The sequence below is a fragment of the Leopardus geoffroyi genome, chromosome D1 (assembly GCF_018350155.1).
Source record: "Leopardus geoffroyi isolate Oge1 chromosome D1, O.geoffroyi_Oge1_pat1.0, whole genome shotgun sequence".
NCBI classification, from domain to species: Eukaryota; Metazoa; Chordata; class Mammalia; order Carnivora; family Felidae; genus Leopardus; species Leopardus geoffroyi.
This window is the reverse complement of record NC_059329.1, coordinates 40,239,320-40,373,050: the sequence shown is the minus strand read 5'-3', so window position 1 is coordinate 40,373,050 and position 133,731 is coordinate 40,239,320. Positions and strand designations below refer to the sequence as shown.

Genomic DNA, 133,731 nt, shown 5'->3' with positions numbered 1-133,731 from the left:
GCAGGGCAGCGTTCTTCTCTTTTCAGCTTGCCGTAGGACTTCCTCGAGTCCGTGACTTTCACCTCTGTTCTCCATTCAGCCACTTCCTCTCAGGCCATGACTCCATTTTCTTCTGAAACTGGCCCTCTCTAGTATCTCAAACTGCACCCCCTTCCTAATTAAACACGACTTCTGACTTTCCCCTACTCTGGTTCTCTTCCTCCCTCAAAACACGCGTAAGTCCCCCAGGGAACTGGCCCACGTTCCCCCCATCCCCCCCTTCTCCTTCTCCTTCCCCTCCTCTCCTGCCTGTGAGGTATATGGAGTGTGCATGAATTGCAGATGTGTGACTTGTTGATTGAGAGACTCATTTGCCGATTTAAAAAAAGTATTTAACAAATACAAATACAGGGGCGCCTGGGTGGCTTAGTTGGTTAAGCGTCCGACTTCAGCTCAGATCATGATCTTGTGGTTTGTGGGTTCGAGCCCCGCGTCAGGTTCTGTGCTGACAACTCAGAGCCTGGAGCCTGCTTCAGAATCTTTGTCTCCCTCTTTCTCTGCCCCTGCCGCACTCTTTCTCTCTCTCTCTCTCAAAAACAGACGAACATTGGGGCGCCTGGGTGGCGCAGTCGGTTAAGCGTCGACTTCAGCCAGGTCACGATCTCGCGGTCCGTGAGTTCGAGCCCCGCGTCGGGCTCTGGGCTGATGGCTCAGAGCCTGGAGCCTGTTTCCGATTCTGTGTCTCCCTCTCTCTCTGCCCCTCCCCCGTTCATGCTCTGTCTCTCTCTGTCCCAAAAATAAATAAAAAAGGTTGAAAAAAAAAAAAACAGACGAACATTAAAAAAATAAAAATAATAGACCAGAAGAGAGAAAATGTTTACAAATTATGTTTGTTTTTAGGATGGTTCTACTATAAGTAAATAAAACCAAACTTAAGATGGCTTTAAAAAAAGAAATGAAAATAAAAACTAAGCAAAAAATAGTAAATGCACCATTCAGCTCTCTGTTAACATGGTCAAACCAGTTTTATATGCGGACAGTTTCCAACCGTGGCTTCCAGCTGTTGGGTTGTCTTCCCTGTGGAGTGGAATACAGACGCCTGGAGGGCTCGATTCGCAACGCAAACGGGCACTGGCGAGTTCCTCAGCTGAGCCGGAATTTCATTTTGTGCAAAGACAAAGATGAAAAAGAAACTCGCGCTAGAAACTGCACTACAGGTCAGTCTGCCTTCAGCCTTCGGAGTATTGGGAGAGACTGCAGGTCAGGAGGAATGTCAGCATATGTATTCTCGGTGTGTCCTTGGAGAAAAAAAGACTGTATGAGCAAATTACATGAATTTCCTCGTTGGTACCCCAAGTCTGTCGTTCAGTCATCTTTAGAAGAAAGGAAATTTTGCTGTATTTTCAAATGCGGAAACTGTTCTTGCCTCTGGATCCCCAGAGGCTATTATTAAAATGATAAATTCCCAGCCTAGTCAAGTGAAATGACACACTGGGTCACGATAAGGAACGTCTTTTCTGAATAATGCATAACACAAACTTGTTTACTTCTGACTCTGGTGGCAAGACTGGGTTTTTGTTTTTTTTTTTCTTCCTGGGTTTAAGTGCTGTCTGTTCTCTGGGGAAGACTTTGTCCTACACTCCTGAAGATATTTTAATTCAATACTTTCCTGGATCCCGTGGTTCCCTTGAGGAATCAGCCTTTGTACCAAGAACTCCCCAGGACCCTCAACAGTCAAGGTGACATGGAGACCCAAGTTTGGCCCCCTTGGTCTTGCCCCAGACCTAGCCTCATGCTGGCCTCTGCCCCTTTCTGAAGTGCCGCAGAAGGGTGGTGATGATGCTTAGTCAGCGTGCAAGTGTGGTCAGTGTGAAATGCAGTGTAGGGGCGCCTGGGTGGCTCAGTCAGTTGAGCGTCAGACTTCGGCTCAGGTCATGATCTCGTGGTCCGTGAGTTCAAGCCCCACATCCGGCTCTGTGCTGACAGCTCGGGGCCTGGAGCCTGCTTCAGATTCTGTGTCTCCCTCTCTCTCTGACCCTCCCCTGTTCATGCTCTGTCTCTCTCTATCTCAAAAGAAACATTAAAAAAATTAAAAAAAAAAAAAAAAAAAAAAAAAAAAGAAATGCAGTGTAGATGGAAGGCACGCTGGTACTCCTCCAGGGCAAGCGCACTGCCCAGGGGATGATTAGAATCTAGTAGCTGCTTTGTATGGAACAAGGACACTGGCGTTCTTAGCTCCTTTTCTGCTTTAGATACAGTGCTCCACCCCCACTTCTGCAGCCACTGGGCCCAACTGAACCCCCACAAGGGCAACCATGGTAAGCCACTACGGTGTGACAGACGCTGGGGGGATACATGGTTCCTTCGTTCAAGGAGCTTAGGGTGTAGCTGAGGAACGAAGATACACGTATGTGAAAAGTTTATGGCGGGCGGAATACGATTGAGTAAAGCCTTTGCCTGGTGTATTAGCGAGAGCTGCCTTCACAAAGTACCACAGACTGGGTGATTTAAACAAGAGAAATTGACACTGTCACAACTCATTTTATGACCTCATTGTAACTGAAGCATGTCTTTAAAGACACTGCCTCCAAATAGAGTCACATTCTGAGAAACTGGAGGTGAGACCTCAACATAAGAATTCTCGAGGGTACACGATTCATCCTACAACACTTGGTTTCCAAATGTTATATAATCTCTAAAGAAATTGTCTAATTGCAGCTCTTCCTTGGGTGTCTAACAGGCATCTAAACCTAACTTATCTAAAACCCAGCCCCTACTCCTCTGCCCTGCTTCCCCATTTCTGCTCACCCGTGAGTCTATCTTTGTGATAAATGGTACCACTCACCCCCATTTACTGTCCTCTCGGTGGACCTGATTACATCTGAAGTTGGGCTTTCATTTTCTTATGTGCTTTTTGCCCAAATCCCTGAACTAGAATGCCTGATGCATAGTAGGCACTAGACACATGTTTGCTTGAATGAATTGTCAAAATAGTTAAATAGTTAGTATGTGCACAGAGAGGGAGATTTCCGTGGGCTGGGAAAGGGATGGTAGGGTCCGTGCAGGGGGGTGCTGGAGCTGGCTTCAACCAGCTCACAAGCACCAATTGTCAAATTTTCAGTTGTTAAATATAGATGTTATTAAAAATTAAGTTAAGGGGCGCCTGGGTGGCTCAGTCGCTTGGGCATCCGACTTTGGCTCAGGTCATGATATCAGCTCGTGAGTTCGAGCCCCATGTCGGGCTCTGTGCTGACAGCTCGGAGCCTGGAGCCTGCTTTGGATTCTGTGTCTCCCTCTCTCTCTGCCCCTAACCCACTCGCATTCTGTCTCCATCTCTCTCAAAAATAAATGACCATTAAAAAAAATTAAGTTAAATAAAGTTACAGCTAAACTATACTGAAAATAAAGGTGATAAATACTTGACTCAGCGTTTCTTAGTTACTTCATTCTCTTTTACTATTATCTATGCTCTGGAGGTTGCTTAACTTCATTGTATCTGATGATAGAAATAATTTAGATTATCTCTAATAATAATATGTACAACTGCTCGTCTCTTCCACCTATTCATCCAGTGACTCACTGGTAGATTGAAATTGGCCATAGTGGGAATATTTACTCTATGGAAATCAGTAAATGCCACAAATCAGTTTGCCTGCTTGCTTGTGTGTGTGTGTGTGTGTGTGTGTGTGCGTGTGTGTGTGTTCCTAGAAAGCTGTGAAATATTTACCAGCACACTATAGCTTCCTTGTAACAGGTGTCCGTAAAGCATGGTGAAGATCCATATGTAGAGGGATGGGAGGACGATTCTAGGCAGTAGCCCGGGAATAAACAAAGGTCCAAAAGAAGCAATAGTATACACGTTTGGAGTGTGTGTGTGTGTGCGTGTGTGTTGGTAGGAATTGAGGGAAGATGGGGAATGGAACCACCCTAGCAGGGCCCACAGTACTAGGCTCAGAGATTTGGATTTGAGTTCTATAAGCAATGGAACACCACCAAGAAATTTTTGGTAGGCATGTGATGTGATAAAGCGGATAGTAAATGCTGAGGGAACAGCCAAAGAACAGAATGAAAGGGGGTACTTTTAGTACAGGAAACACTCTTCAGGGGCACCTGGGTGGCTCGGTCATTAAGCGTCTGACTTTGGCTCAGGTCATGATCTCACAGTTTGTGGATTCGACCCCCAAGTCGGGCTCTGTGCTGACAGCTCAGAGCCTGGAGCCTGCTTCGGATTCTGTGTCTCCCTCTCTCTCTGACCCTCCCCCACTCGTGCTCTGTCTCTCTCTCCATCTCTCTTTGTCTCTCTCAAAAATAAATAAACATTAACTTTTTTAAAAAAAGAAAACACTCTTCATAGTTCTTTCTATGCTTTACCAAGTCTGTAAAGAATCTACACAATCATTCCAAATGTGTGAGTGAAGGTGCTCCCCAGGGAGGAAAATTATTCTTTCAGCTAAAACTTCTCCAGATCTTTGTGAACTGAATGAAATCAAACTAAGGCTGCCTTTAGGCTGTAGATTGAGAACACCTTCTCTGTGAAGAGACAAAACTCATGGAAAAACTAGAATCAAAATGTGGGGCAAAAATCATGAGTTTCATAACATTTCAATGTGATTAACTGTTCACAAGACAAAAGTCACCATGACTTTTGCTGCCAATAAATCTGTGAATCCAACCCCTCCACTGACCTGAAAAGGTGAGCTATGGTTTTCAGTATATTTACTGAGGGGGTGTATGTGTGTGTTTTTTTCCACAGTGGAAGCTCATTAGCAGCAGCTGAAAATAATTAGAGGGCTAATTAAAACAGAGTAATGAGGCGACTAAGCATGAATGATATGGTCCTCATTGTTATCCATTCAATGATGCTCTTTGTGTCTCATTTGTGATTGGGGAACAGCATGTGCTCTGCTCAATACAAAAGGGTCCTGCCATTTTTGTTACAAAAACATCACAATCATGCACCCAGAAAGAAACTGCTGGAAGAAGGTAAACCTGCTGCCTCTCCCTTTCCATAAAGTGAATGTTACATCTGACAATGGGAGGGGTACCTGGGCCCTAATGGCCAATATTCTCATTTTGATATGAAGACGGGCCCATATGGAAAGATAACAAACAAGTTAAAAGCTAACGGAAGAACACAAAGACCTTAAAAATGACACAAGTGTATTTGTGAAAGGAAAAAGAAGGCATAAAAGCTTTAATAAGCAACGTGAACACCTTTGGAAGGACATGTTCAATCTCAAAATAATGAGAAACTGAGAAACTTTTTTTCATTACTTTTCAGTTGAGCCCATTCGGTAATATTGAAATGGCCTGGTAAAAAGGGATGATATTGCAAACATTGTTTTTCTGAAAATGATGAGTGTAGTAGAGAAAATTACACCATGAGTTCGAATTTCAAAACCAGTGTTCACATATACATTTCTATAAAAACCTGCCAGAAAATTTGATGGTGATGATGAAGGGGATGTCCCTATTGAGATGTCCAAGGAAATGTATAGAATATGACCTACCTGTTGTAAGACTCGTTCAAAACCAGTCAACACATGGCCGAAAGGGAACTCTGATGGAAATCCCAACTAATAACCTCACTTGAGTTGAGCCGGATATACCCAGTAATTAATCTACCACAAGTGTTTTGAGTCTTATATTGTCTTGACAAGCAGAGAAATCCCTGATGAATGGTCAGTTTAATCTATCTAACCTAGTTCAGAAGACCTGATAGATTAGGAAGACTGTAATCTGCTCTCCACTATCTCTCTCTCAGCCACAGGCAGACCCTGTGCCTAATCGCACTTCCTGCCTCTTGTTCAGCCCCAGTTGTTTTGCCCATGGCTCTCAGTAAAAGCTTTGTCACATCTCAGGCTGGCCATGAGACAACTCTTTGGTTGCTTCCCATTCCTTGACAATTGTCAGCCAGTAGGCACACAAGGCTCTCTCTTCCTGGGCGCTTCTCTCACATTGCCTTCTGACGTCTTCCCTTCTGTTTCTTTTACCCAGCCAGAGCAAAACTACGGCAAGCTGCAGTTTTTAGAAGAACTTTGTTCTTTCATGCTTTCGCATACCTAATACTCTGTTCAGAAAGGCTTCTCCCTTGGGGCACCTGGGTGTCTCAGTCGGTTAGGCGTCCAACTCTTGACTTCAGCTCAGGTCATGATCTCATGGTCCGTGAGGTCCATGAGTTCGAGCCCTGCATCAGGCTCTGCACTGATAGTGCGGAGACTGCTTGGGTTTCTCTCTCTCTCTCTCTCTCTCTCTCTCTGCCCCTCCCTCACTTGCTCTCTCTCTCTCAAAGTAAATTTAAGAGAAAAGAAAAGAAAAGAAAAGAAAAGAAAAAAGAAAGGCTTCTCCCTTACTTTTTCTCATGCAAACTCCTATTCATACTACAACACTCAGCTCAAGTAACATCTCTTCAAGCTTTGCCTTATTTTACCCTGTCTCTAGTTTGAATTCTCAAATACCTAACTCTCCTTGTGTTTTCTGTCTCTGGCCCTAGATTGTTGGAGACTTGAGATCTTTCAAAATTCAACAAATATTTATTGAGTGCCTACTATCAGCCAGGAATTACTCTAGGTGCTGAGGATACAGCCATGAATAAAGTAAAACCCTGTCCTCACAGAGTCTCCATTTTAGCTGGGAAAGGCAGGTGAGAGCAAACAACTACGCAGTGTCTCCTAACATTAGTCAACAAAGATCTAGGAATTTTAGATTCAGAAAAGAAGCAAGATAAAATCTTTAAGAGTTACACCCTAAATTAACATCAGGATACCTTTTCCAATGACGCTATTTTCATTGTGAGGAAACCAAAGGCAGAGAGACATGTGGGGCTTTGTTGGAAGGAAGTCACATAGTTTATTGGTGTCAAAGCTGGATCCTCACTCCCTTTCCCTGACTCCTGGTTGAGTGTTGTCTCAGTTCTTCTAAAACATGACAACTCTCAGGCAACTCATTTAAGGTACAACCTTTACTGTGATCGAAACTTTTTTTTGCCTTTCAGCTTTATTGAGGTATAATTGACATATAACATTGTGCCTGTTTAAGGCATACAACAGTGTGATTTGATATTTACGTGTTGCGAAGTGATGACCCCTGTGGCATTAGCTAATACTTTTACCAATGTCACATTATTACCATTTCTTTTTGGGGGTGAGAAGATTTAATATCTACTCTTTTAGGAACTTTCAAGTGTATGATACAGGATTATAAATGACTACGACCATGTTCTACATTAGATCACTAGAACTTATTAATCACATACCTGGAAGTTTGTGTTCTTTGATCAAAATCTCCCTATTCTCCCCCTCCCCAGCGTTTGGTCACCACCTCCCCATCACCTTTGGTAATCTCTGTTTCTATGAGTTTGGCTTTTTATTGGATTCCACATTTAAGTGATATCATGGTATTTGTGTTTCTCTGTCTGACTTGTTTCAGTTAGCATAAAGCCCTTAAGTTTTGTCCATTTTTATTTGCATTTTGTTGCAAATGGCAGGATTACCTTCTTTCTCGTGGCTGAATAATACTCCATTGTATATATATACTGCATCTCCTTTATTCATTTGTTCATTGTTGGGCACTGAGGTTGTTTCCATATCTTGGCTATTGTGAATGATGCTGCACTGAACAAGGGGGTGGATATAAAATCAAGTCAAAGTGGATTAAATACTTGAACATAAGACCTGAAACAATAAAATTGCTAAAAGAAAACATAGGGAATAATCTTCTTGACATTGGTCTCGGTGATGATTTTTTGGATGTGACATCAAAAGCAAAGGCAACAAAAGCAAAAATAAACAAACAAGGCTGAGTCTTTTTAATACTAACTGTGTAAGCTTATTTGCATGAGTTCAAGCAGACCAAAGCCCAGCTGATTTGCCAAGCTACGGTTTAGCTAGAATGACTGGCTTTCTGTTAAGGCCACTGCTCTAGAAGGTCACCTAGTTTCTAGAGGAGAAACTAATCTAGAGGGTAGCACTCTGAAAAGGTAGCTGCGTTTGCGGCGTCCACCCTCACCATCTGAGCTTTTTCTGACTTCAGAAAAATGCTGACTGACGTGACAGATAAGTCAGGGATATATCTTGTAGGGATATCTTTTCCCTCATAATAATGACAGGTGGTTGTGAGAGATTTCTTGTAGAAATGTAAACTGAATGGAGACTCATACTTGGCATTTCCTTTCTGACTCAGTGATTTACAGCATCTCTGTGAGGGTTTGGATGTGCAACTTAGTAATAACGGTAGAGAAGGAGACAAGCTCTCAGGGCGCCTGGCTGGCTTAGTTGGTGGAGGATGTGACTCTTGGATCGCAGGCTAGTGAGTTCCAGCCCCACACTGAGTGTAGAGATTACTTAAAAAAAATAAAATCTTTGGGGTGCCTGGGTGGCTCAGCTGGTTGAGCAACTGACTCTTGATTTTGGCTCAGGTCAGGATCTCACGGTTGTGAGATCAAGCCCTGTGTCTGGCTCTGTGCTAAGTGTGGGGCCTGCTCAAGAGTCTCTCCCTCTCTCTCTCTCTCTGCCCCTTACCCAAGGGGCTGCCCTCTCTCTCTCTGCCCCTTACCCAAGGGGCTGCCCTCTCTCTCTCTGCCCCTTACCCAAAGGAATGCCCTCCTTTCTCTACTCATTGAGCCAAATGTATTCATCCTTCCAGGACTCCTTCTTCACAGTGTGCCCAGACTAGTCTTCGCTAAGCCTTCCTCTCTCTGAATCCTTCATAGTTCTTAGAGCATAATTTTTGTTTTTATTCAAAACGAGGCGTCTTCACCTCAGCGCTGTTCACTGTTTTGACCAGGTAATTCTTTGCTGTCCTGTGCCTTGTAGGATGTTTAGCGGCATCCTTGGCCTCTGTCCACTAGATGCCGGAGCACTGTTCCCAAGTCGTGACAAAAATCTTTCCAGGCATTTCTGAATGTCCCATGGGGAACAGATTCATACTGGATGGAGAAGCATTGATTTAAACTCTCAGGGGCACCTGGCTGGCTCAGTCAGTAGAGTGTGCAATGCTTGATCTCAGAGTTGTGAGTTCAAGCCCCATGTTGGGTGTAGAGATTACTTAAAATAAAATCTTTAAAAAATAAATAAAATGAAACAAACTCTCTTTCCTTTATTGGTAACAACAGCAACAATAGTACAATGGGAGTTTATGTACTAGGTCCTTTGCCAAGCACTTTACATAGACTGTCACTCTTGATCCTTAGTTAAGGAATATCAGATACAGAATAGTAGCCCCATTTTATGCATGAGAACACTGAGGCTAACTTGCCCAAGGTCACAGAGCTAAAAAGTGATGGGGCGGGGATGCCAAGCAGTCGTTCTGACTTTAGGGCCGTTACTTGTAACCACTGTTCTACACAGCCTGGCCTCCCTTCCTGCCAGCGTCCCCCAGCCACACGTCTTCTGGCCCCTGGAAGTGGCAGTTTATTCCAGAAGCAGCAGCTTTCCCAACACTCACAGAGCCAACTTCTTGCACCACCTCAGATTCCAGCACCAGTCAGTCAGTGCCCATTCCTCAGACGTGTGGGTCTCGGATCCTTGGGGCCCCTCTGCTAAGCTCAGAAACGCCAGGATCAGCTGAGTGGTGCCCCCTCGTCAGAGATCTGAATTACTGTTCAAGCTTCTAAATTTTAATAATCCCAACCTCTTCCCTTCGTTTCCCCAGCTCCAGGCAGTAGCTGCTTCCCGCATTTGCTACCTCTGTGATACCTTATCGTTCTCTTTCTGACTTTTAGTTACCTAGTTAACAATTCCTGATGCCTCGCTAACAGCCCTTTATATAAAACCCTATTATAAAAAAATAACTGGTGTGGTTGCTACATCTGGACTGGACCCTGATCAATACAGATCTCCCTAGTACTTATCAAAGTTCATTGCTAAATATGCCCAGAAGAAAAAGCAGAACAGAGCATATTTATTCTACATAACTCAGATGATTATCATATATATTCAGAGCTTTGAATGCACCTCCTGGATTTGTAACATTTATCAAGAATGTTAACATATCTGATTGTTTTGTGTGTATGATGAAATCACGGAGGGAAGCAAAATAGAGACTCCGGTACAAGCAATGATGGAAGTGATTTATCATCTAATTTTATCCTGCTTTTCATGTGGGCCCTCTGAATATGCAGACAACAGGCGAACACAATATACTGAAGAGGGCAACTGAATCTGTATGAAATGAACTTTAAAGAAAGGTACGTTTCATATAGCAATAAGATACTGGTAAGAAATTAAATGGAATAGAAGCATGGGAGTTCCTTGGGGGAGCTTTGGATCAGCACACTAGGGAATTTCTTTAAGAAAAGAGATCAATGGGGAAGAGTCTAGGATGATAAATCCCACCAGTCCATTTTGATTAACAAACGCTTAACAAATGTGATAGGATGTGAACGTTAATGAGTTTTAGTCATGGAAAGAGCACACTTCATGCTTATATCCCCAGCGTGGCAGTTTTAATATCTTTTCCAGGTACTGTGCTGTGCCCCCGGAAGGTCCGAGGGCTTCAGTCACACAGTTTTTGTAAAAATCCCCAAATTGATTCAAAAGGCAAAACATGCCCAAAACATCCTAAATTATCTTGAGTCATTTTTATGTTAGCTGCTCCCAAGGGTTTCCATAAGCTCCCTGTAGGACTAAGAATCATGTGTCAGAGAACCCGAGGCTTACACAGAAAGCCAGCTTCCTGAGGGGTGACCCCAGCCCCTCTGACTTGAGTCTCAGGATCCCCGCAGCTCTGGCAGAGATTATATACCCATCGGGGGCATTTGCTGCTCCAACAACTACTCAGACTCCCACAGGGACCCTGTTTCTCTGAGAAAGAACCACTTCTCAGTGGATGAGCCAAGGTTTCCCCCTACGTCTTCTCAATATTTCCATAATATTTATTCTTCTCCTTTAGAGTGTGACATTCACTAAGTTTCGCTGTTCACAATTTGACAATTCTCAGGGATATATCTGGGGTTCTATACTAAGGACAAAAGTCTGTCCTTTCCTGGCCAGTAAACCTGTGTTTACTTGAATTTTCTGCACAGATTCTAACAAGATTTATTAAATAAACAGATAAAAATCATGATCTAAAAGAAAGGGCCTGGGGATCTTACACTAATACTATTACCAGTTAGCTCTGGAGACTATCTAATCTGCCTCAGTCATCTCAGTTGTAACGTGGGAGAAACAATATTTTTAAAGTCCTGAGTTCCTCTTTGGAGAAATGGCTGATTCTAGACCTGGAGCAGGAAATTAGATAGGCCTGTAACACTTCATAGTACCAGAAAATAAGAAAGAAGTCAAACACACACACACACACACACACAAACAAACTACATTGTTGGGATATGTCAAAGGGGCATAGGAACCAACTGAAAGTATTCCCAATGCATTTGAGGAGCAAAATAAGTAGGAAGGTATTACAAACCCAAAGTATACATAAATAGCCAGGAGTCCATAATGATATAAATCAATAATTGCACAAATAAATAAAGGAGAAGATATGAATCTGCCTTGCATGCGAATTTCAAATAACTTATGTAGATAACTCTAGCCTCAGGATGGAGGGCCTGACTCCTTCCTTCTTAAGTGTGGGTTGCATGGAGTACCATCAGGAAAGGGAGAAAACAAAAGAGTAACTTTGTAGTTGAAAACTTGACAAACTCTACCTCAGTCAATGTCAAGGTCAGTATCAGCAGTGATAAATCATGTTGATAGTACATACCCTTGATATTATGTGATGAAAATGGCAATTTACCTCCGTCATCTGCCTTCTAGGAGTGAATTACCCCAGGCTAGTCATGAGGAAAATGCCAGACAAATTCTGACAGAAGAGCATCCTAAAATGGACTCGAGTAGCAGTACTCCCCCAAACTGTCAAGGTCATCAAAAACAAGGAAAGTCTGGGAAACTCTCACAACCAAGAGGAAACTGAGATATGACAAATAAATGTAGTGTGGTGTCCTGGGTGGGATTTAGCACAGAAAAGACATAAGTAAACCTAAGGAAATGTGAATAAATGATGCAGTTTAGTTAGTAACAAAGTATCAATATTATTTCATTAATTGTAACATACTATAAGATGTTAAGGGAAATTGGGTAAGGAAGTACATAGGAACTCTGTGTGCTATCTTCTCAATTTTTCCATAAACCTAAAACTGTGCTTTAAAAAATCCTATTGAAGATAGTATAAAAATTTCAGAAATCCCCTAGGCACACACACTCACACACACATCCTGCCTTCCTGAAATTCACTGAAGGTGTGGAATAAGGAAATTGACATGTCTTACTTTTTTGTATTAAGTTAAAGAGGTCAAAACTGCGTGGCAAACATTGTTAATCTGCACCCAATATCCTTTCCTCCTCCCTTATTTACCAACAAACACTCAGTTTTGTTTCGGAAGGAACGTCAAGACGCTCAGTTAGAAATATTTATTTCTCTAGGCTCCCTTGCCTCTAGGAGTGGCCATGTGGCCACATTCTGGCTAATGAGATATAAGTGAATGTGAGGCTCTCAGAAAGCTTGTTACAAAGTTCATGCATCTTTCGCCTTTTATCCTTAACCCTTTGTCCTCTCTGCTTCTTCCTGCCTGGAACACAGACACATACCTAGAGATGAAGTATCTGTCTTTGAGAGATGAGGAAACAAGCCACACACTAAGGATGGTAGGACCAAAAGCTGGAAAGAGCCTGGACTCCTGTTGTCACGAAGCTGCCCCACCCATGATGCTCTCCCCAACTCCAGATCCCTTTTCATGTGAAAACAAGCAAACAAAACTTTTTTTTTTTTTTTTTTTTTAATGGAGAGGGGACAGGACTATTTGGATAAGTTGTGTCCCTGTTGCATGCAACCAGATATCTGTCAAAATGAGGGTGTGGTTCTGATCATATTAAATGAATTGGTCAGTTCACTTCAGCCCAACAAACAAACAAACAAACAAAAACCCATCAACTAAATGTACAAAACAAATTTTTTGTGTGAGCACTGCCCTGAGAAGTTATACACACTTTTTTTTATTTCAGTCTTTGGCCATATTGTGTGGGGTTGGTTGTGAGCCAGCACTGAGGGATTGTATTTGACCTTCCAGGATTGATGAGGGGGTGAGAAGGTCCAGCCCAGAGCACCATACAATCATCAGTGGCTTCTTCCATTCTTCCATTCTAACAGCTTTACAATGGGTCTTTTTTCTTTTCTTTTTTTTTTTAAGAGAGAGAGAGAGAAAGAGAGAGTAAGAGTGCGACCAGAGAAGGGGCAGAGGAAGAGGGAAAAGAGGGAGAGAGAGAATCCCAAGCAGCTCCATGCCAAATGCGGAACCCAACACAGGGCTTGATCCCATAACCCTGAGACCATGGCCTGAGCCAAAATCAAGAGTCGGGCACTCAACTGAATGGGCTACCCAGGGGCCCATGAGCTACTTTCAAATCCTTTGAAGAAACAAGTGGAGTATAACTACCTTTTTTCTACATAGTTTGGTTAAAATTACATAATAATTCAAGGTGGCTGCATATATCTTGAAGGATTATTTCAAAATAATAGGAACTGTTCTTATTATTCTGTGAAACTTCCTTCTTATGCCATCTGTTCTTTCATGGTTGTCATTCAGGAGATAGCATCGCAAACTTCTCCAGAAGTGATGAAGTGAGCTCGTTGGGAGTTTCCCTGCAGAGCTGCACTCCGAGATTTTTATGTGATTTTTCTGGAGAACAAGCAGCTACTAACATCAATAAATGGCATTTATTTTCCCAACTCAGGAATGAATCAAATACATTGCTGTTGTTCATGATCAAACTGTGAAATACTGTTTCAAATATTTCTTGGTCTTCTTGTATGGTTGTTTTTTTTATTATTATTATTCATGGTTTTATATTTGAAACAAGATTATGGTAATCCAAGCTTTGAAATTCTCTAAGGGCCTTGACACAGCCAAATAAATGCCTTAAACAAACAAGCTTTAAAGCTCATAGTTAGAAAGGTAGAGAAGTGGAATCACACATTTCCCCGAGAAACTAAAAGGTAGTGGCTGCGAATACAGAATCATCTTTGTGTTCCTTCTTGTAAGAAGTTATTAGTTTGGATTCCAGACAAGTGTAATGATTATAAGGTTTATTGTTTCTTCATTGCCAGCCATTGTGCTAAGAACTTTGCAAAGCTGGTTCAAACTTCATTCAAAATACTTAGTTCATACAGATTCTATGCTCTACCGGCCTTAGTGGGTGGTGCCAAGCAGCTGAGTCAAAGCTGGAGGTCAGAACGCATTTGCTGATCTCAAGTAGGAATGAACCCGTTACACCATTTCCGGTCACACGGACTCTCGGCCCTCATGCCCTCCTTCCGCTCAATGCAAAGCTTGAACTGGCTTTATTAAAAAATCTGCCCTTATCTGTGTTTGACTGGATGTCAAGAATTGTAGAACCTTTTTTTAATTTTTTTTTTTTTTTAACATTTATTTATTTTTGAGACAGAGAAAGACAGAGCATGAACAGGGGAGGGTCAGAGAGAGGGAGACACAGAATCTGAAACAGGCTCCAGGCTCTGAGCTGTCAGCACAGAGCCCGACGCGGGGCTCGAACTCACGGACCGTGAGATCATGACCTGAGCTGAAATCGGCCGCTTAACCGACTGAGCCACCCAGGCGCCCCTTGTAGAACCTTTTTTAATAGTTGTAAGAAGTCATTAATACGTTGTGTATATTATCAATTAGTTTAGATGTAACAGAACTTCAACCGAATTTATTGGACTTTTTTTTTTTCTCTGCCTTTGTCTCTCTTTCCCTTTCTCTCGATTTCTCCCCTTCATTTCTTGCCCAAAGCTGAACTCATTGTTCTTTGACACCATAAGAAACTCAAAATAATTCTGGTATTTTATTTTATGTTATTTTTAAATTTTTATTTCACAGAAAGAGAGAGAGGGTGGCACCTGGGTGGCTCAGTGGGTTGAGCGCCTGACTTTGGCTCGGGTCATGATCTCGCCGTCTGTGGGTTCCAGCCCCACATTGGGCTCTGTGTTGACAGCTCAGGGCCTGGAGCCTGCTTGGGATTCTGTGTCTTCCTCTCTCTACTCTTCCCCTTCTCATGCTCTGTCTCTCTCTCTCTCTCAAAAATGAACATTAAAAAATTAAAAGAAAAAAAAAACGGAAAACCAGAAAGAGAGAGAGAGACAGTGGGGGAGAGGGGCAGAGAGAGTCTCAAGCAGGCTCCACACCTAGCGTGGAGCCTGCTGCAGGGCCCAATCCCATGACCCTGGGATCATGACCCGAACCACAATCAAGAGTCAGTTGCTTACCAGATGTCTAACCGACACAGCCAACCAGGTGCCCCAATTCTGGTATTTTAGCTAAGCCACCATTTTGTTATCTCTGGCCTATACTGGTTCAACATAGATATGCTCTGGTAATCTTTAAAAATCTAAACCAAAGGGCACCTGGGTGGCTCAATTTGTTGAGCGTCCAGCTCTTGATTTAGGCCCAGGTCATGATCTTGTGGTTCCTGGGATCACACCCTGCATTAGTCTCTGAACTGCTTGGGATTCTCTCTTTCCTTCTCTCTCTGCCCCTCCCTTCCTTGTGCACTCTCTCTCTCTCTCTATCTCTTTCTCAAAATAAATAAATAAACTTTAAAAAAATCTAAAGCAACACATAGTTTTGTTTATTCTTTTTTTTCTTTTTTCTTTTTTTTTAAAGGTTTGTGTATTCTTAAACAGAGTTAAATTACCCAATTGAACAAGCAAAGGCCTAGAGAAGAATTTTGAGAAATTCACATAGTAGATGACAGATGTGTAATTCAAACCCAGATCAGCCTGACTAGAAAACCTATGTTTCTGGCCAAAAAAGCAAAACCTACATTTTACAGAATTTATCATTTGTAAATGTATCATTTATCCTTTTACATTTATCATTTTACCAATGGGATGATAACAATAAATAACAACACCGAAAGCTAATACCTATTACACTAATGATTTAAATATGTTAATTAATTTAATTCTCACACCAACCCCATGTGGTAGGTGCTATGATTTTCTCCATTACACAGACAAAGTGGCTAATGCACAAAGATGAGATTAAATACCTTTCCTAAGGTCACAGAGCAAGGGGTAAACTGTGGATAGTGGATAGTAGGGCCCAGACTGTAACCACAGTGTAATATATCTTGCAACAATTCATTTATATCAGCAATAACCAACTGGGAAATGTTATAACAGTAACACAACTATCATTTAGATGAATTAATCCAAGAAAGAATTATAAGATAACTATGGAGAAAACTCCTGGAAGTTAATTCTGTTTTTAAAAAATCTCAAAAATGACTAAGATGAGAAATAGTTTACATTCACAGGTGCTACCCCACAGGGCTGTGGTGAGGATCGAATGAGCTCCTACTTGTAAAGCCCCCAGACATAGGAAGTGCCCAATAGTATTAGCATAGATTTTTGGAATCAAACTCACCACTTGGTGGTAGTGTGACCTTGGGGAACAAATGATTCTCTCTGAGCTTCGATCTCCTCATCCACGAGGGATCAGTAACCAATGTCTTATTGCTGCAATGAGAATTTGATGAGCTAACAGGTCAAACCAGACTTGCCCAGAGCCTGGTCCATGGGAGGGACTCCACTGAGGTTGTTTGCCTTCCTTCTCTGGAAAAATACAGTCTCATTTTTCTTCTGAATCTGCTTATCCAGTATTCCCTGGGTTTTGAGATTTTAGGAACCAACAGTTTCTTCTTTGTTTGTGTATTAGTTTCCCAGGGCTTTCATAACCAAGTGCCACAGAGTGGGTGACTTAAACCACAGACATCCATCATCTCACAGGCAACAGCTCTGGAATCTGGGCATCCGCAGGTTGGTTTCTTAGGAGGGCTTGGAGGGAAATCTGGTCCAAACCACTCTTCTAGCCTCGGGCATTCCCTGCTTGCACATGTCCTTTATGTAAAGACAGTCATATGGAACTTGTACCCACCCTAATAATCTCATTTAAATTTGATTACCTCCCTAAAGGCCTTATTTCCAAATAAGGTCACATTCTGAGATCCTGGAGGTTAAGACTTAAGCATCTTTTGTGGGGGGACACAGCTCAACCCATGAAAGTTTGATAAGCTTTTTTTATGTTTATTTTTGAGAGAAAGAGAGACAGAGTGGGGGGGGGGTAGGGGCAGAGAGAGGGAGATACAGAACTGGAACCAGGCTTCAGGCTCTGAGCTGTCAGCACAGAGCCTGACACCGGGCTGGGACTCGTGAACTGAGAGATCATGACCTGAGCCGAAGTTGGACACTTAACTGACTGAGCCACCCAGGCGCCCCTGTGGGTTTTTGGTTTTGATTGTTTTAATATGAGAAACTGATGTAAAGTGGACAGGTTTTTTGTTTTGATTTTTTGCCAAGCGATTTTAAATATAACATAACTGGTGTCTATTAATTTCATCATTGTATTTAAAACCTATTTAATGCCTAAACATATTATCTCTCCAAGCAGCATCCATTTGGGCAATATCCTTTACAAAAGGCATCTGAGATGGAAAAGGGGACACAATGCTGTATGGGTTCTGGGCCATTTTCTTCACTAAAATCAGACAGGTCCTGTGTTTATTTATTTCACATACAGGGTGGGAGTTCTGAGAAAGATTGAAAGATTTTATTAGACAATCTGGATGTTTGCTACTAAAACAACAACCTCTTGACCGCCACTGCTCTAGGATACTTGTAGGAAACCCACTAAATTCTTCTTGAGTAATTTGTCCTGTGTTTCTCCTCACATTATGCCATTCATGTCTATGCCATTATAGTAAGTGCTATAAATTGAATGTTAGTGTCTCCCTCAAATTCATAAGTAAAAGCCCTAACCCTTCGTGTGATGGTCTCTGGAGATGAGGACTTTGGGAGGCAATTAGGTCATGTCGGTGAACAGAATTAGTGCCCTGATAAGAAGAGACACAAGAGAGGTGATCTCTCTCTCCACCTTGTGAGGACACAGCAAGAAGACACCTGTTTTGCAAACCAGGAAAAGAGCTCTGACCAGGCACCAAGTCTCCTGGTACCTTCATCTTGGGCTTTTCAGTCTTCAGAAGCATGACGAAGCCACCCAATCTCCAATATCTTAGTAAAACAGCCTGAACTAAGGGCAGTAATCCCAAACAAGAGTTTGCCTTTAGTGTCCTTGCTAATGCATTAGTAACGTCAGCATATCCTGCTTAGCGCATTTCTTCCATCTTTGCCAATGTTTTATCCCAACGAAGTAATTTCAAGTTCTTCAGTTAATCTCTTGGGCAAGCCGTAGGAGGGCTGACTTACCAGCCAGCTCCAAATCAGGAAACAGTGATTTAGTAGTAGTCAGATTTTCTATACCAAAGAAAACAGTCATCACTTTTGTACCTCTGTCTGTCTCTGTTTCTCTCTTTCTTTCTCAGTATTTTATACCGATAGTTAACACACAGTGTTATATTAGTTTCAGGTGGACAATATAGTGATTCAACACTTGCATACATCACCCAGTGCTCATCACGACAAGTGCTCTCCTTAATGCCCATCACCTGTTTCACCCATCCCTCTACCCACCTCCCCCCCGGTGGCCATCAGTTTGTCCTTTGTCATTAAGAGTCTGTTTCTTGCTTGTTCTCACCCTCTTTTTTTCCCCTTTATTCCTTTGTTTTGTTTCTTAAATTCCACATATGACTGAAACCATATATTTCTTTTTCTCTTATTTTGCTTAGCATTATACTCTTAAGCCCCATCCGTGTTGTTCCAAATGGCAAGATTTCATTCTTTTCTTATGGCTGAGTAATATTCCATTATATATATACATTACAACTTCCTTTTTCCATTTATCAACATGGACACTTGGGCTGCTTCTATGTCTTTGTTATTGTAAATAATGCTGCAATAAATGTAGGGGTTCATGTATCCTTTCGAATTAGTGTTTTCGTATTTTTTTGGCAAATAGCCAGTAGTGTGATTGTTGGATCATAGTGTAGTTCTATATTTAATTTTCTGAGGAACTTCCACCCTGTCCTCCACAGTGGCTGCCTACCAACAGTGCAAGAGGGTTCCCGTTCCTCCACATTCTCGCCAACACCTTTTGTTTCTTGTGTTTTTGGATTTAGCCATTCTCACAAGTGTGAGATGATATCTCACTGTAGTTTTAATTTGCATTCCCCTGATTATGAGTGATGTTGAGCATCCTTTTATGTGCCTGATGATCCTCTGTACATCTTCTTTGGAGAAATGCCTGTTCATGTCTTCTGCCCATATTTTAACAGGATTATTTGTTGGTCTTTCTTTTTTTTCTTTTCTTTCTTTCTTTCTTTTTTTTCTTTTTTTGGTGTTGAGCTGTGTAAGTTCTTCACATATTTTGGATACTAACTCTTTATCAGATAGGTCATTTGCAAATACCTTCTCCCATTCAGTAGGTTGTCTTTTAGTTCTGTTGGTTGTTTCCTTTGCTGTGCAGAAGCTTTTTATTTTGATGTGTTCCCAGTACTTTATTTTTGCTTTTATTTCCCTTGCCTCAGGAGACATGTATCTAGAAAAATGCTGCTATGGAAAATGTCAAAAAAAATTACTGCCTGTGCTCTCTTCTAGGATTTGTATGATTTCAGGACTCACATTTAGGTCTTTAATCTATTTTGAGTTTATTTTTGTATATGGTGTAAGACAGTGGCCCAGTTTTATTCTTTTGCATGTAGCTGCCCAGTGCTCCCAACACTATTTGTTGAAGAGGTTTTTTTTTTCCCCCATTGCATAATCATGCCTCTTTTTTCAAAGATAAATTGACCATATAATCAATGGTTTGTTTCTGGGCTCTTTATCCCGTTCTATTCATCTATGTGTCTATTTTTGTGCCAGGACCATATTGTTTGGATTATTATAGCTTTCTGGTATAACTTTAAATCTGGAATTGTGGTATCTCTAATTTTTTTTTTTTTTGAGAGACTGAGACAGAGCATGAGTGTGGGAGGGGTAGAGAGAGAGGGAGACACAGCATCTGAAGCAGGATCCAGGCTCCGAGTTGTCAGTACAGAGCCTGATGCAGGGCTCAAACCCACAAACTGTGAGATCATGACCTGAGCAGAAGTCAGATGTTTAAGTGACTGAACACCCAGGCACCCCTGTTTTTCTTTTTCGAGGTTGTTTTGGCTATTTAGGGTCCTTTGTGGTTCTGTACAAATTTTAGGATTACTTATTCCAGTTCTGTGACAAATTCTGTTTGTAATTTGATAGAGATTGCATTAAATCTGTAGATTGTTTTGGGTAATATAGATATTTTAACAATATTTGTTCTTCTAATCCATAAGCATGGAATATCTCTCTGTTTGTGTTGTCTTCAATTTCCTTCTTCAATGTTTTATAGTTTTCAGAGTACAGTACTTTTTTATACAGTATTTATTATTATACAGTATTTTATTATTTTTGGTGCAAGTATAAATGGTATTGGTTTCTTAATTTCTTTTTCTGTTGCTTCATTATTAGTGTATAGAAATGCAACAGATTTTGAATCCTGCAAACTTATTGAATTCATTTATCAGTTCTAGTAGTTTTTTGGTGAAATCTTTAGAGTTTTCTATGCATAATATCATGTCGTCTGCAAATAGTGAAAGCTTTATTTTTTGCTTTTGTTTCTTTACCAATTTGGGTGGCTTTTATTTCTTTTTCTTACTCTATTGCTATGTCTAGGACTTTCAGTACTGTGTTGAATAAAAGTGGTATGAGTGGACATCTGTGTCTTGTTTCTGCTCTTAGGGGGAGAGTTCTCAGTTTTTTCACCTTTAAGTATGATGTTACCTGTGAGATTTTCGTATATGACCTTTATAATGTTGAGATATGTACCCTCTAAACCAATTTTGTTGAGGGTTTTTCATCATGAATGGATGTTGTACTTTGTCAAATGCTTTTGTCTGCATCTATTGAAATGATCGTATGGTTTTTATCCTTTCTCTTATTGATGTGATATATCACATTGATTGATTTGTTAATATTGAACCACCCTTGCATCCTGGGAATAAATCCCACTTGGTCATAGTGAATGAATTTTTTTAAAAATGTGTTGTTGAATTCAGTTTACTAATATTTTGTTGAGATTTGCATCTATATCCATCAGAGATATTGGCCTGTTGTTCTCTATTTTTTAGTCTCTTTATCAGGTTTTGGTATCAGGGTAATGCAGTCCTCATAGAATGAATTTGGAAGTTTCCTTCCTCTTCTATATTTTGAAATAGTTTGATTCTTCTTTAAATGTTTGGTAGAATCCACCTGTGAAGCCATTTAGTCCTGGATTTTTGTTTGCTGGGAGTTTTTTGATTACTGATTCAATTTCATTGCTGGTAATTTGTTCAAATTTTCTATTTCTTCCTGGTTCAACTTTGGGAGGTTATATGTTTCTAGAAATTTATCCATTTCTTCTAGGTTGTCCAATTTGTTGGTGTATAATTTTTCGTAACATTCTCTTATCCTTTTTATTTCCGTGATGTCAGTTGTTATTTCTCTTCTTTCATTTCTGATGTTGTTTTTTGGAGTCCTCTCTCTCTCTCTCTCTCTCTCTCTCTCTCTCTCCCCATGTGTGTGTGTGTTTATGAGTCTGGCTAGAGGCTTATCAAAGAACCTGCTCCTTGTTGCATTAGTCTGTTCTATTGGATTTTTTTTAAGCTTCTATATCATTTATTTCTGCTCTAATCTCTATTATGTCCTGCTTTCTGCTTGGTTTGTGTTTTGTTTTCTCTTCTTTTTCTAGCTCCTTTAGGTATAAGGTTAAGCTGTTTATTTGAAATTTTTCTTGCTTCTGGAAGTTGGATGGTATTGCTATAAACTTCCCTCTTAGAACTGCTTTTGCTGCTGCATCCCAAACATTTTGGATAATTGTGCTCTCATTTTCATTTGTCTCCATATTTTTTTTTCCACTTTGATTTCTTGGTTGACTCATTCATTGTTTAGTAGCATGTTATTTAACCTCCATGTATTTGTGCTCTTTCCAGATTCTTTTCTTGTGGTTGATTTCCAATTTCATACCATTGTGGTCAGAAAAGATGCATGGTGTGACTTTGATCTTTTTCAATTTGTTGAGACTGGTTTTATGACCTAGTATATGATCCATTCTGGAGAATATTCCATATGCACTTGAAAAGAATGTGTATTCTGCTGCCTTAGGATGGAATGCTCCAAATATATCTGTTATGTCCATCTGGTCCAGTGTGTCATTCAAAGCCACTGTTTCCTTATTGATTTTCTGTTTGCATGCTCTATCCCTTGATGTAAGTGGAGTGTTAAAATCCCCTACTATTGTTATATTATTATTGATTGCATTCTTTGTGTTGTTATTAACTGCTTTAAGTATTTGGGTGCCTTCATGTTGGGTGCATAAATATTTACAATTTTTATATCTTCTTGTTGTATTGTCCCTTGAATGATTGTATAGTATTCTTCTTTGTCCCTAATTAAAGACTTTTTTTTAAAGTCTGTCTGATATTGCTACACTGGCTTTCCTTTCACATCCATTTGTGTGGCATCCATCCCCTCACTTTCAATCTGCACATATCTTTAGGTCTGAAATGAGTTTCTCATAGGTAGCATATAGATGGATCTTCTTTTTTAATCCATTCCATCACCCTTTGTCTTTTGATAGAAACATTTAGTCCGTTTACCTTCAAAGTAACTATTGATAGGTATGCATTTATTACCATGTTATTACTTGTTTTAGCAGTTATTCTCTGTTCTTTTCTTCTCTTGCTCTCTTCTCTCAGGGTTAGTTGGATTTTTTTTTTTTTTTTTTTTTTTGGTGATATGTTTGGATTCGTTTCTCATTATTCTTTGCATATCTATTACTGGTTTTTGCTTTGTGGTAACAGTTCAGTTTGTATATAACATCTTCTGTATATAGCAGTGTGTATGAAGTTGATAGTCACTTAAATTTGAACATATTCTTTACATTTTAGGTATGTGGCGTTGTACTTTACACCTTTTGTTTTGAGTCCCTTGACTGATTTTTACAGATATGCTTATTTTTACTGCTTTTGTGCTTCCTACTTTCCTTACTCTTGCTTATGGTCTTTCCTTTCCACTCAAAGAATCTTATTTAACATTTTTTGTAGGGCAGATGGATAGGTCATGAATTCTTTTATCTTTTGTTTGCCTGAGAAACTATTTAGCTCTCCTTCTATTCTGAATGATAGCCTTGTTGTATAGAATATTCTTTTTTTTTTAATTTTTTAATGTTTATTTATTTTTGAGACAGAGAGAGACACAGCATGATCAGGGAAGGGGCAGAGAGAGAGAGGGAAACACAGAATCTGAAACAGGCTCCAGGCTCTGAGCTGTCAGCACAGAGCCGACGCGGGGCTCGAACTCACGAACCGTGAGATCATGACCTGAGCCGAAGCCGGACGCCCAACCGACTGAGCCACCCAGGCGCCCCAGGATATTCTTGATTGAAAAAATTATTTCCTGTCAGCATTTTGAATATATCATGCCATTCCCTTCTGGCCTACAAAATATCTGCTGAAAAATCCACTAATAAGCTTATGACTTTTCCCTTGTATGTGACTGCTTTCTTTTCTCTTGCTGCTTTTAAAATTCTCTATCACTACTGTTTTGCCATCTTAATTACTATATGTCTTGGTGTGGACCTCCTCAGTGGATTTCGCTGGGGGATCTCTGTGCCTCCTGGATCTGATTTTCTGTTTTCTTATGCAGATTTGGGAAGTTTTCTGCTATTATTTCTTCAAATAAGTTTTTTCCTCCCTTTTCTTTCTCTTTTTCTGGGATCCCTATAATGCAAATGTTATTATGTTTGATAGTGTCGTTGACTTCTCGGAGTATATTCTCATTTTATTTATTTATTTATTTATTTATTTATTTATTTATTTTAAAGTTTATTTATTGATTTTGAGAAAAAGGGAGAGAGAGTGGGGAGGGACAGAGAGAGAGGGAGACTGAGTATCCCAAGCAGGCTCTGTGCTATGAGTGTGGAGCTAGACATGGGCCTGGATCTCAAGAACCATGAGATCATGACCTGAGCAGAAACCAAGAGATGCTTAACTGACTGAGCCACCCAGGTGTCCCTTTTTTGGTATTTATTTATTTACTTATTTTAAAAGTTTATTTATTTATTTTGAGAGAGAGTGAGAGAGCTGGGGAGGGGCAGAGAGAAAGGGAGAGAGTTGAGGTATATTCTCATTTTGCATAATTTTTTTTTTTCTCTCACCTCAGTTGGATTACTTTCCATTACTCTGTCCTCCAGGTCACTGATTTGTTTTTCTGCTTCATCCAGTCTCCTGTTTATTCCATCTAGTGTATTTTTAACTTCAATTATTGTGATCTTTGTCGCTGATTGGTTCTTTTTTATATCATTGTTAAGGGTCTCAATGATGTTCTCCACACTTAAGTCCAGTGAGTTTCTTTATGATCATTACTTTATTATTTAAAAAAAATTTTTTTAAATGTTTATTTTGTTTTGTGAGAGAGACAAAGCGAGAAGAAGGTAGGGGCAGAGAGAGAGGGAGACACAGAATCCGAAGCAGGCCCCAGGCTCCGAGCTGTCAGCACAGAGCCCAACGCAGGCCTCGAACTCACAAACCAGAGATCGTGACCTGAGCCAAAGTCAGACACTCAACCAACTAACTGAGCCACCCAGGCGCCCCTATGATCATTACTTTAAATTCTCTATCAGGTATATTACTTATATCCTTTTTGTTTAGGTCTCTTGCTATGATTTTGTCTTGTTCTCTCATTTGGGACATATTCCTCTGTCTCCTTATTTTGTCTGTCTGTGTCTGATTCTGTGTGTTAAGAAAGACAGCTACATCTCCTGTGCTTGAAAGTGATGGCCTTATGAAGAAGAACTCCCATAGTGTCCTTTGTTCACCAGAATCTTGTGCTTCAGCGGTGTCTCCTATATTTGATGCATGTGCCCTGCTATTATGACTGAGCTACTTTTTCATTCAGTCCAGTCATTTGCAATGGCTCTCTTTGCCTGTTGTTGGCCATGTTGGGTCCCGGTGGGCCAGTCTGGGGCCACCTTGAGCTTGCGTTGAGTCAGAGCAGGCGTTTGCCAGACACAGTGGTACCAGGCTACAGGGTGCTTTCCCTGCATCATCCCCTGAGAAGCTTTCATTGTTGGGCAGGGCCCGTGGTCCGGCCAGTTGTCTGCCTCTAGTCTAGTGCTGGGTCCTCCATCTGACTGGTGTGTGCGGTTATCTTTCCCTCCCCTCAAAGCAGGAGTTACTTTCGAGTGGTGCTGGCCACTGGAGGTGCTGCTTGCACACTGCCAGGCCTGTGGCATCGCCCTCTACGGGCTCTGGCCAAGGGCGTATCGGACAGGGCGGATTCACTGAAGCACAGGATGGAGAACAGGGTAGGGGGCCGTGGTGCTAGAAAGCTTTGAGCACTGCTGTCCTCTGCAGGAGGGGCTCTGCCGCACTGGGACTGGGGCAGGTTACCCAGAGGTGTGGATTGCTGGAAGCACAGCAGGAGGGGTGTGGGGGTTGTGCTAGCAAGTAAGGTAGTGAGTCCTGCAGATGGGGGCCGTGGGAGGGAAATGGTGCCTGCCAGTTCCTTTGTTCCCAGAGGAGCTCCCCAGCGATTTCTGTCCCTCTAGACATGCTCTGAGATAGTAAATACTTCGTCCTAGGTGTGCCCCTTTCAAACAGCCGCTTCCATGCTGTATCTCTGTGAGCTGTTTGTTGTGCTGTTTCTTTAAGCATGGAGATAGTGTTTTCTCCAGCCCACCAGCTCTCCCAGAACTGAGCTGCTGTTTTTTTTTTTTTTTTTTTTTTTTTTTTAATTCCAGGTTTTAAGTCCCACTGGCTGTAAGAACTCGCGGCATTTGGCCCTTCTCATTTTCAAAGCCAAATATTATGGGGATTCGTCTTCCTTGTAGGCGTCCCCAGTGTGGGGGGTTATTTCTCTCCCCTCCCTGAGCCCACAGTGTCCCTCCCGCCTTCAGACAGTCCCACGAGTACCTTTAGCTGCCAACCACGTCTCTGTCCTCCATACCCTCTTCTCCACATTTAGTTGTGGAGTTTCTTTTCCCAGGCTTTAGGTCATTTTTCTGGGTTATTTACCCTGATGTGAGTGTTATCTAGTTGTATCCATGGAACCAGGTGAGTTTTGGGGTCCCCCATTCCACCATCTTTCCCAGAAATCATACGTTTCCCATTTCCCATACTTTGTATTGAACTTTGAAACTTTCCAGCAAAATGTATCCCCAAAGGGTCAGCTCATTTGACTCTCGTTTCATGTTGAAAGTTTCTTTTTTTTTAAATATGAAATTTACTGTCAAATTGGTTTCCATACAACACCCAGTGCTCATCCCAAAAGGTGCCCTCCTCAATGCCCATCACCCACTTTCCCCTCCCTCCCACCCCCCATCAACCCTCAGTTTATTCTCAGTCTTTAAGAGTCTCTTATTGTTTGGCCCCCTCCCTCTCTAACTTTTTTTTTTTCCTTCCCATCCCCCATGGTCTTCTGTGAAGTTTCGCAGGATCCACATAAGAGTGAAAACATATGGTAACTGTCTTTCTCTGTATGACTTATTTCACTTAGCATCACACTCTCCAGTTCCGTCCACGTTGCTACAAAAGGCCAGATTTCATTCTTTCTCATTGCCAAGTAGTATTCCATTGTGTATATAAACCAGATTGAAAGTTTCATAAACAAGCATTGTTTTAGATCATTTGCCTTCAAAAATAAATGATGACTCTTTTCTCCCCCACTTACTTTTCTTCTTTCTACTGGTAGCTATTATTCACTTATGCTCCATTTGAGTTTTCTTCACCTGGAGAAAATATCAACTACTTGATTCCAAGAGGCAGTGGGCTTAAGATATCTATTTAGTGTCCTTTGATGTTAATGATATTGCTAGCTACACAGTAAAAATGTTGTAATTTAGCAGTGCCTGGGGAGCTCAGTCGGTTAAGCATCCAACTTCAGCTCAGGTCATGATCTCGCGGTTCATGAGTTCAAGCCCCACATCAGGCTGTGTGCTAACAGCTCAGAGCCTGGAGCCTGGAACCTGCTTCAGATTGTGTCTCCCTCTCTCTCCACCCCTCTCCTATTCATGCTCGCTCTCTCTCTCTCAAAAATAATCATCAAGAAAAAAAGAAATGCTGTAATTTAATAGTCTGTAGCATTTAATTAAGAAATAAAGTGTAATGAAATGTGGTTTGTAATATTCATTAAACATGCTCTACAGAGTCTAGTTGGTCTTCTGATATATATTTTCATCTCATAATACATGTCTTTTTAATGAACTCCAGCCCCAGAAGATGTTTGTCAAACTTTGTTTTTTGTTTTTTGTTTTTTTTTCAAATCTAAATACCCAATGAAACAGCGTTTTATTAAATGGCTGTACCCTTGAATAAAATTCCAGCTTCTGGGACTCCGGGGTGACTCAGTTAAGCGTCTGACTTCAGCTCAGGTCATGATCTCACAGTTAGTGAGTTCAAGCCCTCCCTCCGGCTCTGTGCTGACAGCTCAGTGTGGAACCTGCTTCAGATTCTGTGTCCCTCTCTCTCTCTCTCTCTGCCCCTCCCCCTCTCGCACTCTGTCTCTCTCTCAAAAATAGATAAACATTAAAAAATTATAAAAGTGACTGAGATTTCATATGGTAGAGATGCTAGGCAGGCTTTTGTGATAAAGTGAAATTTGTATCTGGACTTAGTCTGAAATTTACATCTGAATCCCAGTTTCAATGCATATTAGTTTGATCTTGGGGAACTCATTTAGACTCTGTCAGTTATCTTTCATATAAAATGATTATAGCAGTGCTCATCTTACACAGGTGATGTAAACATTAAATTATACACAAAATGAACTAAAAGATTATTTGGACTATGTCAAAATTAAAGATGAAAAACATTTTTTTAAACAAACAATACTGTCAAGAAAGCAAAAAAACAACCCACAGAATGGGACAAATATTTGCAAATCACATATCTGATAAGCGACATGTGTCCAGGATATATAAAGAACCCTTACAACTCGAAAAATGAAAACACACATCTACAAAAATTTGTACGTGAGTGTCCACAGCAGCATTATTTGTAAGAGCCAGAAAGTGCAAACAAACTAAATGTTATTCAACTGATGAAAAGATACACTGGGCACCTGGGTGGCTCAGTCAGTTGGGCATCCAGATCTTGATCTCGACGGCTCGGGTCATGATCTCATGGGTCCTGCGATGGGCTCCCCCATCGGTGGGCTCCAAGCTAACAGTGTGGAGACTGCTTGGGGATTTTCTCTCCCTCTCTCTGCCCCTCCCCCACTCACGCTCTCTTTCTCTCTTAAAATAAATAAAGTGAATTAATAAAAAAAGATAGACAAAATGTGGTACATCCATAAAATAGAATATTATTCAGCTGTACAAAGGAATGAAGTGCTGATCCCTACTACAATGTGAGTGAAACTTGGAAACATTATGCTAAGTGAAAGAAGTCAGACACAAAAGACCACCTATTGTGAAGACTTCATTTATACGACATGTCAGAAAAAGGCAAATTCATGAAAAAAAGTTGATTTGTAATTGCCAAGTCTTGGTTGGGAAGGGGAATTTGAAAAGGAATGGCAGTGACCGCTTAAGAGGATAGGGTTTCTTTAGGTGGGGACCAAAATGTTCTAAAATTAGATTGTGATATTGGTTGTGCAGCCTTGTGAATATACTAAAGTCCCTGAATTTTATCCTTTAAGCAGAGGAACTTTATGGTATGTGAATTACATCTTAATAAGGCTATTTAAAAAGAATAAAATTAAATAGCATTTTTAAAGACTGTACAGACTGGAAAGCACATAACAGGCATGCCGTGTATCTCAGTTCCTTTCCCCTGGGCTACCATAAACCACGTTGGTTTTATTGATGTAGAATACTTTTCTCCTATTTCGTTAATTTCTGTTCTCCTCATTATTTCTTTTCTTCTATTTCTTTAGTTTGTTTACTTTTTAGAGAGATAAAGAGTGCCAGTGAGGGAGGAGCAGAGGGAGAGAGAGAGGGGGAGAGAGACAGAGGGAGGGAGAGGGAGACAGTACAAGTGAGGAAGGGACAGAGAGACAGAAAGAGAGAGAGAGAGAGAGATTGAGAATTTTAAGCAGGCTCCATGCTCAATGAGGAGCCAGACACAGAGCTCAATCCCATGACCCTGAGATCATGATCTGAGCTGAAATCAAGAGTCTGAGACTCAACTGACTGAGCCACCCAGGTGCCCCAATTTCTTTCGTTTTAATTTGCAGTTCTTTCCCCAACATTCTAAGTTGAAATCTGAGCTCATTAATTTTCAGCTTTTCTTCTTTTCAAATATATGCATTTAAGAAATACTTTTCGTCAAGCACTGCATTAGCTATTATCCCATTTATTAGTATGTACAATTTTTATAATGTGATTCGAAATATCCCTAATTTACCATTTGACATCTTCTTAAATGTTTGGGAATATATTTATTCCTATCAGAACATAAAAGAAATTTTCTATTATATTTTCTTACTGATTTTTAGCCTGATTGCATTGTGGTCAGAAAATACAGTATATATCTTGATTCTGAGACCATTTCTGACCTGTATGTGTGTATGGTGGTGGGGTTCCTTCTCCATCACCAAGCATTTCTCTGGATACAAGCTGGGTCTCGTACAATTCAGCTCAGTTCTGACGCTATGTACCTGGGGGTAGCATCAGGTGACACAGGTTAAGGGTTCCATCCTACAAGCCTAGGTTGTTACCTGCACTTCTGACCAATTCCCCAAACCTCCTCCTTGGGTTTGATTAATTTTCTAGAATGAGCGGTTCATAGAACTCAGAGAAACTTTTTACTTACTAGATTGCCAGTGTATGATAAAAGGGTGTAACCCAGGAACAGACAGATGAAGAAATGCATGGGGCGGAGTATGGGAAGTGGGTACAGAGCTTTCATGCCCTCTCCAGGCACACCACTCTCCCCAAATCTCCACGAATTCACCATCCCAGGAGCTCTGTGAACCCTGTCTTTCCGGGCCTTTATATAGGGTTTCTTACATTGGCATGTTGATTACGTCATACACCATTGGTGGTTGATCTCAATCTCCAGCCTCTCCCTGCTCCTGGAGGTCAGGGGTAAGACCGAAAACTCCAATCCTCTAATCCTGTGGTTCGATCCGGCAACCAGCCTCCATCCTCGTCACTTCGATAACATAACAGACATCTTTTATCACTCTCAACTCTTAGGAAATCCCCTAGGCTTCAGAAGCAGAGTTTCCAGGAACCCTGGAGGAAGAACATATATCACAATATTGCAGGATGACTTCCACTGTAAAGTTTGTTGCAACTTGCTGTATTACTCATTAGAAGATCTATCTGCAGCTGTGATGTGCAATGTTCCAGATATGTCCATGAAGTCATTTATCATGTTCAAATCTTTGATGATCTTAGCAATTAGTGTGTAATTATTCTGTTACTGAGAGAGGTATTCTAAATCTTCCATCATAATTGTGAATTTATCAATTTCTGCTTGTAGTTCTATCAGTGTTTGCTTTATATATTTTGAGGCCATGTTATTTCATCCATACAAATTTAGAATTGTTACATTCTACCTGTAAACCCAACCTTCTATCGCTATGAAATGTTTCTCTTTCATCTCTAGTAATGCTTGCAGTCTTAAAATCTATTTTGTCTGAAATTAGTATAGCCACATCTTTTTTCTATTTTTTGTTTGTTTGTTGTTGTCTTCAACTTTCTGCCTCCATGCATTAAGCTATGCCACTGGGAAGTAGCATGTGTTTGAATTGTTTCTTTAATGTCTGATTTTTTTTTTGTCTTTTTGTTAGTCTACTTATGTTCAGTGTACTTACTGATATATTCAAATTTATATCTATCCCATATATATTTGTGCACACATAGGCATGTATTTTTTATTTGTTCCACCTATTCAATGTTACTTCTTTTCACTTTTCTTTTTTAAAATTCATTATTTTTTATAGTTCTTCTGTTTTCCTATGTTCATTTAGAAGTAATATACTCTTTTACTAAGTCTCTCAGAAACTATACTATGAATCCTTGAATTATCAAGGATCAAGTTATCTTCTTGATAAGTTATCTTCTTGATCACATTATCTTCTTTCCCAATAAAGCAAGAAGCTTAAAATAATTTAACTTTATTTACCCTCTCCCAACTTGTGTGCTTTTGCTTATGTAGATGGTATTATATGTTTAAACTTTTTCTATCAATTCTCCTTTCTCCTTCCCCTCTCTCTTTCCTTCCCTCCCTTTTAGCCTTCGTCTCTATTCTAACACATGGTTATTTGTCACAATATATTACTATTATTATCACTTTAATTAAACAATGTTCATTTATATTTACTGATATATGTGCCTTTTTCCATTGCTCATTTTATTCCAGCATTTGCAAACTTCATGTAGGGATAACATTCTTTTTGCCTATGGAGTCTGCTGCTGCTGATTTCTTTCCATTTTGTATATCTGAAATGCCTTTAAGTCACTTTCATTCTTGAAGGAAATTTTTGTTAGGTATAAAATGCTGGCTGACAGCTTTTCTTTCTGCCAAATTGCCTGTTTTGACTTTCAGTGTTTTTTTTTTTGAGAAGTCAACTCACAGTCTTGGGCCCACTAATTTTCTGCTTTGGCAACTCCCCATTGCCTTCAGGAGATGACTTTATTTTCGCAACTCTTTTTAATTAAGAAAATTCTTTTTTCTTTTTAAATGTTTATTCAACTTAGAGAGAGAGAGAAAGAGAAAGAGAGAGAGAAGGGGAGGGGCAGACAGAGAGGGAGACAGACAATCCAAAGCAGGCTCCATGCTATCAGCGCAAAGCCCAACGTGGGGCTCAAACCCACAAACCGTGAGATTGTGACCCCAGCCAAAGTTGGACGCTCCACTGACTGAGCCACCCAAGTGCCCCAGATGACTCTTGAATTGTATCTTTGTTTCCTGCTTCTGGATGGGGCTCCTGGTCTACTGATATTATTGCATCCTGTCCTAAAGCAGAGGTCCTTTTTAAGTGGTCATGTCACTTTTTACAGTTCCAAGGTCTTGGCTGAAAGTTTCAAACTTGTCTTTATCTTTGTGAACGTAATAAGCATGGCTTATGGTAAAGGTTGCATCAAATAACTATGGTTGTCTGGAGTCACTGCCTGTCTGTCTCTGTTGTCTATTGTTTCTGCTGGTGTTTGTTCTCATTGTCTCACGTTCTCGAATGCCTGGTTAGCAAAGATTTTGTGCCAGGCATAGTATTTGAAAAAACCATTTTGAGTCATGTTTTACAGCCTAGAATTGTTATCTTCCTCCAGAGGAGATTTTTGTTTGCTTCTGACAGGTGCTAAGTGACCTTAGTAATCAGGATCGTCTTAATCCAGTTCCAAAGACTAAGGTATCTTTGTCGTCCAGTTATTTGGATTTGGTGTTCAATCCCTGCAAGGGTTGGTTTGCTTCTTTCTTATTCATATGCTTGTGGAATTTTCTTAACTGGATTCAGAAAGGGACATAAATCCTTTCCAGTGAGAGAAATAATAAAATATAAAACCTAAAAGCTATCAGTAGCAGTATCTCCTGCCATGTAGAAAAAGCCATTTCCACCAGAAAATGAGGTTGAGGTGAAGTCAGCAACATAGTCATCATAATAATGGCTAATACTTGTACGGGGTTTGCAGACGTGTCTGTTTAAAGCACTGCTGACATCAACTCATTTATTCTAACCCCAACCTCGAGAGGAAGATGGCAAGTCCTGTTCTTGTTTGAGACCCCGGTTCTACATGCTCCGAGTGCCCAGCCGGACTCCTGCCCTTCTTGGCAGAGTCAGAGAGATTGAAAGGCGAGTTTCCTCATCTCACAGCCTTATGTTTGCTCAGATGCTATAAGCTGCCTCAGGAGTGAAGCCCCCCCCCCCCCCCGCACCCCGTCCCTTGTCCCATCTCTGAGTCTTACGGCTGCCAGCTCTATCTTTTTTGTAAAAATGGCATTGCTTGCCAACCTCTTCATTTCTGTCTGTCGATCTAGCTGCTACTGACTGGCAGATGCTGCTGCAAAGCTTTCCCGAGAGCACACTCAGAGACCTTGTTGCGCTAGATTTGTTTGTTTGTTTGTGTTGAACAGTTCAGCCGTCCTGTCTTACACAGCGCCCCCAGAAAGGCACTTTATAATTCACATGTATTGCACATAAAACATTATACTAATCATAAATGAATTTATGAAGGAAAGAAATCCCTCACGATCCCAGTATCTTGACAGTTCTTGCACTTTCTCTGTCATTCTTATAAACACTTTTTAAAACATGGCTGCCGTCATTCCACAGGCGCATTAACCGTGCTTTACAATGAATTCGTATTTCTCAAGTTACTGATTAGGAGCCCCCCAGAAAAAAAGTGGTGGGTACGTAGCAAAGAGCCGTAAGAACTGTTCCTTCTCCAGGGCGGATCAAAGAGGGGAGGTGAAGCCTGCAAAGGCACCAAAACTCGCCCAGTCCCCATCATCTGTCAGGAGCCTAAACCGTCAGTCTGGCCCAAGCAGCACAAAGCTGTGGCACACTCATACCCATGTAGTTTTTCACTCCATTTCATATTTTATTTTGGAACAAAGCAGGATATAAATAATTATCTAATTGTTTTTAATTAATAAGAGAATGAGTCCCATTTAGAAGTTGACATTCAGAAGGTTACATGATTCGCGCTTGTTATGAATGGCAAACCCGGTGTCTGATGCCTGGACCGAAAGACAAAAAAGCATGCCGTTTAACCACTAGCACTTCCTCAGCCCCCAGAGTAGACTCCCTCAAAGTGTGCCCAGACAAGGCTGTCAGATTTAGCAAAGAAAAATATAGATCACCCAGTCAAATTTGAATTTATAGAAATAAGAACAAGTATATACAGATATAGAATGTAGAATAATATAACATAATTCTATATATTATATATAACATATATATTGTATATAATATAATAATAATTCTATATAGAATATAGAATAAGAAGTTTGTTTTTAGTATAAGTATGCCCCAAATATCGCATGACAACCTTATCCCCATAGCCCATATCGAAAAGATAGGCCAAAGTGACCACACATTTGTTCCAGGAGAAGCCACCCTGGCCGCACAGCTAGCTGCTCATTCTCTGGCTTTCTCTAACTAGGTAACTAACTAACGGCACAGGAAGTGTGGGCAGAGAGGGTCTTGAGCGTGGGAGCTGGGATCAGAGGCAGCACCAGGGTGCACCAAGCCGTATCCAAGCTGAATCTATGGGAGTGTAAAAAATGCTTTTGCAGAGAGGAGCAGGAGTGCAGAGAGAACTCAGGGTAAGAGGTCATGAGGTCACAGAGAGCAAGGCAGAGAGGGCAGCTGCCCAGCAACTTACCAGACCCCACAAGGCACAGTTGTGTATGTTACACTAGGGGCCAGAAGATTCCTCTTTATTTACACTAAGTTGAGAGAGTTCCTGTTGCTTGCAAGCCGAGTCCCGACTTGACCTCCTCCCTGCCTCATGGGAGTCCGTGCCTGGTGGCATGGCTCAGATTTCTGGGGGGGTCTGAAAGGTGGGAGCCTCCACGGGCTTCGTGATGGAGTGTGGTAGGCACTGTGTGCATGTGGGTGCCATGTGAGGAACACCATCTGCTTCCTTCCTGCTCACCCTTCTAGAAACTTAAAGTTCAGGGGACTCGGACCTGCAGACCAGATTCTTTAGACAGACAGAAGAGGACCAAGGAAACACAAAAGGTCAGGGAACTTTCTGGAATGTGCCGAGAAGTAGACCCCAGTAGTCATTTATCAATCCACCTCTATAGGTCCAATCACATGCATATACACTCACACATGCATGCACTTACACAAGCACACATGCACACACAATGCACACCTAAGTGTTACACACTCCCACATGCACACTGGCACACACGTACACACTTACACATGTACACAAACACAGGTGCACATGCCAGCGTATGTTCCAGCCATTCTTTCCCCTCCTTTCTTTTGTGTTTATTAACATCCCTCATCCTCCCCTGCCCACCACCACCGCCCCCCCCCCGCCCCCCTGCCCAGCCCCTGCTAGCTCCTCCTCATATATTAGAAAAGGACAATGAGGAAACCCAGGAGTGATGACAGGGTGAAGTCCTTCTCAGGACACAAAGTGGCCCAAAGCAGAGAGGTGGGTACCAGGTGGAGGAGGCGGGAACTTCTTAAAAAAATGCCTTCCCCAGGGCGCCTGGGTGGCTCAGTCGGTTAAGCCTCTGACTTCAGCTCGGGTCATGAGCTCACGGTTAGTGAGTTCGAGCCCCACGTGGGGGCCTGTGCTGACAGCACGGAGGCTGCTTGGACCCTTTGTCCCTCCCTCTCTCTCTGTTCTTCCCCCGCCCTCCTCAAAATTAAAGAAATATTAAAAATAATGCCTTCCCCAAGGTCAGCTCAGGACTTCTTTCCCCAGGTCAGGGTATCGCCACTTAGCATAAGCACTTCTCTGACCACTGAGATCTCCTAAGGAGCTTCTTTGGTACAAAGAGGCAGGATCTCAAGTTATTTTCCCTCTGTCCAAGGAATGCAAATCATCCAATACAGAGCATCGAAGCCCCAGGAGCACAACGCTCTGTTCTTCCTAACTCATCCAAGGTGCTTAAAGCCCCGGGGAAAACTCCCCCACCAGGGGAGAAGTTCATACTCAGCTAAGGCATGATTTCAGATCTGACTCCTAAAACTGAAGGTTTTTCTGTCTACCTGAAAATAAACGGGCCTTCACACTAGTGACTGCCCTCAGCTCTAGGAAGAAATGCCCACAAAACTCACAGCCAGCATCATTCTATTTATACTCAGGGCTTCACTCAGTCACTCCTAGATCTACGATCTCCCTTAACCTCACAGTTTCCATACAGCCGACTGAGTGGACGTGTATGGGGGTCCACACAACACCTATTGTAGACCCTCCCTCTTGCTTAGAGTACCCAGGTTTGCACTCCTGCCCTTGCAGACCCTACGCTTGCAGAGACTAGCCTCCAGGACATAGTGAGCCTGGATAACAAGGGCTGAGCAACACATGCTCTGTGAGACTCTCTGCATCATGTTCATTTGCACATGATCTAATCGAGCCCAGTCCGGATTCCTGCTGCGATGCTGGGGCAGAAGTCATGCCTTCCCTCGTTCGAGTCTTGAGCTAGAAGTCAAACAGCTTCCAGTCCTTTGTGATCCACTCATAAATGGAGCTAGTATTCCTCACAGCAGAGCAGAAAGAAGTGCGGAGAAAGTGCAATAACACTGTTGAGCTGCTGGATCAGTCACCCTGATGCCTGCTTCTCCTGGACTTTCAAGGCGCACAGACTAACAAATCCCCCTTCTTGTTTGTCCTGGTTTGGACTACGTTTTCTATTATGAGCAACTCAGGACACATGAATGTGAAATATGAAAGTGAAACAAGTAGCAAATATTCTAGTGCGTAATGAGACAGTAGCCATCCCAAAACATTCCAAAACTGCTTGTGTATATGCATGGTACACCCTAACATTGTGCAGTGTGCAACCTGCACAACTACACTGGAACGGCCCTGGTGTAGAGGCAGGTATCTATGTTAAAGCTGCATTTACACAGTGAGCCTGGATAACAAGGGCTGATGAAAACAAGTAAACAATGTTTACATTTGGACTGCTTATATTTGGGTGATTTGAGGGGTGGACTAATAGAGATTATACCCCCCCCCTTTCATTTGCTCATTTGTTCATTTAATAATTTAATACAATATTATTATTGAATGCCTAATATATGCAAGGCCCTGACAAGACAAGCAACAAGATAAGGCATTGCCCTCAAACTGTTTTGTTTTGTTTTTAAAGAGACAGAGAGCAAGCAGCGGAGAGGGGGGAGAAAGAGAAAGAGAGAGAATTTTTTTTTTTTTAATTTTTTTTTTCAACATTTATTTATTTTTGGGACAGAGAGAGACAGAGCATGAACGGGGGAGGGGCAGAGAGAGAGGGAGACACAGAATCGGAAACAGGCTCCAGGCTCTGAGCCATCAGCCCAGAGCCCGACGCGGGGCTCGAACTCACGGACAGCGAGATCGTGACCTGGCTGAAGTCGGACGCTTAACCGACTGCGCCACCCAGGCGCCCCAAGAGAGAGAATTTTAAGCAGGCTCCATGCTCCGTGTGGAGCCCAACACGAGGCTGGATCCCACAACCCTGGGTTCATGACCTGAGCCAAAATCAAGACTCAGACGCTTCACCAACTGAACCACCCAGGAACCCTTGCCTTGAAACATTTTAACAAGGGAAATTGATCATAAAGAAATTAATATAAACGTAAGGGCAAATGAGGATGTGTTGTAAATAAAACTAAATCAAGACAGGGGCGACTGGGTGGCTCAGTCAGTTAAGCGTCTGACTCTTGATTTCGGCTCAGATCGTGATCTCAAGATTTGTAAGTTGAGCCCCATGTCTGGCTTTGTGCTCACAGCATGGAACTTGCCTGGGATTCTCACTCTCCTTCTGTCTCTGCCCCTTCCTGGCTTACACACAGCACATGTGCGAGCGCTCTCTCTCTCTCTCTCTCTTCCCTTCCTCACCCCCCTCTTAAAATAAATAAATCTTTAAAAATTAAAGTGAAGCTAATAGGAGCTGCATATTCCTTGAGCAGAGGGCCGAAATAAAAAGAAATGGAGATGGGACAAAACTAAGAGAGAAGCCGGGCTGCTTGGGAAGCAGGGGAGGCTGACCGCTCCAGATCCTTCCAGCCCTGCCGCGCCTGTGCCCCGTGGCGGCAAGAGGTCTCGGTGAGGGTCTTCGAGGCAAGCTCGGAGAACCCGTGTACCACGGACTGGAAAAGAAGCCCGACTTCTCTGGGCTCCGGCTCCACCGGCAGTCTCAACGCCCTGCCCTCGGGCAGTCCTGGGGGCACAGTGAGCCTCCTCCCTGTGGGAGAGGGTTTCCACTCTGATTGCTTATTCCAGGGACACTGGAGTGGAAACAGAGGAGAAAATGAAGATTCGGGAACCAGGGGCGGAAAAGTCATCTTTTGCTTTTTCTTTTTAAAATTTTTTTTTTTAAGGTTTATTTATTTTTGAGACAGAGACAGAGCATGAACGGGGGAGGGTCAGAGAGAGAGGGAGACACAGAATCTGAAACAGGCTCCAGGCTCTGAGCAGTCAGCACAGACCTGTGACCTGTGACCTGAGCCGAAGTCGGACGCTTAACCGACTGAGCCACCCAGGCACCCCTCTTTTGCTTTTTCTAATAAATAATTCCCTTCGTAACGGTTTTTAAGTAGTGTAAGCGGAGAAAGGAAGAGTAACAGCCAAAACAAACCCTCCAAAGCAACACAACTAAACAACTTCAGGAGGGGAAGAGAGGGCCCGTCACCTTGAAGAACTGCTCGGCCAAGGTCAAAGCCACTCTTGGGCCTTCTGAGGGTGCTCTGACCCCTTCTTGGTCTGGAGGGACAGTTCTGATCATCTGGCTGGTGCAAAGGGAGCCAAATGAGGGTCCCCTCCCTGCTCCCACCCAGTAACTACTACAGAAGGAAGCAGCCCTCAGCACTGTGGCTCCTCCTGCTTCCCGTGGAGCAGCCAGGAGGACTTATCATAGGCCATGACCCTGGGAGCAGGATGATGCAAGATGATGCTGGGGCCCTAATTTAAAGCTGAAGACATGGGGCGCCTGGGTGTCTCAGTTGGTTGAGCATCTGACTTTGGCTCAGATCATGATCTCATGACTCTTGAGTTCGAGCCCCACGTTGGGCTCTGTGCTGACAGCTCGGAACCTGGAGCCTGCTTCGGATTCTGTGTCTCCCTCTCTCTCTGCCCCTCTCCCACTCTCTCTCTGTCTCTCTCTCTCAAAAATAAACACGCACAAAAAAGCTGAAGACAATCAGGGTTCTTGCGGGGATCATTAAAACAGGTTTTGTGTATGTGTGTGAGGACCGAAGTGTTGAAGCTCCTTCTCCCCCACTGTCTTTTCCTAAATCACACTAAATTAACAATCTGATCAACCCTAATGATAGCTACTCTTCCTCCCTACATTTAGTGATCACTGTCTTTGTGCCAGGCACCGTTAAGTCATTTCCTTACATTAATTCATTTTGTCATCATAACAACTTTGTGAGGTGGGTATCATTATCTTTATTTCACATATAATAATGCTAGCCTACATGTATCTGAATTTTCCCATCTGCCAGGCACTGTGCAAAGGACGCGTGTTATACATCTCACTCGCCATAACACAGAGGAGGAAACATACTCAGAGAAGTGAAGTACCTTGTCCCAGGTCTTACAAGCATCCGGATCGGGCCTGAGATGCCCAGCAGGTTCCCTGGAAAGGCTCACGTCCTGGGACTTCTCGGCCATCGCAGGCCAAAATGAAGGTGTCCAGGAGGCCTCCCCATGGGCATTTTCCCCATGGGCTTTGTGCAGATATAACTCACACACCATCGATTTCATCCACTGACAACATACGATTCCAAGGCTGTTAGTATATTCACAGAGTGATGAAACCATCCGTTCAATTTTAGAGCATTTGCATTTCCCCAAAATAAACCTCTCATACCTTAGTCATCGTCCCCCTCCCTCCCCCTGCCCAGGGTTCTCCATCCCCACAAATCAGGGCAACTGCTACTTTCTTTTCTGTGAGTTTGCCTGTCCTGGATACTTCATACCAAAGGAATCATACAATATGTGACTTTTTATAAATAGCAACAAATGGTAAGGAACAGTAACAAAAGTTTAGGCACCAAAGAACATGACGTCCTTAATGTTTGCAGAACTGACATGAATTTTTATTTTAAATCCCATTTTACCAAAGCTGGCTGAAAACTTTCATCAACCTAAAAAAAAATTGTTTTTTACATTTATTCATTTTTGAGAGACAGAGAGAGACAGAGCACAAGCCGGGGAGGGGCAGAGAGAGAGGGAGACAGAATCCGAAGCAGGCTCCAGGCTCTGAGCTGTCAGCACAGAGCCCGAAGCGGGGCTAGAACTCACAAACCGCGAGATCATGACCTGAGCCACCCAGACGCCCCACTTTCATCAACTTTAAAGTACACACCCTTCACGTGGAAATCTTGTTAAAATGAAGATTCCAATTCAGTAGATCTGGGGTGGAACCTGAGATTCCGCATTTCTAGTAAGTTCTCAGGCGATGCTGCCGTGACGGCTGGCCCACATATGGAGATGTGAGGACCCACAGGGGTTCTGGTCTAAGATGACTAGCCCTGAATCCATTTTCTCCACAGACACAGCAGTCTACACCTATTATAGAGCAATGACTCCAGAGAAGAACTGAGGGCTGACCAAACAGCTTCTGCACAACAAAAGACAGAGACCACATAGAGAAGGGAGAAAGACGTGCCAGGTGAGGAAGAGAACCAGCCCCTGACACGCTAACTGCAGTGGAAAAGGATAGTACTGAGGGTCTGGGAGTAGATTTGTCCATCTTCAAAAAAAGATGAGCTTTGAAAGGGCAACTAGAATACAAAGAACCGGCTCCCCCAAACAGTGGGGGGCCTGCTAGAACTCTCTATAGGGCAGGAGGGGCTGGCGAGCGCGAGGTTTCTGCTCCCTTTCCACCTTAAAACATGAATTGGAGCAGGGTTCCAGGGCCCCTCACCCCGGAACCAGCCCTGATACCCTGGGGCACAGAAAAAGCAGCTAGGATATAGAGGAACTAGCCCCAGAATCCTGCCAGCGGCTGGGGAGCAGCTAGAACTCTCTGTGGGGTGGAGGCACTGGCGAACTCCACGGTTTACATTCCCCCTCCACCTGGATAGCAGGACGGGAGCAGGGTTCCAGGCACCAGAGCCCCTGCTGCCTCAGTGGGCCCCAGGCCCCCGGCCTGCCCCAGCTCACCCCATCCCACCAAGGTGACTTCAGCACAGCGTACATCAGGACACCCCTGCTCAGTACTCACTACAGCTCCAGCGGTTGCACCAAGGTGACAAGCGCAAAGCACCTGGCACACACCAGGCCCACACCTCCTGGGCGCCAGCTGCCCCCACAGGGTGCCTGCCTTCTGCACAAAGCACCCTCAGGAACCCTGGTCGGTGGCTGCCACGGTTCCAGCCACCCCACAAGGGCACGCTTCCTGCTGAGCACCCCTGGCCCGCACCCACTTCAGCTTGAGCTGTCCAGCCAGGGTGCCCTCTGTGCAGAGGGGGGTCCCACACAGGCATGGGCTCCCCATTATCAACAATCGATGAACCTGCATTGCCACATCGCCATCACACAAAGTCCATGTTTACATTACTGTTCACGATCTGTGTTGTGCTTGTGCATTCTGTGGGTTTTGCAACTGTGTAAAGGACATGTACCCGTCATTATGATATCATGCAAGGTTAAAAATCCTCTGAGCCCTGCCTATTCTTCTCCCCCAACCCCCAGACCCTGGCAACCACTGATTTTTTACTGTCTCCATAGTTTGGCCTTTTCCAGAATGTCACATGGTTGAAATCCCACAGTATATAGCCTTTCAGACTGGTTTCTTTCACTTAGTGACATGCATTTAAAGTTTCTCCATGTCTTTTCATGGCTTGACAGCTCATTTCTTTTTGTTGTTATTGTTGTTGTTGTTAAGTTTATTTATTTTGAGAGAGAGAGAGAGTTGGGGAGGGGCAGAGAGAGAGGGAGAGAGAGAATCCCAAGAAAATCCCATTCCCAATGCAGGGCTCGAACTCATGAACCATGAGATCATGACCTGAGCCTAAGCCCAGAGCTGGACGTGTAACCAACTTACCCACCCAGGTGCCCATTTTAGTGCCAAACAATCCCCCATTGTCTGCATGTTCCACAGGTTATTTATCTAGTCCCCTACTGGCGGACATCTTGGTTGCAAGATTTGGCATTTTTCATGTCTATAACTGTACGTGCACATCCAGGAGAGAAAGAAACACAATGGCTGCTGCTGTGGGGAGCGCTGAGAAGCGGGGAGAGGGACCCTGGGGGAGTTCCCATGTGGTATCTCTGTGCTGTCGGTGGAGTCAGAGGCACGTCTGCCTGAGAGACACAAACAGACAATTCAGTTCGGTTCTGGTCACAGGAGAGGGGGCTCCTTTTCCAGCATATCTGATCCTTGCTCTTCCTGCTGGATGACATACCCGCCCATCCCCGCCTCCCGCAAGTGACAGAAACCATGGGAAGAAGGAGGGTCCGGAGAATCAGTTCGTCACGCAGGCTGCAAGAACCTGGTCTTTACTGGCCTCCTTGACCCTCCTAGTGAGAATGACGTGTTGATGAGTAATAGCGAAGCTTTCTTCATCACAGCTGGGCTCAGTTTTCCAAAAGTAGAAATGGCTCCCCATTAGTTCCCTGGCAAGTAGGTGAGTCGTAGAGCTGTGAAGGAAAGGAGATTGTTTCTCAAAAGTTTCCCACCTCCGGGGGCCTGGGTGGCTCAGTCGGTTAAGCATCCGACTCTTGGTTTTAGCTCAGGTCATGCTCTTGCGGTTTCATGGATTCAAGCCCCACATCAGGCTCTGTGCTGGCAGAGTGGAGCCTGCTTGAGATCCTCCCCCCCCCCGCCCCACCCCCACTTGTACTGTCTCTGTCTCTCTCAAAATAAATAAATAAACTCAAAAAAAGTTTCCCACCTCTCTCTCTGTTTCACCTCTTGGTACAGCTGCCTAGGACTCAGAAACCACATCTTTATCCTTCCCCAGGTCCTTCTATCAAAATGTCCAATGTCTTCTGGATTTTACCTTGAGATCCCCCCCCGCCCACCCCCACTTGTACTGTCTCTGTCTCTCTCAAAATAAATAAATAAACTCAAAAAAAGTTTCCCACCTCTCTCTCTGTTTCACCTCTTGGTACAGCTGCCTAGGACTCAGAAACCACATCTTTATCCTTCCCCAGGTCCTTCTATCAAAATGTCCAATGTCTTCTGGATTTTACCTTGAGATCCCCCCCCGCCCACCCCCACTTGTACTGTCTCTGTCTCTCTCAAAATAAATAAATAAACTCAAAAAAAGTTTCCCACCTCTCTCTCTGTTTCACCTCTTGGTACAGCTGCCTAGGACTCAGAAACCACATCTTTATCCTTCCCCAGGTCCTTCTATCAAAACGTCCAATGTCTTCTGGATTTTACCTGGGTGTTAGAAAAGAATTAATTGGTTTACCAGTCATTGATGCACCTCTAAGTCCCTCTAAGAAGTTAGAGTTTTTAGAGAGGATATTTAACAATCCAGAAAAATCTTAAATGTTTATTTTTTTTTTTCAACTTGTTATGTCTCCTTTCTTTTAACCCTTTGGTCAACAAACATTCTGAATACCTACCATACGCTAAAGTACTCTAGGTGCTAAGAATATACATAGGTGCATATGTAGGGGCAAGATGCAAATCTTGTCAAAACATCAGTCTGGTAGAGAAGGCAGTGGAAATTAAGGTGAGAAGGTTTGGAGTTCTGTTTTGGTACAATTCTACAGTTGTGGCAAAGCGAATAAACTTGTCTGAACTCTAAAAAGAACTTCATGTAGCTTGTGACCTTGTATGTCAGGAAGCAGGAGACGTGGCTGCTTAGATATTGATGCCTTTAGGATATCCAAGCCCACGAAGTAAGCATTTCCCAGCTCTGCCTTCCCCACTTGGCTTTCTCACCAGCTGAGCTAAAAAATTGTGCCTTGATCTTAGCTCTTACAGCCCTCCCACTCATGTGTGAAGTCTAAGGAAGTTCTGCATACAATCTTATTTAACAGTAGGATTTTTAAGAGTATTAAATGAAAGAGGATAACGCTACTTAGCATGGTTCTGGGCACATAGTAAGGACATAAATAAAAGCTGGCTGAGCAAGCTACTGTTTGAAAATTAGGGGCCCCTGGGTTAAGGGGCACAGTGGGTTAAGTGTCTGACCTTGGTTCAGGTCATGATCTCACCATTCGTGAGTCCTAGCCCTGCATCGGGCTCTGTGCTGACAGCTCAGAGCCCAGAGCCTGCTTCAGATTCTGTGTCTCCTCTCTCTCTGCCCCGCTCCCCATCTTCTCAAAAATAAATAAACATTAAAAATTTAAAAAAAAGAAAAGAAAATTAAAATGCATGGGACTTGCATTGCAGACATAAGAATAAATTCCTAAAGCAAGTAAGTCAACTGCATGTCAATAGTTTAAGGAAACTGCTTCTCAGATGCCCCTGAATGTCCTCTTATGCTACTTGCATTAAATCAGAACGGCTCACCTTCCCAGTCATCTTCCTGGGCTTCTATGGCTTGACTCACTGACATGGGAGAGCATGCCTTTTCATTACAGGGGGACATAAGTGATGGGAATAATTCATATCTTAAATCCCCATTTTCATTTGCTACAGTGTATGCTCTTTGTAAGCAAAACATATTTACCACATCTGCATTTCGTTAATAGTTACTGAATTTCTATTTGTTGCCTTAGATAACCAGAATGAAGTGATATTTACAATATCATCCTCATGATTATTAAAACGTATCTGTTTTATGTGTTTAAAAAAAAAAAAAACTAAATACAAGCTTTGAAAGAGATGTGATTTCCCAGAGGGGAGTGTGGGGGAAAGATGAGTGAAATAGATAATGGGGATTAAGGAGGGCACTGGTCCTGGTGAGTATTGGGTGATGTATAGAATCGTTGAATTGTACACCTGAAACTAATATAACATTGTGTGTTACCCATACCGGAATTAAAATTAAAATGAAAGAAAGAGATGTGATTTCTTTCTGTGTACTTTCAGCAAATAGGTTCTTTATTCTGCCTTCCATAATTGTGCCAAGGCAGCATTATAGTTTTTATTACTGTATAGAAAACCTTAAGATTTTGGAAGGAGTGAGAAATTACTGAATATCCTTTCAATGAAAGGCTGAAGGCTCCAGAATTAATTCCATATAGAGGTGACTCTATCTAGGCTTTTACAACTCTGTAGAGGTAGAAGTTAACTTAGTAGCCAACCGACAGCACAGCAAAAATTCCTGTCTACAAGAATGTAAATTAATGTAAATATCCACTGGAATAAAACTGACTATTGCTCTATGCGCAAAACGAGTTTTGCAATTCATTTCAACATTTATTTGCTGCATTATAATTTGTGCATACAATGAGTTAAAATCTTTGACACATGTTCATTTTCTCTCTGAAAGTCATGATTCTTATTAATTCTTGAAAATTACCCTTTGACGTCCCATTTAATCTGCACAAATTTTTAGTTAGTTAGTAATTGTACTGAATTGTGAATTCAGCAAATTAGTAAAATGTGGAATAGAAATGTGACCTTTTGCCGTTTCGGTTGGCATAGCAAGGCAGGCAGGAAATATTTAGAACTTGAGAGCTGGAAGATGCCGGCCTGAAATCCAACCCAAGTAGTAACAAGTTCCTTTCACCCAAATTTCCAATTTATTTGATAGTAATTCATGGGCTTGTCTGTTCCGCCTGTTGAGAGTGGTTAACAGGTAAGTAGGCAGCAATTGTCATGGGGAGCTAGAAAGAGTTTACATAATAAAAAGCCACTGGGAATGAGAGTGAGACTTCAGTGAGTATTTAAATAAGTACAAGACTTTGTTGGGGAGGGGGGAGGGGGGAGACAAAAATCAACTATAAGGTAAGCTTGGGTAAAAAAACATTTCATGACAAATCGCAAAATGGCTTTTACCATACAAAAAGATTTATTGCGCTTCAAAAAAGAAGACCACAAAAGGCTAACCAGGTTCTCACCAGATTTACAGCAAGCTCTACTCTGATAAGCTGATGGTGGTCAGTGTCCAGAGGAGATATTTCCTAGAGCAGTAGAGCACACTGGATAGCTTGCCAAACAAGGTTCAATGCAGAAATCTCGCTGTAACACAGCCCATCACAGTATGTCGGCCAGAATGAGGGAACAGGAAGTATTTATTGAATGAAGAACAAATGAACAACCTGGTGACCATCCTCAGAAGTCGGAGCCTCATGATCAGATCTGCAAGCCATGGCACGCATCGACTATGGTTTGGAAGGCTATGTGCTTCATGCATCCACCCATGTCTGCTAATTTCCAGGGTAGTGGTGATAACGCGATATGAGTTTGCTTAAAAGTGCTGAGGTTATTGTAGTGTTTTGCTATTTGCATTTTCCCTATGGATAAACGTAAGAGTATGGCGACTGTAATGAGGTGGCCTCATTATAGTTTTAAAAGAGGAATGTCTTGCTCAAAAAAGTCTGATATTATTATTATTTCTTCAAATATTCTGAGCCCCACTCTTCCTTCTTTCCTTTTGGGTCTCTGTTATACAAATGTTAAATCTATTGTTCCATCAGCCTCTGAAGTTCTGTTCACTTCTTTTCCATCTCTTTTCTTTCCATTGTTCAGATTCGTCATTTCTGTTCTACCATCACGTTCCCTGATTCTTTCCTCTGTCGTATTCATTCTGCTATTGAGTCCATCCAGTGAGTTTTCCAAACGTCAGTTATTATGTTTTTCCGTTCTAAAATTTCCATTTTGTTCCCCTAAACTTTCTATTTCTTTGCTGAGGCTGTTTTCTCTATTGTTTCAAGCATGGTCGTAATTGCTTATTTTATGGCAGCTGGTTAAAAATCCGTGTTAGCTAATGCCAACAGCTGTAATATCTCAGTGTGGCATGTGTTGACTGTCTTTTCTAATTCAAGTTGAGATGGTTCTTGGTTTGACAAGGGATTTTTGTTGCATCCGAGACAGTTTGGATATTACGTTGTGAGATCCTGGATCCTATTTTTCTTTTTTGCAGGCAGTCATCATGTTTAGGTGTAGCAGACAGGTCTAGATGGGGCTGGAAGTTCAGTTCCCTGTTCGGTCCCAGTAACACCTCCTGGTGAAACTGCAGCATTAACTCTCACTGCCTCATTGCCTTTGGCAAAGGGTGGACGTTCTGCTCCCCATTGGGCCTTTCTGATGGGGGTGGGGGTGGAGGGATCTAGAACGTTAACTAGCTGTACCTTGTTCAGTCTCAGGCTCCCTGGTGGGGAAAGCAGAGTGCCTTTGGGTAAATTCTGTTATATCTCTTATTTTTTCACTTGTATTTCCCATTTTCTTATACTCTTTTGCTTCATGATCTGGGAGATTTACTTGACTTTAGCAATCCTTCTGATGAATTACTTTATTTCGGCAATAATTTTTAATTTATTTATTCTTTGTCATTTTTCACAACATCTTATTCTCAGTTTGTAGCAGCAGTATTTTATCAAGTCTTCCTAAGTAACACTGACTAGATTTTTTTAAAGTATAATCTGTTCTCAGAATTAGGTCTATTTCTTCTGGGCTCATCCCCCCCCCCCCCACCTGTTTGCTTATGTTGGCCTTCCTCTTCCATCTTGATGTTTTCCTCATTTGTCTGATGATTGGTTGTCCACTCATATTTAAGAATGATTATTGGAGGTAGATGGGGTGCGTTTCTTTGCCACTGTATAGGAGATCCATTTTTCTAATAAGTGTCTCCTTATTATTCTAATAAGTGTCCCCTGGTAGTTCTGTGTATGTCGCCAGGGCATTTGAGAAGGACAGTAACCTGAGAAATGACCTGAGAAGATTGACTTTTGGGTTCTTGGGAAACAATCTGGCTATTTGGCTTGCTCACCAAGTACCAGAATGAAGAGGACTAGACTGCGGCAACAATATCCCTTCCAGGGAGTTTCTTCTATTTATTTAAGAAAATTCTTTCTCTATCTTTCTTTCTGTGTGTGTCTATGCATGTGTATGTGTGTGTGTGTATCCTAGATGCGGTAGCCAGATTGAAATAACATAGAAATTTTCATTGCAAAGCTCACTTTGTACTCTTCTCTGGAGGTCTTAATTAGCAATAAAATGTTACCAAAATCTTAATTGTCTAAATAATCCTCGAATTTAGGGAGATGTGGGACTGTGTTGTCTTCCCTTGTTATAGCCAAAAAGATTTTCGGCATATGTTTTCAAGGATCTGAACTTTGGTTCAGAATGTCCTTACTAGTGAAAACCCTTTAAGATTTTAAGAAGTAATTAACTCAATCCTCTTGCTCTGGGCTGAAATCTTTAAACCTTTTGTGGACATGTTAAGATTATGCGTTCCCTCTCCCAGTAAAACATTTCCATACCTATTACCCTATTGGGAATTTCTCTTTTACATCTGACCTGCTCCACTTTGAGCCTGTCTCCTTTCTTTTGTCTCCTGACATTTTTAGGGAGGGTAGAACAGCCTGGAAGCATTCACATAATTACCTAAAGAAGTTACTACTTCATTGTCTGACTTTTGAAAAATGCCAAAAGCTATTATCATTAAAGTTGAATAATGTCATAAGATGATAATTAATTTGATCCTTAACTGTTCAGTGTCATTTCCCTCCACAAAGAAGCAATCAAATATAATATGTACTATATTAGTTGGGAGCATGGGGTTTCATGTTGGTCAGACCTGGGTTTTCATCCTGGCTTCACCACTTCCTAGCATTGTCTCCTGAGGTTACTCGCTTAACTGTCTTAGGACTCAGTTTCCTCTTTTGTGACGTGGGATAGTAATGCCGTCTCGCTTATACGGCTGTGAGATTTAAACACATATTGCCTATAAAAAGGGCCCCACACATAGCAGGTACCCCAAAACTATGTATTTTTCATTTCTTAACTACAGTAGACCCATTTTATTAAAACTGAGCAGTGAAATATTGTATAATTGGTAATTACCCTTATGAATTAGCTACGAGAGAATTTGTCATTCTCGTTGCTCCACGTGGCCAAATTTGAAAGCAATAATGGGGATTTTGCTTATTTATTTATTTTTTTAAATATTTCTTTAAATCCAGAAGCAGAAAGAATGCGTTGAATGTCTCTCTAAAGTTTAAGCAATTTAAAAAAAAAAATTTTTTTTTCAACCTTTATTTATTTTTGGGACAGAGAGAGACAGAGCATGAACGGGGGAGGGGCAGAGAGAGAGGGAGACACAGAATCGGGAACAGGCTCCAGGCTCTGAGCCATCAGCCCAGAGCCTGACGCGGGGCTCGAACTCACGGACCGCGAGATCGTGACCTGGCTGAAGTCGGACGCTTAACCGACTGCGCCACCCAGGCGCCCCAAGTTTAAGCAATTTTTATCCTCAATTACTTCTGGCTTTGCTCATTTCACAGAAGTCAAGTGACCTTAAGTCTTACTGTGCCTCACTGTGAAAGATCTTCAGACAGTGACGCTTGTGGGGTGGCAACTGTCAGCTACCATTGGCAAAATGGTTATCAGAAGTAATTTGAATAATTCTGGAATATGTTTTTCTCCGCATTGGACGTCCACTAATGGAGTCCAGTAGAGAGGCAAAGTAGCCGTAGAGAGCTGGCAAGCAAGATATAAATCCAAGGGATGAGACAGCACTATAGTCAGACTGCCAAAGGACACCAATTCTCAGGGGTGAGAAGCTGTTGGAAGCAAGGACGAGGCTCTCTATCTCTTTCTGCTAGTCCCACTCTGTTAGGCTACCTAGCTTGGACACCAAAGGATGACACTGGAACTTTTCAGAAATAAAGGAATATAATCGGCATAAACAAAAAATGATCACACAATGACCTCTCACATTTGTTGTTCCTGCAATTGTGAGCAGATAACTAAGCTAAAAAGTCTACTAAAAGATTGTTAGGGGACACAAGATTATTCTACAATTTGTATGGAAAAGTACAGGCACTAAAATAGCTAAAACAATTTTGTACAAGAGAAATAAAGTTGTAGAAATCAGTATATCAAGTTTCAAGACGTATTCTTTTTTTTTTTAAACATTTATTTATTTTTGAGAGAGCACAAGGGCAGAGAGAGGAGGACAGAGGACCCGAAGTGGGCCCTGTGCTGACAGTCTGACAGCAGCGAGTCTAATGTAGGGCTCGAACTCATGACCCTGAGATCATGAACTGAACCAAAGTTGGACGGTCAACTGACTGAGCCACCCGGGCGCCCCTCAAGATATATACTGTAGCTGCAATAGTCAGGGCAATGCGTGTGTTAGTGGAGGAATAGACTCATAGATTAGTGGAACAGAATAGAGAGCCCAGATATACACCTACAGATAACCCCAAGTGATTTTTAGCAAAGGTGCAAACGCAATTCAACGGAGGAAAGATAGGCTTTTCATGAAATGGTGCCAGAGCAACTGAACGTCCATGGAGGGGGGGAAAGGAACCTTGACCTCAGTCACACCTTAGGCAAAAACTAACTCAACATGGATCATGGACTTAAACGTAAAATATAAAAATATAAAACTTTTTTTTTTAAAGTAGGAGAACGTCCTTAGGGTTTAGGTCTAGGCAAGGAGTTCTTGGATCTGAAACCAGAAGCGTGATCTATAAAATAAAAGATTTATAAATAGGACTTCATCAAAATAAAAACTCTGCTCTGCAAAATACTCTGTTATAGGATGAAAAAGCAACATACAGTGTGGGGAAAAAAATAGGTGCAAACCACATAGGGTTAATCTGTGATTTGGTGAGGTCTGCACTCTGTTAGCTTTTTTCTTGGTTTGGTAGTTTTTTTTGTTTTTACCTATTATCTCCAGAGCCTTTTATTCTCATACTGTTCTAAACTGTGCTTTTTACTTAAAAATACGAAGCTTTTGGTATTTACTTATATCATAATTACATATTTAATGCTCTTGTAATTTCAGGAAATTATTTCTCCTTAAGCAAGCATGGAGATTCAAAATGGCAAGTTTAATTATTGACTGTACCTTTTTAATGAAAAATGATAGTGTGTTCTATTCAGGAGTTGTCGGTACTGCAGTATCATTCTCTACCTCTGCTCTGCCATTCACCAAATGTTTCTTACTACATTGCTGTGTTCAGAAGGGACTTTTAAAATTAGTTCAGTGGCTGCATTCCATGGATGATGCTCGCTTGGTTCTGACCCCTAAGGTTTCAAGAGAAAAGGTACATGGCAAATTTCAGAAGCGAAATATAATTCCATATTCTCCCCATTGCTGATGTTTCTTCTCTCTTTGTGTGAATGGGAAAAGCTGAACAGACTGAATTCCTTTCACCTTTTTTATAACAGCAGTTCATCTTCCATCATTGCCTCCTTTTAGGTTCCCATGTTGAGGCCCCTCAGTCCTGATCGCAGTGCTAATGAGATCAGCAGCCCAGCTGTTTCCATGTCTCGTATGAGTCAATTATCTCCATTAAGGGAATGGGGAGGAATGTGTGAGAAGAAATTTTGTCCTAAATGTGCAGATTGCATATCTGATCCTCTCTGATGTCGATCCCCGAGCTGAAAATGACAATGTGTGGATAGCCCAGTCCAAAAACGTGGCTACCGACTTTTCCATCTTCTTTACCAAGATACCTGTTAGAACAGCAGAGTGTGACTGCTTTCTCAGGTGTCCGCAGTTTAACCCAATTTGAAATCCTTAAACTCAGAATTGCTTGAATGCATTGTGCTGCATTTTAAAAATTCACATGCTTTCTGGATCTTATAGCATATTTGTTTTGGTTTGTTTGTTTGTTAGTGTAAAATACTACTTTCTGTTACTCATCTCCAGCTGAGACTTGCTAGATGCTTACCATTCTCATTTCATCTTTCTGGGCATACGGAATGCCTCTACAGTAAAACCTTGGATTAAAAGTAACTTGTTCTGCAGGTGTTCCGCAAGAGAGCAAACATTTCTGATAAATTTTAACTTGATAAATGAGCGATAGCTTGCAATGAGTAGTACGTGACGCTGAACATCACATGATCACAACTGAGCCAGTGATTCTTCTCTCTCTCTCACTGCGGGATTGTGGGTGATCGTCTCTCATGCTTAGGTCGTGGTGTTTGGCAGAAATCAGTAATTTTTCAGAATGCTGGAAGGTGCCCACAACTGGCACTAGTGTATTTTTTGTCCCTTCAAAGCACCTATGGACAGTCCTTTGCTTTTTTGTACAAGAGTAAGCTTGGGAATGCTTTGCTTTATTGTAGGTCAGACTGCCTGCTGATATAGACCTTTTCCTCTGCTGCCTTATTGCCAGTTACATTAAATACAGTATATGACAAGAGTTTATTAATACTGTGCTGTGGTCAACATCTATGCGAATATATACAATGGCCCCCATGCAGAAAGAGATTCCAATGAGCCAATAGATAACAGCGATTCCATTAGTGATAGTGAAAATCGTCCTAACACAATAACCCTCCTCTCTCTGGTCTCCCTCACTCCAGCCATGAAGGTTTGCAAAGGGAAATGCAGGTCAATTTGCTTATTTTTCTTTACATTTTGTATTTTCTTTATTATTTTGTATTATATTACAGTATTGTAATCATTTTTACATGAATATTTTTGGGTTGTGGAACGAATCATCTGAGTTTCCATTTTTTTTTTAATGGGGAAATTCACTTTGATACACAAGTACTTTGGATTACAAGCATGTTTCTGGAACGAATTATGCTTTCCAATCAAGGTTTTACTGTATTTCCAAGCCTTTGTTGCAATGAGTAACATAGGGCCAATTGATTAGGTTCTGGGCGATGGGATGTGGGTGGCAGTGATATACGCCTCTTGTAGGCCTGGCCACAAAACTCCATACACAGTAGCCCATGCTTTTTTCTTTCCCTTCCAGGGTTACCATGGAGGTTATGTGTTTAGTATGGTAGTGACACAAGATGTAATCAGCCAGGATCCCAGTATCTCCACCTGGAGGAGAGGGGCCCAATGTACCACACTTTGTGACTTGGGCAAGAAATAAACTTTTATCATGTGAAGTCACTAAGACTTAGGGGTGGTTTGTTATAGCAGCTGTATTACTTGTACTGACTAATGCACCATCAGAGCAATATTTTCCTACTAGCTGTACTCATCAAGATGTAGTTTCATGGACTCAATTTTGAAACGGACTGATTATCAGATTTAGTATCTAGATCACCTCTCTCTTCTTTCTTGCTGTCATAATATTTCTAGACCTCAGGCTCATAAAAATATGTGGATACCAAAAATAGTTGTCCTTTTATTTTTTTTCCCCTCAAAGTTCAGTGAGCTCTGTTAGGGTAATCGTGAGAGAAGATGTCCGGAATACTGTCCAAAAATGCAATATCGGGGACCCGGTTTGGCAGGCAAATCTTCCTGCCAAGAGGAAAATCTGTGTATCATTTGGCAGATTTAAAGGGTTTCTGACCTGTTGTCATCCTGCTAGTGTCTTCGTTTTTATTGAGAATGGTTGCCAATGATGCAATTTATCTTATGCTAATATGATCATTTCCATACGTTATATACTTGTCCCCACTTGTTCACGAGTTCACTTTCCAGTGTTTCAGTTACCCACAATCTAGCATGATCTGGAAGCAGGTGACCCTCCTGACATATGGTCAGAAGGTCAGAGTAGCCTAGCACTACATCACCATGCCCACGTCACCCACCTCATCTCAACACAAAGGCATCATCACAAGAAGGGTGAGTACAGTACAATAAAATCTTTTGAGAGAGAGAGAGAACCACATTCACGTAACTTTTATTACAGTATTTTGTTGTAATTGTTCTATTTTACCATTAGTTATTGTTAATCTTTTACTGTGTCTATCTTATAAGTTAAACTTTATCATGTATGTGCACATATAGAAAAAAAACCCAGTATATATAGGGTTCATTACTTTTCACGGTTTCAGGCATCCATTGGGGTCTTGCAATGTATCTTCCATGGATAAGGAGTAGGGGAACTATTGTATTTTAAGAGTCTTAAAAGATTCAATCCTCAGGGGCATCTGGGGGGCTCAGTCGGTTAAACGTCCGACTCTTGATTTCAGCCCAGGTCGGGATTTCATGGTGGTGAGATCGAGCCCCTGTTGGGCTCCGTGCTGGGTATAAAAAGCCTCCTTGGGCTCTGCCTTGCCCCTGCTTGCATGCACACTCTCTCTTTCGCTCTCTCAAAATGCATAAGTAAACTTAAAAGAAAAAAGATCCAATCATCTCCATATTTGTCTTCATCAAATTCAAATCCTAGGATTTGTAACACTCCCTCCCTTGTACCAGTTCTCAATATTTATTTCCAATTTTCCATGGCCTTGGCAAGAAAAAAAAACCCTTGAGGATTCTCTTTTGTCACTGTCAGGCTTTATGTACCTTAGACAATTCCCTCGGCCACTCATTCCACCAACAATCTCTCACCAGAGTTTCTCAAATTTTTGTTATCCCCAAACTACTTAATGGTTTCCTCAGTGTACTCTTGGGCCATTAATTCTAAGTGAATAGGAAGACACAGAAGTATTTAAATTATAAAAGCGGAACATAATATTAATAGTAAAAATAATTGCTTCATGTCAGTGGAAGAGGGATGATCTCATTGCTAACCTTTCACTAAGGTTTGGCTCAATTAATTCAAACATTAACTTCTATATGTGGTATGTTTCTTCACTGTCTCTCCATTGCTACTAAATTGGAGGATTCAAATTAAAATTATAGATGATGGGGAATTTCAGCAAGTGTGTGATGGCCCCATCTGATAATTCTGGATATTCACGTCAAATATGCACCCAGAACTAATAGAGAGATTTAATAAGTGGTGCCTTGAAAACTCTTACGTCCACAGAGGGATCAAAACCTGGCAGTTTGGGTCCAGTTATGGGGAGTGACAAATAAATTCCTAATCCACTCTTTGCTGTCTTCTTGCGGCATCCTGATGTGGCTTTTCAACATACCTAAGATTTCTTCGCTTTCTTTTTTCTAGTGAGAAAGCGACCAAGACATTTGTACCGCAGCTTGTTTTGTTTTGTTTTAATTCTGACACTGTATCTTCATCATTGAAAACTGGCAACAATTCATCCCTGCAGTGATAAATTCAGGCTTGTCAGGATAATGGAGGATATTGCTGAAAGAGCCCACATATTTGAAATGATTGAAATGGTCATCGTTGGCATTAACGATGTCATGAAAGAATTTCCCCATCCCATAGTTCACAGCTCCTGGGAGCACATGTCCCTCTGCCAGCCAGCATTTGTCAGTAGGGAAAAGCAGTGTCTTCTAATCACTCTAGTCTATTCCTTGGCAGAATGGCCTAAAAATATGCACAGGCAATAACTACAAGTTGATCAGACTATAATTGTCACTATTTCCTTAAACATAAAATTGCAATCAGGAGGCTCTATGGTAGATGGCTAATTAACTTCTGAAAACCAAGCAAGGGTATGGATTTGCATTTAGAGGCCACTCTTCTAATCTTGTAAGAATCTGGGCCTCTGTCAGAATTGAGCACAACACATGTCCAGTCTATATAATGGCTCCCAAATAACTTAAAAATCCCTTCTCCTATGTGGCTTTTCTGTGTTGTAATAACCAAAAGTCACTGAGCACGTCCTTCATATATGTACTACACAGCATTAGCTGAACGGTGACATCGCTCCCGGAATACCTGTTTGATGAGGACCTTCCACATCATACACCACTGATATTATGTGATTTCCGACACTTTTGTTATTTACTTATTTATTTATTTACTTATTTATTTCTCTGTTTGTTTAGAGAGTGTGCAAGCGGAGGAGAGGGGCAGAGGGAGAGAGAGCACCTTAAGTAGGCTCCACACTCATACAAGCATATCGTAAAGAAGGCGACCTGAATTATATGAGAGTAATCTTGAGGCCTCTTGTCTTTTCCTAGTGGCAAAATCCATCTATTTCGTACTGAAAATTCTGATGGCAGTTCTAGAGCACACTCTGCTTTCTGTGCAAATAATAGACAGGGGTGAGGTCTCATGAAAGACACTGTATGGAACACTGGATCTTCAGTTAATTCCAATTTCCAGATAGCCATTGCTTCTTATTTTCACTTTTCATTTCTAGCTATTTCTACAAAACAATCGTCTTAACAGTCCCTCTCCCCAACACTTATAGATTCCCACTCACTTTTTTTCTTTTATTTTCAAATTTTTATTTAAATTCTAGTTAGTTAACATACAGTGCAATATTGGTTTCAGGAGTAGAATTCAGGAATTCATCACTTACATACAACACCCAGTGCTCATCAGAACAAGCACTCTCCTTAATGCCCATCGCCCATCTAGCCCATCCCCTACCCACATCTCTCCATCAACCCTGAGTTTGTTCTCAATCTTTAAGAGTCTCTTATGGTTTGTTTCCCTCTCTCTCTCTCTCTCTTTTTCCCCTCCTCCCATATGCTCATCTGTTTTGTTTCTTAAATTCCACATGAGTGAAATCACATGGTATTTGTCCTTTGCTAACTGACTTATTTCACTTAGCGTAATACACTCTAGCTCCATCCACATTGTTACAAATGGCAAGATTTCATTATTTTGATGGCTGAGTCATATGCATATATATATATATGCATGCTACATCTTCTTTATCCATTCATCAGTCAATGGACATTTGGACTCTCTCCATAGTTTGGCTACTGTTGATAATGCTGCCACAAACATTGGGATGCATGTACCCCTTTGTAGATTCCCATTCTTGATTTTTACTGGGGTCTATTTATGGCATATACTGTGACACACTTGACAATAGGTAGCTTCTCAGAATAGCCAAAGAATACCCTCCTTTGTGAGAGGATCCCCAAAAACTACTGAATGCATGACTCTTCTACAAGCACGGAACTTTTAGGCATCAAAAGTTCAGGAAAGTACTCTCAGATATCAAGACTAGATGTCATACGTTAGACAGATACTTCTTTTTATACTTTTTTTAGACAGAAATGGACTACTTGCATTGTAGGTCATATGTAATTTTTTAAACAATGGGTAGAAAGTGTAACCTATGATTTTTTTCCTACAAAACTCAGTATGTTCATGTATAACATGAAGACATCAAAGCTTGTGGGGAAGAGTTTTCAGCTTTTTCTTTCTTATTAGACTTCACGTGGTCTACCAAGAGGTCCTGAATATGTTAAGGTTTGACAGATTCATAGGATTTTCTGTAAGACACTCAGAATTGGGGGTCTTTGCTTATAATATTGCAGCCTGCTGGGTTAGCATACAGAAGAGGGTTGGCTACAGTCATTAAACAAATAGGCATGGGGTACAGGGGACAGTATAACAAGTGTGACTTTGCCCCTGTGCTTGGAGATGTTATTATGTGCCAGAGCTCTGATATGGGCTTTTTGTTGTTATTTTTTCAATTCATACATTCATTCAACAAATATTTTTTAGGCATCTACGATGTGCCCAGCCCTCCTCTAGGCACTGGATTTTCAGTAGTGAAGACAACTGACAAAATCACCTCCTTCGTGGAGCTTATCCTCTCTGTGGGTGGACAGAGAAGAAGCCAAACAATGAACATATGTAGCATCCTTGTAGAACTCCCAGTGTAGTGGAGAGACACAGAAACTGGATGGTCAAACCATGTGGAAAGTGTGATAATAAGCCCAAGGTCATTTGCTAGCGTGAAAGAAGACACAACTCACTCTGAACAGGGGAGAGGAGAGGATGGATAGGAAGGCTCGCTGATAGAAGGGATGTGTCAACTGAGCCTTACCAATAGCTAAGGGTTGCCCAGAAAAACACAGGGGTGGAAGTAGAAGGAAATCATATCAGCGTGACGTGATGGACTTGTGCAGGTGGAAACCGAATATGCGCTGTTTGTGGGGCAACCAGCATGTGGGCGTTACTGTAACTTGTAGAGGAGGCAGGGAGTGAGACCTGCCGGTGAGCCACGTTAAGGAGTGTGGTCTTTGAATAGCTGAGATTGGGGAAGGAGAGAAGATTTAAAGTAGGAGAGTGGCGATATCCAATTTCCTAGTACCTATTCTTTTGCCCTTTAGAGCACTGTGAAAAGTTGGAGCTATAAAGATACAGGATACCCTGTGGCTCTGTGATCTGAAGGCACTCCTTCTGCACTGTTTTTTGTCTGCGTTCTTTTTCAGCTCTAGACCTGCTCAGCCTGATCCACACTCGACCCCCCTTTCCTCTCAGCTTAGTGCAAGTTAGGCAAGGTGTGTGTACGGGGCAGGGGGAGTTCTGGGTCCAGTTCTCATCCTTTAGCCCAGATCAAGATCCAGGATGGAGGGAAATGAAATTACTCCCTAATTCCTTGGCGAGACTAATGTATCAGCTTTCGTTTGAGGAGCATTCTGTCATCTGGTACCAATGAGTCCTGTGCTTCACGGCACCAGAAAACTCTGAAGACCAGAAGACCTGATTCCCTCCCACCATTTTAAGCCTTCAAACAAATCTACACTTAAAAGGAAACTTCAAATCAAACCAGTCCTTTGACATGTGAACCCCACCAATTTATGTGCAAAATTTTGAGGCCATGTTGCATATGTTAGAATCACCATTCTAAATCTTTTGCATTAAAAAAAAACTAAAATTAATTTTACGAAGTGGTCATATTTGATGTTTTCCTTCAGCAAGTAGCCCATGGGGCTTTTCGTTGCATCTGTACCTTGTTCTATCCCTACTGTATGTTTATTGTCTTTGTCCTCCTGTTCCTTCTGTTGCTGGCTAAGAGCATGTACTCCTACTAAGGTTTTATAACTTTATTCCTCTTTATGTCTCTCACAGTCCTTCCTTTACTATTCATTTAAAAATAGTAACCCATCTTTTTTCCTAACACTATGGCTCCAATTTCTGTGTATCTCGTCTCGGTTCAAAAGCATTATTTTTACAGAGCTGCAATTAAAAATTAATTTTATGTATGTATTCTTTCCAAAATTATTCATCTTTGGTATGACAATAGTGTAATTAATACAATCTGCATTGTATCCTAGGTGAATATATCACAATTTATGATTTCCTTATTGTTGAACATTCAGGTTGTTTCCAAGTTCTCACGACTAAAGCGTAATGCTGCTGCTGTTCCTCTTCTGATGAACTATGGCCTGCCCTTACATTAGGTTCACAAGAGCAGGATTATTATTAAAGGTATAAATATCTTCATGATCTTTGATATGGTGAGTTGGCATAATGCAAGCAAAGCGTATTAAAAGTGTGAGTGATACATATTCTTGACCTAAGAGAATGGGACATTAAACCACGGAGGCAGCATCGCCAGACTGTTCATTCTGTGTTCACTCTGTAGGAAGCTCAGGTCATGGTTTGAGTATGTTCATTTTTCATCAACTTCTGCTCTCAAATCTTGGAGGCACATAATATCAACTTCCAACGCTGAAGATCACACATGACAAAGATTTAACCACAAAGACTGATTAAAATGTTATTATGAGAATATGAGTGCCATTTTCAGCTTATGACACTTGTCAATATCACTTAAACTTATAAAAGCCACATTCGTTTAAAAAGGCATTTGCAAGCAAAATAATTGTATTTTATTGAAAATTCAGAAGTTACAGTACTTTAAGACAGTTTTCTTCATATAATAAAGAAAAATAAGTTAAAAGAAAAAGAACTCAAGTGCAACGATAACTTAAGTTTTCAAACTAACAAAATCATTTTGAAAAACAAAAATCCACAGCTTAATTTATTCACGATATAAGCATGTAATTTCCTATCTGTTATCAAGAAAACTCTAATGGAATAATTTCTGGAGTGCTCTTTCAATGAATGCATTATCTTTCCGGACCCAATTTAAATGGTATATTCATATTAGTATCTAATTCACATAGATTACTGGTGTGTGTGTGTGTGTGTGTGTGTGTACATAAGGACTAGCTAATTTTAATATGAAATTTTAAGAATGAGAGTGAGTTGTCATTTATCAGAGGGCAATAAATAGCATTTCTAGTCATTTCTTAAGCATGTTTTCCTATCTTCTAGGTGGAAATCAGCCACTTTCATTAAGGCATTTAGCCGAGTGAGCACTAGTGGCATAAACAAGATAGTCCATAAGAAAGCATCACTTATTACAGTTGGCCACGTCATGTTAGGAAGTGTCTTATTCCACCTTTTAGATCAAAGTTCTCAAATTTTCTTAGGAAGGAGGAGGCTAGGTAATCCAAAATGAACAAAATACTCATTAAAAAAAAACAAAATTCATTTTACATGATCAACGGTATTTTCACCGATTTTTTTTATTTCTCAACAGAAAATATTCATTGAGCCACGGGTATGATTTTAAAATTATTATTTCCATTATCTTTATTCTGTACACTGTCCTTTTTAAATAAAGAAACAACTGAGGTGAAAACCTAATGTGGCTGTATACTATCATACACAAATGTACTTCAGATGCTGGGCTGACATCTACAGTGACCAAGTGCCCCAGGTAAGCTAGAGGCAGACCTGCACTTCGCCACAGCTAGAAATGGCACTAATGTGGAACTTTAATTAATAGCCCAGTTAATATTTGTATAGTGCTTTGCGGTTAGACAGCTTTCCTGTAACTATTCTGAAAATACTGAATGAAATTAGGCCCTGTTAGGAAATTTACAACATGCACATTGCATAAAATGCCTATAAAAATGTTAATTTAAGTGCACTGCTTAGGTGGGAGGCAGAAATGGTTTTAATAAAGGTGAATCCAGCAAGGACAGAATTAAAACATGATGTGGCATTTGCTAATACATCGCAGTCTTTTATTTGATAACATAATACCAATTGGTCTTTACCTAGGGAAAACAAACCCTAATTCTTATTTAATTGTGCAGAAATCTGACCATGTGGGGAAAAGAAGAGCCTCCGATACGAAAGGTCTGAAAGCCAGCGTTCTGACAAGTGGACTCTGGAGCTGGGAAAACCCTTTCGAATGTAGGGTGCTGATGATGACTGGCTTAGAGCAGAGGTCAGCAGAGGTGAGTAAAGCTCTCCTTTCTCTCCCCTACCTCAGTGGTGGAAAGGCCTCTCAGGCACCTGACTCACTTTCAGAGAGGAGGGTTTTTTACTGCAGTGGCGGGTGAAATGCTGAAGTCGCCCTAGCCATCATGTAACGGACCTAGACATCAAGTACACAATTTGACAGGTAGGTGCAACCACTCTCATTTTTCCAGGCCCCCAAATAAAAGCAACAGCTGTTCTAATCAAAATATCTTCTCCAAAAATCTTTTGAAACGTTGTAGCTTGTTAAAACTAAATTTTCAGAGGAAAAATATGACACTGATTTTTTTGCAAAAAATATGCTTCATCAAAAATCCTTAAAGAAGAGTGCATATATCCTTTACATCTAAATAGTTTCTTGTTAAGAATTGGGACTAGTCTCTCCCTTTTTAGCCCCTCTTTCACCATCTCGACTTTCCTCTCATATTTAAAGTGTTGATCACTTAGTGAACGAAGTACTAGATGTCGATTCAGCACTCGCTACAATAAGGAAGCCTGGCTGATAATGCACTCAACGTTCTGTTCATGCTAAAATTCATTTATTGCTATAATCAACTATTCGAAATTCACTGAATTTGATAAGGAAAATAAACAGGTCAAAGTATAAAAATAAAATTTCATGCATAGACTAGAAATATCTGAAGATACCTGGCAAAGTAATAGTGCTTTCTATTAAATAATGGTTTTCAAGTCATTTTATACCAAGTTATACATTTCTTTTAAAAAAAACCTAATTTATTCTTAGAAACACAACTATGTAACAGTTTCAATGACGATTACTTTTCCTGTAACTTCTTCCACATTCTCTCAGTGTGACTGAAAGCTCAACATAATAGATTTGATACAAAAGTGTCACAAAAAATTATCGGTGATATCTAATGTAAATGTTTAAAAAAACTTTGATTCTTATGAATTTGTACAAAAATAAAGCTTCTGAGACATTGTTAGAATTGTACTTGATGACTCATTAATGATGTAAAGCAAAAAAATACTTGAGCTAAGTTCACATTTACATATAAAAATATATGTAATATATACTACAGTGATCTTGACGATATCTTGTAGTATTACAAATTACCAGCCTGATTAAAAATGTTTTAATGTATGAATTTTTTAAAAAAAATCAAGATTCCTAATGTTTTAAACTTAAAAGTTTTCATCCATGTCAACTGAGCTTGTTTTCATTAATAACTGGGCTTGACAAATATGAATACAAGGTATTTCTCTGCAAGAAACCTGGAGTATCTCAATATTTAGTAGACAGTCTATTATTGCCTTGATTTTTCCTCAGTATAAATTTCTGTTTTTTGTTAATTCTGCCCATTCAGACTGATAAAAGGCTATAATCAGGAAAGCCACAGGCTGCAAATAATACACAAATCCTGTATTTTGTCAGATACCTATTTCCTGCCATTAAGAAAAACGGTGCCTACAATCCCTAGAAAGAGAAGAAATAATGAGAGTTCCAGCCATAGACAGAATGGCTGGGCACCTCCAACTCACCAGCAGTTAAACCAGAAAGTGCTTTCTATTCTCTAAAACAAACAAACACTTTCTTTCTCTTGTTTAGGTTTATGTACCGGTAAGGCATCCTTTTCAGAGTTCTCTGATTTTATGCTCAGGTCACATATATTACTAAAAGATCACTGGCTTTCTGAGCTTTAAAATATAATTATGTAGATGCAACACTAAAGGCTAAACTGAACATACTTTATTTTTCTTGGATGTGATGTGAAAAATAAAAAATCTTGGACTGAGGTAAAAAGATCAGATTCTCTTGCTTGATCTCAAAGCTAAGTGGTCTTGACCAAGTTACTTACCCTTTCTGGACATCAAGGGAATTGTGTTGGATAACCCTTAAAGTCTCTTCCAAATGTGACTGAGACACTAAATCAGGATCTCCACAGCACCTCATAATTTTCATTGTGCAGGTCAACTACCATCATAGAATGGTGTAGAACAATTCTGGTTTAGGGATTTCTGATGCTTACATTAGAGTTTTCTATCCTTGCAAGGGTGATTCGTAAGTATTTGGCTTTCTAATAAAAACACAATTGAGATATTTTTACATTATACACAAAGTACACTTTAACATTCACCGAGATGGTCTGAAGATTTTTGTGAACTATGTCCTTCTCTGATTCTCTTATTGTTGGAACTTTGTTCTCTCCTCAGCTGGGTGGGGAAAGAGGAGCATGGGCGTAAAAGAGAATCTTGGTTAGAGTATTTCTGATTGAATGAAGAATAATGGAAGTCTTTTTATTCTTTAATTCTTCTACATTTTAATTTACAGTATTTTCAAAACTAACATTTTTTGAAATTATTAATACTCAAAACAAAGACTCTGTCATAGTTTACCACTACTGGTAAAGAATTACAGTTTACTACTGAAATGTCATTATTGTGCCAAAAGAAAAGAGAGTTTGGCTCTAATTTTAGACATATGGCAATGGACTCTACCAGTTCTTATTTTAATAATTTTCAGAACTGAGACAAAAGGAGAAGACTCATAATTCTGCTTCCACTATTTCAACCCAGACATAAAGCATGTTGAATTCAAATTTAGAGGAGGACTTTGTGGAGTGCCAGCTCTAACTTTGGGAGTAGGATAAATAATTTCTTCAACTGTTACATATGTACCTAAGAAGAAACCAACAACACCAGTGAATGCTATAGAAATATTTTTCAGGATCATCCATATATTGTAGTGTTCCTTAGAAAATGTAAGAATTTCAACCAAAGGTGGCAGGATCAGAGCCAATGTGCTGCTGCTCACAGCTCCAACGAAGGAAATCACAATGTCTAAACGAGGAATCAGAATTGCTCCAGCACCTAGAAAATGAAAATACGTATTTTCTTTATTTAAATATATACTGCTTAAATGAGCACTAAATGTAGATACATAAAACCTTGGATTGCAAGTAACTTGTTCTGCGAGTGTTCTGCAAGACAAGCAAACATTTCTAGTAAATTTTAACTTGATAAACGGGCGACATTTTGCAATATGAGTAGTACATGACACGGAATGTCACATGATCCCAACCGAGCCAATGGTTCTTGAAATTCACTTTGATATACAGGTGCTTTGGATGACAAGCATGTTTCCAGAATGCATTACGCTCGCAAACCAAGGTTTTACTGTATTTTCAATACTTCAAAATTAATGCAAGTAGGCACTAACTAAATTGCTGCCTGTTGAAGACTCTGTCAAACACACAAGGAAACCAAAACAGTGAGTGACATTTCTTGAACTGTGATTTTTCAACAGATTTTCTTACGTAAACAACTTTCATAACTTTTCTACTCTACTTTCTTTTATAACTTTTCTAAATTATTTCAAAATGAAAAATGAAAACAAAATAATGTACTACTACTACTGTCGACAGGATTTTCTTCCAAACTATTGGCAAATTTCTGAAAGTTCTGATCTTGCACTTTCTTGACCTCACTTACCCTCATCATAACAAAGGTATCAACAGAAGGTCTGTAAAAACTAAGACCCCTACTCCTGCTTCAAAATGTCCTAAAATGGTTCACTGAACGGCTTGCTGAGGGTCTGGAGCAGCTAGACAACGGAGTCTGCTCACACGTACCCCGTGACATGCCCTGCCACCACGGAGGACTCCACCCCCAGAGTCCCAGCTTTGAGGACCCCATCGAGGTCTGTGCCGGCTCTCCTTAACTTGTCTCCTAAAGCTACCATTTTTTTTTATCCCTCTCTTTTTATTTTTAAGTTTATGTACTTTTGCTTTCCTCATTTCTAGTCTCTCTGTCTCCTGCCGACCTTTCTGTGGTGTGTATATAATTTAACTTGGGCTCTTTGCAATGAAGTCTTCAGGGTGCAGCCTACTAGTTTCTCCACTTCTTAATTTTTAGGTTATGGGTGTTTTTTTTCCTTCCCCTATTCTTTTTGTGGCTCTCAATGTTTTCCAGGAGGACATGGGATTAGTTTGGAACTACTAGGTTTCTCGGAAATATCTGTTATTTCCTATTTAAATTCTTTTGAAAGCTAAAACCAAAAATTATTTTGAAATTATAAACCTAGCCTCACACCTAGAGGACTGAAGTGTAGCAAAGTTTCTTAAATAAGATAAATGACTTGGAAGAAGTTGAAACTCTAAACTGGAAATGCTTCATAGAGTAGATTCCCTGTGGAACGGACGCTTGCTACATTCTCTTAACATTTTTCTCAAGGGCACTATAAGCATAACTCCCAAACACAATTAAGACCTCACAAATTTCAGTGACTACATCCGTTTCATGGAGACACATTTCTACCTATTTATAGCAGACGGCAGTATAACAGACTGGCTGGATAAGCATGACCAGAACAGAGCCATCTGAAGAGGCTTTCTTTTTGGAATTCATCTTTCCTCATTAATGTTTTTCAATAATCCAGCTGTTACTAGGAAAAATCAAGTGAAATATGGCTGAAAAAGCATATGGATGAACACTATAGGTTTTTAAAATCTATTCAGACATTTATCAAACACTTTTGATCATGAAATTTATCAATTAGCTGAAGTCATCCTTTAAATGTTATATAATTGGGGCACCTGGGTGGCACAGTCGGTTAAGCGTCCAACTCTTGATCTCGGCTCAGGTCATGATCTCACAGTTGGTGAGTTTAAGCCCCACATCGGGCTCTGTGCTGATGGCATAGAGCCTGCTTGGGATTCTCTCTCTCCTTCTCTCTGCCCCTCTCCGCTGGTTTGTTCCCTCCCTCTCTCTCTCTCTCAAAATAAATAAACTTAAAATAAATGTTATATAATCAGTGGATACACGCTAGTAAAAAACGGCTTGAAGTTTTATTTTATAATGCTATTAGTAGACAAGGAAGATAAACATGTACACTTTAGGCAAAATCAATATATAAACACTCAAAATCACAGAAACAAAGGATAGTCTAGAATATGGGCAATTTATTCATTACAAATATTTACTATAGGATTACTGTAAATAGGCTGCCCTATGTCCTTTATAGACAGGTATTATGAGTAGATCTATTAAAAACCAATTAAGCTTATTCACTATTTGCCAAAACTACAGTATAGAGAAAAAGAAAGTATCTTTAAGGCACAAAGTTTCCTCTCATAAAAAAAAAAAAAAAAAATCCTATTTTAAGTCCATTCTTGACAACTGTAAGGTGAAAAAAGATGTATCAGAGAAAAAAACAAAATACTTGATATTTAACAACAAAACTGTAAGAAATACTCCAGCACATAAATTTTAATCACACAAATAATTAATGGTACTCCCCAGATACCTCCTGACTCTAAGATAGAATATGAGGTTACAAAATCGTATCTTTCCTCACCTGAAGTGGCACCTAACTTAAATGAAAGATTTTAGTGTATCTTCTCTAGTATTCTACAAATTAGTAAGATTTCTATTTTTTGGTGCTTTGTAGTCATAATCTCCTAAAACCAGAAAGCATGCTCCCAAAGCAAACTTTCCAAAATAAAAATAGTAGAAAGATCAATGAATTGGATAATAACAAAAATAAATAGTATTTAGCATATTTTACAGATTCAAGTCAAACATGGAATCAAAACATTGGTCTCCATGTTCATTACAATTCAAAACTTAACAGGTTCTTTCTATAGATGTGCTCTTAAAGTAAAAAGTACCTGTTGTAGTCGATGGTGGCCACTGGCCAGCTTCTACTCACTCTTCTCCCTCACCTGTGAGATGCCTCTATAGCAAGTAAGGTGCCTACAGGAAACAGCTAGGATGAGTCTGACCCATCTTTCCAAGCTTTTGAGTTCCATAAGAAGATACTTTGAAATGATGCTTCAAATGCTAAATAGAGCCTTGGACAAACCAATGCAACCCAAGCTGATAAGCCCACTACTTTGAAGGCCAATCCTACAAACCCAGATTCGGTACTTGGAAAGGATTATGGAACACTGATAAGTTATTCAATTTTCAAAGCACCTCCAGCTGAGCCTCCACTCTCACTGCTAGTGGTGAACAGCCTGCTCTGTGGACACGTTGAGGTCCCATCAGCTGTGTACACATTCATCAGCGAGGAGCCTGCCCCAAAAGCTTATCAAGTGCTCTAGAGAACAGATGAAAAACAGTCCTGCCATGAATATCAACTGGCCTTTACCAGGATGTGCCCAAGACTCAAATGAAGTTCAGCGTCCAATGGTGTGTCCCAATGAAGTAGAAGGGAACACTACCTGGTCTGTGTTCTCTTTGTCCAAAGCGTGCTGTAAATATAGCCCTCATATACCGTTCAATAGCTTTCACTATTTTTAACTAAAAGACAGAAGCAGGAAAGAAAACTGGCAACTCTCTGTGCCATGAACTCAGCTCTTGAGAAAAAGCCTGTGGGTTTTGGGAATAAAGTCATGGTAGCGGATATGAAGTGTGCTCTGTGCTTCAGCAGACGGGCAGCTTCCACATAACAATGGCAGCCAATGTGCAGAAATGGATGGAGTTCTCAAAATATCAGAAGTGTTAAATCCCGTTAATGTTTTCCTCAAGCTCCTTCAAGTGAACTTCAGTAATTTAAAAAAAAAAAATTTTTAACGTTTATTTATTTTTTAGACAGAGAGAGACAGAGCATGAACAGGGGAGGGTCAGAGAGAGGGAGACACAGAATTCGAAACAGGCTCCAGGCTCTGAGCTGTCAGCATAGGGCCCGACGTGGGGCTCGAACTCATGGACCGCGAGATCATGACCTGAGCCGAAGTCGGCTGCTTAACCGACTGAGCCACCCAGGCGCCCCGAACTTCAGTAATTTTAAAAGGAGATATACTCTCAGAACTTATAGTCTTACATCTATATTAAAAGGACTTTTACTGAAATCAGTCTTTTTATGTAGTAGTCAAAATATCAATAAAAACAATGTGTAAGAAATATTTCAAATGTCTTAAAATAATTTTTTCCTACTGAATGTTTTATTAGTCATTGGAGTAAGGGCTTACTGAATTCATTCCTCAGTGTGATTTTTAATGATTATTGTTGATACAATTCACTTAAATGATTACTTTGGAAAACAGGTTTCATCTCTTCTTCCCAGCTTTGCTTCTTCTTTACATCTAGGCATAAGATCCACCCCAAATTGCTCACTGCAATTATAAAGTCGCCTCGAATTTCTAGCTCTCCCGTTTCTCTCACCTTGAATGGGCCAAGATGGTTTTCTTCCACAGAAAGCTGACCCACTTCTAATGGGTCATTCTAGGTCTAGGCAATCCCATTAGTTAGTTCAGTGTTATGGTCATCTTATATTTGTGGTTACAATAATAATGGTGACAATAATAAATGCTGGCTACTTTGTTAATATTCTTGAACTCTATAAAAATGCCATTAAGGAAATCTTCATTTCAAAGTTGAGGAAAGAGGGGTTTAAAGATGCTATGTAACTTGCCTAAAGACACCAGCAGGTGAGTGGTAGGTTTCAACCACCAGGTCAGTATGACCCCAAAACTCATGCTATTTCTAGTATATCACTGTACCACAATCGAGTTTCTTCTCCACAGGTCTCCATTTTTAATGCTTTCTGGTGGAGGCATTTTATATTGTGAAACCTCAATACAAGATTATATATTCCTTCAAATAATATAAATTAACCACTGAAATAATTAAAGACCAAAACAAAATAAAATCCATTTCTATAGGTAGTCTTAGAGAATCAAACTGTTAAATACACAAAAGTTAGTGGAAATAAAAAACCTGAGGAAAATGAAAACCGATGTAAAATGTGTATGAACAACATAAGGAGTCCCTTATGCATCTGATTTAGATATATTTTAATCACCATTGATGTAGTTTTCAAAATAATAATTTGAGTAGTTCTTTTAAGTATGATAGGATCTGGTTTGTGTTTTTCTTATATAGTGGTAGAACAACAGAATTTTAACTCAAAAAGTATCTCAGCGAGGTGAATGAATTGTTTTTAACATATTAAAAAATATAACTTAAGTAGCATAATTATAAGCAATTCAACAAGAAAAATTATGATATAAATATGTAGTAATACTTACATGTAATACTAACCAAGAGGGACCTTACTGCAAATTCACAGATTTGTTTCCATTTAGCATGAAATTTGGATGTGATCACAGGGATGATGATCTCTGCCGGAACATAGAACTGAATTGAATATGTCACAAAGATGCCAAAGGAATATAGAATTTTCACTGATTGATATAACCTGTTAAAAGAATATTTCAAAATTCAGTTGATTCTTTTCCCCTCAGATTTACTGAGGTATAAGTGACAAAACTATAATATATATAAAGTGTAAAACATGACTTGAGTATACATTGTGAAAAGAGTCCTGTAATTGAGTTCATCAACACATCCGTCACCTCACATGTTTGTCTTTTTTCTTTCTTTTTGGTGAGAACACTTCGATTCTACTCAGCAAATTTCAGTTAAACGCTACAGTATTATCAACTATAGTTACCACATTATACATCAGATCCTTAGAACTTCTTCATCTTACAAGTAAAAGTTTATACCCTTTTGTCAGACTCTTTTTCCCTATCCACCACCCCCTAGGAATCTGGCTTTCTTCCTTTTACCTTCAATGTTAGATAGGTAAGAAATTAACAGAAACGTAGGCCAGTATCTTACTAATTAAATGCTTTTTTATCAAAAAAAAAAAAAAAAGCTAGCTGATCTCTACTAAATTTCTAGATGATGTATGGATAGTTCATTTTGACAAGCCTAGAGAGCTTGAATGTGGCAATGCAAAGATTTCAGAATATTGCTGGAAATATTTCATTTTAGGCTAAGCCAATGTTTAAAAAAATTTTTTTAACATTTATTTTTGAGAGAAAGAGACAGAGTGCGAGCTGGGGAGGGCCAGGGAAAGAGGGAGACACACAATCCAAAGCAGGCTCCAGGCTCTGAGCTGTCAGCACAGAGCTCGACGTGGGGCCCAAACTCCCAAACCGTGAGAACATGACCTGAGCCAAAGTCAGCCACTTAATCGACTGAGCCACCCAGGCGCCCCTAAGCCAATGTTTTAAAGGCTAGGCTGTGTCTCATGAAGACCTAATGTCTTTTCTTAACTTTCTTTTAAAAACTGAGCATACTGTTTGTCTTTGATATCTTATTGATCTATATATAGAAGAAAAACTTCACATTGAACTTTGAGTTATGCTTCTCCTTGCTTAAAAATCTTGGTATGTATGTCATTAGTTGCAGAAATGTCATCATTCTTAGGTCCACAAGGAGGGCATCTAAATGGTTTCAACTTGCAAAGTCCTCTAGATTACACAGGAATCCCACCTATATAAAAGTTACATTAATAGGGAAATAGAGTTATTAGGCTGGGTTGATGCCCAGTGCTTCAAAATAGCACCACAAGTTTTAGTTTTATAAGTATCTTTAGAATTTCTACATTGTAGATGGTGTCTTGTCAAAATCAGTATACATGTCCCTATAGAGACTTTGGTTAACTACCTTTTGTCTGGACAAAGAACACTTTTTAAATGTTGATAATGGCACACAGAGAAAACTAGAATCATAGGACTCAGAACATTATAGAATCTACTCTCTTAGGTTACAGATAATAAAATTATGTGTTGTGTTTTTTTTAAATTTTGAATATTTTGCAACAAAATTAAAAAAAAAACAATTGCTCTTGTATTCTTTAAAGAAAACAAACAAACTGGAGAGGAGACCATGGATAGAAAGTGCCGCAGCATTAACACACGTCCTCTTTAGGCAGAAACATCATTGATAGCCCCAATCTTCCCTTTAGAGCTCTGCTTTCCCACCTGCAAGGCCTATGCACAGGGAAGAGTGTTTCTTCCTTAGGAGAAAAAATACAATCATTTTAAAGGGATATAAAATATTCCACTTTTGGTACAGAAAGTCCTAAATATTAATTAGGCTTTAAGCTTATTTCTGATGTCTTAAGACTTATAGTAAAGATTATCAACAGTTCTCTAAACTGTGGCCAAGCAAGAGGGAATTCATAAGTCTCCTTCTATAATATATGCATCATAGGAAGTAAGAGGAAAGAAAAACAGCTGAGTAGGAATAGCTTTGAAAATACTGCAAACAACATAATTAAAGAAAGAAGGAGCTCCTTAGGGCTAGCAACAATAAAATGTTAATATTAAATGCTTTCAGGATATATTTCTCAGCTTGAGGCTTGAGATTTAAATATAAACGGTCAAATTACTGCAATGTACAGAATAAAGACTCCTGCTTCATTTACTCTGATATATAATTATAGACAATTAAATAAATATTCTTACCAGTTTATTATTAAAACATTCCTTTTGTTCTAATAATCTTTTAACTTATATGTTTTTAACAATATATTTTAAAATACATCTATGCATATAGGTATAATTACTTTTCTATTGATTTAAAACAAGTTATACAGGCTAAGGATCTGGTTATTATTAATGCCAGTCAATAATACTGATTATATGCAAATATTATCATTTGGTATTACACAGAGTACAAATGGGAAATAAAATGATATGAACCTTTTAAAGGCTAGTATACTTCCAATTATCAACCACAGAAGAGTAATACAGAAATAAGAGTGTTTAAGAAAAGCACTGCAGTCTTTTAAAATCAATTGTTCCATTTTTACTTCTTTTCTGTTTTAAGAATCTACTAGTTTCTGTTTGACATCTATATTTTCAATCACCCTAAACTTTTTCTCTCATCATCTTTTCTACAGGTATTACCAACCTTTGTTCTTAATTTGGTTGTAAGCAGGCATCTATGTACTAAGTTTTAGAAATGAAGAGTTGAAAGAACAATCTACTCTAAAACTGTATGTCCAAAGGACAAAAAACTTTCTTAAAGTTATAGGAAGTTGTTTTGAAGATACAGAAGAATGTAAACAACTTTTAAATAACATTTAATGCACATTAAAAATTACCATGAAACTCACTGCCAAAGTTCTTGAAAGTTAGAGACCATGTTTTATTCTTCTCTGTATATTCTTAGCAGGTGGCAGATACCCATTAAGTAAATATTAATAATAAAAAATGGGTATGGATAGGTAATTCTTAGAAACTATATCTATTCAATATCACAAATAAAAATACTTCAAAGAATAAAATAATTCTTGCTTGAAAAAAACACTATACTGGTAGCAAAGAAATTTAATATCTCAGTAAAAAACATAAGTGTGTGTTTTAAATAATTACTTTGCAGTCAATATATGAAATCTATGAAATCAGATTATGGGGCAACTAAATGTTCCAATGAAAACACTAGTTTTAAAAGCACAGCATTTCAAAATGTGCAATGCTTCTACTCTTTTCCCCACATTGGCTAATAAATCAAAACTCACCCTAAATTTACAGATACGAATATCTTAAAATTTTTGAAAAGCCAACCTGGGATATAAACTGCCGACTGACTGTCTTTCTCTCAAGGCTGACTACAAAGCTACTCCTGGGATGACTATGATAATTCACTTTCCATCCCAGACCCTTGGTAATACTCAGGTTAAGAATCTGAGCTTAGTTCTGGGGTGCCTGGGTGGCTCAGTCAGTTGAGTGTCCGACTTCGGCTCAGGTCATGGTCTCACTGTCCGTGGGTTCAAGCCCTGCGTTGGACTCTGTGCTGACAGCTCAGAGTCTGGAGCCTGCTTCGGATTCTGTGTCTCCCTCTCTCTCTGTCCTTCACCTGCTTGTGTTCTGTCCCTCTCTCTGTCTCTCAAAAATAAATAAACATTAAAAAATATTAAAAAAAAAAAGAATCTGAGCTTAGTCCTGTTAAGAAGAGACAAGTCTGAGGACTAGCTACAACCCTTACCAAGAACCTCACCTCATGCTAAGCTGAAAACTAAGACAAGGGTTATTTACTCTTCACAACTAGACTGAATAATGTAAACCACTCAACTTTTAGAGCATATTCACTAAACTAAGTATCACGAGGAAGAGATTTTTCATCTGTTCACCACTAGTTCCTGGAACAATACCTAGTACATAAAAGGCATACAATTAAGTATCTGTGAGATGCCCTTCATTTTGAATTTAATATAATTAATAACAGTCATTCTGATGAGGAAAGTCAGAGGCAGTTTGGGCAGGCCAGGATTCCCAGTTACAAGCAACTTTAATATTGCAAAAAGATAATTAAATTTGTCACAGAATGTTGACACCCATTAAAACAAAAGTGTAATGAGGAAAAAAAAAAAGAATTTCTGAGGGAGAGGACAGAGGGATTAGTCTAGGATACATGAATCTTATTTTTCCAGTTTTCTTAAATTTATTTCTCTTACTGCTTTTTTATCGTGCCCTTTGGTGAGTCCATTCCTGCCTAAATATTTTCACCGTAGGTAACAAGCTCCTCAGAGTTCAAACCACTGATTGCCTGGTAGGATCCATTAAGACATGGCTTGATTACCTGCCATTACTTGTCAGCTTTATTTCCCAGAATATTCATGTTCATAGCTTGGGTATGCTACAAACATGGGCTTAGACTTGGGGTTTGTTCTGTTTGGGGAGGAAAATGAAGTACCAGTTCAATTATCTTAATAAATCAAAATGCCTGCCTTATGCCTTCCCTGTTCTTATATGGTTCTTCTGTATTTTTTAAAAATGTTTATTTATTCATTTTTGAGAGAGAGAGAGAGAGAGAGAGAGAGAGCATGAATAGGGGAAGGGCAGAGAGAAAGAGAGAGAGAGAATCCTAAGCAGGTTCCACTCTGTTGGCACAGAGCCTGATAAGGGGCTCGATCTCACAAACCATGAGATCATGACCTGAGCTGAAATCAAGAGTTGGATGATTAACCTACTGAGCCACCCAGGTGCCCCAATTATTCTTCTCTATTTTTTTAACTGAATTTTTCCTATCCAATACATGCTTCAGAAAGAACGCCACATGCGGGACAGCAGAAGCACCTTACTGCTTCTCAATATTTGTTTGTATGAAAACCTAATACCCTTGATATTTAGTGGAAGTGCTATGTGTGCTGAATGAATAACATGTGAATTTATTCTAGGCCAGGATTTTTCAAACTCTAATCAGGAACCATTAAAGGGGCTATGATATCAATTGGGTGAGTTGAGTTGTGAATATGTTTTTTCCTAATATATAGACTGGAATAGAGAATATCACAGGGGACACTATGCAGAAAATATGTGTTTTTATTTAGCCTTATACTTATTTCAGTTATTTACATGTGTGTGGGTGGTGTGTACCACAAAAACGCATATACACGCAGACGCACATACACTTATTTCTATGATCGTTTTTCTATAAAACATTTTCCTTTCTTACTATAGGTTCTAGTTTGAAAAGTTAAAAAGCCACTAACTGGAACCAAATAAGAAGGCACAGTAACTATGCTGGGGAAAAGGTGAAGGGGTATGGAACAGACCTCGTGTTTCGGGCTAGTAAAAAGCAAGCAACATAACAAAAGTGAACAAAGGAAACCGCAACAAAGAGAAAGACGTTTGTTCCTATGATGTATATACCATCACTCAGAAGGACACAGTAAGACAGAACCCACATAAATACTCTGTGCGATTTTAAGTCCTCTTGTGAACTTGTTCTACCACCACTGATGCTCAAATCTCCACACCTTCCCTTATAACATTGACTAGAAATCTTCACCTGATGGCTTACATTCCAGAAATTGCTATTAGAGGAGGTAGAGAGACATGTAATCTAGGAAGATTTTACAATGAATGTGGCATCCATGCTCCAACATAAATACTGTTCGTCTGCCAAATTCCACATTCCAGTATTTTCTTCAGGCTAATTTCATGCACACTTTTCCTATTTAGGACCTCCTTGATGGTAAGAAGAGTCTATAAGTTAAAGTAGTACACAGCAATTTATGTCAACCCCTGGGACCACGGTGTGAAGAACAGAATCTACATAAAGTGATATGAAAAATTCTTCCTATCGATCCAGACAAAAAGAAACATCCTTTTATGGCCTGTGTAATGTTATCATGGTGGCTTCACTTGTATAGTGTTTTTAAATCAAAAGGTTATTTCCTCTTGGTTATTTTGCTTGCAACTGCACTGTGCCTTTGCTCTTCAGAGGACACATTCCTTCCTGGGTGGCAGTGTGCTGGGGGTTCTCAGAGGATGGGCTAAACACAGCGGGTCGCTCTGAAGTACCAGTTTCAAAGGTTTTTTGGAGGGAGAACTATTTTTACAAAAAGCAACATCAAGATTATGATTATGGAAACAGAGCAGGAGCTGATACTATGCTTGAGGCAGGCTACTTGGGCAAGTCTATTCTCAAGACTCCCAAGGGAACACTTTTGTCTTTTTCTCTCCACTGTTAATTGGGTTACGTTAGTGGAAGTCTTGGAAAAACACTGCTAAAACATCACTCAACTAGGACTAGTAGTGGTGCCTTGGTTATATTATCAGGTAATATGGGAAATGCTATTAAACCTAGATTCCTATTTAGCAATCATTTACTAAGGGCCTCTTAAATGCTGAGCAGTGTGCTAGATCACGGAGATACATCATCAGCCTAAAAGATGAAGGGTTCCTGCCCTTACAATGCTTATATTTTAGCTCAATTATCATCTCTAAGACACATTCTTTGCTTAAAAATCTAAATGTGATCCACTGAACAATACAACTCATAACTAGTTTTAAAAGATGTCTCCTCAAACAATAAATAGTTAATAACCTGGAGCCTCTCTAATTCATACTTTATCCCGGGGCTGCTTTCTAATTCAATATTTTCTTGTAGGAATACCCATTATGAATTCTGACAATGTAAGTCACATGACATCAAAAGCCCTTTACAGCTCCTCATAGCTAGCAGCTATGGGTTCCCTAGGCTCTTAAGACAGCCATCCGCTTTTATACCGACAGTAATGAGTACACTGCACCTTCTCGGACTTCCTAGGCCTGTATCGTCCTAAGCACAGGGAAGGAAAGGAAAAGACTCATACAGAGCACAACAAGAAAGAAATCTTAGATATAATCCCATGATCATTCCGGTCCAAACTCCTCCTTTTACAGAAGACTATCACTATAACAAAACAAGCATCTCCTCAGCAGTGTTTCTCAGTCTTGACTATTATCTTAACTGTCCCAGCTGCAAAGACCATAACGAAATGGACAGTAGGCCACACAAGGCTTATCTCCACAAGGAGAAGGAACTACCTAACACAACTTCTCTAAAGGTGAATAGCATATCTTCACTTGCTTTCTGTTTCTCCCAGATCTTTGTTTCTTAGGATACGTGTAACTAGCCTTTCTTCTAAATGAAAAGTGGGTGACTTAGCTAAGCTTTCTTGAATAGAAATGATGATGCAATGGTCCCTTTTTAATCAAGACTTGCAACTAATTCTGTTCTAAGGGTAAAGCCATAGCAATTAGGAATAAGGTGAGAGCAGGAAGGGGATGTGGAAAAAGGGAAGGATTAAATAGAACTATTGCAGGGACAGTATCGCTCCCACAGGATTTAGTGAATACCAGAAGCATTCCCTACTCATCTTTCCCACTGTTCCTTCACCCTGCTCTTAACTCTCTGGGGACAGAAACATCTGAACTTGATGTGCGTGCTCCCACTTCAGTCCCTTCTCTCTGGGAAGAATTCTGAGATTGTTTCCACCTATATTTTAGTTTTGACATTGAAAGTCGTCAATTTTATTTATAAAAATTCTTAACAGTTATTTATCTTTTTTTGAGAGAGAGAGAGCGAGCAAGCATAAGCAGGGGAGAGGCAGAGAGAGGGAGACAGAAGATCTGAAGCAGGTTCTGCGCCATGAGCACAGGGCCTGATGTGAGGCTTGCACTCTCGATCATGAGACCATGACCTGAGCTAAAATCATGAGTCAACCACTTAACTGACTAAGCCACCCAGGCACCCCCGTCTAAAATCATTCTTAAGATTTATTCTAAATATTATTCTAAGTGCGGAAAGATATCACTGTTTTCATTATATGGTATCTGAAAAGAGGACCTATGATACCATAATTTTTAGCTTGATTCTTATATTAAGCTGTTTAAGCTGCTAGTCCATATTAAATTGTTACAAAAGAGGCGTATTTGGAGGAAACAAAATTATATAATCAACTATAATGTAGGTTAATAAAATAAATGCTTAAAATTATATATCTTGTTTGTAGTCCTGTCTCTAGCCTGAAACAAACGTATAACATTTGAAACAACATGCTTCCATCTTGAAATACATTTATAAAATGGGTCATGGCTAAAGCAGAACTATAATTTTAAAAAATAAACACACTGCATGTGTGTCCCTTGTGCAGCCTGGAAACTATTCTAGGTATATTCTTTCTACCACAAATGGCTTCCTATATGCAATTGGTCTTACAAGATTTTCAACTCCAATAAAAACCCAGGACTTGTCTACTGAATGGTAGACAAACTCCCAAACTACAAACAGAAAGCCAGAGTATATAATATTTTAAAACATTTCAGGTTTCACAGACTTCTATCCAAGCAGCCTGAGCAGTGTGACATTAATTAAATCAGCAATTTAAAATTTAGTCTTTGTATTTATCAAAATTAAGGAGTTATCTTCCATTTTATAAATAAGGGTGCACGTCTACATGGTCATCACTAGCAATAGCTTTTAAAATCTCCAGGGACCAATCTCTGGAAGAAGGAAAAATCCTATATAATTCTTCATTTTGCAGAATACGGTTCTAATATTAAGATAACATTAAGATGCACCATATTATATTTTTATAATGTGTCCTACTTATGCTCTGAAAGGACTTGGGGTACGTACAAGATTAAAGCTTACCAGTAAAATAGTGAGGGTCATAAGTGATGGGTTATTTTATCAGGAACCCAGAGTGTTGGATTTTTTGGCATCAAGTACATGTATTACAATTTTTATTATAGTGAGTCCATATTAAAAGAATCCATGTTTTACTTTGATATTTTACTCAAATTTGGGATATCCTATAATTTTTAATCTTTTCAAAGAATCTCAAAAGGACCTAATAAATACTAGATGGTCTCTGAAGATTGTGAAATCACAATAAAATAAGAAATCACAAATAAGGTTATACAAATAAGGAAATCACAAAAAAATTTTAAATGTTTAAACCATAAATCCAAAAATACATCTTTGTCATCAAACATTGGTAAGCTATATTTATAGAGTATACAAGCTAGGATTAACAAAATGAGGTCCACCTACCACACATCCTGGGGAAGATTTAAAGTTATGCTGCCTTTAATTTCATCACGGAAACACATATATCCTAAAGTAGCTAATGTTACATACAAAGTTGTAACAATTCCCATGCCAATATTCAATGCTTGGGGGAAGCGTTTTGATTCTTTCATTTGATTTTCCAGTGGAAGGACCTACAAAGAGAATGTAGGTAATACAAGTCATTTAAAATGATCTGTCTTATATATACACAAGTATTCTGTGTTATATATACACAAATTAATCTTTCTATAGTTTATATGCAAATGTTACTTCCTTTTAAAAAACACATAATAAATTACTGAATATTTTTCTTGGTGTTATATATATTATTTACACTACAGATTTTTAAATCCTTAAAAAGGTCTGAAATCAGCTCTTACTAAGCAAACCTGTCAGGTTTTTGTAAGTAACTTCTTATTTTGGAATAACTTCAGATTTACAGAAAAGTTGCAAAGACAAACAAAAAACTCCCATACACCCCTGACCAGTTTCCCCTAATGTTAACATTTTATACTACTAAAGTAAATTTGTTACAACTAAGAACCAACATTGGTACATTATTAAACTCCAAATTTTTATTTGGATTTCATTAGTTTTTCCACTAATGTCCTTTTTCTGTTCCAGGGTCCCTTCCAGGATGTCACATTGCATTTTGTCACCATATCTCCTGTCTCCTTAGTCTTCTCTTAACTGTGATGGATTCTCAATCCTTTATCATTGTTCATCATCTTGACAGTTTTGAGGAGTACTGATTAGATATTTGGTATAATTTCTCTCTACTGGGGCTTGTCTGATGTTGCCTGATGTTTGTACACTGGGATTATAGATTTTAGAATAAGATACCACAGAAGTGAAATGCCCTTCTCATCACACATACTATCAACATGATTTATCACTGGTGAAATTCACTTTGATCACTTGGTTACGGCAGTGTTTGCCAGGTTTCTCTGCTTGTAAACGTCTTTTCTTCTTTCTCATCATACTCTGCTTGTTGGAAGCCAAGTCACTAAATGCGGCCCATAATTCAGGGACTGGGGGGGATTAAGCTACACCTCCCGGAGAGGAATACCTACATAAGTGATTTGGGAATCCCTCTACGTACAAATTTACTTAATTGCTCATTTATACTAGTATGCATTCATGTATATTGTCTTATACTTTGGGTATGAATCCAAAGCATTTATTTATTTTGTTGCTCATATTGTTCCAGCTTTGGTCATTGTGAATCCCATTAGGTTCTCGTATTCCTTGTAGTCCTTTGACATGCCTCTGTTCTTTTGTTTTTTGAGCACTTCCATACTTTTTGGCACTACAAAACGCTCCAGACTCATCTTGAATTTCCTGGTTTCAGCCCCAGAATCAGCCATTTCTCCAAAGAAATTTCGTTCTTTTGTTGTAGAATGGTACTCAGAAATCAAGATCTGGGTGCTGAGTGGGCTTGTAGTGACTGTGTATCTCTGCTAATAGGACTTCTTATCTGATGGTGCTAGGAAATACATGTGTGCATACTAACCTATGTATATTCATGTCATAAATGCTTCTGTATCCATGTGTATCTACTGTGTGTCAATTTTGTGAGATGAGTAAGTTATGTTTATTATGTAAAAAAACCTTTAAAAAAAAGAAAAAAAAGGCTAATTGAAGAGTTAAGCTACTTTAGGCAATTCTTCAGAGGTTCTGGACAGGTGATCTGATCATACAGTAAAAGACACTAAGAAATAATAACAGCAATTATTTACCAAGTACTTACGATTTGCCATTTTTTAGTTGATATAAAATTAGCATAGGACATTATATTAGTTTCAGATGTAGAACATAATAATTTGATATTTGTATACACTGCAAAGTGATCACCACATGTCTAGTTATCATCCATCATCGTACAAAATTACAATTTTTTTCTATAATGAGAACTTTAAAGATTTATTCTCTTGGCAACTTTCAAATATGCAATAAAGTATTACTGCCTACAGTTGCCATGCAAAATTTACAAACCTTTAGCTAGACTCACCAGTTAAAAAAGAGAGAGAGCACAAATAAAATCAGAAATGAAAGAGAAGTTACAACTGATACTACAGAAATACAAAGGGTCATAAGAGACTACAATGGACAATTATATGCCAATAAACTGAAGTAGGATAAATTCCTTGAAATATATAATTCCAAGACTGAATCATGAAGACATAGAAAATCTGAATAGAAAGATTACTAGTAAGGAGACTGAATCAGTAATCAAAAAAACTTCTAACAAACAAAAGTCCAGGACCAGATGACTTCACAAGCGAATTCTACCGAACATTCAAATAAGATTTAATACCTATCCTTCTCAACTTCTTCCAGAAAACTGAAGAGGAGGGAACACTTCCAAACTCACTTTACGAGGCCAGCATTACCCTAATATCAAAACTAGACAAGGACACCAAAAAAAAAAAAAAAAAAAAGAAAAAGAAAGAAAGAAAATTATAAGCAATATCCCTGATGAACACAGATGTAAAAATCCTCAACAAAATATTAGCAAACCAAATTCAATAATACATTAAAAGGATCATACGCCACAATCAAGTGGGATTTATTCCCGGGATGCAAGGAGGATTCAGCATCTACAAATGAATCAACATGATACACCAAATTAACAAAATGAAGGAAAAAAATCAAATGACCATCACCACAGATGCAGAAAAAGCATCTATAAAATTCAATATCCATTCATGATAAAAACACTCTACAAAGTATGTACACAGGCAACATTACTCAACATAATAAAGGCCACATATGACAGGCCCACAGCTAGTACCAACTCAACAATAAAAAGCTGAAACTTCTCTTCTAAGATCAGGAAAAGTCAAGGATGGCCATGCTCACCCTTTTGTTCACCTTAAGAGCTCCTTCAATTCCAAATGACAACCCTGCCAGGTAGAGTACTCCTGGTTATAAGTTTTTGGTTTGTTTGGTTTTTTTTCCTTTCAGCACTTTGAATATATCATGCCACTACCTTCTGTTCTGCAAAGTTTCTGCTGAAAAATCAGCTAACAGCCTTATGGGGGTTCCCTTATACGTAACAAGTTGTTTTTCTCTTGCTGCTTTAAAAATTCTCTCTTTAACTTTTGACATTTTAATTACAATGTGTCTCTGTATGGGTCTCTTTGGGTTCATCTTATTTGGAACTATCTGTAGACCTGCATGTCTGTTTCCTTCTCCAGGTTAGGGAATTTTCCAGCCGTTACTTCCTTGTTATTTTTTATGCCTTTTTTCTCTCTCCTCCTTCGAGGATTCCTATAATGCAAATGTTATTCTCCCGGATGTTATCCCACAGCTTCCTTAAACTTTACTTTTTCAAAGTTGTTTTTTTTTTTCTTTTTCCTGCTCCGTCTGGGTGAATTGCATTGCCTTGTCATCGAGGTCACTGATGAGTTCTGCTTCATCTGGTCTGCTGCTAAACCCCTCTAGTATATTTTGCAGCTCAGTTAGCACGTTCTTCAGCTTTGTGACTTCTGTTCGGCACTTATATTTTCTCTCTTTGTTGAAGTTCTCACTGTGTCAATCCATTCTTCTCCCAAATTCCATCAGCATCTTTATGACCATGATTTTAAACTCTTACCCACTAATAGATTACTTCTATTTCAGTAAGGTCTTTTTCAGAAGTTCTGTCTTGTTCCTTCATTTGGAACACATTCCTCCATCTCATTTTTCCTGACTTTTTGTGTTTGTTTCTGTGTATTAACTGAAACAGCTACATCTCCCAGTCCTGAAGGAGTGACCTTGTGTAGGAGATGAACTTCATCATTCAACCTTGACCTAGGTCTTGGCTGTCTCTTGAACCTTTGTGACTGTCTAAGCAGCCTGATTTAATCTTGAGAAGTTACAGTTGTTGAGGGTGTGCCAAGACCTGCCAGTGTTCCAGTGTGGGGATTTTAGTCAGTACTAAATTTCAGAACAGTTGAAAGCCAGATTCCTGGGCAGCAGCGTTTAAAGTATGGAAATATACAGTCTGTAGGGCTGTAATTGTTAACCCTGCTGGCCTCTAGAGTAGGAGATCTGGAGGGGTCCCCTGGATAACAGTTGCAAAATTGAGGCTTCAGACAACACTCTAAGCTCCTTTCTGGGAGGTACCACCAGGCTGTAGCAAGGCCAAGGGAGAGCACAAGACGGTGTCTCCCTGTGTTCCCTCAGAGTGCTTTGGTAGCCTCAAGATGCATGGCAAACCTGAAGCCTGTCGCTCAGGTTAAAGCTTCAGAACTTGTAAATAAGCCTTTTTTGCTGACAAACTGGAGTACATTTCAGTCAACTGTCTGTACAGCACCCTGGGCATGGCAGCCTACCAAGAACAGTCTTTCCCATTGTTACAGTCCCATGGGGCCCTGGAACATAAAACCTCCTAGCCACCAGGGCCAGGGATCAAGGGGTGTCCCCTGTGTGGACTACACTTGCCCACAGCCTTAGTATGGCAGGGGAATAGCACTGGGGGCAGGGCACACCCACCATTGTTAGCAAGGCAGAGGGAGGCTGCTGTGTTTTTGAGTGTCCTCCTGTGCCAGCATCACAGAGGGAGACTGCCAAAATGGTGCCCGCCAGTGCCTCCATCCCCAGAGAAAGTCCCAACATGTCCCTGCCTCTCCAGAAGATTCTTTAAGATTCACAAATGAAATCTCCTCCACATATAGCCTAGGCACTTTTCAAACTGCAGCTTTTATGCTAGGTTCTGGGGCAAGTGAGTCCATATGCGAGCCCTTTAAAAAGGAGTTTCTCAGATCCTACAGTCCTCTGGGTCCCACAGATGTAAGCCCCACTGGGGACTTGTCTCTCCAGTGCAGGTCTGAAGGGCTGGGATGCCTGATGTGGGTCACAAACCCCTTGCTCTTCAGATAAAAGCTCCCTATATTGAGTTGCTGCACTGGGAATGGGGTTTTTGGTGAAACCTCATCTCTGTCTCTCTCATCTGTCTTGATGGGGCCCTTTTATCCTCTGTTGTGGAGGAACTCTTCAGCTAGCATTCAGTTCTTCTTCAGGGGGATTATTCCATATGTGGCTGTTGACGTGGTGTGTCCTTGGGAAGGGGGGAGTTCCGGATCTTCCTACACTGCCATCTTGGACCAGCCCCTGCCAGGTATTGGTCTAGATGCTTTGAATGCAGCATCTCATGTGGTCCTCAAAATAACACTATGAGATAATAACTCTAGTAATATCTCCACTTTTGAGGTGATAGGTCCATATGGGAATATTAACTGGTTAACAGAAGAGAGAATAATTTGGATGCTGTAAAGATCATCCAGACCTGAAATAAAGGGCTACAGTCAAGAATGGTGCCGGTGTGGCTAGAAAAGGAGAAAGGGAAGGAAATTCACATTTAGATAGGCTCCTTCATATTTAGATAGGCTCCTTCACATTAGATAGCGTTTGGGTGTTTCAAATGTATTTTCATTTATGGGGAAACAGGAAAGAAAAACAGACATGCCTTCATTACTGATGGAATGGGGGAACCAGGGGCAAAGTGAAAGGAACTGTTCCAATGTTTCAAGCTTGAGCAACTGCAAAAAAAAAAAAAACCTGAAAGTAACAGGACATGAGAAAGTGAAGCTGGTTTTAGATAAGACAGTCTATGTAGTACTCTGGAGTTGCTGAACTTAAGATGTCAGAGGAACAACTTAACTGGAAATGTCCAATAGTTAACTAGAGCTTGCTGGTTAAAGACATAAGTGAAAACCTGCAGTTATTTCTGTAACAGTGATAAGTGGAACTGTAAGAATATGTGAGAATTCTCTAAAGGAGAATTCAGAGAGACAAGGAACGCAAGCAAAATGCTGTAAAATTGTCTTGTAGATCTATTTCATCTGTAGTTCGCATAGATGTATAAGTGGTTTTGCTCCTATACCAAACCATCTGACAATGGAACATAAGCTGCAGAGCAGAAAGCAATCTTCTATTTTCCCCAAATCTACACATTTCAGGCTTTAAATAGACTGGAAGCATCTTGAATGGAAATATTTAAGATCTTAGAATCCTCAGGGTACTTGTATTTCTTGGTATTAGCTTTATGATATTATCATTTCTCAAAACAAATATGACATGTGCAAATCTAAAGGGAGAATTTATATTTGATTCTTCTATGTAATGGCAACTTGTAACAATTTCAATCCACTTCAAATCATCTAGTCTATAAAATATGATGTTTGGGGCTTGTCTGAATGTAACTTGGGCTTGGCAGAGTAGATGGAATACAGATAAAACAAAGTCGGCCATGAGTTGGTTTTTAAAGCTGGGTGATGCTTATACAAGAGTTCATCATACTATTCTCAAGATTTTATATCAGGCTTGAAATTTTCCTTAATAAAACATTAAAAATCATCTAAACTAAACTATAATTCAAGTCTACCCTATCAAACTGCAAATAGTGTTCTGGTAACGAAGAAAATAGAAACAAAAAAGAAAAGTGCATTTTAAATGTAGTTTGACTACATAAATCTTTGTGTTAACTTAAAATTTTTATGAACAATAATAAAGAACAAATCCTTACCACTCCTATGCCTTCAAAAGCAAACACAGCAGTACCAAAAAAAAGTGGGTATTTTTTCCAACCAGCCACTATTGGAAGATTGTGGGGATTTGGCATATTCTGGAGAAAGAAAAAAAAAAACAAGAGAAGTTACATCTTTACTTATTTTAAACAATGTAAAACGAAAGCGTGACATCATATACTTCTGAGCTTCACAGTAACAAATTTATGTTATAAAAGTGAATAATTCTTTCAATAAACACTTTAAGCACCTATGTTAAATGTAGCCAAGCTGTTAGAATTTCACTGCCAAAAGCCATTGTTTCCCTCATGCCCACACATTCCATCTGAGCTCAATGCTCCCGATTACCTGTTTCCACCTTCAAGTCCCAGGCTGTTCACACTGGGTATGGCTCCTGGCACAACAGGAAATAACATAAGCATACTCAGTCTGAACTGAGTGCCATATAGTCAGTTATCAACCACTGCTCATGGTGTCCAGTGAAATTCATTTTCTACTCTGTTTTGCTCTTTCCATCTCCAAGTCACCTGGTTCCTGATTTTGGCTTTCTACCTCATAACTCTGCTGCTTCCTCGTAAAGGTCTCCTTGATGCAGTGTCTTACACTTTAACCAGCCAGTTGCCATTACTCTTATTATTCGTACATACTCCTTGACCCTGGCTTTGATTACTCAGCCCCGACCCACAGCCTTGTTCCAACTTTTGCCATCCGGAGACTCACAAACTGTACATCTTGTTCAAGATCTCTGGTTCCACAACGACTGTATCTTCCAGCTATCCCAAGTCTGCTTCCTACTCTGTTTACCATCCTGTATTCTCTGCCCTCCTTAATTGGAAGTGGAATTCAAGATCAAGAAAAGAGGATGAAAAAAATAACCTGAAGTGTAAAAGCACATGGATAATTTGGGTAATAAAGAGGTCTAGAATATCAGAAGCGTAGGGAGACTTGTGTGATATAATGGTTATCCATGATGGAAAATACAAGTTATGGTCAAAATGAAAGGGATATTTAAGTGTTTGGGTCATCTGAGAATACCTGTTATTCAAGACTCACACTGTTCCCTCTACCTAAGGAGCCACCTTTTCTGCTCCACTAATTCTTACATGTTCAGGTAAGGGGTCGTGAACTACAGCCTTATGAGATGTTCCTGCCTGTTCCCTTCCATCTTATGTACAATAAGAAAATGTCTACAGGTTTTAGAATTCAAGGCAGGGGGAATGAAACAGACCCATCATAACAGAGTTTGTGATAAATTGCCAATGGAGGTTTTAGGACAATTTCAACAGCAATATACAAAATGGATTGGCTCAGGAAAGACTAGAGCAGGCATTCTTGACCTTTTCTGAGTCCTCAGCCCCTTAGAGATGAAAGCTATACACTGCTCAGTAGAAGAATGCATATATACATACAGAGATGCTAAATCTTGCAAATAATTTTAAGGGATTTGCAGATCCCCTGAATCCCATCAACCAATGTTTTTTTAAGGATAGTCCTTGTAGGGTTAGGATCCCCAGACTTCAGACAATGAAATCAGCTGAGGTTGCATACTTCAGACAGACAGGCTACAGATTAGTAGAGTGGCAGTGAATGGAAGTGGTGGCAGCAAAAACAGGTTCAGAAGTCAAAGAAAATTATAAAACTACATCTCGAAACTGGTTCAAATCTTACAAGAATAAAGAAAACACTAGTGAGTTCTTTGTTTCCTGTTACACAGTGTACTGAGGCACTCCTAAATCTTACAACTCAATAGGGTAGGTATCACTATCTTCTGCAGCAGTGTTACAAAGCCCAGAAACAGATTTACCAAGATTCAAAACCAGGCCTGAAGACAAAGCCTGCGCTCTGTGTCACACACTTTGCCAGCTGAGCAGGAGCCCCAAGTTTACTGATTATCTCCTGTGTGCCACATGACGAAGTAGGGGTCTTCACACATCATTACTTTTACCTCCAAAGTGAACAAAGAATTAGTTATAAGAACCATAGGTTAAAAACGGTTAAAAACATGTTATACTTACCCTAACGACATACTGATAAATTATCACAAGACTGACAGCCATGGAAAGGTTGGCGAGGAATGAAAGCACAAACAGATTCTTTAGCTCACGAATGAAGACCAAAAGAATTATAAATGGAAGAAAGCAAAGCATATATATCCTTAGGTCAATACTTCTTCTCTCACATGGATTTGATGAATTGGTACTATTCAAAAGTAACACTTTACTCTCCAGGAATCCTTCATGAACCTACATAGGATTACCAGGAGAATAAGGAAGAGGGGGAGAAAAAAACTTTCATCAACTTATAAGTGACAAAATATCAAGAAATTACCTATACACTCTATGATAATTCCTTTACAATAAATGTTTATATTTTTTCAAGATATTCTAGCTTCCTAGAAATACATATTTATCAAATTTAAGGATAATTAAAATAGGATCATGCTTCTTTGCAAAACAACTTCTTTTATCATACTGTAAAAAGAAAGTTCACTAGAAAATTATGAGGATGAATTTACCAATTTATTTTGAAGCTTTGTGCTCATGATTCCAGCAAAGGCTCAACCTGCTTCTGAGATAATCAAAAGTGGATGTATACTTGCCTAGAATGACCATATTCTACTCCAGATATCCTACTCTGACTTACACTCTTCAGAGAAGGTAACAAGCTCATATACCTCTTAGAAATGTACAGTAGTCAAGATAAAGTTTAGAAATCATAGCCTAACTTTAAAGCTGTTTTATAAAACAACTGTTTATAAATTATCATCACTATCAAAGGGGTGCCTGGCTGGCTCAGGCAGTTAGAGCATACGACTCTTGATCTTGGGGTTGAGTTCAGGTTCCATGTTGGGTAGAGAGATTACTTAAAAATAAAATCTTTTAAATAAATAAATAATCATCACTATCAATACATGCATGGCCATGTGCTAGATGTAGATAAATTTTTGCTAGAGCAAAAACTTCAATAAATCAACTTTACCTTCAAATTAATTCAGCCACTTCTATATACCAACATTCAGTGTTCAAGAGTTACAGTAATTTATAGGTTCCACATATTAAAACTTGTCTCATTCAATTAATCACATAATCCAACTTACTAAAACAAAAATGAAATTATGCAGGACTCTACAAACACTCTTACAAACTCACAGCAGAGGTATATAATAATTTAAATGCTAGGGAAAATCTATTTGCCCACAAACACTCTACACCCTCCTTTGAACACAATGACATTATCAAGTCTCTAGATACTTAAATTCTTAAGAACAAGATCCTATAGGGGCGCCTGGGTGGCGCAGTCGGTTAAGCGTCCGACTTCAGCCAGGTCACGATCTCACGGTCCGTGAGTTCGAGCCCCGCGTCAGGCTCTGGGCTGATGGCTCAGAGCCTGGAGCCTGTTTCTGATTCTGTGTCTTCCTCTCTCTCTGCCCCTCCCCCGTTCATGCTCTGTCTCTCTCTGTCCCAAAAATAAATAAAACGTTGAAAAAAAAAAATTAAAAAAAAAAAAAAAAAAAAGAACAAGATCCTATAATAATAATAGGGAGCATTTTTTGAGTACTGAACTAAATATATACAACATCTCATCTAATCCTCAAAACAACTGTCTGAGATGCGTAGTAGTATTAATGTCAACTTATAGTTGAGGAAACTGAGGTTTAAAGAAGGGCCTTAAAAAAAACCTTACATAATATCAAGCCAGTAAGTGGTAGTTCTAGGATCCAAACCCGGCGGGAGACACTAGAATTTAGCTTATGACCGCTGCATGTTAACTGGACCAAAATACTGCAATTTGGAAAGGGGAGGCCCCTTGCTCAACTAGCCACCTGCCCTCTACTTTGACATCTCTCTCTCTAAATATAATAAGTATTAAGAGGCCCATAAGTCAGAAGTTTAGAACAAAATTATAATATGATTAACAATTCAACTGTTTCCTGTATACTATATAGAAACAAAATTATATAGAAGTATAATTCTATACTTCTAATTTGTGATAAACAATGTTTAGTATCACTACAAATGTACACATCACCTTAAACTGCAGGCAATGTATTTACTAGTTTTAAGTTAGATAGGCAATTTGTAACTTGTACTGGACTAACAAACTCTCAGGTTATACCATGAACCATTTAAGAAATGCACACCTCACATTTATCTTGTAATTGGCCATCAAAACTTTGTATTTTATTATTTATTTTTTTTTTTTGAGAGAGACAGAGAGAGAGAGAGAGAGAGAGCGCAAGCAGGGGAGGAGCAGAGAGAGAGGGAGACACAGAACCCAAAACAGGCTCTAGGCTCTGAGCTGTCAGCACAGAACGTGATGCGGGCCTCAAACCCACAGACCATGAGACCACGACCTGACCCAAAGTCAGTCGCTCAATCAACTGAGCCACCCAGGCGCCCCCAAAACTTTCTATTTGAGAATCTGAAATTAGAAGCAAAATTGGTAATTCACATTACTTGGCTTTTAAAAACATATTTCATTTGTTGACTCGTTTTCCCAGTAACAAAATTATTTATAGCCAAATGCTTCTGTATCAAAGAAGTACCACCCATAATCAGATTAGATAATGATCAACATTAAGCTCTAACAAGGATACCTGGCAAGAGAAAATCAGTTATATAACCAATTTTAAAAAGGGTTGTTTGAATGGTGAGATGGTTGGGAACATGAAATTAATTCTACCACAAATATCTCATAATAATTTAGTATTCTTTTCCAGAAAAATGATTATAAAAATCATCAGGATTAAAAAATAAAATAAAGTGTAGATACATACCCAGAGCAAGATTCAGGTAAACATTTGAGTCCTTTGGTGCCCTCTAGAGACAGATATTGGCTATCTAATAGGACTTCCTATGATCTCACATGTTTACCAAAATGCAAAACACTGAAATAAATATTATAAAATAAAATTACTAAATTCAGTTGTTTCCATTTAAAGCTTAAATTTACTAAAATCTACTACTTATTAATTTTCAATGATTCAGTAATTTAATGGTTAAAATTCCAAAGGTAGATTATGTTCTTCAGCAAAGTTAAAATAAATACAAAATTAAAAAGCCTTAACACCCTATATTTGTACACTGCTTTACATTTTGCAAAGGCTTTCACAAACCTTTTGTCACCTGAGCCTCATGATAAGTTTAGGAGGAACAATGGGAGATTTTGTTATTATTCCCATGTTACATATAAGGAAACTGAGGCTTGACCAGGGATAAGGAAATCTTGCCCAATGTGTGATTTAAAACTGAGAGAGAAGCAATTTGAATGTGGATATTCTGTCTTTAAAATACACGGTCTTAAGTATCACTATATCTTTTTTTCTCTTAATATCCCTTCCTCACTCTTCATTCCCAAAAACACTATTTTATCTACTTTAAATGTTCTAGAGTATCTTCGAGTAGGAACAGAGGGGAGCTACAATAACCACGATGGATTAAATCATTGGAGGTACTATCCATTCATTTTCTCCTGCCAATTGTCCACAATGACTTAATGGGACCAAAAACAGTCCTGTGGCAGTCAGAGTAGGAGGTTCACACATCTGTATGGCAACTAACCCCTTACTTCTCTGATCTGATAAAATATCGCAACTTTGATTTCATGTAGATTAATGTGGTAATAAACTTACAGTTTTTAACTCTAACAATAGTAATTGGTAACGTATAATCAACCAGTGTGTCTACTCTTGGAGACTGCTATAAAATGTGAGAGAACAGATCTGCAGAGAGTGAAAATCTCTGATGCTACTGTTTCAATAACCATCTGTCTGCTCTGCTGAGGTGAAGTGTTCACCATTGCTTTCAACTTTTCTCAAGTCTGCGTATCTTTTACCATGTTGCTTTTTATAACTCAAAGGACTTTCATTGTTCCATCTATAGCAGGCATTCTTCTCCCAGAGAGTCACTTTTTCTGCCTGGTCTTCTTAGAATATATGCAAATGAGTTAAATTCTTCCATTCAACTTTGGAAGCAACTGATAATATTTCATAGGAGAAAGTCACCAACCCTAAGCTTATAGACATTTATTGTATGCATTTACATACTCTATGTCATATGCACACACACGCACAACTAAAATCAGACAAGGTCCTGTCCAGTGATGAACAATTAATGTAATGGGTGGCACCAGTGTGTCATAGACCTAGTTCTCAGTTTAATCTGCATGACTTAGGGCACACTGCTCATGCTTTGTGAGATTTAGTTTACACATTCAAAAAATGAGCATTGTACATGACAGAGTAGTGGTAAAAACTAAATGAAAAACTAAATGAAAAATGCAATACTTTATTAATATAAGATTATTAGGCATTGCTAGCATTATTCTTAAATTCACATCAAGTTTGTGGTGGCTGTCTTAGAACATAATAGAAAAGATACATGACTACCATGTTGTATAATCCTGGAAAAGGATCATTTTTCATCGTATTCTACATAAATGACTGGTAAGATGGTATGTCTTATCAGTTCTTGACAACAGATAGTCTCTTGACTGAGTTAGTAGTCAAAAGAATATGCAACTTGTGTAATTAAATACTTGTAAGTCAAAAGCACACTGTCTATAATGAGTAATGCTAACGAAAGCATCTACTCTCCCATTTGTAAGGAAGGGTTGACTCCGTGAGCCTTTCCAACATTAAAAATCTAAGGTAGGGGCTTTAGCAAATTATGGCCCAAACACCAGATCCAGCCTACCACCTAAATTCTTGAAATAAAGTTTTATTGGAATATTGCCATATATATTTGTTACTATCATTATTGTCTATGGCTAAGTCAAGAAGACCACATGACCTGCAAAACTGGAAATACTTATTATCTGGACCTTTCCAGAAAATTTGTCATTCCTGGTCTAAATATAAAATGAAGCATACTTTATACTTGAAAAAGTGAGTCAAATATATACTTATATATCTACATACAGGTTCTTTAGAAAACATATTCATATCATTTTGCATTAAAATACCTACAAGTACTGTATTTTACTATGTAAGATGTCTACTATTGTACAATGCACATGTGGATAGTTAATAAATGTTATTGATTAAAATAATGATTAAAGCAGAACAGGGTGTAATGTACTAGTTACAAGTTAAAGTGCATAAAGAAATGTATTTTGGCGCTGTTTTGATAGGGGAGCTTTTTTATTTCAGTGCTTTGCATGTTTGTTCAAATTGACAGTCTCTACCAAGACTGCAAACCACTTCCTTTAAAAGTGAACCCTTAAAATATGGAGAGAATTACAGAACACTACACATTTTTGGACATGGTATCTTTTTAGACAATAGCAATAATTACTGGATTTTAGTAATGCCCACTTTTTACTTCACTTTTTAGGTTGCTGGCTAAACCATATATGTTTACTTATAAAAAATCAATTTAAAAATATGCTTCCAAAACATCTGTGTATCTGCTTTTGAGGCCTAAATTTCAAGTATGTAAGAATCAGTCAAATTATGTCCAGTTCTGATCTGACATAACAAACATTACTGATATACAATGGCAAGAAAAGTAAAATCAACAACAGCAGCAGAAAATCCAACTTACAAAAAAGAAGACTAAAGGAAAATTTACAAAGGAACATGCTTTATGAAAGCAACACATTTTCATATTCACCATGGTTTACTCAAAGGAAATATGATGCCAAAACTATGGAATGGGAAGAAACTGATCTCCATAACTGAAGAGAAATACTTACTTGTTTTACATTTTCAGCTAAGAAGACAATATAAACACTACAGAATCCCAGCTGTGTTATCACCAGAAAAAAGTCAACCACACTCCTGAAAAGAGATACCCACAAGTAAGTATCAATAAGAGCTGCTGATATATTAATATATTTTTCTCTTTTTAAACTATTTGAAAACATTTTATCATAGCTTATATTCTTGTCATTTCCTTAAATAAATTTATTTCCTCAAAGACCACACATTTGCTATCAGTATGTGAACTAGTGAAGTATTACTCACCAAAAGGATGTTCCATTCAGCTAAAAGGCCAACATTTCCCTATCATTTATTTCTGAAATTCAACAGTCTGAGTATATGCTTATAAAATGATTTCATGAAAAAATTTCATCTTTTAGATCAAGCCTATCTCCTCTACTTCTTGAGCTTTTTCTGATTAACCCAGTGTATTTCCCAGCTCTCTTGGCTTCATGTCATTTGCAAATGTGATGAGTGAGCATGCTCTCCACTATCCAAATCACTAATAAGAACATGAAATGGAAGAGGACTGGGGGTGTGGCCCTAAATCATAAACCAAAGACTTATCCAGTAGCTTAGCTCTGAGTAAGCTCCAGTAGTATCTCTTAATGAGATAACTTAAGAAAATTCCAGCTACAGGGGCGCCTGGGTGGCTCAGTCGGTTAAGCATCTGACTCTTGATTTCGGCTCAGGTCATGATCTCAGGGTTCATGAGATGGAGCTCTCTGTCAGGCTCCGCACTAACAGGGGTGCAAGCTGCTTAGGATTCTCTCTGTCCCTCTCCCTCTCCCACTCATGATCTCTCTCAAAATAAATGAACAAACTTTAAAAAGAGAGAGAGAGAGAGAGAGAGAATTCCAGCTACATAAAATAGTGTACAGAAATGAGATTTAATAATTTAACAGAGATTTAGCAATTTAACACCAGTTAAATTTGCATAGTTTGGGTATTGTGTTTAATCAAGTTATAAATCTGCCTGCATATTATTAATATGCAGCCCATACGTCTCTATTTTGTCCAGGGAATGATGAGTAACTACAATAGCTTTCACCTACTAATTCATTGTAGTCTTTGCTTGACAATCAATGTCAAGTTGTCAAACAATCTGGTCTACAAATCTACAGACCTTCCTTCTCTCATTTGAAATTGGATGGGTCCTTGCTTGTTTTCATTCTTGCCATAACTATAAGCTCTCATGGTTCTTCAGGCATCTCCTTATTGTAAAGAATCTTACTACCCTGAAATGAATTCAAGTTTCTTCTTTCTGATGAATTACGTTTAATTATGTTTAAGTATTCCCTTAAGATCTTTTCATCCACCTTGGATTTTAGCATCTTACCAACAATCCTTCCAGCCACATCTACCTGAAAGTCATTCTTCTTGACAGAAAAAATAGACAAAGCTGTCTCTACTCTGGGGCAGAAGAAGGAAGAAGATAGGATTCTGGGGCAAATCCTAGGGCCTTTAGTCTGCTTTCCTCCTTCTTCTACTTGGCATATCAAGAACTCTGAGAAGCTCATAAATAAATTGAACTTCCTGCAAATTCCCAGAAAGGTCATATTTAACCGTAAACTCTACTAGCACTCCACTGTTCTTTTCCTTCTTTTAATTTCCACAGCACATATCATTTGTACCACTGTCAGCATTTTGTTGATTACCTATGCCTATTTTTCCAGTCCTGTTTTCAGCTGGCTTTGATCAACCATGTCTACCAATGATGAAGTTACATTTAAATGATAAGATAGCAAAATAAGATTATGCTAAAATACACACTTCAAATGTTCTATGAGCATGAAAGCCAAACACCACAATTTTATCTAAAATAATGAGACTGCAACATTTTTCTTGCTTTTTCTCCTTTCCTCAAAAAAAATATTAACATGACTATATCATAGGTTAGCCAGATGCTTTATAAATATCATTTTATTTAAAATACTATGATAATCCTGGGGTGCTTGGGTGGCTCAGTCAGCTAAGCATCTGACTTCAGCTCAGGTCATGATCTCACGGCTGTGGGTTCGAGCCCCTCACTGGGCTCTGTGCAGGCAGCTCAGAGCCTGGAGCCTGCTTCAGATTCTGTGTCTCCCTCTCTCTCTGCCCCTCCCCTGCTCACACTCTGTGTCTCTCTCCTTCAGAAATAAATAAACATTAAAAAAAAATTTTTAAATACTATGATAATCCTATGAAGTAAGTATCACCATAAACTCATCTGATAATGTGAAAAGTAAAACAAAATGATAAATCATTTGACTCAGTTCATAAAATTGAAAAATGGCAGAGTTGAGATTTGAACCCAAGCCTGTCTAACTCTAAAGATTATGTTTATCCCCCCAGCTTTATCACGCTTCTATTCACGTATCCTGTCAACTTAAAACACTTGAAAAGTAATGTGATTTTGATAACCAGATACTAGAAACGTAGTGAGTCCTTACCGTCCCCATGCTGCTTGCTTCTGAAGACAACTCCAAGGACTTACTTCCATAGCAAAACTCACAGTGTCACTATAACCCAATGTTGACTTTTTAAACCTGCAATTTAAGGACGTACATGCACATGAAAAAGGCAAATTTTAAGTTGGTCCGTAAATCCAACCCTTGAAAAGAACATCAAATACATAGAAAATAATAAATGTAAGGGTATACAATAACAGAGGAGCTTTTGAGATTTCAAGATCTGCACACCCTAAGATATGTCTCATGAAATTTTAAGTCTTTTTACTAATATATTAGCTTTTATCTACTGTTAAAGTTTATAAATTTGGAAAAGTCATATGACATAAATATTTGTGCTTCACTGATTTAAATATTTAAATTACCTAAAAACATCAACTACATTGTTCAAGCCTAAATTATTCATTCTTAAAAGAGCATTATTTTATGCATCTGCACAGGGCTTTACAACATATTTACACATAAACTATCTTATCTAATACTTAGCCCCATGAGGTAGCTATTATTTCCCTATGTTCTCTTTCCCACTTTTTTTCAAGTATCATTATTGTTTAAAGACGATAAATGACTTGCTCAAAGTTTTAAGAACATTTAACAACAACAACAAAAAGAGTTAAAATCAGAATATTAGTTTATTAGAATAGGCAATATTTATTTTTAAAAAAGTCCACTGTGCAGAAGCATTTCATGATACAAAAATAAAGAAAAAGAACATTATTTTATTGACTATTTACCAACCCACATATCAGCAAAGAACACCAAAGGCACTATACCCTAAAATGAAATCCAAACAAATTAAGGACCATTACTCTATAACTAAAAGTAGTATAGGGGCCTCCATTTCCTCCAGGTCTTTCCTGATTTTTTTTTTTATTCATATGAAAAGAAATCATTCCATTTCACTACTAAGGTTATCATTTAAGAGGAATAAATATATTCTGACCAGATTTCAATCACAGGAAATATCTTTTTACATATTTATTATTTTAGACTTGTCTATATAACAGGGTAGAGAAAATCAATTATTAGTTGTAAACCACAGTTAAGACTATCTAATGTTTTAAATCAATACATAGCTTTAAAATAAATAAAATACGCTTAACAAATTTACATTTACCTCTGACACAGAAAGTGACTGCACCGTACCAAAATGTGCATACAGTGAACAGAAATAATTCCTATAAATACGAGGCTGATTGGTCCAAGCTGTGGGGGGAAAATGTATAAGGTTTAAATATTTAAGTTTAACAGAAATTAAATTGCCTCATAAGCAATGAGCCAATGGACTACTCTTTTGTGGAAACAAATTTTGTTGGGCAAAATAATTAGTCATTTGCATAAAGGAAAATTCATAAACTTGATACTGAAAGAATTTCAGCAATACTTACAACAAGGACATAGGACTTCATCTCATCAGCTTGCCTATCCAAACCCATGAATACAGAGTATAGCTATGCAATAAGCTAGGATAGCATACAACATCACAGTTAACCTCAGATGGCAAGTCTATGACCATCTGTCCCACCATTATAATTAAATGCAACTATGAATCACTATCTGAATGACCAGAAAGCACTATGCCAATCTGGGATGGTGCTTGTTGAGCACTTACTTTGTGTGAGGAAGTATGCCAAGAAAAAGATTATTTAAGAAAGTGGTACATAAAAAATTACAAGTATTTGTTTACTAAAATCAAAGTAATGCCTGGGTTATTGAGAACCCAACAAAATATTGTCAAAACTTATTTTTATAATCAGAAATGTATACGTCTCTCTAAATTAGGGTGGACAACATCAACTGCAGGGAAAGGTGGCAGTTAAAACTGTTCTTAGAAAACTGGTAAGGGTTTAAGACTCTGAAAAAAGGTTAAATATAATTTCATTACTTCATAGGTGAATTCTCCCTTCCTGAGAGTCTCTGCAATTACAATAATTGGTTATAATAATACTTTGCATATTTGTTTTCAAAACATATTGTTATTCCTTTTCTTAACTGTTAACTCTTTAAATCTGAAAACTAGATTTCATTCTCCATTTTAAAAACTATAAAATTTCACCAATACAAACAAGCTACTCTATAAATACATCTCTTGATATGAGTACACTGCTTAAATCTCTGAAAAATCCAAAAGAATAATAAGATATAACCATACTTGGAAAAATCAAATACTATTTTAGGATCTTTCTGTCAAATGCTATAAATAAATAATTAAGCAGAGATTAAAGGAGTAATTAATTCTCATTTTTTATAAATGTTACTATTATTGTTCACCCAATATTATCAATACAAACTCACTGTCACCTGAACAGATTATGTGTAAACAGGCCAGAAGTTAGCCTGCAATTTTTGCTGTAATCAAGACTGATAACTGTAATTTAGCTAGAGGTCACGAAGAGAAGTCTTACCACTATGCCTGCGTTTTTTATTGCCAGTGGAAGCCCTAAAAGGCCAGTTCCAATATTTCCTTTAAGAAGATGCATAAGAGTCTGCACAAACCTGAAAAGTAAAAGTTGTAAGATTTAAACATTTTAGGAAAAAAGCTAATAAAAATCACATGATCATTGTTTTAGCATTGGAAGGGAACCAAAAATTAATCTAGGCAAAGAATCAAATAGCACTCCACTCAACCAGAAGTTGAACTGGCCAGAGATCATATTTGGTTCAAGTCCTATCTTTGCCATTTAAAAGCAGAACATGGAAAATTATTATGGAGATTAAATTAGATATTTGAGTGAAAATATTTTTGTACATATTAAAGAAATACAGAAAAGGTAATTTTCTCCTAAGATTCCTTGCTGCTATGACATTCAGAACAATACCGAAGATTATATATGGCTAGGCTGATAAGACAAAGCAATTTATTGACAGTGACTACTGTCATCATGGTATATGTGATCGATGATTATCAACCTAACAGGGGCTTAATTAAAAGAAAAATCACACAAGTTTTAAAACTATGCGTATCATCAGGTAAGATAAATACTAATTAACATTTAGACACCAAGTACTCCCTAAGGTATTTCACCTAAGTTTCCAGGAGGCATTTGAAGGAAGTCTCTTGACCAAGAAAAAATAAACTAGGAAGAATAGCCCAAATTTTAAACGTATAAAACAAACATGCTTGCCTAATTTTTTTTTAGTTCATACTGTTCTTTTATGATCACTTAAAATGTAACTTTGCTTAACAGTTAAATTACTATTACTGTAAGAACTTACTCAAATCTATTAATGATGACAAAATAACAAAAAAGGGTTCTAAAAGGTTCCACTGCTTTCTTACCACCACTTTGTTTCACACCATTAACTCAGCATAAAAAAAGTGTTTACTACCACTCACCGCCTAATTCCTAACTCCTAACTATTTCAGAAGCCACTGCTCTTAAAATTTCTATTCTTTTCAATCAGATCTCCCTTCTTGCAGGATGCATAGCATTTAATAAGTATTGCGGCAGGGGCGCCTGGGTGGCTCAGTAGGTTAAGCGTCCGACTTCAGCTCAGGTCATGATCTCACGGTCCAGTCCGTGAGTTCGAGCCCCGCGTCAGGCTCTGGGCTGATGGCTCAGAGCCTGGAGCCTGCTTCCGATTCTGTGTCTCCCTCTCTCTCTGCCCCTCCCCCGTTCATGCTCTGTCTCTGTCTCTGTCTCAAAAATAAATAAACGTTAAAAAAAATTAAAATAAAAAAATAAGTATTGTGGCAATACATATCAATTGCAGCAATTCCCACACATGGCTCCGTATTTTGGATGTATTTCTTCTTCCCCAAACAGACTATAAACACCTTGAGGGTGGGGACAATATCTGACTCATCCGTGTGTCTTCTGTAGTATCTAGAAAAGTGCTTTACCTATAGATTACAAAATAGACACTGAATAAAAAGAAAAGGACACATATAACCCGTAATACTTACGAAATACCCTCTTGATCATCAAGCTGGTAATGCTTCTGAACAGGCAGCAGCTCTTGCTCGTGCTCTTCATCTGATGTCCCATCAAAATTCTGCTCATTTATTAAGGGCCTCATTACATCCATATCTTTAAAAAGGAAAGCAAAGAGCTTCACTATGATTTTAAAAACTGAGTTAAAGTGGTAATAAATGAATTTTGAAAACAAGGACATACCGCTTGTACTCATCTTTACTATTTCCACTCTGAGTTAATTCACATAAATACTTTTGAGTTTTAGTATATTTAAAAAACAACTGGACTTATTTGCGGGATATTGTTTGGACTAAGCAGTGCAGAGTGAAAAGCTTAAGTATTCAATGCAAAACTTTTTCTTCTTTGTCTACATGAGGTTTATAGCAAATGATCCCAGAACTATGAGATGAAAAAAAATGTAAATAATCAAATGATTTTGTGTCTCTTGTCTTCAAATCATACTGTATCATAAATAGCAATCACATTTTTAAATACTTTAAGTTATAAAGCCATTCCAATTTTTAAAATTGAGTATCAAAATGTACTCTTATATCTAACAGTTTTTAGCATGACTGAGGATGACAACTCTAGAACAAGATTTTTAAAATAAAGTTTATTTATCTATTCTGAGAGAGAGGGAAAGAGAGCATGTACATGCACACACAGGAGAGGTGGGAGAGAGAGGGAGAATTCCAAGCAGGCTCCATGTGCTGTCAGCGCAGAGCCTGACGCAGGGCTGGAACTCACAGACCATGAGATTATGACCTGAGCTGAAATCAAGAGTCAGATACTTTGAGCCACCCAGATGCCCCTGAAGTATAGGATATTTAAAAGAAATGAAAAGTTGCTCCCTTCAAATAAACACAATAAACCTATGAAACAGAGAACTGGGGTAACATAAATAATTCAGTTAGGAATGACGGTGATATAATTTTTTTAAGTTTTTTTATTTTGGAATAATTTAAAACTTACATTAAATTTGCAAGAATGGTACCAAAAAAAAAAAAAAAACCCTCCTATGTATCCTTTCCAGACTTACCAATTTTTAACATTTTGCCATGTTTGCCTTTTGTTGCTCAAATGTTTATCACTTTTTATGAACTATCTGAGAGCAGGTTACATATATCAAAGCCCCTTACCCTAAAGTTAGCATATATTCTCTAGGAACAAGAAGATGTTCTTGAATATTCACATTACAGTTATTAAACTCAGTTTAATATTGGTACAATACTTTAAAGACTTATATATACAATTGGTAATATTAAATGCTTGCTGTCCGTCCTCTGCCAAAGTGTTCTCAATCATTCCTTGGCTGGAAGAAGTTCATTCTTTTGTGGACTGTGTATCACAATGACCCGTAGGATTTGAGAAAACACAAATTGATGTACCTCGCCCCAAAGCTTCTGATTCAGCAGGCCTGGGGTGGGTCTGAGAATATGCATTTCTAAGTTCCCAGGTGATTCTGAAGTTTCTGGTCTGGGAACCACACTTTGAGAACCACTGCTCTACTGCATTCTCTAGGAAGAGCTCCTGGACACAGTATTTCCTAAGTTCTAGCATGCTTTAAACTGCTTTTCCACAGCCTTGCTATGAAGGACAGCTTGACAGAACACCTCTGGCTTACACTTTATATCTCTGAGTTTCTTGAAAATGCTGCTCCACTCTTGCCTTGCTTTATAGGCTACTCTAGAGAAGTCTGATGACAAACTAATTTTCTGAGCCATTACATACTTTGTCCCTTTTGTTTGAGGTCCTGAGGAATTTTTGCCTTTAAGATCTAATGGTTTTACTATGATATGTCTTCAGTTTAAGCATTTTGAGTCAATTTTCCCAGGGACAAGGTGGGCTTTTTTGATTATGTAGATTTTGGCTTTCTTATTTCTGGACATTTTTCTTGGATCAAAATCTGTTTAGTTCAAATATTCTGTTTTTCTTCTTTAGAGATTCCAGTTATATGTCAAATCTCCTTTGCCTGTCTTCCATTTCAACCACTTTTTCTTTGACCCTTTTGATGTCTTTAACTCATTTAAATTCTTCTTTGAAATTCAATGACTCTATTAAATTTTCATTTCAATATGTTCTCCCTTGGACACCTTGTACTCTATTATTTATTTATGATTTTTCCTACTGCTAGGCATTTCATGGACAGGGATCCTAATTTGAAAGTAGTGCCTTCTGTTAGCAGGATGAAGTTCAGTTTATGTAATGGATGATGTTCACTGACTGGGGTTATAGGTAGCAACTGGTATCTTTCTGGTTCTCTTTCATTTCTGCAGGATATTCAGTCCCCCTGCCCCCCTGACCCTTACTTCCTTCTTTTTTTTCACCTCCAGGTATCAGAGGGACATCTGGATTGCTCCTTTTATCTCCTTCTCCTCCAGAAGCAATGTTTTGCCAACGTTACTATACTTCTAGACCTCCTAATCCCCTCTCCTCTTTTCCAGAGATTCTAAAGAACCCTCCCCACTTTCACTGCTTGCAGCAGCAACAGGTACTCTGAATTTTGCTGTTTATTTTTCTGCTTATAGAAAATTTGAGGTTTGTGGTATCTTGGTCTCCTACTGATGCTAAAATAGTAACTTCATGAATGGTTTACGTGTGCTCCTTTTTGAATTAACAGGTTTTTAAGGGAGGACATGTAGAGAGATTAGGATTTAGGCAGCCTTCATTATCCCAGTACCAAATGGAACTCATTATAACAGTTTTTCGTAAGAGTAAAGTTATACTTTAAGATACTGGAAGATGCGTTAGCTTTGTAATATATATTTTTGCAATACATTTTGAAATCAGGAAGTATGATCACTTTGTTCTTCTTTTTCAAGACTGTTTTGGGTATTGGGGATTTTTTTGTAATGAAAATAGTATGATATTGGCATAAAGCTAGGCTTATAGACCACTGAAACTAAATGGAGAACCCAGAAATAAATCTATGTATATATGGTCAGCTGATTTTTGGCAATGGTGCCAGGAATACACAATGGGGAAAATCTCTTCAACAAATAGTCGTGGGAAAACTGAATATCCACATGCACAAGAAGGAAAGTGGATCTTTATCTCAATCCATACACAAAAATCAATTTAAAATATATTAAAGACTTAAATACTTGAAAAAGCCTCAGACATTGGTTTTGGCAATGATTTCATGGATATGACACCAGAAGCACAGGCAACAAAAGCAAAAATAGGCAAGAGGGCCTACATCAAACTAAAAAGCTTCTATATAAGAAAAGAAAACAATCAACATAGTGAAAAGCCAACCTACAGAATGGGAAAGAATATTTGCCAACTTTGCAAACTATATATTTGATAAAGGGCTAATTTCCACAATATATAAAAAACTCCTACAACTCAAGAGCAAAAAACCTAGTGATCAGATTAGTAAATTGGCTAAAGATCTGAACAAAGATGATACACAAATGGCCAATGGATTCATGAAAAGATGTTCAATGTCACTAATCATCAGAAAAATGAAAATTAAAACCACAATGAATGTCACTTTACACCTATTAGGGTGGTCATTATAAAAACAAATAAAAAGGTGGGGCACCGGGATGGCTTAGTAGGTTAAGCGTCCAACTCTTGATTTCAGCTCAAGTCATGATATCATGTTTCATTGGACTGACCTCCACATTGGGCTCTGTGCTGACAGCATGGAGCCTGATTGGGATTCTCTTCCTCTCTCTCTCTCTCTCTCTCTCTCTCTCTCTTCCCCTCTGCCCTCCCTGCTCATGCTCATTCTCTCTCTCAAAATAAACTTAAAAAAAAAAAGGCAACAAATATTGGTGAGGATGTGGCAAAACTGGAACCCTTCTACACAGTTGGTAGGAATGCAAAATGTTATAGTTGTGAAGGAAAACAGTACAGAGATTCCTCAAAAAATTAAAAACGGAAGTACCATATGACTCAGTCCCACTTCTGAGAATTTACCCATAAGCACTGAAATCAGGAGCTTGAAGAGATGTTAATACTGCCGTGCTCAGGTTAGTGCTACTCACAACAGCCAGCATGTGGAAACAACATGCACTGACAGAGAAATGGATAAAGAAAATAGGATATATACAAACAATGGAATATTATTTAGCCTTAAAAAAGAAATTCTTTAATATGCAAAACATGGATGAACCTTGAAGACATTATGCTAAATGAAATAGGCTAGTCACAGTTCAAATACCACCCAATTCCACCTATTTATGGAATTTAAAATAGTCGAACTCATAGAAACAAAAGACTAGAGTGGTAGTTGCCAGCCAGTGTGGAGGGGAAAACAGGGAGTTGCTAACCAACATATATGAAATTTCAGTTATGCAAGGTAAGTAAGTTCTAGAGACCTGACATGCAACATTGTGCCTATGGATTACAATACTATACTGTACACTTAAAAATCTGTTAAGAGGACAGATCTCATGGTAAATGTTTATATAACATAATTTAAAAAAGATATTGGAAAGTGCTTGAAAATAGCCTACTCGGGGCGCCTGGGTGGCGCAGTCGGTTGGGCGTCCGACTTCAGCCAGGTCATGATCTCGCGGTCCGTGAGTTCGAGCCCCGCGTCAGGCTCTGGGCTGATGGCTCAGAGCCTGGAGCCGGTTTCCGATTCTGTGTCTCCCTCTCTCTCTGCCCCTCCCCCGTTCATGCTCTCTCTCTCTCTGTCCCAAAAATAAATAAAAACGTTGAGGGAAAAAAAAAAAAAAAGAAAATAGCCTACTCTTCAGTAATTTAAATATTCCTCCTCTAATAATGTTACTAGTATGTGTAAAATAAAATCAATGAATTAGTAAACATTCTAAATGCAAGGAATCTAAATTAATGAGGATTTTCTATAATAGGAATTCCCTAACTTTGCCTTTGGGTAGTTTTTCTAACCCTTCAATCTTCAGGACATTCTCCACAGACTATTTTGCAGGATTTCCTAGTTTCTTGTTCTTCAGTATCAAAAGTGGCTCAGTTTAAACCTGTGCACAGTGAAAATTTAAGTAAATTAAGTGTTTCTCAGTATTAGAGAGCTAATGCTGGGATACCTACCACATCACTTTACTCTGATATCTATTAATATTATAAACTATGTTCATCTTTTGTTTGAACAGATCCTATATCTTTTCTGTTATATTCTATACAAAGTAAATTAGTACTTTATCTTGTAAAACCACGGTATTAGTTTCTTAGGGCTGCTATAACAAGGTACTACACAGTGGGTGGCTTAAAAAAACAAATTTATTACCAATTCTGGAGGCTAGAAGTCCGAAATCAAGGTGTTGGCATGGCTGGTTCCTACTGAGGGCTAGGAGAGAGGGATCTGTTCCAGGCTGTTCTCCTTGGCTTATAGAGGCTATCTTCAAGTTCATAGGGTATTTTCCCTGTATGCATATCTGTGTCCTAATTTCCCCTTATTATAAGGATACAAGTCATATTGGATTAGTGGACCACCCTACTCCAGTGTGGCCTTTATCTTAACTAATTACATTTACAATGATCCTACTGCCAAGTAAGGTCACATTCTGTGGTACCAAAGGGTTAGGACTTCAATATATGAATTTATTGACAACAATCATCATTATTCATTGCATTATCTTTAAACAGAAACGTGTTAATATTTTCATTCTAAAATTTACTCCATTGCTCTTGCTGACTCTTAAGTTCATTTGCATTTTTATTCATTCAGCTATTCAAATTGTCATTATTTGAACTAATTTCTTTCTGCCACAGGATGTACTATACATTTTGTGCATTACTAAGTACATTATTTAAGTTCTCTATAAAGACAGTTATCACTGCCAATATTTCAAACACTGAACAATCTATTATTTGAAGCATACCTCCCAAGAGATCATAGCAGCAATGTAAAGTCAGAAAAAAAAAAGTTTTCTCACAACTTGTAAGTTTACGTTTAATGGCATCATCAGATCACTTATTTTTAGTATCTTTTAGTTAAACCTGAATATCTAGAGTTGTTAATATAATCTATAAGTACTCTACTAGTTCTATCATTCACAGAATCGAGTTTTTAAAATAGGATTACAATGTACAGTCAAATTCCCAACTAAAAGTTAGTTGGGCTCACAATTAGTCTTAACAAATTTATACTGCATAGCAACTGTCTTATTTACTTTTGTTTAACACTGTAATGCCTTGTAGTTTAAACTTTTCCCTCATTCTTAAATTCATTATTTCTCAATTTTATGTGGTCTAGGAAACATTAAATATGAGTTACTGTGAAAATAACTTTTCATATATATTTCTTTGCTTTAAATGCATTTGTCTGAACCCTCACCTTTAAAACATTAATAAAAATTTAATTATCTCAGGAAGCTTCTCAAATAACAGTGAGATTAAAAAGAGCTATTTTTTTAAATCTGAAACTATTTGAGATAAAATTATTCTTAACAGTGTTAGCAATTTAAGAAGTACACGTTTCTAAATTGTTTCTCATCTACCATTAAGGCAATATGACACATTATTAGTTAAATAACCATATGCTTAAACGTATTTTTAAAAGCTACACTTAAAACTATAACTCCCTAAGACCTTCTCTGCAGTTTTAGCCTGTATTATTTAGGTAACATTACATAGTAAGAAATATGTATTTGTTAAACTAAGTAAACTAAGAGTAGGTGAAGCAGTCAGGTTTTAGGGCCGATTACATTATCATGATTTTGAATCATGATTTGTTTTGAAAGATACAAGATAGTTACTGAATCTAAAGAACATATTAAAATGCCTTCTGATTGAATGTGCTCATAAAAGAGGTTGCAATCCTTTTTAATTCAGTTTCACAAATATTAACACCCAATATGTGTCGGTATTATTAGATGCTGGGAATTAAGCAATTACTAAAACTAACAAAAATTCTTGCCCTCATGGAGCTCAAATTCTAGTGAAGGAAAGAGACAATAAATAAGTAAAATAGAGAGTATGCTAGTGTTAAATGTTAAGAAGGAAAATAGGGATTGGGAGGGACAGTCTATGGTTTTAGATAGGACAGCCGAATTAGGCCTCACTGAGAAAGTAGGGTTTTAAACAAGAACTGAAGGAGGAGGGGGCGGTGAACAATGTGGTTATCCGGGGGAAGAGCAATTAGGCAGTGGAAAGAGCAAAGACAAAGGCTCTGAGGATGTAGAGAGCCTGGTGTGTTCAGGAGAAGGAGGCCAGAGTGAGCAGAGAGGGCAGAGCAAGGGGGGAGTAAGCGAGATCAGAGGTAACAGAGGTAACAGATGGTACACAGCCTTGCAGACCATCCTGAGTGACATGAAAGCCACCTAAAGCAGCGTCGTACAACAGAAATATAACATGAGCCACAGACATAATTTAAATGCTCTAGTATTCACATTTTTGAAAAAGGAAACTGTAACAGACAAAATTAATTTTAATAATATATCTTATGTAAGCCAATATATTCACAATACTATGATTTGAAAATGTAATCAACAAAAAAATTACTAACAAGATACTTTACATTTTATTTTTCATACTAAGTCTTGGAAATCCAGTGTGCGTTTTACATGTACATCATATTTTAATTTGACAAACAACATTTCAAATATACGTACGGCTGCAGATTATCACACTGGACAACACAGCAACAGAGTTTGGTGCAGGGGAGTGACCTGATCTGATTTATACTTTAACCAGGGTTCCTGTGGGCCTACCTTCTCATGTGTAAAATGAGAGCAGTAACTTCTCCCTCACAGGGGTTTTATGATAATGAGATGAGGTAACATTTATGAAGCACAGAGCCTAGTTCTTGGCACAGAGGTAGTCAGTAAACACTAGTGTTCCTCCCCTTCCTACATAATGACATATTAGAAGCAAATCATGCTGCACAGGATTTTAAATGTAAATTTCTGACAAGAAATTTATTAATTAATTTACTATCAACAATTAATAATTTTGAGCATTTATGACGTGCAAACTGTGTGTAGGCAAAATGTGTTATGCTGGCCAGAAGGAAATAGAGACTAGCAGAAGAAACAAGTACTTAAAAACCTAACACGGTCACGGTAAACGCTTTAACAAAGTTAAGAAGGGTATGGAATAAAATCAGAACACTCAAACAACATAATTAAAAGTTACAAAATTACAATTTATATTATAATTTACTATTATTTGCCAATGTCCTGCTGTAATTTTTGGCCAAGTACTGAACTGGACAGTTCTAAAAAGTGCTATGTGGTTACTCTAGGTAAGAGTTAACAATGCCTTATAAAATAAAACACTATTAAGCAATGGATAGCAAACTACCTAAACACAGTTATTTCTATTTACAAATGGAAAAACCATATGAATAAGAAACACCAGCTTCATTCAATATTATACACGATATATAACATACCGTATGTATACATGAATAGGGCAGAAAATCGGAACATTCTTAAATTAGGCAGTACTTGTATGATCTTTTATACTGCCCAGACAATTGTTTCAACCTCAATTTCTTAACCTAAAAATCGACCTAAATTTCTAGTTGTAGTCAGAATTAAAGAAAATCACATTAATTTACCAATATATCTTGAAACCTTAAAAATGTTTATCCTTTCACCTAGTAATTCCACTTCTGACAAGCCAGTATATAGAAAAAAAAGGATTTCTGCACAAAGATGTTGAATGAAACATTATTTATGTTGAAAATTTGGAAACAACCTAAATGTGCAACAATCAGGAAATTGCTAAATTAACTACAGGACCTCCACTTTATAAAGCATTACACTGACATTAAATTATAGTTTTGAAGTCTGAGTAAAACAGGGAAAAGTATATCATGCTGAGTGTGAAAAAGCTGGATAATCACAGTATGAATTCAATGATGTTTTAAAAAGTTAATTTAAAATGAAAGCAAGGAAACATATCAAAAATGGGGAATAAGTTAAGGATAGAGATGGCCAATGGGATCATGAGTACTTTTTACTGTCTTCCTCTGGAAAATGTAGAAAAGAAATAAGAAGAGAGTAATAAACTAGCATTACTTTTATAATAGCAAAATAAATCACTTTTATTTTGACAATGGACAAACTAAAAATAGAAATAACTTCTTTTAATATAACATAATGTGGTCTTCTAAATCTATAAACTACTATCTATGCAATATGGGAATAGTAACTGTCTTATTCATTTCTGAAGTGGTGAAAATATGCACAGCAAGAAACCTTCCAGAATTCTCCACTGCCTATGAAATGAAGTGTAGACCTTAAGCTGTACAAATGGCTACTTACATACCTTAAGAAAATCTGTGTCTTAACATCTCTACAAGTGCCTTTTACATAGACATCCAATTTTTAAAATCTGGTCATTGTAGAACATCAGAAAATATATACATAAGCAATATTTTTAAATTAAAATTACCTCACTAGCCAGAAACAAATACTCGTAACATTTTAGAGTGCAAATACATGCAGTCACTCCTGTATGTTCTCCTTCAGTCCCATGGCTTTTAATACCATCTAAATGCTGATGACTTCCAAATTTATATCTCCAGACCAGATCTCTCACTAGGTCTAGACATAAATCTAATTGCCTACCTACTTAACATCTGCTTGAGTATCCTCACAACATGGCAGCTGGCTTCCCCCCAAGTGAATGATCCAGGAAAGAGAGAGCAAGGCACAATGCCTTTTCAGACCTGGCTTGGAAGTCACATATTATCACTTCCACCATCATCTGTCCGTTGGAAGCAAGTTAGTAAATACAACCCACACTCCAAGAGAAGGAAATTAAGTCCTCCTCTTGAAGAGACAAACATCAAAGAATCTGGAGACATTCTATAAAACCACCATAACATCTGAGTTGATGGCAATTTCATTCTTCCAAATACTCAGATCCCTGGAGTCATCCCTGTTTCCTGTTTCACTCTCAACCTTCATCTAATCTGTTAGGAAATCATTCTGCTTATACTTTCGAGTATATCCAGAGTGTAACCATTTCTCTCCAAGCCCACGGCTACAACCATACTTCTGGAAAGGACATATCCATCTCTTTCCTGAATTTCAGAAAAGAAGAGTGAGATCAAGCCCCACGTCCACACTGGGAGTACGGAGCTTGCTTGGGATTCTCTCTCTCCTCTCTCTCTGCCCCTCCTCCATGCACACACACACCCTCTCTTTCTCAAAATAAATAAATAAACATTTAAAACATGTATGTGGCAAACATCATCCCATATTACTTTTAATGGCCTATTCAGTATATGGCTATATCGCAATTTACCCAATCTCCTTTAATTGGACATTTAGATAGTTACCAGATTTTCTCAACTATAAATAACATAGTGAACATTTCCTGACATAAGTATTTGTTACATGACTTATTTCTCTGGGAAATATTTCTAGAAGTAAAATTGCTGGGTCAAAGGATATGTGCATTTTTAACGATAATTACATTACACTGTTCTTACCATCAACGCATGAGAATGCCCATTTCCCCACATCCTAAGAGGCGTTATTAGTGAATTTAAAACAGACAAACTGGGTTTGTATCTGGGTTAGGCCTTTAATTAACTTAAAATTACTGTACCTATAAAATGGGGATAATAATAGCATCTACCTCACCCAATTGTCTTGAAGGTTAAAGGAAACAGTGCGTATGTATAGCACTTAGCACACGGCTTGACACAAAGTAAACAATCAATAAAATGCTAAGTTTATTTCTACCATTATTAGGACTTGAAAGAAATCACCTGCAAAGTGCCCTGCCCATTATTACAGGAGCACCAACCTATTAATTTCTATAATGAAGTGTTTCTTTAAAGCTCAACTTAAAAAAAAAAATCATTCAGCATCGAATTAAAACTATTCCTAAATATAATTCGTACAACTACAGGAAACAATGACAAGACTACCCCGACCCTTGCTTTTGTTTTCCTTGTGACAGCAGGAAACCATAAACAGTGTTGTACTTGCCCTGTCGCCAAGGAGATAAGAGACCAGAGGAAAACAGGAAAACAAACTTTGGCAATCCAGCTGGCTACAGGTCTCTCCTGTCCAGTTAGGTGAACTCGGCGCGCTCGCCACTCCTCGGTGGCACCCGGTAAATTAGGATTCACCTAGGACTCAGAACGGGGCTGCTGCGATCGCAAAGCTTTAAAGCATCGCTGGGGGAAACGCGGAGAGTCACCGCGCAGGCTCTCGCTTGCCATTGACGTGTTTACACAACGCAGCCCACCCCCAACACGCGCGCGCACACACACACACACGCACGCGCACACACACACAAACACAAACACATATACCCACACACGCACGCCCATTTGACGCCCTTGGTAGGCCGGGCTTTTCGCCGGCCCAGCTCTCCGGTCAGACAACCCGTTCCTGCGCCGGTGCCATCCCGGGGTCAGTCACCTCCCCGAGCCTCAGCTCATCCCACGTTCCGCGGAGGTTTGCTCTGCCGGGTTTTCAATTCATACCCGTGCCAGACCCATGACCCCAAGAGCCCCCGACCATTCCAGGAAAGCCACCCGCGACTCTCCAGGGCCACGCGCGTGCGGATGAGCGGCAGCCGCCGCCCGGCGCCAGCTCCTGCCTCCCCGGCCGAGGCCGAGCGCCGGCCCGGAGCCCGGGCGCATCCCGAGGGCACGCGGCCTCCGCCCCCGCCGGCACGCAGCACCCACCGAGCTCCTCGCGCCCCGCCGCCTCGGCCGCCGCCGGCGCCGCCGCTTCCATCTCTCGGGGGTCTCCAGGACGCCGCTCCCCCGCCGCTGCGTGGCCGGAGACAGGCGGAGGCCTTCCCGGCCGAGCGCGACCCACGCCCAGCGCCCGCCTCCCGGCCCCCAGGACCCCACCCGCGCGGCGGGGAGCATGCGCAGTGACGCTGCCCGGCCCGCCGCGGTGCTGGCGCGCGAGGGGCCGTCCCGGGGCTCGCCCGGCGAAGACGCGAGGGAGTGGAGACCGGGCGGAAGAGGGCGGTATAACGGGACACAAGGGGCGGTTTGGAGGTCATTGGCATGGGAGCTCAGAGCTGGCGGGGACCCAGGCCTGTAGTTCCCTGGAGGACTTAAAAGGTGACCACGAACTTAAATTTGAAGGGCCCATCTAATTTGCAAGGCTTCAGCATTCTGTAAGGCACCAGAGAGAATGCAGAGTAGGAGGGGATCGTCCCCTCTCCATGCTGGAGTTCTGACTTATTCCTTGGTTATCCGTCTTCCTATGCCCCTGTTTAGAGATTCAGGATGCACTCAATTTTAGGATTTAATTTAGTCAAATAGTTTCACTTTAAGGATTTTTCAGTGCCCTCCAAAAATATTTGGCGTTAATCTCACGGCTGAAAGAAAATTAAGGTTAAGAATAATTGTACTGATGTGTCAGACACTCTTAAGAACTATTCATAATTCTGATGACAATCCTGTGAGATAATTCTAATGTTTATATCCATTTTACTGATGAGGGAACTAAGGCCCACAAAGCTAAGTAACTTGTACAAGGACAGGAAACTAATAAATGGCAAAGATGGAATTCTATCTGCAGTCAGAGCTGGGGCTCTCCACCAGTATACAAAGCTGACCTCTCAGGTGCCTACCAATTAATATTTGATCAATCAATAGATGAAGCCAGCTTTTGGTTTGAAAGGAAAATATTTTAATTTTGAAATCGCTTTCATTATCTTTCACTTCATCTTTCTTTAAATTCAGGACACTAGACACTTTTGGTCTTCTCCATTTCAGTGTGGTCTTTTTAGGAAAGCCTTTTTCTGAGGGGTGGCTAGGTTCTAGGACCACTGTTATAACTACATGGTGATGGTGTTAAAAATTTTAAATTCTGAGGTTATAAAAGTACACAGCTACATAATATCTATATCTCTCCTCCTGTTGCATCCTTTGTAGGTTTTACTAGTGAAAATGACAGTTTGCCAAAACCATTTATTTTACTACATATCTACCCCCAATCACTCACACACATACGCCTGCAAACCCCAAAGAAAGGTTTGATTTGAAATGTCCCTGACAAGTAACAAAGATGTATGGGAAGGTAGAGAAAGAAGAATTCTATTCTAGGTCATAGCTAGAGGAATAGTCTCTCATCTGCATTGATGGAGCACTAGGTTAGAAATCAGTGGGAGAGAAAATAGGCATCAGACTGGTGATTGCCCAGAAAACCATCCACTGTAATGAGAATACTTGGGGCAGTGTTGTGAAAGAGGAACATTAGTCTTTGAGTGTTAAAAGGGATCAAAGCCATTGTCCTCTAATCTCAGCATCAGGAAAGCAGATCTGGCAGTGCGGAAAGAAAAAAGGCTTGACCTGTGATACAGGCCTGGGCTTCTTTGGAGAAGCCTGGGCTGAGGCAGGCAGCCAGACTCAGTATCTTTGCAAAGTGATGTGGAGATAAGCCAAATGATAGGGATGATAATAAGATTCAAGAGAATTATGGTTTTCACATACCATTACTTGAGGAGATACTTGCTGTCACTTCTGCGCCAGGCCTTATAATTTGGAAGAGGTTATGGGGAAAAACTGTATCAGGATAAAGACATAAAGAATGTAACCATTTGAATGGCAACCCTGGCAATTCCTTTCTTTCCTTTCGTGTTTTGAACTTCCTGGATTATATCCCAATTATTTCCTCCTTTGTAACCATGGAACTTTGTTTATATCTCTGTTGTAAGTCTTCTCCCCTTATATTATAATTGCTTGAGTCTCATGCTATGCTGTGAACCCCTGCTGGGGAGAAGCTATATCTTTGTGTCTTTTTCTCAGCAGGGCCTGGCAGAGGGCCCTGCGTGTACTACTCATGTAGGACTAGGTGTGGCAAGTTGTGGACTAGAGCCTCATAGATACGTGAAAGAAAATATTTAGAAATAGTTAAGGGGCGCGTGGGTGGCTGAGTCGGTTGAGCATCTGGCTTCGGCTCAGGTCATAATCTTGCAGTTCATGAGTTCGAGCCCCACATCGGGCTCTGTGCTGACAGCTCAGAGCCTGGAACCTGCTTTGGATTCTGTGTCTCCCTCTCTCTACCCCTCCCCGGCTTGTACTCTCTCAAAAATAAATAAACATTTAAAAAAGTTAATAAAAAAAATGAAATAGTTAATGTATCCAAACACATTTATGGAGTAATTTCCATGTGCCAGGGGTGTACTAGATGCAGGGGCTATAATGGCAAACAATACTCGTATAGTCCCTGCCATCATGGAGTTCATCGTCTAGTGCAGGAGCATGCAAAAGAAAAGAACTATGCAAAATACTATGTAATTACATTGTTGGTGAAAAAAATAAGATGTTGTTGAGGAACCTACCCTAGATTGTGTAGGCAGGACAGTGTTGTCTGAGAACATTTAAGCTGACACCTCATGGTAAGAAGGAATCAGCTCAGTGTATGTAGGGAGAAGAGCCATTCAGGCAGCAAGAACAGCTTTCCCCATTTTATAGATGGAGAAATGGTGTGGTTTTTTTTTTTTTTAATTTTTTTTTTCAACGTTTATTTATTTTTGGGACAGAGAGAGACAGAGCATGAATGGGGGAGGGGCAGAGAGAGAGGGAGACACAGAATCGGAAACAGGCTCCAGGCTCTGAGCCATCAGCCCAGAGCCTGACGCGGGGCTCGAACTCACGGACCGCGAGATCGTGACCTGGCTGAAGTCGGACGCTTAACCGACTGCGCCACCCAGGCGCCCCAGAAATGGTGTGTTTTTGATATGCTGATGTATACCAAGGAACATCTAGATAGTGGTGTCTATTATACAGCAGTTGGATCTGTAAAGTTTTTTCATATGTAAAATAATTTTACCAACCTCACACATTGTTGTGAAGATTCAGTGAGATAACGTGTATAAAGCACTGTGCCTGGGTGACTCAATCCATTAAGTGTCTGACTCTTGATCTCAGCTCAAGTCTTGAGCTCAGGATCATGAGTTCAAACCCCACATTGGACTCTGCACTGAGCATGAAGCCTACTTTTTAAAAAAAAGTTTATAAAGCTTTAATACTTGTCTAGTTCGTAGAAAGCATCAAATAGTTACTAAGCCTATTAGTTAGGAATGCTTTGTTGTAATGGAGAAAGAGGCCAATTCAAACTAGCTTGAGCCAAAAGGAGAATTTAATGAGGATACTGAGATACCTAGGATAGAGATGTGACTTAGCTCGGAAGCATCTGATCCCGATGCCTCTGACACTTTATCTCCTTCTCCACGAATTGCTTTTCTCTGTGCGTCTGCTTGTGCACCTGTGCCAGTTTTTGCCGCAGAACTCCTTGGCTTCTCAGGTTCACCTGGCAGGAAACATGGTTCCTAAGAATTGTGAATTTCTAGAGCTTGTGGTTTGCATGTCCAGAAAAATACTGGTCTCTTTCTCAGTTTCGAATTAAAATTTTCCCAGACAAAAATTGTGATGGGATCATATTGGATCAGGTCCCTACCCCAGACTGGGCAAGTGAGTGGTGGAGAAAGTCATACATCATGGCGGGTATCGATGGAACCATGTGGATGACAGTATGGAAAAGGGAACAGTTTTCAAAAGAAGCTGAGCAGACCTCAGAAACTGAGTAGGTGTCCACCCTACTTTGATTCCCCTCTATGTAAAATATTACTCATTATGTATCTTAAGGCTGTTTTCCTCTCTTATGTTTTCAATGGATATAGAGACAAACTTCTCACCATCTTTTAAATACTATCTGCTTAAGTGACCTCTCTATTCTGTTAATGAACTCAGGAAACATGATGACATAAACATGAGTAAACATAAAACAAAAGTAGAATGTCCTAGAAAAAGAAGTGTTTAGGGAACATAAAGTAGAACAAAGAAACAAAAAGAAAAATAAGAAAATTAAAAGATCCACCCAGAAGATCTAAGATCTCAATGAAGAAATTCAAGGACTAAAAGAAAGAAGGAAAAAAAATCAAAGTAATAATACAACACAAATTCTCAAAATTGAAGGACATTTGTTACCTGACCAGTAGGATCCACTGAATGAGCAATACATTAGATGAAAACAGACTTATGCCAAGATATACCATCATAAAATTTTAGAGCACTGAACATAATAGGAAGATCCTAAAATCTTCCTGAAATGAAAACAAATAAAATAAAAGCGGAAGGTGCTCACATTCAATTCAATACTGAAATTCAGCAGCAACATCAGAAGCCAGAGGATAATGGAGCATTGCATTACAACTTCTGAAGGAAAACGTGTCCAACTTCACATTTTATATCTAGCCAAACTGTCAGTCAAATGAAAGGGTGAAATCAACACATTTTAAGATATATGGGAGCTCAAAAGAGCTTTATATAAGCTCTACGCAGAGTTTTACTCCTCATCTTCCTTTTCTTAGAAAGTAGTAGAGGAATGCTCTATCAAAATTAAGGAGTAAACACAGAAATAAGAGGACTTGGGATCCAAGAAACCAGGGGTTTAACATGGGAGAAAAGAATCTCAAGAGGATGCCAAAGGGAAGTTCCAGTATCACAGTTGTGCAGAAGGTCAAGGAGAGCAGTTGGTCCAAATGGTAGCTGGAGGACAGAAGGCACAAGGAGAGAATAATCCACAAACAAGATTGACGAAAGAAATACAGGGATAGTGCATCATTTTCCTTGGCAGTGAAGAATACACGCAAGCCACAATACTAAAATATCAAAATATGACTTTAACGGAGAATGGGAGAATGTATTACAACCTGTTTGAAGGTGTGGTTGGAGTGGGGAAGAGATATTCTGTATGAAATCTGTGCAAAAGACCAAATTCTCACTTTTGTAGTTACAAGAACGTAGTGTCTAAAACTGAAACATTAATAGTGCTATAAGTATATAAGTAGAAATAAGTAGAAACATGGAGGTAAATACCAAATGAATCTACCAAAGGAGTTCAAAGTGGTTGCCTCTTGAAAAAGGGGCAAGAACTTGTTTTTTGTTAGAAGTCTTATTTGACTCTTTAAGTACACAATAAAAATAAACACTAAATTTAAAAAAGAAAAAGTCATGGTCCCTGCTAATTTCTAATTTTTATTAAGTCAAATATCCCAAAAGTCATCTATAATGTGAAGTTCACTATTTTTATATTCCTGTGTTTTCCCTATGTGTAGTTCTTTTTAATGCCAATCAGCCCTATGACTAGAGAAAGCAGTTTCAGAACCTACATTTTTAATGAATGGAAAGACTCTGAATAAAGCAGATTTTCTAAATAGTCTTTTGAAATTTTATGTCAAAATAAGAGGGAACCTTCTTATTAAAGATTACTGGCCCACAAGAATAGATTTAAACATATTAATCTACCCAACCACTACTCCATTCCTCTTTAAAATTATTTATGTGCAAAATTCCATCATCAATCATAAATTATGTCTTTTTTTTTCATTTGGATTAGGAAAAACTAAATTCTTCATACAATGTGGCATTTATCAAAACCACTGAATTGAAATGCCATTTGTTTCATTAACTGGCCTGAAGAAGGTTCTCTAGAGAAGTGTGACACTCCAGAGAAAAAAGAATTTCAAACTGAAGAACCAATCGACAGAATTACTTTTATTCCAAGTCTTACCATACTTAATGTTCATTTCCCCAACATTTTGGAGCAATACATTAAACTTGTACTTGCAACATGTACAGCTGAGCATACAAGACAGTGTTATTGGAAAAATCCTCTGCACAATAAGTAGACTGAAACATATTTATGAGATGTTTCAAAAGTTTATATTTATAAAGCTTTGAACATTTCTTAATGACCTCTTAAATTATCTGCTAGCCAACCCCCAAAGATGGAACTACAATTTGAAACCCGGTCTGTGTATTCTTTCCTTTTATTGTAATACTTATAATTCCTATCTAGGTGCCAGGAAAAATACTATGTACCTGATGATGTTCTCCAGTTGTCTTCCATTTTACCCTCCAGATCTACTTTCCCTCCTTTTCCATTTTGCTCTGGGCCCTGGAAAACTACCCTGTAGAGAATGGTTCAGTGCACTTCCTGAGCTCTGGTCTCCAATTAGGTTTGATGATTGGAGATAGTGGAAGGAGATCAGAAGAGGTCAAATTGGTAAGAAATTCATTCCTCTGGTGCCCTCCTGTTGGTTGCATCCCTCTACCAAAGCCACGCCTTCTGTTGAGCAGCCCCCTCTAGGGTTCCTGTAAACACTCCTTCCCATTGCCTGTCCAGGCTTAGAGGCAGGAACACTTCTTCCCACTGCCTGCTTGAAGGCACTACATCATCCCCTGTTGGTTTTCCAAGAAATATGTCTGCCCATCCCCTTGTAAATAGTTCCTTTAATTGACTCCCTCAATTAACAATTTGTGTGACTTTGTGCCATCTGTTTCTTAGAGGACCCTTGTAAATGCCCACACATAATCTTATTTATTTCTCTAAAAAAAAAAACAAACAAAAAAACAAAAAAAAAACAACACTCCATTTCACAAATGAAGAAAGTGAGATTAAGAGAAGTTAAGCAAGTTGCTGAAAATCCAATTATACTATCTCCAGAGAAAATTTATTCAGGCAACGAGAAATCACATCCCCATCCCAGAAAGTTCTCAAAACTTAGAATCTTATGGGCTTTCATTGCCACCTTGATAACTTGTTGGGGATCATTATTTACACAGGCCAATAATGGTCAGTCAGGAAGATAGCAGTCACTGAAGCAGCCATGGCCTTGATTTTGGCCAAACCCTCAGGCCTCTGGCCAAAAAAATTAAGCATGGTACATAGGTCCAACAGAGGGGCCCCTGTCATATTCACTCACTCTGCCTCGCCATCTATCATCTCCAGCCCCTTCCCTTTTCTTCAGGGCTAATTGGGAACAGAAGTTTCTGCAGTCCTTCTCCTCCCATCCTCCCTTCCCCCTGTCCAGTCCCTGGAGAGCCCTACTGAGGATATACTGTCTTAGGGCAGGGCCATCAGATTGTAAATTCTCTGGGAAAAATTGTCCATCAAGGCTCCCATGTTTCTGCCACTTGGCAGTGGGGCAGGGATGAGGGTTAAAAACGGGGTAAAATGATAAGAGCAGAATTAGGTTAGCTCAGTATAGTCCCCTTAAGTAGATTCTTGTTCACCTTTTCTTGATAGTCATAGGGAAAAAGTAAGACAATAAGAGTTTTCATATCACGGTGGTCCAGTTAATTTTGTTAAAAGTAGTAATAGTAATCAGCGTAACAACAAAATCTAACTTTCGCTGAGCCAGTCCCCATGCTAAATGTGGTTCAGCATTACCTCAATCCTGCACGACAACCCTGTAAGGCAGGTGTCAAATGACTTCCTTTTTTAGTTGTGAAAACAGGCTTAGATACACTAAGCAACTTGCCCAAAGTAAAGTTCAGTTGTCACTCTTGAATGTACGCCCTACATCTCTCTGCCTCACAACTGCTTGGCCTGAACTCCTGAGCTGGCAGGTTGTGGATGCCATTCCACACTGCTGACCTCCGGCTGGTGGTGGGATTTAGTCACTACAACACAATACATGTCTGCCAAGCCATTCTCATATAGCTAATCAAAGATGAGGAAAATCATCGGGAAATCAGATATCTGAGCTTCTCTGTTGGGCCTTAACTGTGACATAAATATCAGTACTGACATATTTAACATTGTCCTCTGAAAATATTGCTCTTTGAAGGGCAATAGAAAAAGTGAGTTATGGCAAGTGCTAAGAAGCACACCCATATTTCCCCACATGTTATTTATTCCTCTTGTCATTTAACATCAATGATAAAAAAAAAAAAGGCTTTAAAGCTTGTACTTAAGTAAACCCCCAGTGTATTAATAAAGTCTCAAAAGAAAATGAGTGCTTTCAGAAATTTGCTCCTTTCCATTTTAAATATTATGTATCGGTTAGGCATTAACCCACAAGGAAATTATTCAACTAGATTTGTCTTCTGAGGAAAATGGTCGTGCCGAGTATAAAAGTCTCTGTCTCTCTGGATGCTGAGAATTCATGATCCTCACATGTAAGTTTAACTTGATAAGTCCTCTGTTTCAGGCTTTTAACATCAAGGCTGGTTTGGGGTTTAATTTGACAGGCTGTACCTGTTGGCTTTTGTGTAGCCTACTTTTCATCATAGTTCAAAGAGAGTGTGTGAAAGATTTGCTTATGGTAAGTAGGTCACTGGAGACCCATGTTATGCATGAAGAATCCTAAAATTCCTGCTACCTGGAACACTCTCCATGGTGATTTGAGGGACTTGCTCACAACTTAATAACACTGTTGAGTGATACCAGCCTCACTGGGAAGGAATAGAACGATTCCTCCTTAGGGAAGTCTGCTAGGAGATGCCAATCCCCAGTGGGCCTCATTAGAGAAAATAAACACAAGCCACATAACCTGCTTTCTGGTAATAAACAGAAGTGACATGGAAGTTAGAGTGTTCCACTCAGGAGGAAAGAGCAGTTCCAGATAGAGGGTTTCATTCCAGCTTATGCGCTCAGAAGTTTGAAAGACAAGAAGTCCTTGGGAAAAGGTACCATTTTAAAAAGAAAATGTCACCAACCTGTCTCCTTGAAGGCCAGGCTGGTAGACAATCACATTATGCTCTAGTTATATGGTACTGTTCCTGTCAATTTTGTTTTTCAGTCATAATAACACATAATTGTTCTTTGTCTGATTTTTCTCTCATGAAAACAGCTAAGCACTTTGACCTGATTTTCTCAATAGACTGCATTCATTTTACAATAAATTAGATCATTGATTGATTCCTTAAAGATGGGCCATTACGTTAAATCAGAGAAGTGAGAAATTGACCAAGGAATAGTTCACTTTGCATAATATAAATGTTCCTTAATTCATCCTCCAGTCCACTCTTTGGACTTCCATTAGTTTTTTGTGTGTGTTTTTGTTTTATTATTATTATTTTTAATATGAAGTTTATGTCAAATTGGTTTCCATACAACACCCAGTGCTCATCCCAACAGGTGCCCTCCTCAATGCCCATCACCCACTTTCCCCTCCCTCCCACCCCCCATCAACCCTCAGTTTAGTCTCAGTTTTTAACAGTCTCTTATGGTTTGGCTCCCTCCCTCTTTAACTTTTTTTTTTCCCTTCCCCTCCCCATGGTCTTCTGTTAAGTTTCTCAGGATCCACATAAGAGTGAAAACATATGGTATCTGTCTTTCTCTGTATGACTTATTTCACTTAGCATCACACTCTCCAGTTCCATCCACATTGCTACAAAAGGCTACATTTCATTCTTTCTCATTGCCAAGTAGTGTTCCTTTGTATATATAAACCACAATTTCTTTCTCCATTCAGCAGTTGATGGACATTTAGGCTCTTTCCATAATTTGGTTACTATTGAAAGTGCTGCTATAAACATTGGGGTATAAGTGCCCCTATGCATCAGCACTCCTGTATCCCTTGGGTGAATTCCTAGCAGTGCTATTGGTGGGTCATAGGGTAGATCTATTTTTAATTTTTTGAGGAACCTCCACACTGTTTTCCAGAGTGGCTGCACCAGTTTGCATTCCCACCAACAGGGCAAGAGGGTTCCCGTTTCTCCACATCCTCGCCAGCATCTACAGTCTCCTGATTTGTTCATTTTAACCACTCTGGCGTGAGGTGGTATTTCAGTGTGGTTTGGATTTGTATTTCCCTGATGAGGAGTGACGTTGAGCATCTTTTTATGTGCCTGTTGGCCATCTGTATGTCTTCTTTAGAGAAGTGTCTATTGATGTCTTCTGCCCATTTCTTCACTGGATTATTTGTTTTTCAGGTGTGGAGTTTGGTGAGTTCTTTATAGAGTTTGGATACTAGCCTTTTGTCCGATATATAATTTGCAAATATCTTTTCCCATTCCATCAGTTGCCTTTTAGTTTTGTTGATTGTTCCTTTGCTGTGCAGAAGCTTTTTATCTTCACGAGGTCCCAATAGTTCATTTTTGCTTTTAATTCCCTTGCCTTTGGAGATGTGTCAAGTAAGAAATTGCTGTAGCTGAGGTCAGAGAGGTTTTTTCCTGCTTTCTCCTCTAGGGTTTTGATGGTTTCCTGTCTCACATTCAGGTCCTTTATCCATTTTGAGTTTATTTTTGTGAATGGTGTAAGAAAGAGGTCTAGTTTCATTCTTCTGAATGTTGCTGTCCAGTTCTTCCAGCACCATTTGTTAAAGAGACTGTCTTTTTTCCACTGGATGTTCTTTCCTGCTTTGTCAAAGATTAGTTGTCCATACTTTTGTGGGTCCAATTCTGGAGTCTCTATTCTATTCCATTGGTCTATGTGTCTGTTTTTGTGCCAATACCATGCTGTCTTGATGATTACAGCTTTTTAGTAGAGGCTAAAGTCCGGAATTGTGATGCCTCCCATTTTGTCTTCTTCTTCAATATTACTTTGGCTATTCGGGGTCTTTTGTGGTTCCATACAAATTTTAGGATTGCTTGTTCTAGTTTTGAGAAGAATGCTGGTGCAATTTTGATTGGGATTGCATTGAATGTGTGATTGCTTTGGGTAGTATTGACATTTTAACAATGTTTATTCTTCCAATCCATGAGCACATAATGTTTTTCCATTTCTTTGTATCTTCTTCAGTTTCCTTCATAAGATTTCTATAGTTTTCAGCATACAGATACTTTACATCTTTGGTTAGGTTTATTCCTAGGTATTTTATGGTTCTTGGTGCAATTGTGAATGGGATCAGTTTCTTTAGTTGTCTTTCTGTTGCTTCATTACTAGTGTACAAGAATGCAACTGATTTCTGTACATTGATTTTGTATCCTGCGACTTTGCTGAATTCATGTATCAGTTCTAGCAGATTTTGGTGGAGTCTATTGGGTTTTCCATATATAATATCATGTCATCTGCAAAAAGTGAAAGCTTGACTTCATCTCTGTCAATTTTGATGCCTTTGATTTCCTTTTGTTGTCTGATTGCTGATGCTAGAACTTCCAACTCTATGTTAAACAACAGCAGTGAGAGTGGACATCCCTGTTGTGTTCCTGACCTCAGGGGGAAAGCTCTCAGTTTTTCCCCCTTGAGGATGATATTAGCTGTGGGCTTTTAATAAGTGGCTTTTATGATGTTTAAGTATGTTCCTTCTATCCCAACTTGCTTGAGGGTTTTTATTGAGAAAGGATGCTGAATTTTGTCAAATGCTTTTTCTGCATCGATTGACAGGATCCTATGGTTCTTATCTTTTCTTTTATTAATGTGATGTATCACATTGATTGATTTGTGAATGTTGAACCAGCTCTGCAACCCAGGAATGAATCCCACTTGATCATGGTGAATAATTCTTTTTATACGCTGTTGAATTCAATTTGCTAGTATCCTGTTGAGAATTTTTGCATCCATATTCATCAAGAATGTTGGCCTGTAGTTCTCTTTTTTTGCTGGGTCTCTGTCTGGTTTGGGAGTCAAAGTAATGCTGGCTTCATAGAATGAGTCTGGAAGTTTTCCTTCCCTTTCTATGTTTTGGAACAGCTTGAGAAGGATAGGTATTATCTCTGCTTTAAATGTCTGGTAGAATTCCCCAGGGAAGCCATCTGGTCCTGGACTCTTATTTGCTAGATTTTTGATAACTGATTCAATTTCTTCGCTGGTTATGGGTCTGTTCAAATTTTCTATTTCTTCCTGTTTGAGTTTTGGAAGTGAGTGGGTGTTTAGGAATTTGTCCATTTCTTCCAGGTTGTCCAGTTTGTTGGCATATAATTTTTCATAGTATTCCCTGATAATTGCTTGTAGTTCTGAAGGATTGGTTGTAATAATTCCATTTTCATTCATGATTTCATCTATTTGGGTCCTCTCCCTTTTCTTTTTGAGAAGCCTGGCTAGGGCTTTATCAATTTTGTTTATTTTTTCAAAAAAACAACTCTTGGTTTCATTGATCTGCTCTACAGTTTTTTTACATTCTATATTATTTATTTTTGCTCTGATCTTTATTATTTCTCTTCTTCTGCTGGGTTTGGGGTGTCTTTGCTGTTATGCTTCTAGTTCCTTTAGGTGTGCTGTTAGATTTTGTATTTGGGATTTTTCTTGTTTCTTGAGATAGGCCTGGATTGCAATGTATTTTCCTCTCAGGACTGCCTTTGCCACATCCCAAAGCGTTTGGATTGTTGTATCTTCATTTTCATTTGTTTCCATATATTTTTTAATTTCTTCTCTAATTGCCTGGTTGACCCATTCATTCTTTAGTAGGGTGTTCTTTAGCCTGCATCGTTTTGGAGGTTTTCCAGACTTTTTCCTGTGGTTGATTTCAAGTTTCATAGCATTGTGGTCTGAAAGTGTGCATGGTATGATCTCAATTCTTTTATACTTATTAAGGGCTATTTTGTGACCCAGCATGTGATCTATCTTGGAGAATGTTCCATGTGCACTTGAGAAGAAAGTATATTCTGTTGCTTTGGGATGCAGAGTTCTAAATATATCTGTCAAGTCCATCTGATCCAATGTATCATTCAGGGCCCTTGTTTCTTTATTGATCCTGTGTCTAGATGATCTATCCATTATTGTAAGTGGAGTATTAAAGTCCCTGCAATTACCACATTCTTATCAATAAGGTTGCTTATGTTTATGATAAATTGTTTTACATATTTGAGGGCTTCCATATTCAGCACATAGACATTTATCATTGTTAGCTTTTCCTGATGGATAGACCCTGTAATTATTATATAATGCCCTTCTTCATCTCCTGTTACAGCCTTTAAGTTAAAGTCTAGTTTGTCTGATATAAGTATGGCTACTTCAGCTTTCTTTTGACTTCCAGTAGCATGATAGATAGTTCTCCATCCCCTCACTTTCCATCTGAAGGTGTCCTCATGTCTAAAATGAATCTCTTATAGACAGCAAATAGATGGGTCTTGTTTTTTTATCCATTCTGATACCCTATGTCTTTTGGTTGGCGCATTTAGTCCATTTACATTCAGTGTTATTATTGAAAGATATGGGTTTAGAGTCATTGTGACATCTGTAGTTTTCATGCTTGTAGTGATGTCTGTGGTACTTTGTGGTCCTTGCAACATTTCACTCACAAAATCCCCCCTAGGATCACTTGTAGGGCTGGTTTAGTGGTGATGAATTCCTTCAGTTTTTGTGTGTTTGGGAAGACCTTTATCTCTTCATCTATTCTGAATGACAGACTTGCTGGATAAAGGATTCTCGGCTGCATATTTTTTCTGTTCATCACATTGAAGATATCCTGCCATTCCTCTCTGGCCTGCCAAGTTTCAGTAGATAGGTCTGCTGCTACTCTTATGTGTCTACCTTTGTAAGTCACAGCCTGTTTATCCCTAGCTGCTTTCAGAATTTTCTCTTTATCCTTGTATTTTGCCAGTTTCACTATGATATGTCATACAGAAATCGATTCAAGTTACGTCTGAAGGGAGTTCTCTGTGCCTCTTGGATTTCAATGCCTTTTTCCTCCCCAAGATCAGGGAAGTTCTCAGCTATGATTTGTTCAAGTACATCTTCAGCCCCTTTCTCTCTCTCTTCTTCTTCTGGAATTCGTATGATATGGATATTGTTCCATTTGATTGCATCACTTAGTTCCCTAATTCTCCCGTCATACTCCTGGATTTTTTTTATCTCTCTTTTTCTTAGCTTCCTCTTTTTCCATAATTTTATCTTCTAAATCACCTATTCTCTCCTCTGCCTCTTCAATCCGTGCTATGGCTGGCTCCATTTTATTTTGCACCTCATTTATAGCATTTTTTAGCTCCTCATGACTGTTTCTTAGTCCCTTGATCTCTGTAGCAATAGATTCTCTGCTGTCCTCTATACTTTTTTCAAACCCAGCGATTAATTTTATGACTATTATTCTAAACTCTTGTCCCATTATATTGCTTAAATCTGTTTTGATCAATTCATTAGCTATCGCTACTTCCTGGAGTTTCTTTTGAGGAGAATTCTTCTGTTTTGTCATTTTGGGTAGTCCCTGCGGTAGCTCCAAACTGCAGGGCACTTCCACTGTGCTGTCCAGAGAAACCTGTGTTCATGGGCAAGGCTGCAGTCAGACCCAATGTCTGCCCCCAGCCCAACTCTGGGGCCACAATCAGACTGGTGTGTACCTTATCTTCCCCTCTCCCAGGGGCAGGACTCACTGTGGAGTGGTGTGGCCCCTGACTGGGCTGCTTGCACACTGCCAGGCTTGTGTTGCTTCTTCGATGGGATCTGGCCAAGGGCGTATTAGCCAGGGTGGATCCCCAATTTGCACAGGGGCGGGAGGGGCTTAGCTCGCTTTGCCGTCGGTGGTCCCCTGCGGAGGGGTCCTGCAGCACCGGGAGGGAGGCAGGCAGATCATCAGAGGGATGGATCCACAGAAGCACATCATTGGGAGTTTGCATGGTGCAAGCGAGGTCAGTGATGGGAACTGATTTCCTTTGGAATTTCACCTGGCAGATGGGAGAGGGAGAAGGCGCTTGCCGGTGCCTTTGTTCCCCCACTGAGCTGAGCTCTGTCTTCAGGGGCTCAACAACTCTCCCTCCTGGCATCCTCTAGCCCTCCCTGCTCTGCAAGAGAAAAGCTGTTGACTTTTAACGTTCCAGATGTTAAGTCCCACTGGCTGTCAGAACTCACGGAGTCTGGCCCCTCTGCTTTTGCAAGCCAGACTTCAGGGGCTCTGCCTTGCCGGGTGGGCTGCCCTCCTCTCCCCCATCGCTCCCTCCCACCAGTCCTACCTTCTTCCATGGGCCTCTCATCTTCACTTGGCTCCGGAGAGTCTGTTCTGCTCTCCATTATCTGTCTCCATTATCAAGAGACATTCTACCATCTAACAAGCTTGACCTTATCTTCACTGGAAATCATTCAAATGCAGCTCTTTAAGGAAATGCAAAACAAAGTTATTTGTATCACAACATTTAGGGTTTTTAAATAAAGCTCTAATTTATCTCTTTATTTTCATCTTAATTACCAAAACTTGATCCTAAAATATGCAGCTCCATGGGAAAAATTTACTTGACCTTATATCTACTGGACTTAATTGGACAGAGTGGATGTTCCATTCATAGGGGATGTGTTTTCCACACATGAGAGGGTGCTTCCTGGAGTTGACCATAAATTACAGCCTCATGAACTAAATAGTGTCACTCAACTGCTGCTCATGTTCCACAGCTTGATTTCTTTGGATTTGTTTTGGAATAAATGAAACTTCTAGCCAAAATTAGGCTGAATTCCAGATTGTTATAACTAAGTGATCAAAGAATTTAAAAAAAAATGCTGCTTGGGGCGCCTGGGTGGCGCAGTCGGTTAAGTGTCCGACTTCAGCCAGGTCACGATCTCGTGGTCCGTGAGTTCGAGCCCCACGTCAGGCTCTGGGCTGATGGCTCAGAGCCTGGAGCCTGTTTCCGAATCTGTGTCTCCCTCTCTCTCTGCCCCTCCCCCGTTCATGCTCTGTCTGTCTCTCTCTCTGTCCCAAAAATAAATAAAACGTTGAAAAAAAAATTAAAAAAAAAAATGCTGCTCTCCTATATACTGGGATCCAAACCAGTAGAAGAGCACATTGTTAACTGCTGCTATAGATAGGAATTGATTTCTTCCTTAGAAGACTCTGGAAACATCTTTAACTGTGTTTAAACATCTACCGTCTTTGTAGCTATCTTCTGTTACTGTTGAAAAAGAAATATAAATCAGGAAACATTTAAATGAGGTGCTTTACAACAGAACTTTCCACCATGTCAAGAGTAACACACAACTGTATCTTTATGCCTTAAGTGATTGTTCTTCAAGCAAATTGCTATCCCCATGCCCCTATTTTCCCTCTCTTTTCAAGAATTTGTGTTACTATCATATCTGCTATAGCAGAGATTATTCATTGTCTCTTCCCTTCTTTTACTGACATATAACTTTTAGGGGCACCTGGGTGGCCAAGTCAGTCAAGCTTCGGACTCTTGATTTCAGCTCAGGTTATGATCCTAGGGTGGTAGGATCAAGCCCCACATTGGGTTCCACACTGAGCATGGAGCCTACTGAGGATTCTCTGTCTCTGTCTCTGTCTCTCTCTCTCTCTCTATCTATCTATCTCTTTCCCTCCCACTCTCCTTCCCTCTCCCTCTCCCTCTGCCCCTCCCCCTGCTCACACACACACACACATACTCTCTCTCTCTCTCTTTCTCTCCCATTCTCCTTCCCTCTCCCTCTGCCCCTCTCCCTTCTCACACACACACACATACTCTCTCTCTCTCTTTCTCTCTAAAATAAAAAAAAAAATACAACTTTTAGCTGTATACATGATAGCCTAGTCATTTCTCCTATATGACTAGACTCTGGTCAATGAGACATGATCAAAGAATATGTGCAACATATGAGTCTTGCCCTTGTACCATTAAATAAATGCAGCACTCTAGGGATTGTGAATCAACAGAACAGAAAGAACCTGGACCCTTGATGATTTCCTAGAGTAAAGCTGCTCATACCATTGTATATTTTTATGTGAGAAAATTTAAGTCATTGTATTTTGGATCTGTCACGCACAGATAATGAATACAAACTTTCATTTGGATTACAACAGGTTTAGGCTAAATCATATGAAGAAAAGATTACAGACTCTTCCTCAAGTCTGTGTTACCCTAATAGGCAATGTCAGCAGAAATCTTCCTCCACACAAACCCTTTGTGAAATTTTATATGTTCTTATCCAGATCTACAAAGGAAATAAATTTACTCTGCTAGTAAACTCTGAATTCACAGTGATATCTACCAGAATTCTTCCTAGATATATGCCTCATTACTTGGACAGCAAAAGAGTTTGGGCAGTTTTACATTCTATTGACTTACTGCTCAAAATTAGGTCCATGGACAAACATCATTCTTATTTTTTCAAACTGTAGAATCTCAGATTCCACCCCATACCTACTGAATCTGAATTCCTATTTTAAAAAGAACAGCAGGTAATTAGTGTGCACATTAATATTTGAAAATCTTTGTAATAGGAGATAACATGAAAGAGCATGATGGAATTTCTATTCTATAAAAGTAGTTCTCACCGTGTGGTCCCCAGACCAGCAGCATCAGCATCAGCTGGAAACTTGTTAGTAGTACAAATTCTTCACCAGCTAATATCATACTCAATGATGAAAAGCTAAAGGTTTTTTCTCTAATATCAGGAACAAGACAAGGATGTCTGTTCTTTCCACTTTTATCCAATGGAGTACTGGAAGTCCTACCACAACAATCAGACAAGAAAAAGGAATAACAGACTCCAAATTGGTATGGAAGAAGTAAAACTGTCACTACTTTCAGAAGACATGATACTATATATAGACAACCCTAAAGACCCCACCAAAAAACTATAGAACTAATAAGAGAATTCACTAAAGTTGCAGGATACAAAATCAATTTACAGAAATTTGTTGTGTTTCCATGTACTAATAATGAAATATCAGAAAGAGAAATTAAGAATACAATTTTATTTACAATTGCATCAAAAAGAATAAAATACATAGGAGTAAACTTAGCCAAGTAGAATTTAGTGAGAGACCTATACTCTGAAAACTATAAGACATGGATAAAAGAAATAGAAGATGACACAAATGGAAAGACATACCATGCTCATGGATCAGAAGAATTAATATTGTTAAAATGTCTATACTACCCAAGGCAAGCTACAGAGTCAATGCAAACACTATCAACATTCCAATAGTATTTTTCACATAACTAGAACCAAACAAATCCTATAATTTGTATGGAACTATAAAAGACCTCAAATAACCAAAGCAATTTTGAGGAAGAAAAACAAAGCTGGAGGTATCACATGGCAGATTAAAAACTATACTACAAAGCAATAGTGATCGAAATAGTATGCTATTGGCATAAAAATATACACGTAGATTAATGAAACAGTTTTGAGAGCCTAGAAATAAACCCTTGCTTATATGGTCAATTAATCTATGACAAAGGAGGCAAGAATATGCAATGGGAAAAAAAAGTCTTTTCAATAAATGATGTTGGGAAACTGGACAGCTACATGCCAAAGAATAAAAGGGGACAACTGTCTTATACACAAAATAAACTAAAAACGGATTAAAGACCTAAATGTAAGATCTGGAATTATAAAACTCCTAAAAGAAAACATATACAGTTAACTCATACACATTGGCCTTAGCAATATTTTTCTGTATATGTCTCCCAGGCAAGGGAAATGAAATAAAAAAAAAATTAGTTGGGACTACAAAAACCAAAAAGGTTTTGCATAGCAAAGGAAACCATGAACAGAACAAAAGGGCAACCTGCTGAATGGGAGAAGATATTTGCAAGGGGTTAATATCCAAAATATATAAAGAACTCATTTAACTCAACACACACACACACACACACACACACACACACACACACAAACCCCAAATAGTCTGATTAAAAAGAGGACAGATGACCTGGATAGATATTTTCCCAAAGAAGACATACAGATGGCCAACAGACATATTAAAAGATGCTCAGCATTACTCATCATCAGGGAAATCCAAATCAAACCCACAATAACGTATCACCTTACACCAGGCAGAACGGCTACCATCAAAAAGATGAGAAAAAGTAAGTGTTGGCAAGGATGTAGAAAAAGGGGATCCCTCGTGCACTGTTGGTGGGGATGTAAATTGGTGGAACCATTCTGGAAAGCATTACGGAAGTTGCTCACAAAAATAAAAATAAAAGTATTGGGGCACGTGGCTGACTCAGTCGGTTGAGCATCTGACTTCAGCTCAGGTCATGATCTCACGGCTTATGAGTTTGAGCCCCATGTCAGGCTCTGTGCTGACAGCTCAGAGCCTGGAGCCTGCTTCAGATTCTGTGTCTCCGTCCCTCTCTGTCCCTAACCCACTCACATTCTGTCTCTCTGTCTCTCAAAAATAAACAAACATTAAAGAAAGAAGTAAAAATAAACATAAAAGTATCATGTAATCCAGTAGTTCTACTTCTGGGTGTTTCTCCAAAGAAAATGAAAAAACATTTGAAAAGATATATGCACCTCTGTGTTTATCACAGAATTATTTACAATCATCAAGATATGGAAGCAACCTAAGTGTCCATTGATAGATGAATGGATAAAGAAGATGTGGTATATATACACACAATGGAATATTACTCAGATAAGAAATAAAATAAAATCTTGCCATGTGTGACCACATGAATAGACCAAGAGGGTATTTTACTGAATGAAAGAAGTCAGAGACAGGAAGATAAAAACCATATGATTTCACTTATGTGTGTATTCTAAAAAACAAAACAAATGAACAAACAGCAAACAACAAAATTGAAACAGATTCATAAATATAGAGAATAAATTAGTGGTTGCCACACGGGAGCAGATTGAGGGCATGGGTGAAACAAGTAAAGAAGATTAAGAGGACAAACTTCCAATTATAAAATAAGTCAAAAGGCTGAAAAGTACAACATACAATATATATACTGGGAATATAGTCAATAACATTGTAATAACTTTGTATGATGGCAGAAGATAACTACACTTATCATGGTGAGCATTTCATAATGTATATAATTGTCAAATCACTGTTTTTTTACAGCTGAAGCTAATATATATGCCAACTATACTTCAGTCTAAAATATAATAATTTAAAAAAAAGAAAGATTGGGGCCCATTGCAGACCTACTGACTCAGAAACACTGAGGGCATGTCCCAGCAATTTGTATATGAACAAGCCCTCCTGGGTAATTCTGATGCACACAGCTGTTTTAAGGCAATATTGCCTGAAATTTATTTTTTGGAATAGTAAGGTCTCTGAAGACAGATGTTATGTGAAAGAGTTCCATGGTCAATAAGTTTGAGAAACACTGAGTTAAACAAAACTAGATAGTTTAAAGTCCAGAATTCCTCACAGTCTATAACATGTTAATGTGTATGGCTATCTCTAAGAGGGTGATATATTGGGGCACCTGGGTGGCTCAGTTGGTTAAGTATGTGACTTTAGCTCAGGTCATGATCTCATGGTTCGTGATTTCTCGCACCACATCAGGCTCTGTGCTGATAGCTTGGAGCCTGGGGCCTGCTTCGAATTCTGTGTCTCCTTCTCTCTCTTCCCCTCCCTTGCTCACACTCTGTCTCTTTCTCTTGAAAATAAACATTTAAAAAAATTTTTAATAAGGGTGATATAGAATGCAGCATTTATTTTTTTTTCTTTTCAGATTTTTATTAAAATAGTTAACATACAACGCAATATTGGTTTCAGGAGTAGAATTCAGTGATTCATCACTTATATACAACACCCAGTGCTTGTTATAACAAGTGCCTGCCTTAATGCCCATCATCCCTCTAGCTCATCCCTCACACACCTTCTCCATCTACTTTTGGTTTGTTCTCTATCTTTAAGGATCCCTTATGGTTTGTTTCCCTCTCTCTTTTTTTCTTTTTTTTTTTTTTTTCCCTCTTGCATATGATCATCTGTTTTGTTTCTTAAATTCCACATGTGTGTAAAATCATATAGTATCTGTCTCTCTCTGACTTATTATGCTTATTAGGCTTAGCATGATACACTCTAGCTCCATCCACACCATTGCAAAGGACAAGACTTCACTCATTTTGATGGCTGCATAATATTTCATTGTGTGTTGTGTGTGTGTGTGTGTGTGTGTGTGTGTGTGTGTGTGTATTGGTTTCAGGAGTAGAATTCAGTGATTCATCACTTACATACAATACCCAGTGCTCATCATAACAAGTGTCCTCCTTAATGCCCAATATCCATCTAGCCCACCCCCCACCCACCTGTGTATATATTAATAATACCACATCTTCTTTATCCATTCATCAGTTGGTGGACATTTGGGTTCTTTCTATAGTTTGACTCTTGTTGATGCTACTGCTATAAACATTGGGGGCATTTACCCCTTCAAATCTGTCTTTGCATCCTTTGGGTAAATACCTAGCAGTGCAATTGCTGGATTGTAGGGTAGTTTTTTTTTTTTTTAACTTTTTGAGGAACCTCCATACTGTTTTCCAGAGTGGCTGCACCAGTTTGTATTCCCACCAGCAGTGCAAGAGGGTTCCCCTTTCTCTGAATCCTCACCAACACCTGTTTTTTCTTGTGTTGTTAATTTTAGCCATTCTGACAGGTGTGAGGTAGTATCTCATTGTGGTTGTGATTTGTATTTCCCTGATGATGAATGATGTTGAGCATCTTTTTATGTGTCTGTTAGCCATCTGGATGTCTTCTTTGGGAAAATGTCTATTCATGTCTTCTGGCCATTTCTTAACTGGATTATTGGGGGGGGGTGTTGAGTTTCATAAGTTCTTTATAGATTTTGGATACTAACCCTTTATCAGATACATAATTTGCAAATATCTTCTCCCATTCTGTAGGCTGCCTTTTAATTTTGTTGATTGTTTCCTTCACTGCGCATAAGCTTTTTATCTTGATGAAGTCCCAGTAGTTCATGTTTGCTTTTGTTTTCCCTTGCCTCCAGTGACATGTCTAGTAAGAAGTTGCTATGGCTGAGGTCAAAGAGATTTCTGCCTGTGTTCTCCTCTAAGATTTTGATGGTTTCCTGTCTTGTATTTAAGTCTCTCATTCATTTTAAATTTATTTTTGTGTTTGGTGTAAGAAAGTGGTCCAGTTTCATTCTTCTGCATGTTGCTGTCTAGTTTTCCCAACACCATTTGTTGAAGAAAGTGTCTTTTTTTCATTAGATATTCTTTCCTGCTTTGTCAAAGATTAATTTACCATACAGTTATGGGTCCATTTCTGGGTTTTCTTTTCTGTTCCATTGATTTGTGTGTTTGTTTTTGTGCCGGTACCGTACTGTCTTGATGATAACAGCTTTGCAATACAGCTTGAAGTCCAGAATGGTGATGCCTCCAGCTTTGCTTTTCTTTTTCAGGATTACTTTGGCTATTTGGGGTCTTTTGTGGTTCCATGCAAATTTTAGGATTGTTTGTTCTAGCTCTGTGAAAAATACTGGTTGTATTTTGATAGGGATTGCATTGAATATGTAGATTGTTTTGGGTAGTATTGACATTTTAACAATGTTTGTTCTTCCAATCCAGCAGCATGGAATATTTTCCATTTCTTTGTGTCCTCTTCAATTTCTTTCCTAAGTGTTCTGTTGTTTTCAGAGTACAGATCTTTTACCTCTTTGGTTAGGTTTATTCCTAGGTATCTTATGGTTTTTGGTGCAGTTGTATATAGCATCAGTTCCTTGATTTCTTTTTCTGCTTAGAATTCAGCATTTAATGAACTCACTTGACATCAGAACCATTTTTCATGAGCTAACTCTTAGGACAGGTGTTCCATGGACCAAACTTTGGAGAACATTCTTCTATAATTCCTAAAAATCACTGAAATAATTTCAGGCTAAGGATACAGTTTGTAAGTTTACATTTAACATGAAAGTTTCCAGAGAAGCCAATTCAAACTTCTGAATCATCATTTCTGTACAGCACTCCTTTCCAGGCATCTGGCAAGTAGAGTCACTAAGATCCTGTTTTCCTCTTTTTCTCACAGCTACTCCCATCCTTCTGTCCTAGAATTATAGGGTTTGGCATCCCCTAAACCACATCAGTGGCCCATTCAGTTTGAGAATTATCTAGCATTTACTGAGCACTTATTCTGTTAGAACAGAATTGTGCTATGTGCTTTCTTATATGTTATCTCATTTTATCTTCATACCAGCCCAGTGAAATAGATGTTGTTATCAATATTTTACAAATAAACTGTGGCTCAGAGAGGAAATGAATCTCAAAGTTCCATAGTCAGTAAGAACCAGACCCAGGTCCCCAACTTTGATTTGATAGATTTCAAACCTTCTACTCATTCTACCATTTCCACTGCATACTTAAGGCTTCTAGTATCACCCTGTGGGCTAAACTATTGACTGCATGCCCCTATCTTTTTAAGAAGTATGATCTGAATTCCAGATTAGCATAGACCTGGGGAGGGTAATATATTCAGAAATGAAGGGAAAGACCAGGTAAGTTTTGCTAAAGTAAATAGCTCTTCCCTTTGGAACAAAACCAGAACAGTTCTACATATAAAATAAGTCTTTCAAAAATCACTAAGTATTCACTGATAATTGAATCATGTGGATGGAAGGAAAGACAGTATATGACTTGCATGCCCAATCAATTTGGGTGGACAGAACAATCCCTGTAAAAGAACAACATAAGGTCATATATGCCAAGGGCCAACTGCATTGAACGATTTCTCAATGCTACAGGGGTTAAAAATAAGTAGAGATACCTTCTTTGGCTGGTGAGGAATTTCAGCTCAAATCTCAAAATCTATAGTAGAGAAGGCTGAGCAGTAGTTCTGAAGAAGGATAAAACAATGGGATTTGGAAGACAGTGTGAATGCTTCACAGAGAAGTTCTCCTCTTAAGGAGCCTTGATGATAAGGCAGGACTTTGAGAAGCCCTGGGACAGTGACTTGACTGGAAAGTCAAGGAGATGTCTTGTGCAGCAGTGTGACTTCCAAGTTTAGAATCAGCCTCAATTCAGGCAGAACTATGCCTAACCACCATCACAGGGCCGTATTTACAGGAGAGGCCTGACTCTCCTCAGTCAATGCAAACACGACTTGCTCTTTCAACTGAGAGGCCGGCTCTTACGTGAAGTCATAATGCAGGGATCTATTGGATTCATCCAGAGTAACCACTTCAGAATTGATTCAGCACATCAGAGTATCTCTGTACTTGCTCTCAGGACTCACCCCTTCTCTTTTGTCACTTATCTGGAGTTGAAAGAAGTGGCTGTGACTGACTCCATTCCCAGTGGGGGTAACCCATGCTCTAATAGCTGAGACCCTAGTTTGCCAGAGATAGTCCCAATTGACTCTGTTGTTTCAGGTGCTCCAGGTTATGTGG

The 133,731-nt window shown here is 39.2% G+C and overlaps 1 protein-coding gene across 2 annotated transcripts; it reads right to left on the bottom strand.

Moving 5' to 3' along the window:
• Positions 1 to 60,176: 60,176 nt before the first annotated feature.
• SLC36A4 (solute carrier family 36 member 4) lies at positions 60,177 to 109,929 on the bottom strand. Of its 2 annotated transcripts, XM_045483649.1 has the most exons (11): positions 109,717 to 109,929; positions 98,117 to 98,240; positions 96,615 to 96,705; positions 95,327 to 95,415; positions 94,192 to 94,287; positions 91,753 to 91,837; positions 86,073 to 86,300; positions 84,057 to 84,155; positions 77,528 to 77,697; positions 68,431 to 68,600; positions 60,177 to 63,268 (listed from the first exon to the last, which is right to left on the bottom strand). In XM_045483649.1, the coding sequence occupies exons 1-11, from the start codon at positions 109,766 to 109,768 to the stop codon at positions 62,961 to 62,963; spliced, it is 1,512 nt and encodes a 503-aa protein (XP_045339605.1). In that variant the 5' UTR covers positions 109,769 to 109,929; the 3' UTR covers positions 60,177 to 62,960. The 2 variants fall into 2 exon arrangements, with proteins under 2 accessions (XP_045339605.1, XP_045339606.1); XM_045483650.1 differs by lacking the exons at positions 95,327 to 95,415; positions 98,117 to 98,240; positions 109,717 to 109,929 and having other exon boundaries at positions 96,615 to 96,711.
• Positions 109,930 to 133,731: the final 23,802 nt, after the last annotated feature.

What these genes read in the sequence shown, in the direction of transcription:
- SLC36A4 (XM_045483649.1), bottom strand. Translation starts at nt 109,768, where the DNA reads ATGGAAGCGGCGGCGCCGGCGGCGGCCGAGGCGGCGGGGCGCGAGGAG. An exon ending in GATGATCAAGAGGGTATTTC is followed by an intron (nt 96,706 to 98,116) that starts GTAAGTATTACG and finishes TTTACTTTTCAG; the next exon opens with GTTTGTGCAGACTCTTATGC. An exon ending in CCTCTTGGTTAGTATTACAT is followed by an intron (nt 63,269 to 68,430) that starts GTAAGTATTACT and finishes TTCATTTTCTAG; the next exon opens with GTGCTGGAGCAATTCTGATT.